Consider the following 122,976-nt stretch of genomic DNA (forward strand, 5'->3'; position numbering starts at 1 on the left):
AGCAGTGACGGTTGAGCCGAGTTTGCCATTTCTTTGGCTTGTATGTACTGTTGAAGTTCTTTGTCAAAATTATCTTCTGATTCTTGACTGCATGTCTCACCATCACTGTATGGGTCATAGTCCTTACTTCTTGATTTTTTACGTGGCAAACTCTTTGGTGATGTTGCAGTGTTTCCAAGGTGCTTAAACTAAGTAAAGATGAAAATTGAAATTTCAAAACTTACGATATATAAGGAATAATGGCCATTAATTGACCATTATTGCATTTGTATGATGGATACATGGGTTTCATATAGCATTCTCTACACTCTCTTTTAAACACCTTAAGTTTTTGCAAAATTAAAAATGGGCTGGAGAAATGAGTCTGTGGTTAGGAATACTTAGTACTACTCTTCCTGAGAACCCAAGTTTGGTTCCCAGTACCTTGTCCAACAGCTCACACCTGCAAGTCCAGCTCCAGAAGAACCTGATGCTTCTAGCCTTGAAAGGCAAACCAGTACTCAAGTGTGCACACACTCATGCACACAATTAAAAAAATAGTTAGTATAAATTTTAAAACACATACACAAAAACCAACCAAACAACCACAGGGAGGCCAAGAAAGATGTCTCAGTCAGTCAAGTGTCTCCTATGCAGGCATGAGAGCTCAAGTTCAGACCCCTAGCACCCGCATAAAAGCTGGCTGTGGTGGCCTCATAGGTGTCCCTAGGAGACAGAACTAGGTGAATGGAGACAGACAGATCCTTGAGTTCACTGTACAGTGCATCAGTGAACTCGAAGGTCAGAGAAAGACCTGTCTTCAACCTCTGGCCTCTACATGTATGCACATACATGTACATGTATGTGTATACACACACAGAAAACAAAACTTAAACTACAGTGACATATTACCTTTAATGGTAATTTGAAGAAAGGTTGTGAATTTGCACAATGTATTTACATGTCTATAATCTCAGCACGAGGGAGGCAGGAAGATCTAAAGTTCAAGAAGAGGCTCAATTACACAGCTCAAGGCCAGACTCAATTACACAAAATCCTGTCTTAAAAATATTTTTATGAGCGTTGGTTATTAAGATGTCTGTACTTAGCAACATGGGCATATCAATTTTATAATTATGATAAACACATATAATGCATTTTAGACATAAAGTCGTTTTGTTTTTTCATCTTACCAAGACAGGCCCTTGCTATTCAGCCCACCCTGGCCTAACACTCAGTAATCCTCCCACATCAACCTCTCAAGTACAGGAGGGAGCCACTGCAGCCTTTGTCCTTTAGCCACCTGGCTTTATAAAGTAAGTTCTACTGGAAACCAGTCATGCCCATTCGTGTATAAGCTGTTTCTGCTGTGCTTAGTTGTGACAAGACTACAACCCACAATGTCATCAAGATTCACTAAAATGCTTTACAAAGAAGTTGGCCTACTCCTATCAACAGACTATGGTTTTAGTCTCTAATTTATTTAGTGGGCAAAGAGGTATGCTAAGATGTAAGACTTCACAAACAAACAAACAAACAAACAAACTATGGGACACTTGAGGGTTGTGTAAGCAAAGAGCTTGTTTTACAAGCACAGGACCTGAGTCTAAGCCACAGAACCCACCATTAAAAAAAAAAAAAAAAAGCAGGACATAAGAGATAGGAGAATCCCTGGGGCTTACCTGCTAGCAAGTATCTCACTTGGTGAGTTCCAAGTGAGAGACCCTGTCTCAACAAATATATTACACACACACACACACACACACACACACACACACACGAAGGGAGAACAATGCCTGAAGAACAATACCCAAAGTTGTCCTCTGGTGCTTTCATGAATACATACAGATACAGAGACACACACTTCCACACACATGAGCTGCTGCTAACAATCACACACATAACATGCTTAGAAAGATTTAAGACAAAGACTGTACAATATTCTAAAGATTCTAATTCCCCTCTAAATAATCTATAAATTTTACATATTCTCAATGAAAAGCCTACCAGGACTTTATGTGGTACCTGACAAACTAATTTTAAATTTATACAGATGGACTTACATATAAGAATAGCCCAGGCAAGCTGTGTGGTATGGTGGTACACGTCTTCAATCACAGCACTGGAGGGGCAGAAACATGTGGGTTCCTGAATTTGAGGCCAGCCTGGTCCACAGAGAGAGTTCCGGAATATTCAAGGTTACACAGAGAAACCTATCTTGAAAAACCAGAAAGAAAAAAGAAAGAAAGAAAGAAAGAAAGAAAGAAAGAAAGAAAGAAAGAAAGAAAGAAAGAAAGAAAGGTAAACAAATAACCAAGATACTTTAAAGAAGAAATAAACAAAGGTGCCAGGACTTGCTTATGTAAGACCAAATCATTATAAAACTGCAGTAATTAAGTTTGAAAGTCTTAGGGATAATTCAGAGGACAAGCACAGAGAGCTGAAAAGACTGAACATAAACACTTAATTCTTAACAAGAGTGACAATGTAAAACCACAGGGACAAGACAGCCCCTTACTGATAAATTAATGGTCCTGGATCAATTAGGTGTGATAATAACAAAATAAATGGAGAGATAGGTTGCCTGCATACCATAGAGATTATAAATTTCAATGTGAAAAGGTAAAATAAACCCTTAGAAGGCAATGTAAGAAAACAGGTTTATCAATACACAAAGGACTACACATATGAGAACATATTCTCAAAACCAACTACTTCAAAATAGTGACATTTATAAAAAGTATCACTGGATGGAAAGAAAGCACAAGTGAGGAGGTATCTGCCAACACATAACATACAAGAATGATGACCAAAAACTACTTATAAAGAACTCTAAATTAAGAAAACAAACAAACAAACAAACCACCACCACCAACAAAAACCCATAGATAACCTCAATGAAGGTAAGGCAGATGGAAAGATGTGAACAGTTAAGTAACAGTCAGCAAGATTCTGAAAACACAGCTGCAAATGGAACAAGACTGGGATGTCATGGCAGCGTCCTCAAGCAGAGCAACAGTGTCTCTCTCATCCACCCCTTCCTAACACAGTTAAGAATCAACTCAAGGGCAACACTGCTCATACGTGAGGATCCTGCAGCTCCTCTCCCAGGGCAATGCACAGTGCATGTGCAGGATACAAGTGCAAGAAGTGAGAGCACTGCTGATGAAAGCAAGGCCAGTGCCTACCTCCAATAAGATGTCCTGTGTTCAAAGAATGGACTGTCTGTGGTGCTGCAACAGAGTTGAAGGAGCACACACTAGATTTAAGGATTTTAAACTGTGTCCTTAGGGATGACCACACAAGCAGCAAGACTATAAAGAACAAGGAAGAGATCAGTATACGAGGTAGAACTGCTCATGTCAGGGGCTAACACGAAGGAAGGAGACAGCCAATACTTTGTCTTGACCTGCAGTGCTCACCTGAGTACCCTAAGTTAGTCCTAACCCTACCTATATTTGTATTAGTGATTGAAGTGCCTGGGTTCAAGCAACTCTGCTTGGGGATAACCTGGGTGTCCATCTTTTCATATAACCTTTTCGGAAATGCCTTTAAGATTTAAGATGCCACCTGCCTATCTGCTGGGGGACAGTACAGAGATTATGAACTATAGGCATGAAGGAATGTGAAGCCTGTATGACTACCCCTGTGGGAAAATAATGTGCAGTTTCTGGATGTAAGCCTCAGTTCTTTTCCATAGCAGCTACACATGCAAAGACAGTTTTTATGTGGTAGCTCAGAGGCTTCTCCAGTAGATGAAGGTGTGCCAGGTGTATTCTCTCTCCTGGATCTTTTTATAAAGCCAATCTGTGCCTTACAAGCTTTACTGCCGGTATGAACATATTCTTATGAAATATGTTAACATTTACAGCCTCCCCCAAAAACTTTACAAAGAAAGAAAGAGGAGCAGATCTTGACTTTGTGATGGACTGAACTCGGGTCTCCCCCCCCCCCACCCCCGGCCACTCTAAGTCCTTATGCATATGTCTCAATCCTTAGTATTTCAGAGTATTTGGAAATCAAGCCATGGCAGATGAGGTCAGGATGTTTCCCAGAGTCATAGAAAACCAAAGAGGACCAGAGGAGTCTGGAACAGATCTTTCTTTACACATCCCAGAAATAACAACCCTGCCAACACCTTGCTCTCAGATTCAATTCCAGCCCAAGAACTACAGGATAATGTACTTGTGTTGTTCTTACTGCTTTGTTGTGTCCTAGTTAGTACGGCAGCCCCAACACACTGATCTGGGTTTTCAATCAATCAGTAATTACTAAGATTGGTTGAGTTAGTGAATCAGACCTTAAATTTTACATCTAAGTTGATAGGAAAGAGTTTATATTTGTAGTTCATTTCAGGAACAGGGAAACTGATCTTGTTACAATACTGGCACATTCTCTGTCTGATGGGGAGGGCAAGAACGTTACTGAAAGATGACCAAGTTTCCCTGACATAAGTAACTGGGCCCTGACTGCTGAATACAGTGACACAACAGATCCTTCCCGCTCACAGCCACCCAGAGCCGTCTGTTCAACATGCCGGCTGAGTCTTACTTTCTTGGGGATTTGTTCACAGTCCCGCTTTACTTTCCATTTGACTTTCTCTGTCTGTGTTTCTTCAACTTCAGTACCATCTATTTCACCAGTTCTGCAGCAAAAATAGCAAATAACACAAAAGGGTTTAGTGCACAGCATTAAAATTCATTACTTGGGTTTGTCTTAGCCCTGAAATTCCAAGACTACTCTAAATACTCTGTAACAATAACAACATTAATACAAACAGCAATGTAGGCCAGGTATGACGGCAGAGTCCTGAATCCCAACACTCAGGAGGCAGAGGTCAGTGGATCTCTGTGACTTCCAGGCCAGTATAGCATAGTATAACACAGCAAGTTCTAACCCAGCCAGGGCTACACAGTGAGACTCTGTCTCAAAATAACAACAATAATGATGATGTTGACCAATAAATGTTATTATGTATGTGAATAATCTGTTAAACTGAAACTTTGTAGTATATTATCTTAATGCTTAAGAAGTAGCTTGTACATGAATCACCAGTCATTCCTCAGTCCAGTCACTCAATACACACCAAATATTCACCACATGTCAGGCTGTGGCCTCATGACACAAGCTACAACAAGGAAAAGGACAAGCTGTCCTTTTGCCTTCTGAGAGCTTCCTATCTTCTTGGGAGAAAATTAATACAGGTACACATATAAGGAACACTTAAGCTAGATTTGGGGTTTTCTAAACAGAAAAAGATATGGAAGATATACAATGCAGGATGCCTTCAGAGGTTAGGAGACAAACACCCAAACATAAAGATGAAGAACTCAGGCATGAGAGGTTGACCATGCATAGATAATACGTGAGGTAATTTCCCAGCATATTCTAGCACAGTGGTTCTCAACCTGTGGGTCTACACCCCTTTGGAGGAGGGGGGTTGAACCACCCTTTCATAGGGGTTACATATCAGAAATTTATATTATAATTCATAACAGCAGCAAAATTACAGTTATAAAGTAGCAACAAAAATAATTTTGTGTTTGGGGTTCAGCACAACATGAGGAACTGTATTAAAGGCTCCCAGCAGTAGGAAGGTTGAGAACCACTGCTCTAGCAGGACTCAAAATGAACCCAAGATGAAGGGATAGAAAATATTGATTGGGAGAACTGGGCCTTAAACCACAGGCAGTCATTCTAGTGCCCGCTCCACTTCCGTTAGGAACCATGATCCTCAGTCTAGTAAACCAGCTCCAGAAACACTGGGCTGTTCTGTTTCTTTTTTCCCTATTGTTGAAAAAAAAAAAAAAAAAAGAGGGTCCTCAAACTCAAGAGATGCACTAGCGTCTGCCCCCACGGCTGGGACTAAAGTGCGCCACCACATCCCACTGCTACTTCTTAATCTCCTTGGTTGGCTCTTCATCTTTGCAACTTTCAACAAACCCAGTCCTCACCTATCTTTTTTCTATACTTTCTCGGTGATGTCTTTCAATTTTCCGGCTTCTAATATCATCTTATACAGCTAATTCCAATACCCTAGTCTCCAAATCCCTGCCCTTAAAAACCAAACAGCCAGCTTCCCATTCAACTGATTTACCTGGATACCCACCATAAAAACCACCTTTCAGTAGTAAGACTTTTCCTTAACTTCCTTTTTTTTTTTTTTTTTTTTTTGGTTTTTCGAGACAGGGTTTCTCCGTATAGCCCTAGCTGTCCTGGAACTCACTCTGTAGACCAGGCTGGCCTCAAACTCAGAAATCCGCCTGCCTCTGCCTCCTAAATGATGAGATTAAAGGCATGCGCCACCACTGCCTGGCTAACTATCTTCTTTACAGCACTATTCTTATTATTAAACAAACACTTCCTATCTCTTCACTCGAGTTTTCATTTACCCCATGGCTTTCATTAGTATCTAAAATACTATGGATCTGTGGTCCACCTCAATAATATAAAATTCATGACCACTAGTATTTTTCTGTATTTCATTCATTTACTGTTGTATCACCATGACCTTGAATGATGTGTCTTCAGTCATTAGAGGTGGGTTTAAATAAATGAGTATTCTTACCAAGAAAAAAGTCACCCCTGTTTCAAGCTGGAGGAATGGCTTAGTAGTTAAGGGCATTGGCTGCTCTTCCAGAGAACATGGCTTGATTCCCATCACCTATATGGTGGCTAACAACCACAGGTAAGACTAGCTTCCTCTCCTCGCCTCCAAGAACAATGGACACAGCTGGCGCAGACAAAATATTCATACATATTAAATAAATTAAACCAAAAAAAAACATGTTTTAATGCACTGAAAAAAGTCTACAGGCAAAATCAAAAGATAAACTGAGAGAAAAATACAGAAATCTAATACATCTAATACGTTGAAAAAGACCTAAGGGCAAAGTGAAAAGCAGGCATATGAATAGACACCGGACCAGTCTTCACCTATCTTTGGGTCAATCCAAATATCTCTTACATATTTCAGCCAAACTTTAGTAAACAGGTATATAGTTTAATATATGTTCAAACTGTTAACTATTTTTTAAAAATCTTAATTCTCATACGTGTTAAAAATTTCAATTCATTTATCTTGCTGTTCTTACATGGACATTAAGTGTATCAATACACAGTATTGTTCTTCACGGTATCAATAATTCTTCACAATATCAATAGGACTTAATTCCTGAGTAATTCTGCTTTAGAAGCTTAGTGATGAATTCATATGTAATGAAGTAACCCAACCTGAACACCTTAATCCTATGTCTGCCACTCACTGCACAATCTTGAAGGGTGACTATGCCTCAATTTTCTCATCTGTAAAACGAGAACATCAGCCAGGCTGTGGTGGCGCACACCTTTAATCCCAGCACTTGGGAGGCAGAGGCAGGGGATTTCTGAGTTCGAGGCCAGCCTGGTCTACAGAGTGAGTTGCAGGACAGCCAGGACTACACAGAAAAACCCTGTCTCGAAAAACAAAAACAAAACAACAACAACAAAAACCCCAAAACAAACAAATAAAACCAGAACATCACTTTCTTCCTAAGGTTGATGTGAGGACTAAAAATTTCACATTAATTACACAGTAAAGTTCTTGATGGTAGCCTAGTTAGGATAATAGTTTCCACTAAGGTATTTGAGACAGAGCAGTGAACATATACATATATTTCCTTTCCCTTGAGACAGGGTTTCTGCTATGTAACCGAGGCTGGCTTGGAACTTGCTATGTAGACCAGGCTGGTCCTAGACTCCCAAGATCTGCCTGCCTCTGCCTTTCAAATGCTGAGATTGACAAGGCCAGCCCAACACTGGAAATATATCTTAATGTGGGTGGAAAAAAAATCGTGAAGGATGTGTGTCAAGGGTTCCACTGAGGAAGGAGATAACATAGAAGACAAGGATCTAGGAGAGATGAGGTTTGAGGGCACTATCAACTCAAAAAAACTGAGAATGGGTATCTGCGCAGATATCCTGCACTCTGTACTAAGTATGAGATAAACACGCTTTTCCAATTTAACAGAAATACTAAGCCGAAATGGTGCTTGCTGCTTTATTCTGGGATTTCTGGTTCAGGGTCACTAGCAGAGCAGTCTACGTATCCCTCAACCCTCAGGAACCAGAGGTGCAGGCAAAGCCATCTCGGAGGTGAGTGACAGCAAACACGTTAGGCGCACGTGCAAAGGGAGCAGCCAGCCATTGGGGGCAGAGTCACAGAGGCCGGGGCCTCCTCCCGCCGCCCGGCCACTGCCCTCGCCCGCAGACTCTACTCCGACTTCCACCCCACGTCCCCTCGCGACCTCTCCGCTCTGGTCTCGGCCCACGCGCCAGCCCAGGCTCGCGGGCTCCCAGGAGCGAGGGGGCGGAGCCCAGGCGAAGCCCCTGCAAAGGACCAAAACGTGTGGATCACCTTTCCTTAGGGTCGGCGGCCGGTTTTTTGCCGAGGGCCGGATTGGGGGGCTTTGAAAAGAGATTTTCAAAATCCATAACTCAGACAGGGACCGTCCCTCTCCACGCCGAGCAGCTACTAAACAACCACCACCAGAGCCAGAGGATGAAGAACCTTTAGCAGCGCCAAGGGCTGCACGCTCCGCCCCGCGCACGCGCACGCGCGCTCCGGATGCTTGGGCGCGACTCCGCGCAAGACCTGGCCTGCCACGCACGCGCAGTTCTCCTAGGGCACGTTTAGTGTCTGCGCTGCGCACGCGCAACTCACTGTACTTGGCATGACCGTTGCGGTCCTTAGTACCGCAATTTTATACCGTTAAAAAAATAAAATAATCTTTTGTATTCTTTTTTTTTTAAGCTGTAGTTTTTATGTGTAAGAAAGACAGAGAGAACATGAGCGCAGATGCCGGTGAAGGCTCGTTATTGTCACCTACCTGACGTGAGTGTTGGGAACCGAACGCAAGACCTGTAAGTTTTCTTTTTAAACTATTAAGCCCTATATCTCTTCCATCCCCTTTAAGATTTTGACAGGTGATCAAGCAAAATTATTTGCACTAAAAGGAAATTAAACGGTCTCTACAATAGAAGAGTAAACATAAATATATTTAAAGCAGGCAATTTCACTAGAAAGTACTAAGTATTAAGACTATTAGGAAGAGGAGGGCAGGACACAAGCTGTTCAGGAAAGCTTGAAAGGGGTAAGCCCTCAGTCCTGAAGATGCTTTCCAGAGGAAGAGATGAAATTGGAGTTAAACCTGTGTCCCGAGGAGAATTGTAAAGGCCAAAAAAAAGATAATGTTTGGAAAACAGGAAGTTGTCTCATGGAAATAAATAGAAGAAGAAGAAAAAAAAAAAAAACCTAAACTATGTCCTGGGCCAGGACAGAAAGCCTGACTCTGCTGCAACTGAAGGGATTATTAGATTCCTAACATGAATCATGGTTCACTCCAAAGACAAATGAAGAAAACTATTTCAGGTCAGACCTCTTCCAGAAGGCAATTCTACACACCCCCCTGCCCCTAGTTATATGGGCAGTCACCTTTTTTTGCACTTGAATAACTAACAATGATGAGAGAAAATTAAGGATGTAAAAACTAGTAATATACCTCTTTAGTGGAAAATACTAGATCATACAATTATTTCCATACAGACTTTTTCATACAAAAAAAGGGCTAGTGAGATGGCTTGTTGGTAAAGGTGCTTGCTGCCAAGCCTACCTGATGACCTGAATTTGATTCCTTAAACCCACAGGATAGAAAGGGAGCACCAACTCCCAAAAAAGTTGTCATCTGACTACCACATACTTGCCATAAATAAAATGTGATTTTAAAAATGAAATACCTTGGTCTTAGTGTGTTACATCTCTGAGGGAAAAGACTTCCCCAAAGTGTTGCAGCTCTGAGGGAAAAGATATTCTGATAGTCTGGAGCCAAGGAACACCACAAAGTCACACTGCACAACAAACCTTAGACAAGAGATTTATTGAGAGGGAAAATCCCAGGAAGGTGGGCGGGGCTGCCTCTGCTTGGTGAGAAGAGCAGAAGACTAGGCTTATATAGGATTTCTTGATGGGAGGAGAGCAAGAGCTTTCCAGGATGGAGCTTTCCAGGGTGAAGATTGGTGGGATTTCCAATCCGGAGCTTGGGCTTTTTAGAGTGAGTGTTGGGTCCAGCAGTTAGAACAGTTAAAGTGTTCTGTAGGTGGAACCTGGTGGCTGAGGTCCTCAGGGGAGGGGCCTGGCCACTTGTGTGTCTTAAGGAGCTTACACTTAGTGAGTTTCAGAACAGCCAAGGCTATGTAGAGACCTTGTCTCAAAAAAATAAAAATAAATGCTCATAATAGAATGAAAGATATGCAGACACAAGGAAATCAAATTGGGTGGGACATAAAAGTTGACATGCAAATGCATAAGAAATTAGTATTCTTAAATAAAAATTATAAAAGGTTACATATATATGTAGTAGATTTATCCCAAATAGTTCAATGATTAAAAGCAGTGGCTGTTCTTCCAGGGACCTAGGTTAGATTCCCAGTACCCACAAGGTAGCTCACAAGCTTCTGTACTCTGGGTTCCAGGGGATCTGATACCCTTTCTGACTTCTGAGAGCCCTGGGTGCACATGTGGTACACAGATAGACATTCAGCAAAGCACCCATACACATAAATCAGAGAAGCGGGGGAGGTCAGCCTTGGCTACATAGAAAGTTTGAGGCCAGCCTGAGCTACATAAAACCCTGTCTCAAACCATCACATACATACTCAAATAAACCAGTACAATAAATGAAGTAAGTGGACCGAAAAGGAAAGATGTCTATAATAGTCTAATTTATACAGATAGTAAAATGGGCATACCAGACACTGAAGAGTGGTTACAGTTTCTGTTTGAGACTTTTCTGTGGAAAAGTTTGGAAACCGGTACTAGTGACTGGTAAAATAGTCTGGGTGTGACTAATGGCACTGACGTGTGTAGTTTAAATGTCAAATTTTATGACATTTTAGAAAATGTGAGAAAAGGAAGTGTCTGGCATGATGAGAGGGTACAACAACCTCTATAAGACTTTGTCCCAGCGTCTGCCAGGTCCACTGTTGTGAGGGTTCATGCAATCACCAACAAAGCTTGTCTCATTACTCACCATTGTGGAGTCTGGGGTATAAACAGGAGTTGACACTTTTCGTGGGCCCTTGTGATGCCCCAGTAAACAGTGGACTTTCCTTCTCCCAGCTGCAGATTTTAGAGCGGTTCTTTCAACCTCAGCACAACTGTCATTGGGATTGGACTAGTTGCTGTGGAGGACAGTTGTGCACTACAATTAACCAACATTACGCTGTTTCTACCACTAGATGGCAGTAGCACGTGCTCCCAACATCAAAATCACAAGCTGAGGGGCAGGAGAGAGTTGTCATTTTGGCAAGCTGAATCATGTCTTCCAAAATTCCTATGTTTTCCCTTAGAGTAGACTATAACAAAAAATGAATTCCCGTGGTCCCAGATTTAGGGAATTTGTGTGCTGCCTCATGCATGCTAGACAATCATTCTGCAAGATATGAACTTAGAAGAGGGAGTTAGGTGTAAAGTTGGAGAGAGGAAGGACAATGTAGAAAACTTGAGAATCAATCTAAATCTGTATCAGTTTGTCATCATATCCAACATCTACAGTGTAAGTGGCATGCAGGAAAATCTTGCAGCCTTTATCACAAATATAAATACAAACCTGGTCCAGAACTTGGAGACTCTGAGAGAGGATCTAGAATGAAGGACATCAGTGCTGGTCTGGGCATTGTACATCAGCCAGGTGAATAAGCAGACAAACGGCAGTGTGTGTATATAAAGCCCTGGATTCAGTAAAACTTTCTGTGAATAAATTAATCTATGAAAAAGAGGGGGAAGCTGTAACATACTTTTTAGAAACAAAACCAGAAAGGTCACTAGCCATTATGAGTATATTATTTAAGAAACTCCAAAGAACAAATCTAGCAATGAGATTTTTTTTTAATATTTTTTTTATTTTTGTGCATGTATTTGAGTGGTTAAAAGCAAAAATTAACCCACTATGACTAGATTTTCAGTGTATTCAGTGTAGATGAATTAAGACCATGTCAAGAAAGTAAAAAGCAAATGGAACATTATAAAATCTGTGAGACACTGCTGAAGTAGTGCTTACCGAAACTTCCCATACTTAAATACATTAAAAAGTAAGATTTCAAATACCAAACCAAGCTGCAAGATTAAGAAATTAGAAGAGAAGGCAGGGAGCTGGAGAGATGGCCCAGCAGTTAAGAGCACTGACTGCTCTTCCAGAGGTCCTGAGTTCAGTTCCCAGCAACCACATGGTGGCTCACAACCATCTGTAATGGGAATCCAATGCCTTCTTCTGGTGTGTCTGAAGACAGCAACTCATATACTCATACATGAAATAAATAAATCTTTTTTAAAAAAGAGAGAAGGCCAGGCATGGTGCATACACCTTTAGCCCCAGCACTTAAGAGTCAGAGGCAGGCAAATCTTTGTGAGAGAGATTCTATTCTGGACTATAGAGTGAGTTCCAGGTCATCCATGGCTACAAAGAGAAACCTGTCTCAAGCATCCCTGCTCCTTCCCCAACCCCCTCAAAAAATAAATAAATAAACCAGAAAGAGAGACAAGCAGAGAGCAAGAAATATTCAAGAATTAAGCTGGTGAAAGACAACAGAAAAAAAGAATAAAGAAAAATAATTAAACCACACACAAACCCTTTGAAAAGTTCATAAAAGTGATAAATATCTGTTGCCGTAAATCTCTAGCCCATTGAAGTCCAGTCAAGGAAGACACAACTCAATTAATTACAAATGTATGCTGCAAGCCTAGATTGGGCAGATTTACCATTGAACTACTCTATTCCCCAGCTATGAGATCTCTTACAACTTGCAGTTTTCTAGGTCATGATCTTCTTCATCTTCTGTCCTTCCACCAACTGCCAAATCTCCAACAGGTTGGAGATTTACCGCAACAAATATCTGCCCAAACTGAAAAGATAAAAGAGAGAAAAAATTACCAATCAAAATTGAAGGAGGATTTTACTACTGACTTCAGAAACAATACAGAGAATGCCCAGTCAACATGATGAGGGCTCTGTGCACTTGAAGTTTCAAACCACAAACAGTGGGAGCTCATGGATACTCAGATGCTGCAGGGCTAAATTCCTGGCTCAGTTGTAGAGCACACTACTGAACACTCTTGAAGGCCTGGGCCCAAATATCCAGCATGGGAACAAATAATTCAAAACCTCAGAAACCCTCTGCACTTAGAAATAAGAAATCACGAGGCCAAGATGGTTTACTGTAGATAAACTGTTAAGAAATATTACTTCTATATACTCACATACAGAAAATAGAAAAAGGAATACTCCCAAGTTATATTTATGAGGTCAGCATAACTAATAAGAAATAAAAAAATCCGACGAATTTACTAAATATATAACATAGTATTGCCAAATTGGGATTATCTCACAAACACAATTGTGGTGTGTATGTGTGTGTTTTTGTTTTGTTTTTGTTTGTTTATTTGTTTGTTTGTTTTTTGACATGATCTATCACAGCCTGGAGCTTGACAGTTTCAGATGGTATGCTAGTGGAAATTCGCCTGCCTCTCCAGTGCTGGGATTAGGAATGTCTGCTAGCTCTTTTTCATGTGACTTCTCGGGGTCACATTCAGGCCCTCATGCCTGTATGGGAAGCTCTTTACTGATTGGCCTACCTCCCCAGACCCATAAGCACCATTTTTTTTTAAAGTTTTTGTTTTGAGGGTTTTTGGTTTTTCTCTTTTTAAAAATCTATTTATTTTAATTTTATTTATATGCGTACACTATAACTGTTTTCAGACACACCAGAAGAGGTCATCAGATTCCATTACAGATGGTTGTGAGCTACCATGTGGTTGCTGGGATTTGAACTCAGGACCTCTGGAAGAACAGGCAGTGCTCTTAACTACTGAGCCATCTCTCCAGCCCATAAGCACCATTTTTTAAAAAGTCATAGTATTGACAAACCTATAACTGTAATGTTAATGGACACTCTCCATTCACCTGTCAGATCATTCTCTACTTCTCTATCCTACTTTAATGGAGACTGGCTCTATATTCCTTTGCTCTTGACTTCCCAATGCTGGAAGGAGGGGAGAGATCTCTACATTAGTCTCTATCTCCTGCAAAGCCTTGCTTTAGCAATGGCTGGTTACCTTTTTGTTTGTTTGGTTTTTGTTTTTTTGTTTTTCAAGACAGGGTTTCTCTGTGTAGTCCTGGCTGTCCTGGAACTCACTCTGTAGACCGGGCTGGCCTCGAGCTCAGAAATCCGCCTGCCTCTGCCTCCCAAGTGCTAGGATTAAAGGTGTGTGCCACCACTGCCCAGCAAAATAAATAAATCTTAAGTGAGTATTATTATAGCTTGTTACACAGCAATGAAAGCAGAAATATCAGATTGTGAGAAGTCTATCAAAGGTGAAAGGTATCTATAGGGAAAATCATAAAGTTCTATTAAGATATGATTTCTGGGGCTGTTGAGATAACGCAAGTGCTGCCACCAAGCTCTGAATGTCTTGAGGTCAATCACCCAGGAGGGTGGCTGCCTCTGCCTGGGTGAGAAAATGGTGGGAGGAGAGAACTGCCTCCTGCAAGTTGTCCTTGTACTTCCACACATCTGCCCCAACACACACACAGACTGTGTGGCTACTGCATACTCAGAAAATTAAATATAAAAGAGTGTAGTCATCAGTTTCAAGTACGGGGATGATTTAAAAAATATATATCAATGAGCTTTGGTCACAGAATTTAGTAATCCTAAGAGTTGAATTAAATCCTAAAGTCTACAAGCTATTTCTTTTTAAGGGTAAAGGGCTGAGCAGATCCCAGGTATCTTCTATTCTGAGGTCACCAGAGGGTAACAAACGGAGAGGAAATAATCTTTGCTGATGATGGAAATGTTGCAGCTCTAAAAGGAAAGGTATCCTGGCAGTTATGAGCCACAAAGTCACACAGTACAACAAACCTCACATAAGAGTGTTATTGGGAGAGAAAACCCCAGGAGGATAGCTGCCTCCCTGCTCAGGTGAGAAAGCAGCCCCTGACTGAGTACACCACAGGGAATTCTTTCGAGCTGCTTGTTGTCTAAATAGCCAACAATAGGACTTCCCCAGCCTGTCTTAATTTTGTCTGGAGGCAACATTTTAAAAGTTGTTTTTCAAAGCATACGCTAATGCCCAGGATTTATTTTTGTGTGTGTTTAAACTTTCAAATGAATTTGAAAACAGTAAATACTCAAATGTGTACCAGTTCAAAGATTTTCTTTTTAATTTAAAAAAATCAAATTAAAACCCTAAGTCCCTATTTTAATGTCTAAGCAGAAAATGGAGTTGTGAAGAGCAGCTGTTACACCTCAAAAGCCTTTGGATAACTTCAGCTATTCGCCGTCCTTAGTAAATCAGTTAATTAAATAAAGAGGCTTGACATTTTAGTTCCAAAAACTAGGATTACTTTTCTAGATAAAATAGGCGTGCCCTTTTAAAAGTTTCCTATAAACAATGGGCTACTACCTGAAGAACTGTTAGGGTTCATGCCCCTGCCCGAGGGGATTCAACGAGACCTTAGGGAAGGGGGAGAAAGAATGAAAGGACAAGAGACACAAAGAATGAGAGCAAGTCTGACGTTCTGATCAAGCTCTGAAACTTTAATTTGTGGGGCAGGTTATAAAGACACAGCAAACCGGGAAGTTTGGGTGAGGGTCATTGCTTAGGGCTATCCTACTATTGTCTAAGACCAGTCCACTGTCATATCGTTATTGCCCTAGACCATCCCATTGTCATAACCAGATGTTCTTTTAAGTTCCTGGGGCCTGAGACCTGCGAACGTCCTTAACCTTGTACTGACTAGTCTTTATAGAACAGCAGGTAATTTCCTAAGGTTCTCTTAGAACAGCAGGTAATTTCCTACGTTTGGCTCCCGGCAGGTTCAAATCTTGTCAATAGCTGCGTTCAACTAAAAAATGTAACAAAAACTGATTTTTCTCTTTTCATACTTATCGCAATTGCTCTTTGAATGCACGTTATTTACACATCAGAACACCCAAAGACAAAAGACGTCATGTATTTAGGAAGATTGGACATTAAGCTTATCATTTTAATAAAAAAAGCAATTAACTTTCGTTCAGAACGAAGTATGCATTACTCATTTCAAGATTATTTCTGAAGGCCACGGACATATGAAGAAATGCAGTCTTGTTCTTATTTATGAAATACTCGAATGTAGTCCACATATAAAATGCTAACAGACATAAGGTCATATTTTAATGACCTCAATAGCTATTTTTAATCGTCGAGTAATGATTGGGTTAATTTAGTATTATTAGAAAAAGCTGCATGCCAAGCAGTCTTCCTTACACTACGGAGACATAACAGCCACAAGTTTAACGGCTTAAGGATGATTCTGAGTTCTTTCGGCAACAAAGGTTTTCTTTTTTTTTTTTTTTTTACAAAAATAACTGCCAGTCCTGAGTTCCTTTGTCGCTCAGTAATGATGGCGGGGTGCAGGGGGATAGTGTAATGGGTCCGGAATGCTTTAGACGAGGAGTCTCGCAGGAACATCGAGAAACGGGCACAGAGGACCTAGTGGACACCGCAGGCCTGCCGGGGTGGCCTGCCCCACCCGATATAACTACAGGCGCCACCAGACCGCATCCCTAGCTTCACAAGACACCAGATTGCTGCCTCCGCGGCCGCAGCGAGTGTCTTAAAAGCCCGCCCCTGGAGGTGATTGACGGGCAGTTTCCTCCAATGGCCAATGCGCTCAGCCCCGGCGGGCTGGGAGAGGGCCGCGGTTCGCGGAGGAATCTCACTTGCCCTTTAGTCCCGGGTAAGGTGTTGCGGTCGGCGCCATTTTCTGAGCCGCCTGTTTCGGGTGCCGCCATGTTGGTGAGGAGAAATCACCGTTACGGCGACTGTCCAAATCCCCGCGTCGCTGCACGCCGCCCGCCGGCTCCCACGCCTCAGCCTCCGGCGGCGAATACAGACTAGAGCGGCAGCGCCGGCAGCGCGGGGCCGTTGCCCAGTCTTTGCAGTTAGAGCCCCATCTCTCTGGCGTGGTTGTTAATAGACTGGAAAGTCTGTGTCTGTGTCGCTCACTAGTAACCGTGAGTTTTTACCACTTCGTCACCTGTCGGCGGCGGCCGGGAACAGGTGCCCGCAGGCGGCGCAGGGGTCCTCCCCGCGCCCCGCCGCCGGCCTCCAGACCTGCCCTCCAGCCCCGCCCCGTTCTTGACCAAACATGACAGACTCTGAACATGCAGGGCACGACAGGTCGGGAACCCTTCTTGTCTGTCTTTCTGTCGGATGAGAGGAGGGGTCGGGGCGGCGGGAGCGGGCCGGGGCCGGGCGCCTCCTGCATGACTTAGACGTCTCTGTGTGGCTCCATCGGTTCCGTGACGCGCACCTTCGTCCACCGCAGCAGGCTGCCCGCCGCGGGGGAGGCCGAACCGGCCGCGCCCGCCTCCCGGAGCCGGGGTCGCCGCCGCTCGCCGCCCCGCCCCCGCCGGGCACGTGCGAGCCCCCCGCCCCTGGCCCGGCTCAGTCTTCGGCGCCACGCGGGCGGCTGCGGCGTCTGCCCGCCAGGCCAGTGACCGGCGTCGGCAGCCCCGTTGGGACCGGCCCCGAAGGCTCAGTAGTAGGCCTTGTGGATGTTTGCCTCCTGCCCGAGTCCACCTCTGAAAATAAACATGTTTAGGGTTTTTTTTTTTTTTTTTTTGGGGGGGGAGCCTTTTTCCCTCCCATCCCCCAGTCCCAGGCCATGTGTCTGCCGCAGTCTTATAACCCCCAGGAAAGTGAAATGGCAGTTTTCAAATTCAATACGATAACACAAATAGACTGCAGACTTTTAGCTTTACCTGATTTCCTAGGTGCTTAAGATCATTTGACTATTTAGCTGGGATTCTGATCTTCCATTTTTAGTTTTGTTGTGCTCTGAGAGGCACGTTCTTAGCACCATTCAGTGATTTGGTGGCATTTACAGAATATAAGTTTTAAACTTCAAATTTACATTGATAACCAAATTTTTAAAGGGGTCAGAGGAGGACTTTTATTAAAACTCCTGGTGCAAAGTCTCATTCATCTGAATCCTACTTAGAATATTAACTAGAAAATGGACATCCTCACATTGTTTTGAGAGTCTCAGAGATACATTGTGTTCTAGTGTGACCCATAAGACTTAAGAATTCCTGAGTAATGTCGTATGCTTTTGATAAAGCATTGCACACAACTTCCTCCCCAAAATACAGAAGCAAAACAAAAAATCATTGAAATTTGAAATGCCAAAATATATGACAACCTTGAAAGGGATTAAAAAAATCCTAACAACTTCAATTATGTAATAATAATTCTTTAGAAAGACATCAATCAAGCATGTAGCAAGGTTTAGATAGTAAAATGTACTCAAATGTAGAAGCTTGTACTTGACATATTTTTAATGATTTTTTAAAAAAATAATACCTTTGTGGTTTTAGTGCTGTCAAATGGACCTAAAGACTCTGGTGTGATAGGCAAGTACTCTAACACTTGGCTACACTCATAGTCCAGTATTACCCTTTAAAAACATTTGAAAAGTGAGGTGCCTATAATAACGTTGAGAAGTCTATCAATAAGCCAGTGATTTGTTAATGTACTAAAATTCATTAATATGAAAGGAAATCTATTCTCACTTGTTAGTGGATAGTGTAACTTGAATATATAGAAATATGTATTTTATATAATAAACTTGTCACCAAGTTTAGAAATCAAAATAATGCTTCTAAAGAACAATGATATGGTTTTCTATTACTCTCAACCCCTTTTGAGATGTGGTCTCTTTAGTCTTAGCTGTTCTAGAACTTGATATGTAGACCAGTCTGTCTTAGAACTCAAAAAGATCTGCCTACAGAGTGCTGGACTAAAGGTGTGCACTACCATGCCTGGCTGCTATCAGACTTTTAAAAGAATTTGAGGCCCAGTGTGGCAGTACATGCCTGTAATCCAACACTCAGGCTGAGAGAGGAAGGTAGCATGTCCATGTCAGCCTGCCCTACACAGCAAAACCCTGTTTTTTTAAACAGTAGAATTTGAAGTTTTAAAATACTGACTTAGAAGTTAAAATGAAACTTTAGTTTGAAGGATATGGATTAACAGTTTTATAGGAAAAGCATATGATAATTAGCAAGAGTTTTGTTTTAAATTAGACCCAAAAGTATCTCAAGTTAGCTCAGTTTTAACATACCCAGTGCTAAGTGGTGCTGTGAATCATATATATCTATATAACCATGTATGTGAAAAGAAGTACATGGAGAAATTGCACTATCTGTCTGTGGTGAACTATATGTATAATTACAACACTCTGGAGGCCGAGGAGAATTGCTATTTGAGCCTGGGCTAAAGGAAAGAAGGAAGAAGCCCAACAGAGCAGGGGTCTACAGAAATGGCCCTCACTCTAGGAATGTCACCAGTTAGCTTTGTGAACTTGAGTTTCTTAGTGGATAACGAGGTGGTTAAACCTTACCAAAGCAGTGGGTTTTAAAAAAGTCTGCCCTGGAGTGCTTAAGTGCAGGGCATTCCACTGATGAGACTGGGGCTCAAATTTTAGAAACTCTCCCATGTAGTTATGAAATGTTAGGGAAATGTTTCTCAGTCTTATCTAATCGGACCTGTTTGATTCAAAATGAAGAACAACTCTGTAGGTAGGTTTGTGGCTACCTGTTTTTATAGGTTTCTAGTTGATTCTAAAGAACCTTGGGAGAAAATAATTTGTGGATTCCCTGCTTCTACATTATAACTTTTATACTGTAAATACAAGTTTATATGAATTACATGTGAAGAGTATATAAAATTTTGCATAGTCTAGGTATTTTCACAAAGATGTTTAAGCACTTGTGAAAACTAAAATATACATTCAGGAAAATAGTGAAATCTCATATTTATAATGGCTTTGATTTTATACAAATTAAAATAGAATTTATGGAAGGGAGAAATCCTAAATGTAAATGAAATTCATAAAATGTATTACTGCTTTAAAATTATTTTCTTGTACATGTTTTATATGGTGAGTGCTTTGTGTAAATTTGTTTACTATATTTTGAAATACATACATAAATATATTTGAAAAATCACCTTTTGAAAATATCTATTTGGGAGTCATGTGTTCTTGGTGCACACCTATAATTCCAGCACTCCAGACACTGAAAGAAGAAACACTGGCATGAATATAAGACCAACCTGAGCTATATAGTGAGACCCTGTCTCAAAACAGCAAACAGTTCCCCCAAAACAAACAAATAAAACTATCTAGTTGGTATGCTTTCCTTTAATATTTTCATGCCTGGAACAAAAAGTATTCTTTTTATAAGGTATTATCAATATTAATAATGCCTATAAACTTGTAGATATATAGAATGTTAGAGTTCTAGTTTCTAAACATAAAGTGGAAAGAATTGAGAAAGTTAGAGGTATAATCCCCCTTTCACTCAGTTCTCTTTCCTTCACTTCTTTTTTTTTTCTTTTTAAAAAAGATTTATTTATTTTATGTATATGAGTACACTATAGCTACCTTTAGACACAACAGAAGATCCCATTACAGATGGTTGTGAGCCACCATGTGGTTGCTGGGAATTGAACTCAGGACCTCTGGAAGAGCAGTCAGTGCTCTTAACCACTGAGCCATCCCTTCATTTCTCCAGCCCTTCATATACTTCTTTCAGGCCTAACTTCACCCATCTAACTTTATCCTTCAGTTGGATATTAACTCAGTTAATAAAAGTTTGTTATGATGCTTGATATCAAACCTATGGCCTCATGCATGCTAGACAAGGGCTCTATCTTTGAGCTATACTCCCAATCCTGCAAGCAATTGCTGAAGGTTAAATACAGTTCCTGCCTCAGACACTTCTACAGCAGAATGGAAAGATAAATGGAATCCTAGTAACTATTAGAGTTTTCTAAATTATGTTAATGGTAAAAAGTTACTCAGGGCCTGCACTGGAGGAAAAGATTTTAACATGAACCTAGTATAAGACTTTAGGGTTTATTTATTACTTGACAGGACGTATGGATATTTTCCTTGAGTTGAAGGTTATTCTTTGTTCTTTATGAATAATTTCATCTTTACTTCCCTCCTTTTTAGCTTTTTCTTCTAAAGCAATAACAAGACTCCAGCTAATCAGAAGGGTAGTGGTTTAACAAGTTTTCCTAGGTTGAAAACTTGACCAAGAGACTGCACCGGAGTTTGGCCAAGTACTGTCAGAGGTGTATGTGGAGAAAGCACAGGGAAATGAAGTGACACAGTAGGGTCAGACATAATGAAGGTCTTAATGTATAGACACTGGGAACTACTTGGAAAAATGAGGAAAAGTCTTGAATAAACTTAGGGCCAAACCCATCCCTAATGGGATTTGGAGACCACATCAAAATTTTTAAGCAGGACAGTGGTGATCAGTTGGTATGTATGCTACCTGAGGGCTAGAAAAAAGCAAGCTATAGGAAAGAGAAGGCTTTTGAGTTGTTTTTGGTAAACATTAAGAATGTAATATTTAATAATTACGGTCTACACATGGAGTATGTAGCAATAAAACATTACTAATATTTTCTTTGGAGAGAAATAACAAAAAAATTAAATATTAGATAAGCATTTGAGAGTGAGGTGAGTTCTGTGGGATGTTTCTATTTTTAGTAGGGTTAAGGTAACCACTTAATAAAAAAGTTATTTGTCGAAATTATGAAATAGGAGAGGAGTTCAGACCCAGGACATTTGTGGAAAGGCTTCTACAAATTCCAGATGGGGATGGTAGGTTTAAAAAAAGCCAGGACTCAGGATGAGCTTGGTAGGATTAAGGGAAGAATGAGGAAGTGGAAGCAGTGTGGCCAGACAGGTTAGTAAGCAAGGGAGGTAGCAAGAGAAGCACAGCTTTTGGTGCTGTCCAAAGTCCTCAAGACATTGTAAGGACCTTGAATTTTCCTGTTCAGTGATTTGGGAAGCACTGAGGTATTTGGACAGAGGAAGACTAGGATCTTGCTATAGGAAAAGAGGAAAAAGCAACTCCTGCAGTAATAGTTGATATATCTGTGTTAGGATATGATAGAACTAAGTTACATTATCTGGTAGTTGAAAATGGAGCATAAGAAAGAACAAGCCTAGAGTTAGGATAGACATCTAATAATTGGCCATGACTCAGACACAAAGCAAGATGCATGAGTTATTTCTTAGTTAATTCTTGGTAGAATTAGAGGTATCTGAGATGTTAGTTGAAATGATTAAGATTAACTGAGATATAAGTGTTGTAGACCATGGAGAAAAGAACAGTGTTTTTTAAAAACCAAAAGAGGAGAAAAAAAAAAAAAAAAAAAAAAAACTTTCAAGGACGTGAGAATGAAGATCACAGCCCTAAAAGAAAGAAAGAGGTTCCAAAAAGTCCTTTGATAGACATTGTTCTAGGTTAAAACCTTTTATTACTGAACTAAAAGGTGCTATAAACTGGTGGCCTTCAGCCTGAAAGTTTGAATGTTTGTTTGATTAGATGATTTTTCCCCCATGTATTGGAGATTAAACCAACAGCCTTTTACATGCTAGGTATGTGCTCTACCACAGAGTTAATGCCCAGCTTGTTTTGAAACAGCCTTGTTTGAATACATTTAAGATTTGACTTAATGTTTTCTACTCTCTATAGTCCTTTATCAGTACTGCATATACAAACTCACTACCCAAGATGTGCTTTGTTCGTGTGGGTAATCTGGTTAGCATTTTTAGCTATAACTGGAGGTTTTTTTTTTTATAAAGGCTTTCCTTTATAGCCCTGGCTGTCCTGAAACTCCCTGTGTAGACCAGTTTGGCCTCAAATTGATAGAGATCAGCCTGCATCTGCCTCCCTAGTGTTGTAATTAAAGGCATGTGCTGGCAATTGGAGTCTGTAACCCTTTGCTATGTATTAAACCAAGGTTTCTCCTGGACAGATGGACTGCCTATCTCACAGGGATAGCTGACCTTGAATTCATCAGATCAAGCCTTCATGCCAGGTCTGCCAGCACATTGCTTTGTGACTTTTTTCCAGAGTAACTTTTCAGAGTGACCCTGCTTTATCAGTTATTCAGGGTCAGAAGCTGACTCACTTCAGAGCAGTTTAGATTCAGAAATGCCAACATTGTCAATAACAATCACTTACTGTATGAAAACTAGTGTCTTATTGTTTCATACTGTTTCATCATTTAATCTCACAACAACCCAAGGAAAAAAGGTCGAATTATTAGTCTTCTTTTTCAAAGATGAGAAAGCAAATATGAAGGGTTTTGGTTTTTGAAGACAATATTTCTTTGCGTAGCCGTGGCTGGCAAATATGAAGATTTAAAGTTCCCAAAAGCACTGAGCAAATCAACAGGAACCTCAGTAATCTAACTACAGAGCCTGTACTTTTATCCGCACTATCAGGAGAATGTATATACGTAAGAATATCAATTTATTTCTGTGAAGACTAGATGTTTGCATCAGAGAGTGTATTCTCTATATAGAATGCTATGTAGAAAACTTAATATAAAGTTACCCGATGAATAAGAGCGTGATATTAGGACAAGAGGATTGGTTGTATCTGATTGATAGTTTTTTTGTTTTGTTTTTGGGTTTTTTTTTTTTTTTTTTTTTTTTTTTGGTTTTTCGAGACAGAGTTTCTCTGTGTAGCCCTGGCTGTCCTGGAGCTCACTCTGTAGACCAGGCTGGCCTTGAACTCAGAAATATGCCTGCCTCTGCCTCCCAAACGCTGGGATTAAAGGCGTGCGCCACCACTGCCTGGCTCATGATTGATAGTTTAATGGCATTTGTCTCTAATGAAGTGATGTTCACATCTCAATAATGTACCTGTCATGCACTTGCATAAAGGATATCTTTCCTCCCAGGCCTGTGGCAGTGCCCACATTTGCCATTGCAGTTCTTTTTCATTGCTGTCATTGCTGTCATTGCTCTTTCTCCTAAAAGCAATTCTTTGCAATGCATGCTAATATCTTAAATTTAGTTCTCATTTTTTTTAAACTTTTATTTATTTATAATGTTAACACGATTTTTCTTTTTTTAGATTTATTTATTTTATGAGTACACTGTAGCTGTCTTCAGATACACCAGAAAAGGGCATCAGATCCCATTACAGATGGTTGTGAGCCACCATGTGATTGCTGGGAATTGAACTCAGGACCTCTGGAAGAGCAGTCAGTGCTCTTAACCACTGAGCCATCTCTCCAGCCCCTAGTTCTCATTTTTAACTTGGTCCAACTTAATCGGTTATTGTTTAATATTTTGGCTTTATGGTTGGTTTCTCTTTCTTTCTTCCTTTCTTCCCAGATATTCTTATTCTAAACACATACACACACAGGTACACTGGGGGGATGATTGAGTTCTGGGAGATGTTACTTTACTGGTGTGAATACATATCAACCAAGATTATCATAATTACATGACTTTAACAAAAACAGTATTTACTCTTGGCAGAATAGGCTTCTACTATCACTGACTTTATAAATGCTTTCTTTTGAATGTTCTGGCTTACCCATTAATACTAGAGATACTGATACTGATTTAATACTTAAACTTTCACTAATCATATGTATATTTTAAGTGAAGAATAAATGACTAAAGCAAATCCTGTGTAGCTTTTAAAGAGTCTTAAGAGAATTATCATTAGAAATGTACCATAAAACCACAGTACAACTTTATTCCTATAAAGTTGACGCAAAACAACCTAGATTTGACTTCTAATAATCCTCAAAGTTTTACATGAATCATAATTTATAATTCATATATCACTTCATTTCAGAGTTTAGGAGCAGTCTGTATAGCTGACTGAGAAGCATGATCTGTCTGTGGCATTTAGTTTCACTACCTTTTCCACTGCTTTGAAATTATGATTACTCTGGTATCATATACAGAAATTATTAAATTATAGATAATTCTGTTGTAATTATTTATAAATTCCTCTTTAATGATATGTTTGACTAAATAGTAAAATGGAAACTTCCAGTTAATCAGACTAATTATCTTTATAATACATTTTAAAGAAAGTCAAATCAATTAAGTACAGCAAGTAAAGCTGCATTTTTAGCTATAGAAAATAGAAATTCTGCTATTGTATGAATGTTTCAGCTTCTTATGGGAATTAATTGAAAATTCACAATTTTGTTTGTTTGTTTGTTTGTTTTGAGACAGGGTTTCTCTGTATAGCCCTGGCTGTTCTGGAACTCACTCTGTAAACCAGGTTGGCTTAGAACTGAGATCTGCCTGCCTCTGCCTCTGCCTCCCAAGTGCTGGGATTAAAAGCATGTACCACCACTGCTAGGACACAAAAATATTTAATTCCCCTTATGCTTAAGTTTTTAATTACTACAGGCAGTTGAGAAATGTCTTGGAATACTTGCACATCTATGTGGGACTGAGTTCTAGGTTTTGACTTGCTATGTCCTTAAAATATATAATTTTATCTTAAATTTTTATTTTGTATAAGCAAATCAAGCGCAAATGAATACTCCATTGTCATAAGAAACACCTTTGTGGTTTGGTTGTACATATATTGCATCAAATGCCTCTTTAGTTTTTCTGAATGACAAAGTGTGAAAAACAATAGTCAACCAAAGCAGAGACTAAAGCCATTATCATTACTGTGGTATAAACATACCTCTAGCATTTGTGGAAAAGTAGGACCAGTTCCATTTCCTCATTAGAAGTTATAGTGGTCTCATTTAAAAGTAAGTCATTATAGTACAGGAAAGATTTTTTTTTCAGCACTGCTCATTGCTAAATTAGCCCAGTGGTTGGTTTTAATACATACACTAGAGTCATTTTTACTTGAGGTAGTAGGACATCAGACAGTTGGAAGAACTTGTTTCTTTTGTTGTTGTTTGTTTTTATGACAGGTTATCTGTGTAACCCTGGCTGTCCTGAAACTCATTCTGTAGACCAGGCTGGCCTAGAACTCAGAGATCTGCCTGCTTCTGCTTTCTGAATGCTGGGATTAAAGGCTTGTGCCACTACTGCCCAGTTAGAACCTGTTTCTTATAACCTGATCTTGTATATGTATATACCCACACATACAAAACAAAAACAGTTGTGTTAAACAAAACTTTAGAAGTTTTCCTTATGAAATTTTGAGGTGGCGATTGGTAAAATTTCAGTAAATAAGAAAGATTTTCATTCCAACTTGTACCTAAAACAACTTGTTAATTTGGAATATTCAGATACTAACAGGAAATCTAAATGTAATACATGTTTATGTTTACCTTACTATACTGATTAATTAAAATGCAAATGATCAGGCAGTTTCTAATCATGTGACTTGCAGGAATATCAGAAATTCCTTGACAGAAGCAGAATTAGAAAAAAGTACATTTTAATTGAAAACGTAAGCCAAAATATAAAGTAGAACATTTTCTTAAACAAAAAAGGATTCCTATCATACCTTCATATCATATGGTCTTAGTACCTCAAATTTACAATTAATGTAGCATCAGATGGTGGATATAATGAATACTTACAGAACTAATGGCCTTTGTATGTGTTACTAGGTGACAGGCAGTCCACTCTAACTAAATAAGGGAAATTTCTTGTTAGGTTCATTGTTAGGGCCATACAACAAAGATTTCTAGAGAATTGCTGTGTGAAAATGTAGGGGAAATTATTTGATGGAAATTTTTTGTGGATTTCTACCTTTTTCAGTTTGTACCAGAGAGTCTAAATGAACAGAGTCAAATGAAGAATGAAAATAAATTAAATCTAGTTTAATTGGATATCTAGTTAAATATAAAAATCCTAAAAAATATATAAAACTATTAAGTCTCAAAGAAGTTAGCAAGGTAATTCACAATTTTGATTTATTTACATACTACTTGGTTTTGGTTATTACAAAACTAGTTAAGGCTGGGTGATAGTGGCTCACACCTTAGTCCCAGCACCCAGGAGATAGAGGCAGTAGATCTCGCTAAATTTGAGGCTAGTCTGGTCTACATAGAGAGTTCTAGGACAACCAAGGCTACATAGGAACCCTGTCTCAGAAAACCAAAACCAAACAAACAAAACCCCTAACATTTGAGGAGTGTAACTTTGAAGAATAAAAATAAATTTTTCTAGAATAAAGGTACAGCTGCATTTCCCTCACTTCCCTCATTTTTTTGAGATGTAAGTTCAAGTATATATCTAAAGGCTTGCTAGGTGGTGACACAAAACTAATCTCAGAACTCAGCTGAGGCAAGAGGTTGCTATGCATTTGAGTCTAGCCTAAGCAACATAGCAAGTTCCAGGCCAGCCAGGACTATATAGGTTTTTAAAAACAAAAACCAAAACAACAATAAAAGAACACAGAGATGGGGGTGGGGGGAAGCACTGGGGACAGAATGAATGCAATAGCATCTTTGTAATCCTAGTGCTGGGAGACAGAGACAGGGTGATAGCTTGCTAGCCAGCCTAGCCTACTTGGTGACCAATGAGACCCTGTTTCAAAAAGAAAAAGTAGACGGTATCTGAGGAATGACATTGGAGGTTGTCTTGTGGCCTTCACACCCATGTGTAGACATGGGTTTGCATACCCCATTCTTACATGAACACAGTATTCCAAACTAAATAAAAATAAAACATTGTAGAATAAAAATATACTTTCTTAGGATAATGGTACAGCAGTATGTCCCATCTACTTTCTTGCAAAATGAAATGGGTCAGGGAATTTGGCATTAATAGATACTTTGCTATTCAGAAGCCAGTTTTTGGAAACACATTTGAATAAAGAGTATGCCTCGCCTCCCTGTTTTACTGAAGGTCCTTTTATCTCTTTTAGTTACTTTGAGTCTTTGTAAACATCTTTATAGTTCTGATGAACATTCCATCTTCAGTTTTGTTACTTTGGAGAGACTCTGGGAATACAGTCATTCAGACAGACTTCTGCTGAAGTTGTCTTAGTATAAGACAGAATGTGTTTAGGAACAGACTATGAACTTGGTCTGTCCCAGCTTCATTGCACTTTACCTGTACCAGATAATTTTTTATTATTATTTTCAGAAGGGAAATAAGGAAAATTTCTTGTTAGAATTCTTGCACTTAGATTTATAATTTCTCCTGACATAATACATTCTATTCAGATATGTATATTTCAGAGAAATCACAACAAATGTAAATAAATGAAAAAGGCAACTCCTTAGAATCCTGTAACTCAGTTCTTTTATTATCATCAGCATAAGTATTCTGCCTTAGAGGCCTCCATTCCCTGACAAACACTGAAATAACATGAGGATTGTGTATAACATGTGACCCAGTAACACTAATCTGGCTTCAGTTTTATAGTGTGTTGCATGTTTTACACAAAAGTTTTGCTTATTTTTGTCTGCAGAGATCCCTTCCTATGGCTCTGTCTCCAGCTGTGTCACCTAGACTGCTCTGACAGATGGCTTTATTCTGTGAAGAGCACATTCTCGTAGTTGCTTCCATGTATTTGGGTAGTTTTATTTATTGTGTGATGTTTTTTAATTGCCTGTCTGACCCATCACCAGATTAAAAACTTGATGAGGAAGGCTGGGTAAAGTGATTGCCATGCAAGTATGAGGATCATAGTTGGGATCCCTAACGTCCAAGAAAATGCCCAGTGAGGCCAGCCACCTGCACTATCATAGCTGTGCTTAAGAGGCAGAGACAGACTCCTGAGAGCAAACTGACTAATCAAGATTAACTGAATCTAGGGAGCTTTGGATTTGGGTCATACCTTGCCTCAATATTTAAGGAATTAAGTCATAGAAGAACACACACACACACACACACACACACACACACACACACACCCCAGAGAGAGAGAGAGAGAGAGAGAGAGAGAGAGAGAGAGAGAGAGAGAGAGAGAGAGAGAGACTTCCAGAGGGGGAAAACCGCATCTTGTTTTGTTTTATCCATACTTGAGAAGGTACTGAGTAAACCACATTGTTAAACTGTCAAACGGCTTTTATTAAGTTGGAGAGAAAAAAAATTTATATAGTTTTTAAAGAATTGTTGCTCCAGGTGTTGAGTATTTCATCCTTCGATTAACTCAGAACACTAGACAGGTTTGTTTGTTTGTTTGTTTTGGTTTTTCGAGACAGGGTTTCTCTGTATAGCCCTGGCTGTCCTGGAACTCACTCTGTAGACCAGGCTGGCCTCGAACTCAGAAATCCGCCTGCCTCTGCCTCCCAAGTGCTGGGATGAAACCCTGTCTCAAAAAACAAACAAACAAAAGAACCCAAAAACAACAACAACAAAAAGAAGCCATTCTTGGATTAACTCTATTTCTGGGAGGCATTGAATTTGCAAAACCCCTACCTCAGCTTCCCGAGTAACTGGGACTACAGGTCTATACTACCAGGACCAGATAATTAACTTTAGCCCTTAGCCTCCATGTAAAGTAAGCTTGCTTAGCCTCATCTTAAACTTTGGAATTTTAACTATATTTGCACATTTTATAGTTTGTTTAATAAGACTTTATAAATGGCAACAATACAAATGTCACTAGAGCTTTACTAAAAGAAGGATTCTAGGTATTAAAGTCCGAATTGGTTCACTTAGGAATTACAAAATTGTCACTTTCTTTGATTTATTTTTTAAAACCACAAGATTGGCTTAACAAGGAGATCTGAAATATACACATCAGAACTCGGTTTGAATAGTTTCAACCTCTTTGATCCTCACTCATGTAGATACAGAACAGAAAGTTACATACCCAATGTTTTATGGCATAGGTCCTTTGTAGGAATTCTGACTTAAAAGCCTTGCTTTATCCTGACTGAGTAGCAGCAGCACATTTTGTTTTGTTAAGATTTACTTTTTTATTTTGTGTATATGAGTACACAGTAGGTGTCTTCAGACATACCAGAAGAGGACATTGGATCTCATTACAGATGGTTGTGAGCCATCATGTGTTTGCTGGGAATTGAACTGAGAATCAGAACCTCTGGAAGAGCAGTCATTGCTCAAAACCACTGAGCCATCTCTCTAGCCCCACCCTTTTGTTTTCCTGTAACTTTTTGAATGTTATTTTCATTTTTTCTGTGTGTTTTTTGTCGGCATGTATGTGCACCATATGTGTGCAGTGCTCTCAGAGTCTAAAAGAAGGTGCCAGATTCCCTTGGAACTGGAGTTACAGATGATTGTTAGCTGCTATGTGGGTGCTGGGAATTGAACCCCATTCCTTTGGAAGGGCAGTTAATGCTCTTAACTGATGAGCCATCTCCCCTATAAAAACAAGTTTTTATATCACAAAAGAAATAACAGATTGCAGTTACATAATGTGACTCTGGAGAGCAGGTGTTGACAAAGTATAAGACAAAAATAACTGAGTGGGGCTTGGAAAGATGGTGCTCACAGTTAGGAGTACTTGCTGCTCTTGCAGAAGACCAGAGTTTGGGTCCCAGCTGGGGTCTGACACCCTCTTCTGATCTCCACAGGCAGGTGTACATTCTCACAGATATACATACATAAAGACAGTAAAAATAAATATTAAAAATAACTCCACCTATCATACGGATACACTAAAAGGCATTTAAATGGAGAACCAAAGGAAGATTTCTCCCTCTTCAGTATAGGTCAGATGTCAGAATTTGTTCCATGTCTGCTTTTGATAGGCATATTGTCTTCTTTTGGTTTGTGTACTGGCTGATTTTGTGTGTGTCAACTTGACACAAGCTGGAGTTATCACAGAGAAAGGAGCCTCCTTTGAGGAAATACCTCTATGAGATCCAGCTGTAAGATATTTTCTCAATTAGTGATCAAGGGTGGGAGGGTGGGAGGGCCCATTGTGGGTGGTGCCATCTCTGGGCTGGTGGTACTGCTGCGTTCTATAAGAAAGCAAGCTGAGCAAGCCAGGGGAAGAATCCAGTAAGTAGCACCCCTCCATGGCTTCTGCATCAGCTCCTGCTTCCTGCCCTGTGTGAGTTCCTGTAATGACTTCCTTTGGTGATGAAGAGCAATGTGGAGATGTAAGTTGAGTAAATCCTTTCCTCCCCAACTTGCTTCTTGTTCATGATGTTTGTGCAGGAGTAGAAACCCTGGCTAAGACAGACTATTGATTGGTGTGTGAATATACTATTGCTGTGAGTATTAACAACAGTAACTTTTCTGTGTGGGTGTTCTACACAGCAAAATGCACTAGCTGCATTGCAGACAAGAGCCCTAGGGCTCCCCTGTTTTCCTGTAAGCATTAGTTAGATCAGTTACTTCAGATTGGTTTGTTGTGTTTATAGGGCTACACAGTTTTTATTTGCATTTTTAGTAAGGTTTTAGTTAATAAAGCTTTTCAAGTTACATGATCTCATCCAAAAAGATAAATGTCCTTTCAGATACTCCCAGAAACACATGGTCTCTAAATTGAGGAGAAAATATTTAAGAATGGTCTATTCGTTGAATTGTTACATAGTGTTTATATTTAACAATTACTGATCAAGCTAGGGATTGAGTAAATATGTTACTGACTGAGCAAGTAAAAGTAACACAAAAAAATTCTCAGTTATTTGTGGTATAGAAATACTTTTTACATAAAATTAAGGGAAGTTTTCAAAAGTTGTCATGGGACTTCGGAGAGTGTTAAGGTTATTGAAAATTCATTATATAGACCATATATTTGTTCTAAGTTTCATCATAAAAGAATATTTATTTGGACTGATTTAGGCTTTAACAGACTCTGAGATAGGCTTGAGGAATAAATTAAACAATACAGTTTAAAAAAAAAAAAGGTAAAAGTTGCCACTGGGGACTGTAGAAATACTCAGAGGTTAGGAGCATCTTACTGCTCTTCCAGAGGTCCTGGGTTCAACTCCTAGCACCCATATAACAGCTCACAACTGTCTATAACTCCAATTCCAGGATCGAACACCCTCTTCTGCTCTCCAAGGGTACCATACATACATGTAGGCAAAGCACCTATACATAAAATTAAATCTTGAATAAAAGTTTTTAAAATTAAAAATCCTCATAGACATAGTTTGAAAAGTAATACTGCAAACTAAGTGGCTTTGAAAAGGTCTAAGACCATATTAGAGGATGAGGATGAAGGCTGTAGGTCTTCATTAGAACTCTCTGGTAATTTATAAAGAGAGAATTCAGTCCTTAAGACCCATGTGGTGGAAAGAAGGAATGGGCCAACTCCTGAAAAGTGCCTTCTAACCTCCTTATACTACTACACACTCATACACAACGTTGTTTTTGTTTCTGTTTCTGTTGTTTTGTTTGTTTTTACTGTTTTAAGAAAGTGAGAGCCGGAGAGCTGGATCAGTAGTAGAGTATATACTGCTCTTGTAGAGGACCCATGTTTGGCCTGACATCCTCTTCTAGACTCACAGCGCCTGCACTTAAACTATGCATTTACCCCCACACAGACACACATAATTAAGCAAAGCTAAGCATGGTGGCACACACTTTTATTCCTAGCACTCAGGAGGCAGAGGCAGGCAGATCTTTGTGAGTCCAGTGCCAGCCTATTCTACATAATGAGTTCCATGCCAGCCAGGGTTACATAGTGAAGCTCTCTTTGAAATAAAGATGAACTATCCAGGATATAAATTTCAAAGGTCCAAATCTAGGATAATACAAGAACTCTAGCTAGGTAGCACAGCCTCAGGATGACCAGTCAGTGGTTTTGCTTGAGTGGAGATAACCGGTTTAAGTATGTAACACAGTAAGTTAACCTATGGCTCGATCAAGAGTTTGTCTGCATTGAGGCAAAAGGTGAGAGTAGACCCAAACAAGTTATGTGTCAAGCATGCTGACAGATCAGTAGAACCAACTTACTACATGGAGAGCAGCTTAGCATCATATGTTCAGCTTGTCCCCAGGATAATGCTGAAACTAAAGGAGCCTGATGGTAAACAGCACAGGGCTGGGGACATTTTGTAGCTGAGGAACTATTTGCACACGGTGCTAAGCAGTTTTTCTTAAACTTGAAGTTGTACTTTGAGGATCAGGGAAGGTAATCCACCCTTATTGGACCTCAGAAGGTAGATGAGAAACTGCCTCATAGGAACCTCCAGCAAAATCTGAAGATGGATGAGAAAGAAGTTTCTGGCATCATCTCTTACTGCCTATCTTTCCATATTTTATGGGATCATGGGCCATGCTGTTGAGGTTCAGGCTGCCTGTGGTTCAGCCTTTCTTGTGTAGTCTGTGCAGTCATGGAAGGTCAAAAACACCAGCACAGAGCAGTGTCCTACCATGCCATTCTGGATAGGGAGAAATGACAGCATGAACTAATAGAGACCATTAAAGGAAAATATTGGTTAAGTACAAGTTTCAAATATTCACATTTCAAATATTGAAGATTCACATTATTTGGGGAGGATCCAGTCTCTGTCTCTGTTCCTGCACTGTAAAGAAACCTGGCAGTCACTTGGTACATTTTTTAAAAGTCTGTTTTGTGGTGATCAGCCAATGTGTGTATTCGTGAATAATGTTGGTAATGTCCATTAGGAGTTCTTAGCTAGTCTTTTATTGAGGATTTTATATTTCTTTTATAAGATTCAGTTTCTGATCTGTAGCTTGTAACAAACGACCCTTTAAACCAGTGATTGGCAACCTATGGGTTACTACTACTTTGGCATCATATAGCAGATATTTACATTACAGTCCATAACAGTAGCAAAATTACAGCTATGAAGTAGCAACAAAAACAGTCTTATGGTTGGCAGGTCACCACAACATGAGGAACTGTATTTAAGGCTTGCAGAATTGGGAAGGTTGGGAAACAGTGCTTAAAACAGTCATCAGATAGACAGAAGTAGAGTTAAGGGCAAATGATTCAGGTTACTCTTCTTAGTAGTAAAAAATCAGAATGGAGGAAGATAGAATTATTGAGGCACAGGTATCAAGTTATTGGGGTGCATTGCCATGTCTAGTTCCTGAGCAGTTAGCTTCAGAACAAAGACATGGGGGGGCGCATCTGAGTCTATAATTTACACAATAGTTTATTGTGATTTTCTCTCCTTGTTTCCAATTTAGATATTTAAACATCCCCTTGATGGGAGTCTGGCCCAGAACTTGGCACATTCTGGGAGAGTTCTCTATCATACTTATGCCCCCAGACCTAAGACATTTAAATATAAGGAAAAATATTTTAGTTTTCATACATTCTTAGTTAAAACAGAATTTCATCCCTTTGCCCTTTCCCCTTCCTCTCTATAGCTCCTCTCAGGTCCTCCCCCTCTAGCCCTTATCATGCCCCACTCTCAAGTTGTTAGCTTCTTTTTCTTTGATTATTATTGTCACACAAATGTGTATGTATGTATATATATGCACAAATGTTTACACAGCCATTTCTAGAAGAGACTATTTGGTACCCAGACTTCTGGTTCTTTCAGTCTTTCCATTCCCTTTCCATGTGCTCTTCCAGAATATCTACTGAGCCATAAATGCAGGAGCTCTAGATGTATCTGTTGGGGCAGAGCTCCCAATGGTGCAGTGATCTCTGCTTATGTACAGAGGCAGTTTTCTGTGGTGGCCTTCGTCAGCTGTAAAGAGATGTTTCTTTGAGGAGGAGTGGTAGCTACACTTATTTAGGACAGGTATCTGGTGAGCCTGAATCAAATACTTTAACCTTTAAAAGAGAATTTTATTGAGATAAGTTCAACATATATATATATATATATATTAAAGGTATTCAGGAATGCATAACCAGTACTGATATGTAATTTCAGAACATTTTCATCATTCCACAGAGAAACTTGAGTCTTATTGGTAATTTCTTTTTACTTTTCCCTCTAATCTACCTGACAACCCCTATTTTTTTCTGTCCTTGTGAATTTGCCTAAGAGATAAACTCTTAAAGACTGGACAGTTATTTACCAAACTTTTATACATGAATATGCCATTTTGCTGAAAATAACTTTATAATGCTAATTCTTTTATATTAGTAAGAAGTCACCTATATATTTATTAAATCTTAAAAATATCTTTTTCTTTTATTCTTGAAATTATAGTGGAATTACATTATTTTTCCCTCCCCTTTTCTCCCTAAACCCCTTCCATTATGCTCCCTTTTCTCTGTCAAGTTCACATCTCCTCATTAATTGTTGTTAATGCTTGTATGTATATACATATACATTCCTAAATGTACCTGCTCAGTCTGTATAATGTTATTCATATATATGTTTTCAGGGCTGACCATTTGGTATTGGATAACCAATTAAGTGGTGTGTTCCCCTGAGGAAGAATTTCTCCCACTCTCAGCATTCCTTAGTTACTTGTAGTTCTTTGGGCTTTTCTCCATCCACTTTGGTATGTCTGTTGTTTCCATTCAGCTCATCTTTAGTCAATCATGTTGGTGAGAATTTATGGAGGAGACATTAGGAGGAGACATAGTCTCACAGAAACCTCCTGATTCTCTGGCTCTTACAGTTTTTCCTCCCCCTTTTGAGCAATGTCTCCTGAGTTGTATTGTAGGTGTATTCATTGGAACTGGGTTCTACAACTCTTCACTTTAATTGGTTGTTGTTTTATGTAATGGTCTCTGTCTGTTGAAATCCTTATGAGTGGTGAGGACTACAGTTATCTTTGAGTATAAGGGCAAATATTTAGATGTATTTACGGATTATTCTGGTTTGGTGAAGTTCTAGTCCTTCCCTCTCTAAGATCCATGACTTCACTAGCACTGAGTAATTGGCTAGGTTTCCAGTACTAGGCATACTTTCCCTCTTGTTAAGTAGATCATGAGTCCAATTAGACAGATGTTGGTTACCACTAAGGTATGTGTGCCACTACTGTCTCCTAGGGTTACTGTGTTAAATTCAAGATTTTTTTTTCAGGTCTCCAGACTCCTTGATTTATTCTGATTTCTATTTTGTTTCCTTAAACACTGCATAAGGACAAATATTTAAAATGTACAATAAGGAATCATCCTGGTTTAGTAAAGCGGTGCTTTCTAAGCAATCAATTATCCATGAATTCAGCACATCAGTGTAGTTTTCTAAATTTCCAGAAATGTACAGTTTTTATTCTTTTTCAGTGTCTTTTTTAAAACTTTTTTTCCTTTTTTTATTAGATATTTTATTTACACTTTAGATGCCATCCCCTTTCCCCATTCCCCCCCTTAGAAAACCGCTATCCCATGCCCACTTTTCCTTTTTGCATTTATACATTTTTTAAAAAAATGTTAATCATAGGCTTTATAAGTTTGGTATTGCTCAATCAGAGGTGTAACCCACTACCCAACCTCGATATATCAACTATCTTTGACTGGTGGAGATACATGAACATCTGCCTCCCTGTGTCCCTCCTCTTCCTCTCTTTCATCACCTAGCTTCTCCTCTCCTTCTCCTCCTCTTCTTATTCCTTCTCTTCCTCTCAGTACTCCTCCCACCTTAGCTCCTCCTACACATCACCCTTCCTGTTAAAATGAAACTTTTCTCTCAAAATACAATTAGAGCATAATTATGCCGATTTGTACCAGTGAGGTACAAGATAGTCCTAATACCCAGTCCATCATTTTGTTGACTAACCAGCACCTCTGTCGTCTATCCAAACTAAAACATTTAGTTCTGAACCTGGCTTTAGGATGAATGTCAGTTGACGACCATCCACTCAAATCTTTTCTCTCAAGGTAAATAGCCAGGATTGGCTATGAGGCTATAAGTTTTCAACCCCGTCAGAGATCCAGAGTGACTGAGTTAACTATAATTGTGGGAAGCACAAAGCATAGCTTCTAAACCTTAACCAATTTATAGAGACCTCTGAACACCTGGACAGTCCCTCTACTTCAAAATGTTGGAGCATCTGTTCTTCCGCCTTCTGGCCCAGGATCATCTGACAGACCTTAGTGCTGCAGAATTATTAAGGGCTGATTACTCTGTCTAGGCAGATATAATCAGTCGACTATTCTGCAAGTGTGTCCTTTTCTGGACAGTAATTTGTCTGTAGAAGGAAAGAGGCAATTCTTGCCTAGTGGCTGTCTCACCACAACTGGAGTAACTCCAAAGATGCTCAATTTCTTCTTAGAATTCAATATAGGAAGCTGTCAGGAGCAGACAGGTCTCTAATCAAAATGAACATTAATACAGAAATGTTTGTCATGTCAATTCTGTGGATTTCTGATGTTTTGAAAACCAACTATCCATGTAAAGTAATCTGGACTCACTATTTCTAAATAAAACATAGAAAACACCCTAACAATAAACTCCAAGCCATGAATTTGCTATAGTCCCTTAACTTACAGTCTGACCATCTCAAATCAGTTAAAAAAAATGTTGCGAACCTGCACTCTGCCTCAACGCTTTGGGGCTAAGTGCTCTGGTCAAGAGAGAGAGAGAGAGAGAGAGAGAGGCTCTTGGGGCAGGAGACGCAAAGAATGGAGACAAGACAGAGGTTCTAATCAAGTCTCAAGTCTCTCTTCAAGACTCAAGTCTCATATTAAGACTTTTATTGAGTCTCTTTTATCAAGTCTCTTTTATTGAAGGGAATTCTGAGGTATTTATACGCTTTTGCCACGTGCCTTGTAGGTGTGGATATGATGTAAGCCTTACAGGCGTCTATAGTGTGGATAGCACGTGCACTGTGTGCCTTGCAGCTGGGGGCAGTAAACAGCAACACAAAATATGTGGGATATCAGAGTGTGCTTCAGTTGTAGGCTATTGAAAACCAAATCTCTTATCAGGGTATATGGTTCCAGATGGCTGCAAAGATAATCTAGCCGCTTTCTGCTAAAAGTCGGCTCCCAACAAAAAAAGTTAAAGAAGGGCTGGGTCTAAGCCTTGTATTCCTAAATGTGTTATACTGGTACAATGCCTATGAGAGTAACAATATTCATCTCACTCTTATGAAAACCTTAAAAATTGTAATCTATTTTTCCCCTCTTTTATTGGATATAATATTTACATTTCAAATTTTATCCCCTTACCGCATTCCCCCACCCACCCAGGAACCCCTTATCCCATCCCCCCTCCTCCTGCTTCTATGAGGGTGTTTACCCACTTACCCCCCAAATCCCCCTCCCCACCCTCAGATTCCACCCCCCACTCAGTGCTCAGCCTTTAAGGTACCAATGACCTTGTCTCCCATCTATGCCCAACAAGGCCATCCTCCCCTACATATACAGCTGGAGTCATGTGTCTCTCCATATGTGCTCCTAGGCTTGTGGTTTAGACCTTGGGGAGCTCTGGCTGGTTGGTATTGTTGCTCTCCTAATGGGGCCACCAACCCTTAAGGCTCCTTCAGTTTACTCTCTAACTTCTCCATTGGGAACCTTTGATCAGATTAATGGTTAGCTTCGAGTATCTGTCTCTGGGTATGTCAGACTCTGGGGGACCTCTAAGGAGACAGCCTTATCGGGCTGCTGTCAGCTTTCCCTTCCTGACATCCATATCAGCGTCTATTTTTGGTGACTACACATGGAATGAATACCCAGGTGGAATGGTCACCATACAACCTCTCCTTCAGATTCTGTCCCACACTTTGTCTCCATATTTGCTCCCTTGGGTATTTAGTTACTTTTTCTAAGAAAGACCTAGACATCCTCACTTGTTCTTTCTTCTTCATGAGCTTCATGTTGTCTGGTAGTTGAATCTTTGTTGTTTCAAACTTTTGGGCTAATCTCCGCTTATCAGTGAGTAAATACCATGTGTGTTCTTTTGTGATTGGGTTACCTCACTCAGGATGATATTTTCTTTTCTTTTTTTTTTTTAAACATTTTATTTATTTATTTATTTTATATATATGATGAATACACTGTAGCTGTCTTCAGACACACCAGAAGAGGGCGCCAGATCCCATTACAGATGGTTGTGAGCCACCATGTGGTTGCTGGGAATTGAACTCAGGACCTCTGGAAGAACAAGCAGTGCTCTTAGCTGCTGAGCCATCTCTCCAGCCCTCAGGATGATATTTTCTAGTTCCATCCATTTACCTAAGAATTTCTTGAATTCATTATTTTTAATAGCTGAGTAATATTCCATTGTGTAAATGTACCACATTTTTTGTATCCATTCCTCTGTTGAAGGGCATCTGGGTTATTTCCAGCTTTTGGCTATTATAAATAAGGCTGCTATGAACATAGTGGAGCATATGTCTTTGTTATATGTTGGGGCATTTTCTGGGTATATGCCCAGGAGTGGTATAGCTGGGTCCTCAGGTAGTGCTATGTTCAATTTTCTGAGGAACCGCCAGACTGACTTCCAGAGTGGTTGTACCAGCTTGCAGCCCCACCAACAATGAAGGAGTGTTCCTCTTTCTTCACATCCTCACCAGCATCTACTATCACCTGAGTTTTTGATCTTAGCCATTCTGACTGGTGTGAGGTGGTATCTCAGTGTTGTTTTGATTTACATTTCCCTGATGACTAAGGATGTTGAGCATTTCTTAAGGTGCTTCTCGGCCATTCGTGTTTCCTTAGTTGAGAATTCTTTGTTTAGCTCTGTACCCCATTTTTTAATGGGGATATTTTGTTGTTTGGCGTCTAATTTCTTGAGTTCTTTGTATATATTCGATATTAGCCCTTTATCAGATGTAGGATTGGTAATGATCTTTTCCCAATCTGTTGGTTGCCGTTTTGTCTTGTTGACAGTGTCCTTTGCCTTACAGAAGCTTTACATAAATTCAAGATTTAAAACTTGAGGGCTGGAGAGTTGGCTCAGCGGTTAAGAGCACTGACTGCTCTTCCAGAGGTCCTGAGTTCAATTCCCAGCAACCACATGGCAGCTCAAAACCATCTGTAATGGGGTCTTCTAGTGTGTCTGAAGACAGTGACAGTGTACTCACATAAAATAAATAAATCTTAAAAAAAAGATTTAAAACTTGAATTTAGTAAACAAATCAGCTCTTACAGAAGTGCTCACATGGTTCAAGATAGAGAGAGTGTCAAACACTCCTAATTGCTTCTCTTTTCAGCTGTTGGTTTTCTCAAGGCCATGGAAATAGGGCAGTGCCTAATACATTACTAGGTGCTCAGTCAGGAAAACATTATTTCTATGGCGGGGAGTTATTAGAAGTTTCTCCATGAAGTATCTCCTCTTTGCATTATGCTACACATTTGTCATACATGTCCAAGGATGACTTTTAAGGTACTTGGAAGCAGATCATAGGAATGAATGATTTCCCCTTCTTCTCATTTGTATAACCAAACAGAAGTATGCAAATTTTTATCTGTACTAATGTGAAAGCTGAAATCATAAATAGGCTAATGGAGCAAAGAGAAAAAAAACTTGTAGTGATTTTAGTAGCTCATGTTTTATAGTACAGAATTTATGTAAATACCCGTAGTCAAAATGCCAAATATGAATTACTGGATCCCATGTATACAAATTTTAATGCTTTAAAGAGCATTAAATTAAATTGGGAGAGAAAAATAGTGAAAAGGGATACAAACCCATGGAGTTGGGGGGAATATTTTTAAAAAAAGTATATACTGTCAAGTACATAATGTGGTAAATTTGTATATATGTATATTACATATATACATGTATATATGTATATTATAAACATACACACATAATATACACATATACTATATTATTTACACTTACATATAGTGATCACAGATCAGTATTCTATTTCAGCACCCTGAAGTTTCTCAGTGCCCCCTTTGGTCATTTACACTCCTTTACGAGAACTCTTCTGGCTCTTGTCACTACAGATTTTGTCTGTTCTTGAATATAGACAGAATGACACAGTATTGTTGTGTGTCAGTCTTTCTAAGTAAACATCATGTCTATAAGAGTCAGCCATGTTGTTGTTTTATATCAGCAAGTTTCTCTTTACCGTATTACATAAATCAGTTTATATCTCTATTCACACATTGATAGAGTTTGTGTTTACAGGTTTTTTTTTTACTAAAGTTATTAAAAACACTTTTATACCTTTTAATGAATATGTTCACTGATTTTATTGGTCCAAAGAATTCTACAGTTTTTTTCAAGAGAAAAAAAATAATTCGAACATATTGGGGCCAGTGAGACACTCAGTAGGTGAAGGCTGTTGCTGTTACTTCTACAACATAACTGTGATACTGGAACCCATTCAAAAGTGAAAAGATACAATTGATTCTACAAAATGATCCTCCAATCTCTACATACATGCTACAGCACATACAATCTCCCCCTGCATCATGCACACACATAAACCAATGACAATGATAATAAGTACATTATCATCATCATCATCATTAAAATAACAGAATGCCAAGCCTGTCTCAAGAAAATTTTAAGTCCATGTAAGTGGAAATACACACCATTTGTCTTAGTTGCTTTTCTATTTCTGTGAATAGACACATATAAGGAAACTTATAAAAAATAAGCATGTAATTGGGAGCTTGCTTATAGTTTCAGAGGGTAAGTCCATGGCCGTTATGGTGGGGAGCATGGCTCTGGAGCAGTAGCTGAAAGCTTACATGTTAAGACAAAAACCACAGAGCAGAGAGAGGCAGGAAGGGGGAGAAGAGAAAGGGAGAGAGAGAGGAGCTCTCTCTAGGAATGACATGGGCTTTTTAAAACTCAGAGCCCACCCCCAGTAACATATCTCCTCCAACAGGGCCACATCTCTTAATCCTTCCCAAACAGTTCCACCAACTGTTGAACAAGAATTCAAATACATAAGTCTGCAGGGGCCATTCTTTTTCAAATACTATATCATTTCAATTTTATAATAGAACTGGGGGAAAATAATGTTGACCATTAAGGATGGTATCCTATACTTGCTCTACCTGGGTATTACATGCTCAGAAATTCAGTAACTGTAACTGCCTGTGGCCACAAATCAACTGGGTTCACCTGAAAGGGGGACTGGGAATGAAAGGGGACGGAGGGCGAGAAGAGATGAAGCCAAGACAAAGTTTTCTGATCAAGGCTCAAACCTTTAATGTTCAGCTCTCAATTTAAAGGGGAAGGCCCAAACCCAAAACCCCTCCTGGTTTCAGCCAGAGATGGGTGGGGTAATCCATAATCCGTTCTAGGTCACGGCCAGAGATGTCTCAAGGCAAGCCCAGGAGCAGTTCTGCTTCTGTGTTCTGTGCAGCTAAGGTGGCTAACTCCACCTAGATCCTATCACTTGGTCTGTTGTGGTAAGCAAGATCTCTCAGGCCTACTCAAGGCTGGGGGAAGGGCACAAGTAACAGTAGGTACTATGCTAGATGCTAAGAGTAGATCTATGAAAGACAGTCAAATCCTGCACTCACCAAGCAATAAAACAAATGATCAGAACACAATGTTAAGAGAACATTAGGAGAAATAGGGCAGCACTTAGAATGGAGTATCTCCTCTAAACTAGGGGTAGTAACAAGAGGCATCTTGGAGGAAATGGCATCTAATTTTTATTCTAAATATATTGAAATTAGCTACATGACAGAAGCAGGAGTCGTTATTGAGGTGAGTAGGTTAATGAGAAATTATAGATGATGTTTAAGTCTTGGAGACTCAAGATAGTAAAATTAGCTAGCCAAATGGGGACTCAATAATTAAGGGCCTTTGAATAATAAATATCAAAGAGATTTTATATCAGTCTCAGGCCAGTAGGGAGCCAGTGAAGCTGTTTATTAAAGAAGACATTGAATACACAGAGAAGAGTAGAATGAGTCTTGACCTGCACAATCCACAGTTTGATCAACTGCCAATTCATAGTCCTCTTGAGGCCACAACTCTCTCACAAGTAGAGAAACTTGAGGCAATTTTGAGCTACTATTATTGAAGAATTTTAACAGGAGAATGATATAACCAATTTATTATTATTAAACATTCCTAAAATCCCAAGTTACCTTTAAAATGCTTACATTATGATTTGGTTTTTATCATTTGGTTTGAATTTAAAAATAGAATTAAAAAAAACTTTGGTTTCTATGACTAAATATATGACAGCATTAAAAGTTAGTTTCCAGGATTGAGCTTTGATATTAACAAAGACACTAATGACTGGAAAGTCAAACTAAATGTATAATTTTGTGTATTTTACAAGTAAAAGTTGAGAAATTTTGGGTTGTATCTTTATATTAAATCTATATATCTGTTTGCTAAAATGTACTCTGATGATAAAAATACTGTAAGTTGCTTTTATTTTAAAGCTAATTAAAGCCAAAATTTAAAAAGTTTTATCATTTTAGTATTTCCTTAAGTCATTTAGTTTAGTAATGATTTACTTGAAAGAAGTTTGATTACTGTTGATGATTGTAATAATTCACAATAACATTGTAGTCATTCATTGACTTTGGGAGAGGCGGGCAGTGACTGAGTGTCAATTAGAGGTTGGTGAACTTCTCTTGTTGGGGGTGATAGTTACTTTTTATTTTTTTAAGGGAAGAGTTGTAACAGAAACCAAAGATGTTCTTAAAAAGTAAAATATTTACTTATTAGCCCCTTATTGACTTTCTTAAAAAGTAAAATATTTACTTATTGGTTCCTTGCTGAAAAAAATTCCAATCCTTTATCTATATGAATACAATTTAAGTTCTTGGCATGTGCCTTTTTTCTTTCAAAATATTTATTTAAAATCTGTTTTAGAACTGATATTTGAAGTGTAAAATTTTCATTGTTTTCTATAGAGAAGATGGTGAATTAGAAGATGGAGAAATAGATGATGCAGGATTTGAAGAAACACAAGATCAGGAAGCAAAAGAGAATGAAAAGCAGAAAAATGAGAAAGTCTATAGAAAATCAAGAAAAAAACACAAGAAAGAAAGAGAAAAGAAAAAATCTAAAAGGAGGAAACACGAGAAACATAAGGTTAGTTAAGCTAATGTCAATTTTCTTTTTCATTGTTTGTTTGCTTGCTTGTTTGAGACAGGGTCTTATGTAGCCCACAGTGGCCTTGAATTCATTATGTAGCTGAAAAGGACCTTGAACCCTGATCCTCTGCCTCCTCTTCCCAAGTACAAGGCTACTGTGTTAGGCCAGGACTACTTACAGACACCCTGTCTTTAAAAAAAAAAAAAGGCATTTTATAATGAGAAAAGCTATAATTCAAAATAAAGATATGTAATTAATATTTTTTTATTTATTTTGTTGTTGTTTTTTTTTTTTTTTTTTTTTTTTGAGACTTGGTTTGTCTGTGTAACCCTGGCTATGCTGAAACTAACTCTGTATTCCAGGTTGGCCTTGAACTCACAGAGATCTGTCTTCCTAGTGCTGAGATTAAAGGCATGCACCACCATACCCTACTTTATTATTAATATTTTATATTCTTCAAAGTAACAACTGTCATAAAGCAGGAACTGTTAATGACCCTGAGAAGAAATAGAGCCTAGTAGTGGTAGACAGGCTAATATATCTCTTCTAATCCAGAGAGATCAATGTAGTGATGACTGAGCAAACCTTGTAATGGAGTGTTTATTCCAAACCCTAGCTAACAATGGCTGTGTATTTGAAGCATTTGGTAGCATAATTGTGAAAAGATTGTTCACCTATCAAATCAATAGAAAATAGAAAACCAAACTCAAAACATTTAGATGCAAAGTAGTTTTTCTTCTTTAAAGGAACACTTAATGGAATGGAGGAAAATAGATTCTACCTCCATAGGAATCTTAGGGTTCAGTTCAATTAAATAGAATTTTACTTAGTTTGTGCTATTCTTAGAAGCTGGGAATGCACAGATAATAAAAGTCTAAGCCAGTGTTTTTGTTGCTAGGAATATTAAGAACTGCTTGAAAAACTCAGGGTAATTATTTTGGCCAGACCAAAAATCAATGTCAATCAATCAATCAATCAAGCAAGCAAGCAAGCTAGCTAGCTGTATATGGGAGGGAGAGGCAGGTGGATATCTTTGAGCTTGGGGTTAGTCTGATATACATAGAGAGGTCCAGGCCAGCCAGGATTATGTATATAATGAGACTTTGTCTCAAAAAATAAAAACAACAACAAAGAAATATTTGTTGATTTTTATATTTGAGATTGCACTATAACTTTAAACTTTCTCTGGTTATTTGCCAACCAGTATCAGCCACTTGTGGTTTCTGTTGACTTGTGTTCAGTTTTACGGGCTAGGTTCATTTCACATAGGTAATTTTAGGATTTTTATGCCAATTAATAACTCCAAAGCAACTTTAGGCAAAATTCAATGAGTGCATATTCTATTGATGTTCTGGGACCCCAATTTGATGATGAGGAACCCATTTTATTTCCTTTCACATTAGCTTAAACTGAACTTTGTGCAGACAACCATTATCCCAGTCCTGGAAGAGGCCAGGGCAGAGAGGTCAATGTGTAAACATCAGATCATTTTAGAGCCAAGTCATTTGTTTGAAGCTTTTGGCATAAGGTTGATGAAAAACGTATTTCCATAAAGTCCCTAAGGAAAAGAGGAAAAAAATACTTTAGCCTAGAAGAAGTGGCAACCTTAGAGCAAGAATTTGTCAATGTCATCCAAGAATCTAAGGGAATAATATAGCTGACTGGAGGGCACCACTGGCTAAAACAAGCTCATGTGGTTATGAACTAATTCTTTCTTGTGAATGCTACACTTTCTATGTTTCCTTTCAGCATAACTCTCCATCTGGTGAGGATAGTTCTGACTACAGCCTGGATTCAGATGTTGAACATATGCAAAGTTCCCATAAGAAAAGAACTAGCTCCTACAGGGATTATGATATTCCATTTTCTCAGGTATTGCTTTTTTATTGTGACGGAACATGTATAATATAAAATATGCTTTGTAACTGCATTTCAGTGTGTGATTTAGTGGCATTAAATATATCTGTAGAATTTAGCCATCATTGTGATCCATCTCCTGAATTTCTTATCCACCTGACACAGAAATCCTGTATCTTGGAAGCAACCCTGTTCTTCACCCCTCTAACCGGTTTCTGTAATTTTCTGCCTATGAATTCTAGGGACCTCATATTACATGCTGTTTGTCCTTTTGGATATGGCTATGTTACTCAGCATGTGTTCAGGACTCATTCATGTTGCAGCCTTAAATTAAAATTTCATTATTTTTAAGACTAAACAGTACTCCATTGTTGTATTTGCTACATTTTTGCTTATACGCTCATCTGCCGAGGGGTCTTTGTGTTGCTTGCACTTTGGGCTGTTGTGAATAACATCCTATTAAAATGGTGTAAAATTGTCTTTAAAACTTTTCTGCATGCTGGAGAGATTGCTCAGTGGTTAAGTGTACTGACTGCTCTTCCAGAGGTCCTGCATTCAATTCCCAGCAACCACATGGTGGCTCACAGCCATCTGTAATGGGATCCTGGTATGTCTGAAGACAGCTATGTGTACTCACATACATGAAATAAATACATCTTAAAAAAAAAAACTTTTCTGCATTTCCTTGGAGCATATGGCCTAATAGTGAAATTGTTGGTGGCTCTTTCTAACTTTCTGGGGAACCTCCAGGCTTTTTTTCATAGACTGCACCATTTTACGTCCCCATCAGGAGAGACAACTTCCCTGCATCCTTGACAGCGCTTGCTCTTTTCTGTTTTTATTGGCAATGGGGAGTAAAAAAGGAGTGTCCAAGTGGCATTCATGGGTGGGTTGGTTGGTTGGTGTTTGTTTGTTTGTTTGTTTTGACATTGCATTTTAAGGTGGAAATTACAAGTTTAAATTGCATATTGTTTAGAACTAACCTGAAAATGTGTTTTCCATGTTGTTGTGTGTTTGTTGGATACATGCTACAAATTTTCAACTCTTTGAGAATAAAGAATGCATTAGATATCGGGCTTACTGGAGCTGGTGTTTCTGGAGCATGTAATAGACATTTTCAGAGTCTGAAGGCTAGAAGTTCCTGTTCAAGATGCTAGCAGGGTTGGTTTCCAGTGGCAGCTATGTGGAAGAGTCTGTTTAAGCTCCTTTCCCTCTGGTTTATAGATAGGTGCCTTCTCACAGCTTTGCCTTCCCACGGCCATACTGCTGTGTACTGCAGCCCCTGGTGTCTTTGAATGCACAGATCATCCCTCTTTATAAGAACACCAGTCAAATTGTATTAGAGCTTATTTTTAAGGCCTCGTCTCCAAATGAAGTCACATTCTGAGCCACTAGGGGTTCAACTTCTGCACAGGAATTTGGGAGGGATACAGTACAACCTGTAGTGCACAGAAGCGCTTTATTCTGCATGAATTCAGATTTGGATTATGAGTATATGTGACATTGGCCTCTTTAAATGCAAAACTCATTTGGAATGTTTTAAAAATGAATGGTAGAATACATGCTTAGCATGCTCTAGGTGCTATCCCCAGCTCTAGAAAAGACAACAGCCATAAGACAACACTTGGCTTGTTTCTTAAATATGTGCATTGTATGATCAAAGACCTTATATAAAGATTAATTAGTCTTATATTAGAAAAGCACTATTCTTATCTATAAGAACTTTATTCTTTTTCTTAATTTGATAGTACCAATTTCTTCTGAGTTTAGAAACAAAATTAGTTTGTTTGGTTATATGTTTTATCTTTTTGTTGTCTTTTTCTTAATTTTGATTTTGTTATTTTGTGTGTACATTTTTACACCATGTACATGCAGTGTCCCCAAGGGCCAGAAGAGGGCATTGGATCTCCTGAGGCTGGAGTTACAGATTGTTATAAGATACCATCTGGGTGCTGGAGACTGAACACTGGTCCTCTGGAAGAGCAGCAAGTGGTATTAATTGCTAAGCCATCTCTCTAGCCCCATTCTTTGTGTGTGCACAAATGTATATGTGTTGCAGATGCATTTGTATCTGTGTATATACACATGAAAGCCAGAAGACAACTTTGACCGTCATTTCTCAGTCACTATCACCTTGCTTTTTTTGTTTGTTTCTTTGAAGATTTATTTTTAATGATGTATGGATGTAGGGATGGTGTGTGCACATTAGTGCTATAGAGGCCAGAGGTATCAGCCTCCCTGGAGCTGCCTAACGTGAGTTCTCAGAGTCAGACTCAAGTCTTTGAAAGGGCAGTTTGCTGTCATTAACTACTAGTGAGAGTAGGGTAGTGAAGTCACCCATGACTATTGTGTTGAGGTTAATGTTTACGTCTGTTAACACTTGTTTTATGAGATTAGCTTCATTTGTGTTTGGTGTGCATGTGTTTAGAATTGTAATGTCCTCTTGACATATTGTCCCTTCATCAGTATCTTTTTTTTTCCTCCCTGGCTGTCCTGGAACTCACTCTGTAGACCAGTCTGTCCTCAAACTCAAAGTTTTACCTACCTCTACCTCTCAAGTGCTGGGATTAAAAGGTTGTGTCACCACCACCAGCTTTTTTTCTTCCAATTTTTGTGTAAAAAGTTTATTTGGTCAGATATTAGAACAGTGTTACCTATGTATTTATTATTTCTGTTTTCTTGGAATATCTTTTTAATTCTTTTACTCTAAGATTGTACATGTCTATGACCTTTTTGTTCTTTTACAAAATTTGTACAGATTAAAAGATTTTTTTTCATTTTTTTTTTTTTTTTTTGTTCAAATGGATTCTTGGACTAGGTGTGATGGCATATGCATTTAATCCCAGCACTCAGGATTGTAGGCCAAAAGTTTTGTGGCTGGGTTAGTATTTGTGCTTCTCTTTTGGTTGCCTTCAGAGTACCTTTCTGCACCAAAGGCACTAGAACTTAGGGGTGAAGCTCCTTGTAGGCATCAGCTTGACTTTGTCATTTTCAATATGTTGTGTGAGTGTTGTCCTTAGCAATGGGCCCCTGCTGTCAGTATGTGGAGAGCAGCCATCTGTCCTAGCACCAGCTTGGGTTGTTTGGGGATTTCCTTTGGACCCCCTTGTCCAGTAACTCAACTGAGTGCAACCCAGTCCCAGTAGTGGAAACTTGTTTAGTGACAAAAGGTGAACAGTTGGGGTTCTGTCTTCTCCATTATTAGAAGATCTCATTAGGATCACCTTCATATATTTTAGGAAGTTTCCACTGCACTAGGTTTTCATATCATCCTTCAAACAATCCTCAATTCCAGATGTCTTTCTGTACTTCCCCTCCCTCAACCCTATCTTTCCTCCCCCTGCCCACCTGATCCTTCCATTATGTCCCCACCCACTTCCAGTTCACCCCTATTGTATTTGAACTTTCAGTGTTTGGTAGATGCAGATGTATTCTCCCTAAGCTCCTTCACTATTTTCTTTTATTTTTAGAAAGGCTTTTTGTGTTACAGGTCTGAGGGGAAAGGCAACCTGCATCCCAAAGCCAGAGAATATCACAAAATCACACTGCACAACAAACCTCACACAAGAGATTATTGGTATAGACACATGATGGTTGGCTGCCTCTGCTCAGGGGACATGCAGCAAAGAACTGAATGGGAGGCAGCTTTATGTAGCATTTCTTAGAGGTGGAGCTTTCCAGAGTGGGGATTGGTGGGATTTCAAGCCCTGGAATTGAGCTCAGGCTTTTTATTCTGTAGGGTGGAGCTTAGCCGCTTGTGTCTGAAGGGGCTGGGTTTGTCCTTTAGAGCTAATACAATGTTCTGTGGGGGGAGCCTGATTGTTGGAGGTCCTAGAGTCAGGGCCTGACCATTGTGCCTCGAGGGGCTTATACCTTTTCCTTTGGAAAAGGAGTTTATATGTGATGACATGAATCTGTGTGCTTACGACTATTGAGATACAGTGACTGGGCCTGTGGGTCAGTCAATGGAGGGGTCTGCAAGAGAGAGAGTGGGGATGGAGAGGCAAGAGACATGAAGAATGGAGACAAGACAGTGTCTGATCAAGTCTCGTTTATTGAAAGAAAATCATGGGTATATAAGCACAAGCAGAGGAGTGCAGCTGGAGACACTTTACCACAAGTGCCTTGCAGCTGGGGACACTAAACAACAAAACAAGATGTTTATCAGAGGGTGCTCAGCGTCATAGGCTGCTTGCAAGTCTCTTGTCAGGGTGGAAAAGTATCAACCTTCAAATATATGGCCCGAGATGGCAGCAAAGTTAATAGCCGCTTTCTGCTAGAAGTTGGCTCTCAACAGTACAGAACATGGAAAATAAAAGCTAAGAAATAAAAGTATAATGTTTAATAATATAAGTGGCATTTAATGTATTGAAGTTAGTATTAAATCAATCATATGGAAATACTAATATAGTCAGGACTAATAACTGGGTTCTATCCTTTTTTTCCCAGATTTTTTGGGGAAAGGATACTCTGTGTTGCTATTATTAGTTGAACATTCCTGATAATGATTGTCCATTTTCCCCTAGCATAGACGTATATCAGGAAGTTACATGACATCGAAGAAGAGTCAACATAACAAAAAATTTAACAGTAAAGAATATGCTGAGTCCAGTTTCTACAGTGATGACTACTTTGGTAACTACAGTGATGACAACTTTGGTAACTATAGTAACCAGGAAGGAGAAGAAGATTTCTCCAGTCAGTTGAAATACTATCGACAATCCCAGGAGTCCTCGGGGTCATCATTCTCTAAAGAATCAGGGAAGAAACTGAGAAGTAAAGGAAGCCCACCAGGTGAGTTAAGTCCGTCTGTTTTAGAATGTGAGAGCCATATATTGTTAGTCTGTCTGAGAATGCAAGAGCCATGTAGGTTTATATTAATACATGTTTCTTAGCTCCTTTTCAAGATTAGCTCATTCTTGTGGTTTCTAAATTCATGTTTATGTACTGTGTAGACCTTGAGGCTAAACATATGCAAATGTTTCAGTCTGCATGATGTCTTAGTATTTCAACTAGAAAGGTAATTCTAATATTTTTAGATGTATATAATGTTACAATAAAATAAATTTAATGCCAGCACACAATTCTCTCTGTTTATTAACTTACATTTTTGACTGATTAAAGTCAGAGTATTGGGAAGCTGTTCTTACTTAATCTTTAAAATACGGCAGTCACCTTTGCCATGTAAATGTAATATGGCCATGGACATCTTTTAAGAATGAAAATTAGAATTTTTCCTAAAGATTTATATTTTATGCATATAAGTATTTTACCTACATGTATGTGTATGCTTACCCTTACAGGACAAAAGAGCTTTGGATCCTCAGAATTGAAATTACAGATGGCTATGAACCACTTTATGGGTGCTGGTAATAGAACCCTGGTCCTTTATAAAAGCAGCAAGTGGTCTTAACCACTAAGCCATCTCTCCACTCTTCAATAAGAATATAATTTAAAGAAAGTCCTATGTTTTATCTCCTGTATTGGGGTGTGTGGTCCCTGGAGAGACCAGGTCAAGTTACCAGTTGATAATAGTAAATGAAGAAACTATTACTATAACCTTAATGCTTTAGTATTTTGGGTATATATTATTCAAAATTTTTCCAATGTACTTATTTTTCTTTATTTATTTGAGATAGTTTCTCTGGAACTTGCTCTATACACCAGGCTGGCCTTGAACTTAGAGATCTGCTTGCCTCTGCCTCCTGAATACTGGGATTAAAGAACACACCACCATACTCTAATCATATTTTAAAATATTTATATTTATTTTATGTATTTTGCCTGCATGCACCAAATGTGTATAGTGCCCTGGAGGCCAAAAGAGGGTATTGGCCCTTCTGGGACTGGATTTCACAGAAGGTTGTGAGCTACCATGTGAAGGCTGGAAATTGAACCTGAGTCCTCTAGAAAAACAGCAAGTGCTCTCTTAACTACTGAAGCATCTCTACAGCTCCCATCATTATTTTTTAACAACAGCAAAATTACACATATTTTTATAACTTATTTTTCTTCTTAGCTATGAATAATATCCCAGTTATTCCTGAGTTAACAAGTAGCTTTTAACACCTACATTAAATTAGTAGATGTGCCCAATTAGTAGCTCTACCAAAATTTAAACAGATCATTAGACTGGTGTGGTAAGATGCTAACTATTTGAGAATTATTTTCCACCCATTTTCCCCCAGATTTTGTGATTGATCCTGCAAAAACTGTATTTATACATATCTCAGAAAGTATCTTATCAATCATATTTTTACTTAAGAATGAATCATGGGGACTGGAGAGATAACTTGGTGGTTAAGAGCACTACTTGCTTCTAAGAGGTCCCAGGTTCCATTCCCAGCTCCCACATGGCAGCTCACACCTGTCTGTAACTTCAGTTCCAGGGGATCCAGTGCCTACGTCTGTCTGATCTTTGAGGGCACCATACAACCAGTGTGGTGCATATGTATACATACAGGCAAGACACTCCAACAATAAAACGAATAAATCAAATTTAAAGAAAGAATGGGTTTTAAAGGGCAGGGGATGGCTATACACACCTTTAATCCCAGCAGCAGGGAGGCAAAGACAAGGGAATATCTGTGAATTCAATGCCAGCCTGGACTATGTAGTGAGTTCCAGAACAAACAATGACAAGATAGAGACCCAATCTCAAAACAAAACAAAACAAAACGAATGAATAGTTAACCAATGTGGTGGGTTAAAATGCTTGTAATCCCAGCACTTGGAAAACATAGATGAGAAGATCACTAGGAGTTCTAGGGCTACATGATGATACCTTGCCTCAAAACAAAGACAAATGAACAGAATTAATTATGAAAAGCAAATTTCCACAATTTAAAGACATAGTTACACACATTTGTAGCCATATACCATCTGAAAAAATGACATACCAATATTTACAACTGTACATATAAAAGTGCAGCATTCTCTAAATTCCTATCAGCATCAATTCTTACATTTTTTGAGCTAAAAATTAGTATGTCCTTTTTTTTTTGCTATTTTTTCATTTTTAGATTTGTTATTTTGTGTGTGTGTGTGTGTGTGTGTGTGTGTGTGTGTGTGTGTATCCGCGTGTGGATGTGTGCATGAGTTCAGGTGCCCACTGAGCTCAGAAGAGGGGATCACATCTGCTAGAGCTGGAGTTAAGGATTTCTGTGAGTCAGCTAACATGGGTGTAGGGAACTGAATTCAGGCCTTCTATAAGAGCAACGTGTGCTCTTAACTGCTGAGCCATTTTTCTAGCCCTCTTTGATTTCTTCTAATAAAGTGAAACTTTTCACATATTTATTATTCATATCATAGGTCATTAGAAAAGCTTATGAGTTCTGTATAACTGATAAAATATAAAAATTATGTTGTATTATAATTTATTATCCTGTTTGTGTTTTGAGACATAGCGTCTTGTGTAACCCTAGCTACCCTGGAACTCAGGGTTGTCCTCTTGCGTCAGCCTCCCAAGTTTTTAAAATTGGACATCTTTTCAGATGCTTTATTTTTTATAGTGCTAGAGATTGAACCAAAGGTCTCATGTGTGGCAGGCAAGCACTCATTACGAAGCTGTATACTTGGAGCACCCTCTTAGATACTTTTAGGGTATAGCATCTCACTGTGTAGCCTACTGTATAGTCTAAAACTTTTGTTCCTCCTACCTCAGCCTCTGAAGTGCTAGGATCAACTTCTGTGATGCTAGAAAGACACTTTAAAATAACATTTTCAAAAACAAACAACAAGTGAAGATATATGTATATATATGGAAATTGTTAGTAGAAGTCTGCCTTGCTACAGATAAAAAATATACCACTGGTATCTATGTCTTTCTTACAATATGAACATAATGGTTAGTTTTCTTAAAAACAGAGAGCTTGTTAATCATCTTATCCCAAGAGGGTGAGGAGATAGACAAGAGTGGGTTCTCTAGGCATGGATACTTTTAAGTCTTGTGTCCTGTGTAGCAGACACTTGGAAGCAGTACTCAAAAACTAGAGATGGGCTAACTCTCCGACTGGTTCTTCTGGGAAAGAAGGATGATTCACTATAGACTGTTTTAAAAAACAAATGTATTAGTGGCTGGCTCAGTGGTTAAGAGCATTGACTGCTCTTCATAAGTCCTGAGTTCAATTCCCAGCAACCACATGGTGGTTCACAGCCATCTGTTGTAATGAGATCTGATGCCGTCTTCTGGTTCGTCTGAAGACAGTAACAATGTACTCACATATATAAAATAAATAAATCTTAAAAAAAAAACAAAACAACAACTTTCTTCTCCTCTTCATCTTCCTCTTTTTTTAAAAAAAAAAAAAAATGTAGCTAAGCAATCCAGAGAAAGCAGCCTGGGTATTCCCCAATTGTCTCTGTTTTATCACTGATGTTCCTGCTTTGAGTTCCTGTTCTGACCTTTCCTAATGGTAGACTGTAAGTGTAAGAGGAAATAAAACCTTAAAAAAATGTATTGGTACTTGTAAGCTAATAGATGTTAGTTACAGTTGCTTTTCTATAATATTTGAAGTACATTCTAACTTTTTTAGGTACTGAATATCCGTTTAAAAGTTTTGATGTTAGTCATGGACATCTTTTGCCGAAGAAAACCAGAAGAAAAGAGCACTGTGGGGCACGAGTCATTAAAGGGCCTCATGTCTTTTCAGGAATGGATGACTTTCAAGAGGTACTGAGAACCTATGTATAAGGAAGAAGAGACCTTTTTTTATTTTAAATCATTTGATTGCAAAGAAAGCATTGTGATTGTAATGCTGTTATCTTAATAAATGAAAAATTTCAGCTAAGATCAAATGAATGTAAATAAAATTCCCCCAAAAGATTTTTTTCAATATGACATGGTATTAGTATATAACTATACATTTAAGAGACTTAGAAGCTAAATGAGTGTATGTGAAATACCTCAAGATAAAATTGATGTGTTTCTGAGCAAAACTATATCCTGTATTCCTCCTTTACTTGCTTTCTTCCCCTTGGGACAGTTTCCTCAGTGCAGTTAGCAATAATAAGGTGAGGACTCAGTGGGCTAAGAAGGAAGGTGGTGTAAGTTAACTTACTTATCAGAGGTAGAAGCATTGAAACAGGAGAAAGGGCGTATAAATGATGAGAAAGGTGAACATAAATATTTTACGTCTAATGGTTACTCAACAAATACCTGTTAAACTGAGCTGAGTTCTGAATCTGTGCACTGCAGCAGCTCTGCCTTGGGAGTTATCTAGTTCTTATATTCTGTTATGGTTCTAGCTTTGATTCAGTCAAATGAAGGGAAGGGTAGATTTGTAAATGTTCTCATTACATTTTATATATTTTGTGCTCTTGGTGACAGCACACATGGAGGACAGAAAGACAGCTTACAGAAGTTGGTTCTTTCTTTCCATCATGTGGATTCCAGAGGGCCTGGGGTTTGGTACAGGAGCCTCTGTCACCAGGCTATCTCACAGGCCCCAGAGTGGACTGAAAAGCAGCAAGCTTGAGTGAACTATGTCCTGTAGTTTGGTTTTGGGATGGCGAGATACCATAGCAGTTAAAAGTACTACTGCCATTGCCCAGGACTCAGATTCAATTCCCAGCATCCACATGGCAGCTCACAACCACATATAGCTTCAGTTCTAGGGGTGCTGACATCCTCTTCTGGCCTCTTCAGGCACCAGGCACAGACATGATGCACATACATACTGTAGCCAAAATACTCATACACATAAAATAAAAATAAATACATCTTCAAAAAGAAATGAAAATACTTGCCTTTCTAGTGGCTATTTAGATAACAGGCACAGGTTTCTTCCTGTGTAGTACTTAGAATACTATTTAAGGGTATATTCACAAGTTTGATCTAAAAATAAAGATACCATAGAAATACTTGAACCCCATGCTTATTGCTGTTTTAGTCATTATAGTAGAGAAGTGGGATCAACCTAGTTGCCTATCAACAGATGAATGGGTAATGAAAATTTGGAATATATAAAAATTAATACTAGTCAGTTCTAAAAAAATTTAAGATTTATTTTATGTATATGAGTACACTGTCGCTGTCTTCAGACACACCAGAAGAGGCCATCGGATCCCGTTACAGATGGTTGTGAGCCACCATGTGGTTGCTGGGAATTGAACTCAAGACCTCTGGAAGAGTGGTCAGTGCTTTTAACCACTGAGCCATCTCTCCAGCCCCCAGTTCTAAAAAAATTTAATCACAAAATTTGCGGGAAAATAGAAGGTATAGACTATGCAATGTCTATCTCACAAAATCTTAGAAAAAAACTGTGGGCTCACTGTCATGTGGAATTTAGCCAATAATATCTACATCTATGAAAATATGCATGTATGTACAGTAGAACATGTAGAAAAGAGAATAAGAAAGAACACATATTAGGGGAAGAGGAAGGACAGTACAGGAATGACTTTTCTTTTTTTTTTTTTTTTTCTTTCTTTTTTTTTTTTATTAGATCTTTCATTTACACTTCAGATACCATCCCGTTTCCCCATTCCCCCCCCACTTAGAAAACCCCTATCCCATGCCCCCTTTTCATTTTGCATTTATACATTTTTTTAAGAAATGTTAATCATAGGCTTTATAAGTTTGGTATTGTTCAATCAGAGGTGTAACCCACTACCCAACCTAGATATATCAACTATCTTTGACTGGTGGAGATACATGAACATCTGCTTCCCTGTCTCCCCCCTCTATCTCTCTTTCATCACCTAGCTTCTCCTCTCCTTCTTCTTCTTCTCTTCTTACTCCTTTTCTTCCTCTCAGTACTCCTCCCACCTTAGCTCCTCCTACACATCACCCTTCCTGTTAAAAGGAAACTTTTCTCTCAAAATACAATTAGAGCATAATTATGCCTATTTGTACCAGTGAGGTACAAGATAGTCCTAATACCCAGTCCATCCTTTTGTTGACTAACCAGCACCTCTGTCATCTATCCTAACTAAAACACTTAGTTCTGAACCTGGCTTTTTCCTTGGCTTTAGGATGAATGTCAGCTGATGACCATACACTCAGATCTTTTCTCTCAAAGTAAATAGCTATAAGTTTTCAACCCCATCAGAAATCCAGAATGACTGAGTTGACTATAATTGTGGGAAGCACAAAGCATAGCTTCTAAAACTTAGCCAATTTATAGAGACCTCTGAACACCTGGACACTCGCTCTACTTCAAAACGTTGGAGCATCTGTTCTTCTGCCTTCTGGCCCAGGATCATCTGACAGACCTTAGTGCTGCAGAATTATTAAGGGCTGATTACTCTGTCTAGGCAGATATAATCAGTCGACTATTCTGCAAGAGTGTCCTTTTCTGGACAGTAATTTGTCTGTAGAAGGAAAGTGGCAATTCTTGCCTAGTGGCTGTCTCACCACAACTGGAGTAACTCCAAGGATGCTCAATTTCTTCTTAGAATTTAACATAGGAAGCTGTCCGGAGCAGACAGGTCTCTAATGAAAATGAACATTAATACTGAAATGTTTGTCATGTCAATTCTAAGGATTTCTGATGTTTTGAAAACCAGCTATCCATGTAAGGTAATCTGGACTGTTGCCTGTTAACTCCACTCAGCTATTTCTAAATAAAACATAGAGAACACCCTTATAATAAACTCCAAGTCATGAATTTGCTATAGTCCCTTAACTCACAGGCTGACCATCCCAAATCAGTTAAAAAAGTTAAAGAAGGACTGGGTCTAAGCTTTGTATTCCTAAGTGTGTTATACTGGTACAATGCCTATGAGAGTAACAATATTCATCTCACTCTTATATCACTAAGAAGCTCATGCCAATGAAAACCTTAAAATTTGTAAACAAAGTAAATTGGTGCCATTTAAGAATTTATATCTTCATCTTGATATTAATTATACAGATTTCTACTAATAGGTTATGGCTATGCAATAAACCCTAGCTAATCCTCTCTATTCCGACAAAACCACTACTTTTCCCTAGGGAGACAGCCCAACATTTACCACCTTAGTCCCCATGCCCAGGGAATAGGGGCGCTGACTCATCATTAGCTTCTTCAAGCTGATTATGGGCGTTGAGATATTAGAAGAGGAGTGGGGGGGGAGAGCAAGTTGACAATCCTCTGATGCTGTGTCTTCGCTGCCTCCAGATGGAATTCACGGACCTCAGAGGTTTGAGCAGGTCTGCCCAGCTTGCTTGTTGAGTAGATACACCAAGGCTGATCATTCTGCAATATACAATTCTCAAAACAAATTTTAGTATCAAGATAGTTTTTTTTTTTAAAGAGGGCTGACATTTTATTAAGAATGTTGGTTCTAACCGCTTTTCTATTTTTCCCCTCTTTTATTGGATATAATATTTACATTTCAAATTTTATCCCCTTACCATATTTCCCCCACCACCCAGGAACCCCTTATCCCATCCCCCCTCCTCCTGCCTCTATGAAGGTGTTACCCACCTACCCCCAGCCTCCCTCCCCACCCTCAGATTCCCCCCCTCAGTGCTCAGCCTTCAGGGTACCAATGATCTTGTCTCCCACCTATGCCCAACAGGGCCATCCTCCCCTACATATACAGCTGGAGTCATGTGTCTCTCCCTATGTGCACCTGGGCTGGTGGTTTAGACCCTGGGGAGCTCTGGCTGGTTGGTATTCTTGCTCTCCTCACAGGGCCACCAGCCCGTATGGTTCATGGTTCCCTCAATTTACTCTCTAACTCCTCCATTGGGAACTTTGATCAGATTAATGGATAGCTGTGGGTATCTGTCTCTGGGTATGTCCGACTCTGAGAGACCTCTAAGGAGACAGCCTTATCAGGCTGCTGTCAGCTTTCCCATCCTGACATCCCTATCAGCGTCTATTTTTGGTGACTGCCTATGGAATGAATACCCAGACACAATGGTCTCCCTACAACCCCCCCTTATGATTCTGACCCACACTTTGTCTCCATATTTGCTCCCTTGGTTATTTAGTTACTCCTTCTAAGAAAGACCTAGGCATCCTCACTTGTTCTTTCTTCTTCATGAGCTTCGTGTCTTCTGGTAGTTGAATCTTTGTTGTTTCAAACTTTTGGGCTAATCTCCGCTTATCAGTGAGTAAATACCATGTGTGTTCTTTTGTGATTGGGTTACCTCACTCAGGATGATATTTTCTAGATCCATCCATTTACCTAAGAATTTCTCGAATTCATTATTTTTAATAGCTGAGTAATATTCCATTGTGTAAATGTACCACATTTTTTTGTATCCATTCCTCTGTTGAAGGGCATCTGGGTTCTTTCCAGCTTCTGGCTATTATAAATAGGGCTGCTATGAACATAGTGGAGCATATGTCTTTGTTATTTGTTGAGGCATTTTCTGGGTATATACCCAGAAGTGGTATAGCTGGGTCCTCAGGTAGTGCTATGTCCAATTTTCTGAGGAACCGCCAGACTGACTTCCAAAGTGGTTGTACCAGCTTGCAACCCCACCAACAATGCAGGAGTGTTCCTCTTTCTTCACATCCTCGCCAGCATCTACTATCACCTGAGTTTTTGATCTTAGCCATTCTGACTGGTGTGAGGTGGTATCTCAGTGTTGTTTTGATTTGCATTTCCCTGATGACTAAGGATGTTGAGCATTTCTTAAGGTGCTTCTCGGCCATTCGAGTTTCCTCAGTTGAGAATTCTTTGTTTAGCTCTGTACCCCATTTTTTAATGGGGTTATTTTGTTGTTTGGCGTCTAATTTCTTGAGTTCTTTGTAAATATTAGATATTAGCCCCCTATCAGATGTAGGATTGGTAATGATCTTTTCCCAATCTGTTGGTTGCCATTTTGTCTTGTTGACAGTGTCCTTTGCCTTACAGAAGCTTTGCAATTTGATGAGGTCCCATTTGTCGATTCTTGATCTTAGAGCATAAGCCATTGGTGTTCTGTTCAGGAACTTTTCCCCTGTGCCTAGGTATTCGAGGGTCTTCCCCAACTTCTCTTCTAATATTTTCAGTGTACCTGGCTTTATGTGAAGGTCCTTTATCCACTTGGAGTTGAGCTTTGTGCAAGGAGATAAGAATGGATTAATTTGCATTCTTCTACATGTTGACCTCCAGTTGAGCCAGCACCACTTGTTGAAAATGCTGTCCTTTTTCCACTGGATGAATTTAGCTCCCTTGTCAAATATCAAGTGACCATAGGTATTCGGGTTCATTTCTGGGTCTTCAATTCTGTTCCATTGATCGTCCTTTCTGTCTCTGTACCAATACCAAGCAGTTTTTATCACTACTGCTCTGTAGTACAGTTTGAGGTCCGGAATGGTGATTCCCCCAGAGGTTCTTTTATTGTTGAGAATAGTTCTCGCTATCCTAGGTTTTTTGTTATTCCAAATGAATTTGTAAATTGCTCTTTCTATCTCTATGAAGAATTGATTTGGAATTTTGATGGGTATTGCATTGAATCTGTAGATTGCTTTTGGCAGGATAGCCATTTTTACTAAATTAATCTTGCCAATCCAGGAGCATGGGAGATCTTTCCATCTTCTGAGATGTTCTTCAATTTCTTTCTTGAGAGACTTGAAGTTCTTGTCATACAGATCTTTCACTTGCTTTGTTAGATTCACTCCAAGATAATTTATTTTATTCGTGGCTATTGTGAAGGGTGTCATTTCCCTGATTTCTTTCTCTGCCTGTTTATCCTTTGAGTAGAGGAAGGCTACTGATTTGTTTGAGTTGATTTTATATCCAGCCACATTGCTAAAGTTGTTTATCAGGTTTAGGAGTTCTCTGGTGGAAGTTTTAGGTTCACTTAAGTATACTATCATGTCATCTGCAAATAGTGAAATTTTGACTTCTTCCTTTCCTATCTGTATCCCTTTGACTTCCTTTTGTTGTCTAATTGCTCTAGCTAAGACTTCCAGTACTATATTGAATAGGTAAGGTGAGAGTGGGCAGCCTTGCCTAGTCCCTGATCTTAGTGGGATTGCTTCAAGTTTCTCTCCATTTAGTTTGATGTTGGCTACTGGCTTGCTGTATATTGCTTTTACTATGTTTAGATATGGGCCTTGTATTCCTGATCTTTCCAAGACTTTTAACATGAAGGGATGTTGAATTTTGTCAAATGCTTCATGAATGACTTTTCAGTTTACATGGTGGATAACTGCAGAAAATGTATTTGATAGTGAAGGTGTAAAATCCATATGAAGCACCACAACTTTTCTTTCAAAGGGCCAATGCTAACTGTTTAGAACAGCAGTTCCAACCTCCCTAATGCTGCAGCAGTGTCATACAGTCCTCATGTTGTGGTGGCCCACAGCCATAAAATTATTTTTGTTACTTAAAAACTGTAAAAATAACTGTAAAATTTAATAACTGTAAAATTTCTCTTGTTATAAATCATAATGTAAATAGTTTTTGGAGATAGAAGTTTGCAAAAATTAAATAAAAAGAAAAATCAAAAAAAAAAAAAAAAAAAAAGATCTTGCCCACATGTTGAGAACCACTGGTTTAGAAGTTTGAGATGTAGACTTTGAGTCTGGTTAATTTCAGTGTATAATTTTTTTATTTTTAAATTTTTATAATAAAGTTTTAAAAATTGAAGGCTGGGGCTGAAGAGGTGGCGCAGTGATTTTTAAGAGCACTTGTTTTTGCAGGGGAGTTTGGTTCAATTCCCAGCACCCACATAGTGGCTCTTAACCATTCAAAACTCTAGTTCCATGGAATCTGACCCCTTTTCTGATATCTAAGGTCTCCAGACACTCACATGATATACAGCCATTCATACGGGTAAAAGAGTCATACGTATATTAAATAAATATGAAAATTGTTAAAGTTTATGCCCAGATTAGTTTGTGAGATTCAATAATGCCACATTGCCTTGGGAGAGGTCAGTCAACATTTTGTGTTGAAAAGTTGTGAGAAGATTGGGTCTGAAGAGGCCTCTCTTCATTTGTTATCTGACCTGGCCCCTGCCGGTCAGTCAACAGGGTCTGCAAGAAAGAGAGAGAGAGTGTGTGGGGATGGAGAGTCGAAGAATGGAGACAAGACAGGGTATCTGATCAAGTCCCGTTTATTGAAAGGCAATTGTAGGTATAAAAGCACAAGCAGGGGACTGCAGCTGAAGACACTTTACCACATACGCCTTGTAGCTGTGGACACTAAACAACAAAACAAGATATGTCTGAGTGTGCTCAGCTGTTGTGGGTTGTCGAAAAACAAGTCTCTTGTCAGGGTATATGGCTTGAGATGGCTGCAAAGATGATGGCTGCTTTTTGCTAGGACTTGGCTCCCATCAGTCATCCATCATTCCCAGCCCTCCTCCTCTCCTCACCTGCTAATGTGCACCAAGCTGCTTCTGTTCCATGATAAGAGCTTTCATATTACTACCTGTTTGTTTTCCTACATGTAATAGATTTCTAGAATGTGCTGCTTGTAAGTAAAGTAACCTTACTTTCTAAGTAACTCGGCTCCCTTCCTGATGCTTATATAATATGCCCAGAAATAATTAGTTATCAAGAAAGTGCTTTCAAGCAAATTACTGTCTGTTTTATACTTTAATCGGTAAAATGAAAGTCTATAAGGTTTCCTCTTGAAGATAGATGCCTGTATGCACTAACATTTTAAATGTCTGTTGACACAGGCTATAACCAAAAGCTTATTATTAAGTAGGAAACTCAAGATTAAACTATATTATCAACTATGTCAGTTAACTGGCTGTAATGAGAGAAACTTTGTGTGTATACAAGTGTATGTGTCTGTGTGTATTCATGTATGGTACACAGTGCATGCATATGAAGTGTGTCTCAGGAGCTGTGCACCTTCTTTGAGTCAGGGTATCTCATTTGGCTTAGAACTTTTTGATTAGGCTGGCTAGCTAGCCAGAGAGCCCCAAGAATCTGCCTGTGTCCACCTCTCCAACAGTAGAAATATAGGCAAAAACCACCATGTCTGATTTTTTTTTTTTTTTACATAGGTTCTGGGACTCAAACGTAGATCCTAATGCTTATGCCTCATTCACTTTACTGACTAAGCATCTCTCCAGCCCAGAGAGTTTCTTATGATTCCAGGAGCATGCAAGAGCCCAAGTAAAGGGTGGTACCAGCATAGTGGGATATTTCTGTGACAACCTGACCATGTTTTGGGGAGGACTTTGGAACTTTGGGCTAAAAGAGCTATTGGGTGTTAAGAGCTCTGTGGGATGTTCTGTAGGAGCTTAGAAGATAACGTTGAGAACAGTGCTAACGATGGAGGCCTGCCTGGCTTGTGAAATTTCAGAGGGAAGATTAAAGATTTATCAGGGTTATTGCAGTTTTGATTGTGAAGATTCTGAGTCTTACCTACTCTCTCATCAGCCTTTGCTGGCTTTTTATAGTCTCTCATTCCCACAATTTCAAGAGGTGACCGACACTGAAGGGCATAGAGTCTTTTAAAGGGCAAGGCACACAGAATAAATCATACTGCATACACTGAAATGGGAAGCTAAATAATTTTAGTCATTACCTTTGCCTTTACTTATTACTGTAAATTGGGTCAGGTTTTTGTTCAATGAAGTACTGTGAGCATTTCTTGTATCCTAAGGTTATTTTTCTATAACATGATTTCATTATGTCTGTGTAATATTCTACTGCCTTAATGCATCATAGCATTGTTTATTGGTTTCCTAGTTTTGTATATGTTAAGAGTTTCCCTTTTAAAGTGATTTGCAGTAATTATTGTAAATAAAATGTTGTGTATGCTTCCCTGTTCTTAAATTAATTCTGAAAAGTCAAAATTCTGTATCTCGCAGTAAAATAGCTATTTATTTTTGTGGTGTTGAGGATTGATCCCTTGAACATTGCCCACCACTAGGGTAGGGTTTGACACGTTGAACTGCAGCCCTGGTGTCAGGGTGGGTGTTTTAAAGTTTTAAAGTTTATGACTTATTTGTCAGCAATACATGAGAGCCTATACTTTATAGTGCCTTTGTCAAACTAAGTTCTAGTATGAAATTTAAAGCCTTTTATAATTTTATTTTTAAAGTATAATCAAAAGAAAAAAGACTCCCTTGCAGCCAGTAGTAATAATAAACAAGACTACAGTTAAGTGAGTAGAATCAGTATGTCTAATCTTGAGTACTATTAGTGGCCAATTTATATTGCTTTCAAGGTGTATGTGACTATGTCTTAGTACCTACTGATATTTTATATCTTACATTGAAGTGAATTTTCTATTACAGTACAGAAAACCAGGGAAAAAGTGGAAAGTTATGACTCAGGAGTTTATTAACCAGCACACAGTGGAACACAAAGGAAAACAGATCTGTAAATACTTCCTGGAAGGGAGATGTATTAAGGTAAATGTTAACTTAAAGGGTTTGATAGATCATTCTAACTTTCAAAGTAATCTTTGGAATTTAGTCCTTTGGGGAATGATTTTTTTTTTCTTTCATTGCTCATAGTTGTAATAATGCTAAGTTTTTAAAATGTACCTTGTGTGAAATTACTATACAGGCACATTTAATACTATTCTGAGAAGTGTTCAATTGGTAGAAAACAGATATTACTTGACAGGTATGTTAACATTTGTGACAGATACAGTTGTGACTTCTGACAGTGCAGCATATATCTTCATGGTCTAGCTGATGCATGGTAGTTTAATCTTTATAGCTGGCTTACTAATAAGTTGTTGCTAGACATGAGATCAGGAGGTTAAATAAATTCCCATGCTACAGCTAAAAATGGTGGGTACTGGTGGGATACTGGCAGAATGCTTAGGGGAGGATGTCAGAGGGATTATCTGCATCATTTGTAGCTCATTATCTAAAATTAAAGATAATGACCAGAAGGAACAGATGGAGAGAGTATAACTAAATTCTTTCTGCTTTGTTTGTTTGTTTAAACAGGGAGATCATTGTAAATTTAATCATGATGCAGAATTGGAGAAGAAAAAGGAGGTCTGCAAATATTACTTACAGGGATATTGTACCAAAGGAGAGAACTGTATTTACATGCATAATATCCTTTATACAAGTTATATATTAACCAATATACTGATATTTTGTCATTGTGGTTTTTTTAAAAAGTTATAAATACAATCTAGAGATCCTAGCTTGGTTTTAAATTAAAAGTGAGACACACACACACACACACACACACACACACACACATAAATCCAGTCTTGACACTCTCTGTGCTTAAGATGGGCAAAGTGCCCAGGAATACAGGAATACTTTTCTTTATAACCCAAGAGAATGGAAAACCTTATTGTGATTAAAAAATAGAAACAATAAAGGAAAGGACTACAAATTTGACTACATGCAAGTTTAAATTTTTTATAACAAAAACCTACAAACTAAAGAAAATATTTAAATGTGGGAAAATATTTATTTATATAACTTAGAAAGAAGAAATGCCATTGCTGTAAGAATTTCTTAAAGATTAAGAAGATTGGGAGCAGGAGAGAAAGATGATTCACAGGAGAATTGATTAAAAATCAAATAGAAAGATGCTTTTTGTCACTCATAGTAAGAGGAATATAATTAAAGCCATACCAGGATAACAGCCAGCAGATTCTCAAAAGCCTCCTTTGCTAACAAGGTTGTGATAAGAGAAACACACTTGGATTTTCTTGATGGGTGTTGGGGACCGCACTAGCCCCAAGTTGGGGCGGCCAAAATAAATGTTGCAGCCCAGGCAAAATGTTGAGGCCCGGGCCGACCCACGTTTGGGCGGCCACTGTATCCCGGCCCAAGCTGCTGCTCCGGTCTGCGGGTCGGGCTTCAGCAAGAGCGAGGGTGATGGCAGATTCTACCTAATCTGAGATTCGTCTCTGATGATCCCTCTATAGTCTCTGATCTCAGTCTATATATTCTCTGATCTCTGGTTCTGTCTTCTATAGTCTGACTTCTAAGCCACGCCTCTAAGTTACACCTTTAATCATGCCCTTAGGTCTTGTCTCTAACTCTGATCTCTATAATCTCACACACCTTTAATCTCAAGATATCTAAACCAAGATTATCAGAGTGTTCTCAGCTGTTGTAGGCTATTGTAATTGAAATCTCATGTCAGGGTATATGGCTCAAGATGGCTGCAAAGCTGATAGCCGCTTTCTGCTAAAAGTCGGCCCCCAACAGATGGGGACATCACAGTGGCACACCTTTATCTGTTGTGCTGTTTGTCCTCTAAAGGAGTCTCTATGATATTTAGATATCTGGCAGTATATCTCATTTTTTTTGTTAAAATATAATTTGTCTTAGCCAGGAAAATACAAATGCATTGATATAATTCTTTAAAAAAACAGGTACTAAATTATGCTTTTAAAAATTTCTGTTCTGTTCTTAGGGCTTCATGTCATGTGTAAATAAATGATACTGTATTTCATTCAATCTCATTTTTATTATATGATTTTGCTGTTTGTTCTGGTTGTTTGTTTGTGTGTTTTTTGTTTTTGAGACAGAGTTTTCACTGTATATCCCTGACTGGCCTTATACTTACTGTATTGCCTAAGACTGCCTTGAATTCCTTGGCCTTATAGCATTATACCTTGGGCCTAGAATGGTGGCTCAGTAAAGTGCTTGTTGTGCGAGCATGAGGAAGCTGAATTCAGATCTCCAGCACCCATGTACAAGTTGGGTGCAATGTCATGTGTGTGTAACCCTAGTGCTAGGGGATGGACAGAGACAAATCCCCAGAGGTCACTGGCCAGCCAGTGTAGCTGAGTGATGAGCTCCAGGTTCTGTGATAAACTCTGTCTCAAAAATTAAGGGTGAAAATGATAGAGGAAGACACTCAGTGTTGACCTCTGATTGCCACATGCACAGGCAGGTGTGCACACACAGATCCACACACACAATTACCCTTGATTTTACTTGATTTGTTCCTTAATATTTTTGTTTATGTGAATTTCCTTGCAAGTTCTATCATAGTGGAGCGAAGTGCTACCAAGGAGACAAGTGTAAGTTTTCCCATGATGATCTGACTAAAGAAACAAAGAAACTTTTGGACAAAGTAAGTAGTGTTTTTATACCATTGATTATTTGTTAGATCTCATATTTTCTCATATTTTACTTAAATCATATCTTATAAAGAATATTTTATTAATTTGTTAAAATTGAACTCTTATAGGTTTTGTTAATATAGTTTATTGTAAAGTAGAATTATTGGCCTAGGAATTTGAGAATATTTTAATCTGATCAGAATCTATTTTATTCTGACACTGAAAAATTTTTTTACTTTGACCAATATTCCAAACTGTTACAAAGGATTAGGGTTTTCTAGGTTCTTGGGATTTTTAATCCAAAGGTTGAAAATAAGGGGTCATAATGTGTCCTCGGAGGGCCAAAAATGTGTGTCAGGTCCCCTGCAGTAGAGTTACAGATGTTTGTGAGCTGCCATGTAGATGATGGGTCCTTTGAAAGAGTAGCCGGTGTTCTTAACTACTGGACATTGGTCCAGCTCTTAGGTCTATATTTTGCTTTAGTTCATATAATAGCTTTTTTTTTTTTAGATTTATTTATTTATTTTATGTATGTGAGTGCACTGTAGCTGTCTTCAGACTCACCAGAAGAGGGTATTGGATCCCATTACAGATGGTTGTGAGCCACCATGTGGTTGCTGGGAATTGAACTCAGAACTTCTGGAAGAGCAGACAGTGCTCTTAACCACTGAGCCATCTCTCCAGCTCATATAATAGCTTTTTTATTGCTTATATCTCTTCCCATAATACATTGGATTTCAATCATATATACACCCAGTTATGTATAAGCATAAATAAGATGGTAAACAGAATTCTCCTTAAAAGTTTACTTGAAAGACAGTTTGCTTTGATTTTCATGGTACCTAAAACCAGTTGATACAGGATCACTCCTTCTATTTTTCATATTAAACATTGAGAATACACTTGAATAATAAAAGCTGTCTAAATTTGATTGTTACTAGGAGTGGAGACATCTATTATTGTTCAGAGATGAGAGTATATGTGGCCAAGCAGATGGGAATCCTAGGGGTTTCTGAAGTTGCAAGTTTCTTATTTGGAGATGGTTATGTATGTGTAATACATGCAGGTGAAGGAGCTAGGCTGCCAGGTGCTTTATTTTGTGTGTGTGTGTGTGTGTGTGTGTGTGTGTGTGTGTGTGTGTGTGTTTGAGAGAGAGAGAGAGAGAGAGAGAGAGAGAGACCAAGACTCTGTCTCTGTGTGTCTGTGATGTGTATCAAAACCAAAAAGGATCTAGACTAAATTATATCCTATATTTGGTTGCTATAAAAACCATTCTGAAATTCATTCTGTATATTGAAAAGAGTTACTTACTTCTGATTCATTTAAACTTTAGTGTTAATTTTTTTCTTTTTATAAAAGTGTGCTGAGATCTTTAGTTTTAACTGTGAGGAAGAAAGCTCATTCTGAAGCACTAACCTTTACAATTGTTAGGTGCTGAATGCTGATGGAGAACTTGTAAATGAAGATGAAAGAGAATTAGAAGAACTCAGAAAGCGTGGCATAACTCCTCTCCCCAAGCCACCCCCGGGAGTCGGGCTTCTCCCAACCCCATCAGAGCATTTTCCCTTTTCTGATGCTGAAGACGATTTTAAAACAGATCTTTCTGATGAAACAAAGAAAATTCCATCTCTTTTTGAAATAGTTGTAAAACCTACTGTGGATTTAGCACATAAAATTGGGAAAAAGTAAGTTAAGCATCAAAATGGCAGCACTTTCCCCTAAATGCATTAAGATACCAGGGAGTATTCCAAGTCACTTACATGGTTAGACATAGGCAAAGCAGCAGTTGCCTGCCTGGTGTGAGGTTGCTCCATATCTTTTCTCTTTGCTCTTACCCTTCTTTCCTGTCCCAGTGATTTCCTCTGCAGAATTTTTGCACAACTTTAGACATTGTCATATAGTAACTCCAGGGGCATTGCCAGGGGGTGGATTTGACATTCTTTCCTGCTGGTTATGAGCTTGCATTTTCAAATGGTTGATACTGTCTCCAGTACATTTGGTTCTTTCTGAGGGTGTTTCCTAAGGTATTGGAGGAACCCCTCAGGCTGAGCTGCATTTAATTTAAAGTTTCTAACTAGGCCATTTCAGCCTTAATCCCATTCTTTAGTGCGTGTATACCCAGCTCTTCTTCTAATCCTGAATGCTCGGGAAGGAACCCCACAACTAACGTGATCCAGTAAGAGTATTTCAGTTAAAGTTAAGAAGAAAACCAGACGTGGTAGTAAATGTGCTTGTAATGTCAGAACATGGGAGCTGTGAGGTGTCCTGGTTAGTTTTTGATCAACTTGACACAAGCTAGAGTCATCTGGGAACAGGAAACCTTAGAGAAAAGGCCTCAATTAGATTGGCCTGTAGGCAAGATTGGAAGAACATTTTTTTGATTAATGATAGATGTGGGAGGGCCCATCCCGCTGAGGATGATGGCACCCGTGGGCAGGTGAACCTGAGCTGTATAAGAAAACAGGCAGAGGAAGCTATGGGGCAAACCAGTAGTAGGCAGTGTTCCTCCATCGTCTCTGTTTCAGGTCCTTTTTTTTTTTTTTTTTTTTTGGTTTTTTCGAGACAGGGTTTCTCTGTTAGCTTTGGCTGTTCTGGAACTCACTCTGTAGACCAGGCTAGCCTTGAACTCAGAAATCCACCTGCCTCTGCCTCCCAAGTTCTAGGATTATCAGGTCCTATCTTGAGTTTCTGCCCCAGCTTTCTTTCCTTCATGATGAAATGAGTATAAGATACAGTAAACCTTTTCCTCCCCAGGTTGCTTTTGGTTGCAGTGTTTATCACAGCAGTAGAAAGGAAACTGGGATAGAGGCAAAAATAGGAAGATTGTGAGTTTAAGGCCACTCTGGACTATATACTGGGACTTTGTTGCAAATTTTAAGAGGACAGAAGTAACCACCATTTTGCTAATATTATATATCATATTCTAATCAGTGAACTAAGAGAAAGTTGTAAATACATCATTACAAATGTAGTGGGAGACATAACTGGGCAGTTTCTCTCAATAAAAAAATGAATTGACAAAACTATTAGGTGTAATAAATAAGGAAGTCTTATGTATGCCAGCAGTATTGGAAATCATGATTAGAGCTGTATGTTTAGATAGCAGAATTTTAATTTGGTTGTAGAGAAGCCAGTGTATACCCAGAAAAATAGAGACTCCTAGTGCTAGGATTCAAGGTGCCTTTTATTTATCTTTGTAGTTTTTTTCCCAAACAGCTAGTAAGAAAACCATATCTGAAATGAAAGCAGGAGACACATGTTTTTCTACCTGCCAATGACATGGAATAATTAATTTCTTAAATACACAGGTTTCTAAGTGAACATAAAATATCATACGTAGATAGTATCTATGAATATAATGTTTCTGTATCTTCATTTTGAACTGAAAAATGCTATTTTTTGTTCATTTGTTTGTTTTGTATCTATAGACCACCAGCATTTTACAACAGTACCTCACCACAAGAACCAGAGTTTGAGGAAAGCAGTCACTGTCCACAGCATATGTACAGTTCTGAGTCAAGTCCAGGTCCAGAATCTAATGTTCCTCAAGGATGTGACAGTCCTGTGAGGCACCCAGGCTCCCCTGGACACCACCCATGTGTAGGACCTCCTGGTGCACCAACGCAAGAGAACCCGTCTTTGCTACACGGTTCATCTGAAATTGTAGGTCCTCATAGTCAAACTGGAGGGCTTGTTCAGCTGGATACACTGCCAAGTATGGGTGGAGCTTATCATTCCCCAGGCTTTCCAGGACACGTGATGAAAGTCCCTAGAGAGAGTCACAGCTCTCCAGCTTCATTGTACCAGCAAATGCCTAGTGAGGTTCAACTCAGTGCTGACGCTGAGTCCGTGCAAGGCTCAGCCGAATTTTACGATAATTACTATCCACAGCATGCTGCACATAATTTTCAACCACCTGATAACTCTGCTGGTAAGATTACTGATGGAAGCAACTCATTTCTTAAAATGCTAAGACTTTCTTTTCATTAAAAGCATGCATTTTTAAATTAAGTAAAATTGATAAAATTGAAACCTTGAAATGTTTTCAGTTTCTTTAAAACTATAGAAACAAAACTTTAGCTAACTTTTCTTATATATTTTTTTCATTTTTTTATTGGATATTTACATTTCAGATTTTATCCCCTTACCCCATTCCCCTCCTACCCAGGAATCCCCTATTTCATCCCCCCTCCTCCTGCTTCTATGAGGATATGCCCCCACCTACTCCCCCACTCCCACCTCCCCACCCTCAAATTCCCCCACACTCGGCGTCCAGCCTTCATGGGACCAAGGATCTCCTCTCTCACCTATGCCCAACAAGGCCATCCTCCCCTACACACACAGCTGGAGTCATGGGTTCCTCCCTGTGTGCTCCCAGGCTGGTGGTTTAGACCCTGGGGAGCTCTGGTTGGTTGGTATTGTTGCTCTCCTCATGGGGCCACAAACCCTTTCAGCTCCTTCAGTCTTCTAACTCCTCCATTGGGAACCCCTTGATCAGATCAGTGGTTAGCTGTGAGCATCAGCCTCTGAATATGTCAGACTCTGGCTGACCTCTAAGGAGACAGCTATATCAGGCTCCTGTCATCATGCACTTCCTGACATCCACATCAGCATCTACCTTTGGTGACTGCACATGGGATGGATACCCAGGTGGAATGGTCTCCAGATGGTCCCTCCTTCAGTTTCTGTCCCACACTTTGTCTCCATATTTGCTCCCTTGAAGCAATAAAGCTTTCAATAATATTTTAAAACAAAATTTAAAACAATAGAATTTAAGTTAAAAAAATATTTAATTATACAACAACTTAGGAATCCAATGTGATGATTTGGCAGTTCTGTGTCTTACACTTTGGTGGAGTTTGAGCTCACAGTGTCTCTTCTGTTGTGTCTGTAGATGAGCTGTGGCATGAAGAATTTGCACAGCAGCAGCCTCCCATTGTTCATGACTCATCACACCTCGGGAGTGGGCCCAATTCCAGCAGTAGTGTGACAAGTCACTGCCCTCTGCCTGCTTCAGGGCTCCCTCCTGCAGTGCAGAGAGCTCTTTTCAACCCTTTGACTCAGAGATACCAAGAAGATGAAGAACCAGCTGTCACCCAGCCTCATAGAACATCAAGCAAGGAAGAAGGTTTAATAGCTCTGTACCTTTTGAAATCAGTTAAAATGTGAAAATGAGTTTCTCTGCCCTGTTCATGTCCAGTAGACCTTGTAGCCCTCCCCTTAGAGTTATTTCTGACTGCAGTTACAGGCTTCAAATAACGGTGGCGAATGTTCTGTTCATACATAAGCATAAATAAGACGATAAATAGAGTAGTCTCCCTAATACTTTACATGAACAATATAATTTACCTTAACTGTGTATGTACCTAAAACCAATTGGTGAAAGATTAGTTCTTTTATGTTTCATACTAAACACTGAGAATACGCTTGAATAGAAATGTTTAACATTTATTGCTACTAGAAGTGGAAAATTTGGTACTATTGTTCAAGGGTGAGAATACAAGTAGCCAAGTAGATGGGGTTCCTTTTAGTGATTATACTAAGTTCAGAAATAGTATGTGTTTGTAATCTTAATAAAGGTCAAATATGAATGCTTTGTTTTTAACCATAAGCTTTTGTCTCTATTTAGATGATACAGTTAACTGGTATTCCAGTAGTGAAGAGGAAGAAGGAAGTGGTGTCAAGTCAATACTGAAGACATTACAGAAACAAGCAGGAACTCTAGGAAATCAGCAACACCTTCCCACAGAGCTCAGCATTCCTACTGATCCAAGACTTGCTAAAGAGAAAAGGAAAGGAAATCAAGTGGTTGACCCAAGACTTCGGACTGTCCCAAGGCAAGATAATAGAAAGCCACATGAGTCTGTCCCAGTAGATCTTAGACTTGTGTGGGATCCCAGGAAATTCAGAGGGAATGGAGGTGCTCCTGGGGGCTCTTCAGCTAGTGGAGCAAAGTTTGACTTACGTCATACAAATGCTGGTGCAAATCACAAACCCAAAAGAAGATATGATGATGATGAAGACAAAGAGAGAGAACTGAGAGAAAAGGCCTTCTTAATACCTTTGAATTCTTCACCTGGTGTAATCCTCCAGGATCCAAGGTCACAGTTAAGACAGTTCAGTCATATTAAAATGGACGTTATTCTAAACAAACCCAACTTTGCAAAACACATTGTGTGGGCTCCAGAAGACTTACTTCCAGTACCTTTACCTAAACCTGATCCAGTATCTTCAATCAATTTACCTCTGCCCCCACTTATAGCTGACCAGAGGCTCAATAGATTATGGAATACAAAGAGTGATCATCGGGGTGCCCTGTCCCTTGATCCAGCATCAGCAGTCAAAGCCAAAATGAGTGTAACACAGAGAGAGGGCTGCTTAGAGCAGGCTGGAGACTCAATCAGTTCAGGAGGTAAACTAGGAGACCCTCGGCTGCAAAAGAATTTTGATCCTAGGCTCCATAGACTGCCCAATACAGAGTCTCATCAAGTGGCTATAAAGGACTCACATTCATCAAGGAGTGCCCTGCCCTTAGCCAGATGGAACCCTGCTTTGTCACAGCCCTCAACAGCAGCACCTGTTAATGTTGCTCCTGTGACTCTTCCTCTGTATGCCCCCAAACTCTCTTCAGATGGCCTCCCACCAGGAGCTTCAAGTTCAGTTCTTAGTGGCATTAGCTTGTATGATCCTAGGGACAAGGGCTCACTGTCTGCAGCAGAGCTGTCGGCCATTGCTTCAGAAGAAAATACAGAGAACCAGGAGAGTGGCTTAAAAAATAGTGATAAAAACCAACCTTCCCCTGGAGAAGTGATCGCACCACAAAACACTGCTGCAGACATTGAAGTCCCTCTTGATGGGCCAGTCGACACACAGGCAGACATTCCCAGGAGTACTGATAAGGTTCAAGTCCCTGCTGTGCACAGTCTTCCTATTCTGGCCTTAACAGGCTTAATTAGACCTCCATACAGTGATCCAAGGCAGGCAAGAGAGCCAGGAGAGGCAAGCCCGACCCCAGATGATGATCCTAGTGAAGAAGCAGATGACAAATCTCTGAAGGAGGTTTTTAAGACATTTGATCCAACCGCATCACCGTTTTGTTAGCTGTCGTGTAATTAAGCTGTTCTCACGCTGACTATCACAGTTCTCTGCTGTTTTGTAACTTGTTTACCTCTATAGTTTATTTATTTTTTAAATTATAAACATTTTTCAGCTGCTAGTATCAGAACCACATGAACTTATATCCTCTAAAGTCTGTGGTATTTTATATAATATTTTTATAACTTCAAGAGACTGTAGAATAGAAATACATATCATGTTAGCTTTAGTAAAAGTATTTTTATTGTTAAAAGTGAACCATCATGAACGCAACACTCAGCCTGAGTATATGCCAGTTGTCTTTCTTAATCATTGTTTAGGTTAACAATTACCACTTTTATATGGTTGTTTAGTTTCAAGCAATATGATACACATTACTTTTGAGAATCAGTATTTTAACTAGGATCCTTTCTGTCAGCACAAAACTGATTAGTGTATAACGCCAACTGCTACGTAAAATGCAAGGTGAAAACATTAAAAACCATGATTAGCTCAGCTCGTGTTTAAGGGCATCACTTTATTAGCATTGGCAATACTGTTGGTGTACATGAAGCACTTGAATGTTGTATCTTTTAAAAGTATTTTATTGTACACTGTATCATAGAAGCTGAAGGAATATAAATAAATGTTTTGCTATAGTAAAAAATTTCCAGGTTCTCTAACAGAACTTTTAAAATTTAAGTTTTCATATTAAATAGTTAAGAGTTTATTGCTGTATCACATTGTGATGTTTATGTATTTCAGTGTTTTGTCTTTAGCAGCATAATTTTTATCTCTTTCAAATGATGTAACTGCAATAATTGTGCTCATCATGACTGTGGCAATTTTTAACAGAATTTTCAAAGTGAGCCCATAGTAATTATTATGCTGATAATGTTTTAAATGTCTAGATTCTATATTTTTTTTCTTGCATAGCAAAAACAAAACAACAAAGACAAAAATCACTCCATTGAGATGGCAGGTATATTCCATTGTATATGGTTCTAATAAACAACATTTTAGATCTCACACGACTGGTTCTATAACAGGGATTGCCTGTGTTTTAATTATTTAATGTCCCCATAGTTTAGAACTCTGATTAGTATTTTATGAAAAGTAACTTGTATGCATTCTGTGTATTCATTGTAGTGCATAGGTAACGGCACCTGTGTTTTATGATGTCACTCAAACTCAGTGTTACACTGATACAGTCTCTTGAACCGCTGGTGTTTTCCAGTGTTTGGTGGGATGGTTCCAGTAAATCATTGAAAAGGAGAATTTGTTATGAGACAAAGGCCAGCCCTTGGTTAGAGAGCACTCTTACAGAATCAGTTTTCACAGTTCACAACAAATGGTTTTGTTTCTGTTTGTTGTTTAAAATGGCTCTGAATAACAGGGTAGGGTCAAAGATACTATTTAAAGTCACATAAATAGAAACTATTTTCTGACTTATTGTCCAAATGAACAGTACTGTTAAATGAAAAGTCAATAAAGTAGATAAAATGGACAGAAAATAAAACATTCCAAAGTAGTACAATTTTCTCTTTTATCGGAACTTTTTAAAAAAAATCAATAAAACAGCTAAATTTTAGTGAATCAAAAATTGTAACAAATTTTTAGTTCTACTCATGCCTTTATCCTTATTGTTGAATTAGTAATACTTCTAAAAACACAAGAAGATAATTTGCCTTATTAAACATGAAACTCTTTTTTTTTTTTTTGGTTTTTCAAGACAGAGTTTCTCTGTATAGCCTTGGCTGTCCTGGAACTCACACATAGACCAGGCTGGCCTCGAACTCAGAAATCCGCCTGCCTCTGCCTCCCAAGTTCTGGGATTAAAGGCGTGCGCCACCACCGCCCGGCAAACATGAAACTCTTAATGAAAGCTCTCTTTTTAATAACTTAAACCCTACTTTAAAGATTAATTCCAATGATGGGATATTTGCTTACTCATTTCATTGTCATGGTTCCTGTTCTATTACTGTGAAGAGATGCCGTGACCAAGGCATCTCTTTAAATTTAATTGGGGGCTTGCTTACAATTTCAGAGGTTTAGCCTATTATCAGCCTGGTGGGAAGCATGGTCGAGGTGTGGCAGCACTCAAGGCCTTGGAGCAGTAGTTGAGAGATACATCCTGGTCCACAGGCCAAGAGAGAAAGTGGGCTTGCTTGGCATGGGCACTTGAAACCTCAAAGCCCATCCCCAGTGATACGCTTCTTCCAATAAGGCCACAGCTCCTAACCCTCCTTATTCTTCTCAAATAGTGCCACTCTGTGATGACTAAGCATTCAAATATATGAGCCTATGGGGCCATTATTCAAACCACCACACTCAGTCTTGGGAGTCTATAAGCTAATGTCCTAAAGGCTGTCTCACAAGCCAATTTTATTTTATAAACTGATACTACCGTTTATATGAAAGCAATATTTAAAATAATGCTTTTGACTTGCACTATTATTTGGGATTGAAATACTAGCTTAGGGTATATTTTTCAGAACCTGTCGACATAGAATTCTTTAATCCCCCTTTCTGACTTTCTCACAAAAAAAATGTAACAAATACCTACTTTCTTCCAGTTAGTGGGCTCTTCATTAAGGTGGACTGGTGTAAATTTTACCCAAAGGCTTAGGTACTTGAATAGTTAGTCCCTAGTTGGAGCCACTGTTTGGGAAGGTTTAGGAAATGTGGCCTTGCTGGAAAGAAGTATGCCATTTGTGGCTGGCTTCGAGAGTAAACAGTACTTACCTACTTTGAGTTTGTCCCCTTTGTGCTTGTCTTTGAAGATGTGAAAGGAGGCTCATTATGCAGTGATGTGTGCTTAGCTTTTTGGCCTTTAACTTTCCCTAAGACTTGAGACCTTAGGTCTCCTGATAGTCCTATTTATTTTAAAAGTGGGAGAACCATTGAGTGGAAAAGTCTTGTTTAAACTGAAAAGTCACAGGGCTGGAAGGACAGAGAAGTTTTGAATAACTCAAAGTCTAAAGACAAGGAATTCATATTTTTGTTCTGATTGATTTCTAAATATTATCTCAATGTCTAACTTCTTATCTATGAGATATAAATAATTTCGATTGTTCAGAGGTTTGAGGGAGGGAGTGAATTGTTTTTGTAAAGTACTTGTAAATACAAATTTGCCTTCTGTATGTAAGTCACGGACACAATCTTATATATTCCTATTAGGGTTATTAAGTTATGTAAAGTTGCATAATAACCAGGCATGACCTGTGTGTTTTTCCAAGGTTATGAAGCTTTAGATGTGCACTGAAATCATAAGAGGAAATTTTCCTGAGAAGTTGTTTCAGAGAAGATTAACCCACCAGGTTAGCTGTTGAGAACCACTCTGCCCCACTTTGGGGGTCAAAATGTCCCGGACTGCTCTGCTGCTCCCGTCCACGGGTCAGGGTCTAGCAAGAGAGAGAGTGGGGGGAAGAAGGGGAAGAGACTAGAAGAATAGAGACAAGCCAGAGGGTCTGTAGTCAAGTCTCGTTTACTGTCTCCCATAGACTATATTCACACCTCCTATTGACACTATTACAAGAAAATCCTGGGTATTTATAAGCACAAGCAGGAGAACACAGGTGAAGACATTTTACCACATGCACCATGCAGCTGGGGTCACTAAACAGCAAAACAAGCTATGTGGGATAAACAAGATATTTGTCAGAGTGTGCTCAGCTGTTGTAGGCTGTTGAAAAACAAATCTCTTATCAGGGTATATGGCTCCAGATGGCTGCAAAGTTAATAGCCACTTTCTGCTAAAAGTTGGCTCCAAACATTTAGCAAGTGTTTAAATGTTAGTGTGCAAGAAACACAGAACTTTCTACCATAGAAGTACGTGATTTGTAGTTTGTCATAACGATCTGATCTGTTTGCTTTACACAGGATGGATATTGATGGAAGCCACCGGTTGCTTTCCTGCTGGGCCATGTTATATGTCTGCTGAGATAGCATCTGAGGGAGGAGTGGATGGACATCTATTCAGTATTAAAGCCATTGGTTCTCAGAAACGAGATACTGAGGCAGGCAGATGACCACACTGGCTATACATGTCATTCATGTTGTAAATGTAAAGCATGTAAGAAAAAAGGAATATATACTACTAGTGCATTAAAAATATTAGCTCTTCAAGTGATCACTTCTGACTCACTATTGATTTGATATAAACAGTTTTTGTTTTCCTTCAGTGCTGGAAATGGAACCTCAGCATGACAAGCAAGAGCTGCCACTGCGCCACACTCCCCAGCCTGCACTGTGAAATCCACAGCACCTTTATAAGGTCCAAAGGAATGGTGAAATTTGCATTTTGTTAGCATCTTAAAGGGGGTTGAGCCATAATTTATTATAAAGAAAAGGCTGAATGTTTAACATTTTTTTTCCCTAGACCTCCATTGCCATCATGCCTTGGAATTGTCAGTGATGCACATTTACATGCTTTTTCCGTCAGTATGAAAGAGGGTGTGGCCATCCACTCAGTTCAGGTAAAATGTCACCTGCCTTTATTTTACAGTTTTTCCTCCAGGTGCTTGTGGGGGAGCAGTTAAAATAGGATAATTTTTTTAAAAAAATAGTATAATATTTTCTTATAAAAATGACAGTCAAGAAATAGTCATATGGGGGCTGGAGAGATGGCTCAGTGGTTGAGATGACTGGCTGCTCTTTCAGAGAACCCAGGTTCAGTTCCCAGCACCCACAGAGCAGCTTACAACTGTCTGTAATTCCAGGATCTGACACCCTCACATAGACATGTAGGCAAAACATCAATACACATAAAATATAAATACATACATATATACACACTTTAAAATATCTTTTAAAAAATAGTTATTTGTATATTGACTTGTCAAAATTTAAGACATTTTTACACTGCTTACACTACGCATGCTGCCCAGCCACCTCACTCAGAAAGGGACTCGGCATAGTTCAGGGATCACATGGAGTTTCAGTGCTTGCTTAAGACCAGGGTGTCTGATGGCTCCTGTTCACAAGAGCTCTGCTGCAGGGGACAAGATATCCAGACTTGGCAGTCTGCTTGCTATCAGATCCACAAAACCCATCTATCTGGCCTGAAACCCAGGTTATCCCTCTACTCAGGAAAAAGTATTTTGTTTGAAGTTTCCAGTGTTATTATTTCATTTCCCTGAATTGTGTCAAATTTTGAGGAAATTCTGCTTATACTATTTCATTTGGGAAGGTTTATATACATCATTTTACTAGAATAAATTGTTAATTTGTTCAAAGAATACAACCAAGGGTACACTTTGCTGAACCAATCAACTGTAACATTAAGAGCTAACAGATCTCTTGGGAAAAGGCAGAATTACAATTTTGTTTTTAATTTAGTACTTAGTTTTTTAGCTGGGATTTTTTTATCATGGCATTGTTGCAAACTTCTGTAGTGTTTTTGTCCTGGAATCTCTATTCTCTGGATTTAAATTAGAAGCATTCCTAACAGTGTGCATCTGGAAAGTGTGCTGTTTTGCTCTAATTCCAGCATTTAAAGAGGAGCCTTGTGCACTTAAAAGAGTTTATAAAAGGAGCTCATTCCAAGCCTTCCTAAAAAAGGAGGCATAGTTACATTGCTCTTCAGCAAATTCTTTGTTCAGATAAATTATGCCTTATGTAGCTGTGTAAATTAGCAGCATTTAAGGCCACGTCCTGTCTCTGATTTCATTCTAGGAAGCCTCTATTACATTAGCTTTCAGACATGTCCATTCTGTTGACATTGTGACATCATGTCATCTACAGAATTTGCAGTGGAGAACTGCACAACCAAACATAAGGTTAAGTTGATGCGTTTGTTTGAGCTTTATTCTTTGCCATTCTTGGATGTGTGCAGTGTACAGCTACATAGATGGACTCAGCCTAGAAGATGTGACTCTGACAGATTGCTAGAAAATGAGCTGCAGCAGCTCACTAGGGTCAGAATGGGATCTCCTTGCAGCAGCAGGTGCTCTGCAGTCCTCCAAGGTCAGGGACATTCTAAGATGGTTTCTGGAGTCTGCCCTTGTCTGTTCAGCGGTCATGTGCTCATAGCCTTCTGGGAACCTACAAGAGTACTGGATTTAATTGCTGAGAAGTTAATCTAATAATCAGAAATTGCTTTATTGAGAGGCAGCATGGTCTAGTTCTGGTGTCTGTCTTCTGTCTGAGTAATGCCATACAGACTGTCACTGTATGGCATATATGACCATCCCACATCTACAAGATGCTAATTCATTCACTCAAGAACAGTTGAGGGACTGGGGAGCTGGCTCAACATTTGCTGTGTAGACTTGTATGGATCTGAGTTCCAATCCATAGCACCCACGTGAAAACCAGGCATGGTGGCACCCACCTATAGAACTGGCACCAGAACTGGCACCAGAACTGGCACCAGAGCTGGGTGGTGGTGGCGCACGCCTTTAATCCCAGCACTTGGGAGGCAGAGGCAGGCAGATCTCTGAGTTCGAGGCCAGCCTGGTCTACAGAGTGAGTTCCAGGACAGCCAGGGCTATACAGAGAAACCCTGTCTCGAAAAACCAAAAAAAAAAAAAGAACCTGGCACCAGAGAGGAAGAGACACGAGGATCTGTGGATCTGTGGAGGAGCTCATACAATCTGCATGTGATTGTTAATGCTTGCTAAATTGGTGTAGTGGCTGTGTCATATTCAGTACCTCACCATACTTTTCTCCATGCTTAGTTTCCATAGTCATACCCATCTTTCTTGATGCTCTTTGGGCCTCAGAGGAGGTGACACAGATGTCCCTTTAGTGCCAAAGTACTCATCAGTCACTTATTCCAACACTTTGGCTAGTTATGAGTCCCTGCTTTGACTATTGCCCACTGCCAGAATAGGCTTCTCTAACCAAAGCTAGGTAGGATCTATGGGTGTAAACACAAATATTTATAAGGCAGTTTAACTACATGTTGGCGAAACATCAGTAGTAGATTCCTTACAGGACCGGTGACCCACATTTTGACCAGTTCTACAATACCAGGCACATATTCTGCCTTGTGGAACAGCTCTCAGATCCAGTCAGGAAACAATTGGTTACTGCCTGAACATTCATGTCACTATTGCGCCAGTAGGCAAATCTTGCCAGAAGATGGATATTGAAGCTCATGTAATCTGTGTGTGATTGTTAATGGCTTTTCTCCCTTCACAGCCTGCATAGCACTGTCAGGCATTTTGAGTTCTAGCCAGAAGGAAGCTTCCAAGTGAATTCCAGCTTGGTTCTCTGCATCCGTATCTGTGTCACCCTGGTTGGGAGCAATGGTAACTGCCCATGTCATTTTGGGAGCTGCACTGTTATATTTATTCTTTTTATGTTATAGTAATGAGTCTGCCTAATTTCTCACTATTTAGTCTTAATCTGCTTCCTCCTTTCTCTAGGGATATTCTTCTCCAGGACTTCTGTTCTGTTCAGGTTTAGTTCTGCACTCGATTCCTACCCGTTAAAGCCACCCAACCAAACGTCTGCTCTGGTCATTATGAAGTAGTAGGGCTTGTCTTTCTTTCTTAAACACCTATGAGTGAGATAGGAAATAAAAACAATACAAGAAAATCTATGAAATCAAAATATGCTTGTTTAAGAAGTTTAATAAAAAAATAACGAAACACTAACCATAATAATGTAGAAGAGAATCAGTGTACAAACTAACTGTGTAGGAACTGAGAGGTGGAGCATAATTATGTATTTGACAGAAAATAGAATAATGCAGAAGTATTATCCACAGCACCATTCCAGTAAGCTCAATAACTTCAATTCATAACAATTGCATTCAGAACTCAAATGTCCAGCCATTGCTGAATAGGAAAGTAAGATGTGGTATGTCCATAAGATAGGAAGAAATGAAGTGCCAATACAAATGCACTTTCAAAAGCTATGGGAAGCAAGTAAGCCAGCCACAGAAAAAAACACTTTATTATTTTACTTATAGGAAATGTCCAGTCTAGGCAAATCTATATAAGAAAATTCTGAAAGTAAGTAACAGCTACTAGGTCAGGGTGAGAGGAGAAGACCATTAGGCGATTTTCTTGGGCATGACTAGAATACTCTAGAACTACCTGCCTATGTTGATGCTTGCATAAATCTGGGGGCATTAAAAACTGTTAAGGGATATACTTTAAGTGTATGAATGATGTGATATGTGAATTAATAAAATGTCTTAAAAGACAGTGAGAAGAAGAGTGAAAGAACAGATGGGACCAACAGGAAACAACAGGCCTGACTGTCTTCAAAGCACCTTCATGGTCAGTGTCTGCTGCTCTTTTCTAAATCCCTCTGTTTGTGTCACAGACAGACAGGAGTGTTCCCTGTTAAGTCTGCACCAGTGAATGTTAAGTCTAACCAGGAATGCTGTCAGGGAAGCTCTGTAAAGCACAAGCCCTGGCCTCCCATACCTGTGTCTCAGATTCAGCCCAGGAGGCATGCTACACACAAGCTGCCAAAGTCCTGCTCAACACAGGTCGACTGGGAGACTGTTCTTCAACTTTACAGTGCTTCTTGGACCAGGGCCACCAAGGCTGGGAGTTTCCTTGTGCTCGTTTTTCGTAAACCCAGCTCATCACAGTCTTCGTTTGAGGTTTCTTGAAGTCGGTGTCGTAGTAGTTTCCTCTTCCACTGTGTGCAGAAGGCAGCAACCTCCAGCTCCTCTGGATCTGAGGAAGGCCATCTCAAACCCTGCAAGAGTGAAAGGATGCTCCAGCTCAGTGCTGAAGTCCATACTCTAGTGACTGGGGATGCTGGACACATGTTTTCAGAGTCACCAGTTTGGGACTTGCTCTTAGAAGGTTCCTCCTAGAGTGTTAGGGCTGCCTTTCTGGCATGACAGCTCTTGTTTTACACCATTAAACTATTAGGTTGGAAGGCAAGTGGAGACTGCCCACCCTGAAAGGAGATGAAAAGTAGAATATACATAATATTTCAGCTTTGAAATATGATTATGTCTTACACTGTTTCTATTGGGTGAGGGCTTGGAGCCGTGACTCAGCAGTTAAGAACTCTGGTTGCTCTTCCTGAGGACCCAGAACGCATATGACGACGGCCCACAAACACCTCTAACTACTGTTCCAGGGGATCCAGTGCTCTCTATTGGCTTCTTTGGGCATATGTGTGGTACACATACATATATATGGGTCAAAAGCACTCACACACATTAGAAAATGATTTTTCCTTCTCCATCTAAATTCTTTCTCTGTTTGTATCTCATACATAAAGAACTAACACAGGAAACTAGGTATGATTTAGTCTATATTACAAATGGCCCTTGACTTATGATTACCAATTCATAATATTTCAGCTTTGAAGTCTGATTATGTCTTACACTGTTACTATTGGGTGAGGGCTTGGAGCCGTGACTCAGCAGTTAAGAGCATTGGCTGTTCTTCTAGAAGACCTGGATTATATTCCCAGCACCCACATGCTGGCTCACAGTCATTTGTAGCTCCAGTTCCAGGGGGATCTGAGGGAAAATCACACATGTGGTACACAGACATATCTGCAGGCAAAGCATTCATACTCATAAAGTAAAAAGCAATTTTTAAAAATTAGGTTAACTATTAATGTATCCTCTATGTTTTTGTTTAGTTTTTTTCCCTGTTTTCTTTTCCTTTTTTAGGCAAGGTCTCATCACTCTCTGTCCCAGTCTGGCCTTCAGCTTCAGATCACCCTCCCTCAGCATAAAGACAATGAGATTACAGGTGTGAGTTACCATGTCTGGCAAACGTATTTATGACTTAATTTTATTTTCAATTTATGTGGATTTATAGAGGCATAAGTTCGTCATGAAAGGAGAAGCATCTATACAGTGAAGGTGTTTCACCCCTTCAAAGGAGGTAGGATTTAAATTCAGGTCTGAAGGAGAAGCAGCCAGGCCCGGGAGAGTGACAAGGACAGAGGTAGGCCTCACACAGAAAGGCCTAAGAAATCTTATTTCTTATTTATTTAATCTGTTTTTGTTTGGGTTTTGTTTTGAGTAGCCCAGGCTGGCCTTCTCTTTGTTGTGTACCTAAAGATAATCTAATCTTGAACGTCAGGATCTGCTGCTTCCATACCCAGAGTCCTGATGTTGACACCTGGGGCAGTATTCTTCCAGGCATGCACTTTTAGGCAAATACTGTCCATCTGCAGTTGTCATTCAAGATTTGAGAAAAAGTGTGATTTTCACATCAACAAGACAAAGTCAGACAATACACAAAAGTATGCTTTTTTAAATCTAATGGAGAGCTGAGTTCGAAGTTCTCCAGCCTCAAGTGTGTTGGGAAGCAGTCATCTCTGAGGAGAGATGAGAATAGCACTGGTTCGCACAAGACTCAGCATGGGAGGGAGACAGGGCGGCTGTGTAATTGAAGAAGAGGTTTGAGGGAGCGTTTTTTAAAAGGGCTATGGATGTAGCTCAGTAGTAAAGTACCTGCCTAGCATCTTGAGAGCACTGGCTTTGACCGAAAAATAAAATTAACAAGTTTCTAACATTTAAATATAGATTAGTGTGAGCACGGCACCCATCCACAAGGAAGGTCCGTGTATACTCAGGGTCTGCTGTCAAGGCCTCCCCTGATGCTCCTGAGAAAGGCTCAGGCTGGGTCAGGGGACTGAGAATATCTGTCTGACATGCAGGCTTTGGGAGCAGGAGCAACACCAGTCATGTAGGCATAATTACTTCCAAGATCTGTCCCTTTATAAAAGCCTCCAGCCACAGAGGAAAGGACAGTAAACTAAACACAAGTTAAGGCTAGTAAGCCTGACACCCTCACAGTGATCTCAACAATAAAACCCCAACTCAAGCCAATGCCTAATGACAAGATGGCCTCACCTTCTACACAAGGTGCCTGGAAGACATGAATATATATAAAAATATTACTTACTTGGTAGCTACAAATCTACATGTAATGTAAGGTTTCCAACAGAAAGTTATGAGACATACAAACAAAACACTCCTAACCCACTGTCAAGAAACAAGACAAAACCCAAACCATCCAAATCAACTAGAGTCAGATCTGAGCCATGTTACCAGAAGAGAAGGTAAAACACGCCTATGATTACTATCTTTGTGACTTTAATCGAAATGTGGGAAAAAATGCTCAGGTAAATGAAAAATCCTACAAAAGATGAAAAAATAGATAGATAGATAGATAGATAGATAGATAGATAGATAGATAGGGATAGATGATCCAGGTAAATGACAAGTCCTAAAAAAGACAAAAAACATAAACAAATAAATAAACAAATGGCCCATCCATCCAGGCTTGGTAGTGTATATTCATAATCTTAGTATTCAGGAAGCTTGAGGCAAAAAATCTTGAGTTAAAGGTCAGACTGAACTATTTATTGGGTTTGAAGCCACCAATAAGCTATCTATGATCTTATCTCAAAAACAAAAAAAAGGTATTCCGCTAACTAACCAAACAAAGGGGAATACTGGAGACAGAAGAAAACAGCAAAAGCTACATAGAATGCTGTGTAAGCGCACTGGCAGATTAGATACAGCTAAAGAAGTAATGAGATTAAAGCCGGATTAATGGAAATCAAGCAAATAAAAAACACACAGGAAGGGAGGGGACTGGTTTAGGGAAGTGACAGAGTTGAAAAGCTAAGAAAAGGTATTCTCATGACAGTCTGCCAATTTGCCAGGTCCCTGTGGCACTCACCCGAAGACAGGCAGCTTCCACAGCCCTCACAGTCTTGGAGACAGCCTGGAGGAGCCGCTGTGCATTGTCCACAAGAAGCTCCTCAGAGGATTTGCTTCTCATAAGGGAGGCCTTTACACTGGGAGCGTTTGGAGAGAAAGAAATCTTTATCTCAGTTTAGAGGGCAATCGCTGATAAATACCAGAATTCACAAGGTAAACCCCATATAGAAAGCTGAGATGCTTTGATGAGAATATTCAGAAGAGGTGTGTGTGTGTGTATGTGTAGTTGTGTATGTGTGGTGTGTTTGCGTGGTGTGTGTTTGTGTGGTGTGTGTTTGTGTGGTGTGTGTGGTGTGTGTGGTGTGTGTATGTGTATGTGTATGTGTATGTGTGTGTGTGTGTGTGTGTGTATGTATGTGTATGTGTATGTGGTGGCACCAGAGACCAATGTAAGGTGTTTTCAATTGAGACCGCATCTCTTGCTGAGCCTGGAACTGCTTACAGGTTTGGCTAGAGGCGCAAGCTGTGGAGAACCCATGTCACCTCCTCAGCCTGGGTTAGAAGTATGCACTGCCACATGCAGCTTTTAGATGAGTGCTGGGAACCAAGCTCAGGTCCTCCTCATGCACGTGTGGGGCAAGCACATTGCCAACTGAGTTACCTTTCTATTCCACGGGAAAACTCTTTTAAGGGCTTAATTTAGCATTTTTAAATGAAAATCTTATTTAATGCCAAGAAGATGTGAGTCATACAGCATCGGTAGCAAAAAGAAAAGAGTATGTTGCTAATGGAGACACCTGGAGAGAGGTCACAGGACAGACACCAGAGTCATGTAGCATCCATAGCAAAAGCAGGAGTGTGCTGCCAATGGTGATAACTGGAGAGAGGTCACAGGACAGACGCCAACTGCCGTTTGACACAGGTAAATTTTCTTGTGTAGCCCTCCCTGCTTGGCACTATGCCTCTTGTGTCTGGGGTGGGGGTTGTCTCATTTTGAGCATAAAAACTAATTTGTGGTGGTCATTTATATATATATTTCTTAAATAGAAAAATATTGGCATCTAATCTTGAGATGCTCATGTATCTGAAACGATATTTCCAAGTTTTATTACTGTCTTTAACAGATGTGTTTATGGGCACTTGGCCTGCATGTATGCTCCTATGCCACATGTGTGCCTGGTATCCAAGAAGGTGCCAATCATCTGGATCTGGAGTTACAGTTGTGGGGCACCCTGTAGGTGCTAGGAATCAAAGTTGGATCCTCTGGAAGAGCAGCCAGTGCTCTTAACCTCTGAGCCATCCTACAAGTTGTTCTATGACTTCTACATATGTTTCCTGGCATGGACGTGCTTGTGTATATACACTAAATAAATGAATAAATGAATAAACAAACAAAACATAAAAAATGCACATTGGTTTGAGCAATGTTATTTTTATTTTTCACCCATGAGAATGTAATGTAAGAATCTAGCAGCCGTGTGAATCCCTTGCTAATAGACTTCCGGATGCTAGGATCTAGGATCACACATTGGGGAATGATTCTATATCAAAGTGGGTATTGGTACCATCCATCCTGCTCTGAACTCCCTTCCCTGCTCCTGCCTGAGAACCAGCCTGGCTATAGGCTCATGCTGTAGAACCTCCCTCCAGTCAGAACGGTGTAAGAAGAGGCTCCCACTTTCTGCCATTTGGGCTCTTACTCCTGTCTTCATAGCCCCTGCTATGCTGTTGTCTGTCTGTCCATGGCATTAAATCTTGCAGCCTCAAGGAACCATGTCTGTCTTGGTGTCCAGTATTATATCTAAGACATTTCACTCACAATTGATAGTAGTTTTAACATCCAAGCCTTACTATAGATAAGACTGTCACAGTGAGACCATAACATTAGTCAGTGTGCTACTGCAGGGTCTAATGGACTCAGGTTGAACTAAAACCTTTATAATTCTTTTATGATGTGTAATTTATATCAACAGAAGAGCTGATATAGGGAAGCAGTTAATGAAAATTACTCATCTCCAGAACTAAGGCATATTAAATGGCTTAATCTTTTGGAGTGGTGGTGTGAGACAGTCTCATGTAGCCCAAGGAGACCTCAAGCTCAGTATGTAACCAAGGATGGCCTTGAACTTCTGGTTCTACCTCTTAAATGTTAGAGTGTACTGCCACTCCAGTTTATAAATGGGCTAACCTTGGCACATGCTTCCTGCTGGTGGTTTTCCTGTTTTCACTCATTATTGTTTGTTGAGATAGGGTCTTGCGTATCCTGAATAGACTTGCACTTACTTGAACTTATGGAGCCAAGGCAGACCTGGAACTCCTGATCCTCCTGTCTCTACTTCCAAGTGCTGAGATTATATGGCCCCCATTCCCAGCCTGATTGATAGCTATTAATGTACAGCCCAGGAATCAATGACAGGAATCCATCTGAGAACTGTTGGCAGGTGATTTTGTCTTTGTGTGAACATCACAGAGTATACCCCCACAAACTAAGATGTCTCTGCTGTCATTACATAATCTTATAGAACCACCGTCAAGTATGAAGTCTCTCACTGTCCAAAATATCACTGTGCATCATGTTTTAAAAGATAGTTGGCTTTTTCATTAGATATGCTTAATGTAAAAACAGAGGGCTAATTGTCAGATTTTACACATGGTTATAAAGAAAGGGTCAGTCACTGTGTAGATGGCTAACTACCCCTGAAGTGTTGTGAGCACAGTAGTGCCACTGAAGTAAGGACCAAGTTCTGTATTCTGAATGGGGAAGTGACCAGTGTCCACTCTAGGATGGTAAATAATTAAACATATACACATGACTCCCCTTCCATCCCCACACATAAAAACTTAGCTGTTCTCTCCCAAGCTGCTTCATACCTGGAGATGATGCTGAGCTGGCTGCTCATGGTTTGAATCTGTTCCACCATACACAGAAGCTCCTGGGAGCATCTCTGATCTATGCAATTCTTAGCAATGATGCAAATGAGTCTGGTGAAGTTTTTCCCAGAAGCTGAGACTTTCCTGGCAGAGGCAATGAGCTGATCTTTGGTCTATATCAAAGATAAAAGTGTTAAAAGTAGGAAAACACTGCCTTCACAAGTTTCTCCTGAGACATCAGGGACAGATCACAGTGCTTACCCCAAGCTTTCTTGACTCAACCTACTTCTGCATGAAAGTGTACTCATATATTAGCTTGAATAGCAACTCCTGAGCCAGCTCTAAGGGCTTTCTCTTGCATTGGAAAAAAAACCTGACTGAACAAGAAACAATCTCCCTCCTTGTGTGGAGGCTGAGGAAAGCCAGACAACCAAATTCATTTAGTACCAAAATTTTAGTACCAAGATTTTAGTACTATTAAGATATTTGTATGGACTGTACAAGGTGCATAGATCAGCTAAGGATGAAATTTTGCTCCTTGTTTGAGCAGGTGAAAGAAGGGTGTGAAGAATTTTAAGGATTCCATAACCAACAGGATTTGTTGTCTTACTTTAGCTGACACTTTGGCTAGAGACATTTTATGTCCAAGCCTGTTAGTTCCTGGGCTGTTCCCACATCGAGGAATCAGCAGATCAAGTTACCTGTCCTGTTTGATATTCTCAAATTTTTCTTTTCTGTAGCCAAGATCTTCAGGGAGTCTTCCCTGTCATATCTGACCCATACCACTCTGAAAGGGGTCCAAAGCCTTTTCTCCTTTCCTGTCAACACAAATACAGAGTCTCCTTCCCAAAATAGCATGTCCTTGGTCCAGTAACCAAAATCATTAGAGGTATAGAATGAATTAATAGCATGACCTCTCTCCCAGAGGATTTTTAATATCATAAATACCATCAAACTTATAATCATCTTCATCTTGATAATTAAACAACTCAAGTAATTAAAGCAATCTAAACAAATATTACGTTGAGATAGTGCTCCTCCACTACCTCCTGTTTTATTTCCCACATGGTTAATTTTTAATAGTGAGATCAAGACCTACGTTTCTACTGTCTGAGATAGGTTAGGCTCCCTACCCTTTGTTTTTTGATCTTTACTTTAAGGTCAACGGCCTCAATTATTTATTCATCTAAGTATATTTAAATCCTCCCTTCTATGGAGATAAATATTTCTGTGGGTACATGTGTCCCCTTCTCTTTATGTAACCTGAATTAACATAAGTTTATCTTGTCTGAGATAATTTTTTCCACTCATCCCCTGCTCTTTGACCTATAATCTTAAGACCAAAAGCTTCAATAATTGATTCATCTATGCATTCAACTTTAATCAAATTCCCTTTTACTTACTGTATAAGCCTATTTCCAGGCTCTTTTTTTTTTTCTTTTTGAGACAGAGTTTCTCTGTGTTGCCCTGGCTGTCCTGGAACTCACTCTGTAGACCAGGCTGGCCTCGAACTCAGAAATCCGCCTGCCTCTGCCTCCCAAGTGCTGGGATTAAAGGCATGCGCCACCACCGCCCAGCTTCCAATTAACTTTTAAAAGTGAGTTCTTGCCTACCATGTTGGCACCATCTGTAGTGAATTAGTTAATGACTACTGGACTGCCGAAGTGCCCAGCCAAGGCATATCAAAATTAGCTGGCACATGTATGTCTTTCATTCTTGAATCCAGAGAGTTCTTGGGTGGGTTGTAGCGCCTGTGACCTCCCAGGAGCCAAAGCGTTTTAACCAATTCACCACTACATTCTGGGGAATGAATGACTCCCTGATTTTACTAATTTCACAACATTCCAAATTTGACAAAATTATCTTCCCTGTCATAACTGATAAAACTATAGTAGCCAAGCCAAAAAGAGGAAGGGAAGAGAGGTGAGATGAGCTTTACAGAGATGGGGACTGATCTGATCTTCAGTGTGACCTTTCCTTTCAGCACTGTCTAGGGATGACAGTAGTGACCAACCACCCACTACCATGACCTGAAGAAGACCAAGTACCAGGACTTGCCCTCTCTTCCTCAAACTCTGAGCCATCAGGAACACCTCAGTGGCCATCTCTTGTGTGATCTGGGTGATTCTGTTCTCACTGTCTGCACTGCCGTCTTCTGGAACAATCTGGTCCATCTGAGCAGGAGGCAGAGATAGGCTGCCACTCTGGTGCTGAAAGAAGGCATTGGGTTAGATGTTTAGAACAACACAATTCCTAACACTCAGGCCTCTAAACTGCAGTGAGGATGTTAATTGCCTCTGTGTGTGTGTGTGTGTGTGTGTGTCTGTCTGTCTGTCTGTCTGTCTATGTGTGTCTGTGTTCACACACAGTTGGAGGCCAGTGTTCCTCAGGAGCTGTCTACTTTGTTTTTTAAGACAGGACCTGCCATTGGGCTGGAACTCTCTGATCAGGTAATGCTAGCCAACCAGGGATTTGCCCATTTCTCCCTTCCCTTTGTCAGGATTGCAAGAGTGCAACATATCTGTGAACCCAGCTTTTTATTCTGGGAATAGAGTTTAAGTCCTAATGCTTGTGCAGTAAGTACTTTATCAACTGAGCCTTCCTCTAGTCCCCTTAGTTGGTTTTAAAAAAGAAAGACACAGGGAATCAGATGGTAGTGGGCAGAGGCATTTTTCTAGAGAGGACCACTGTCAGGAGTTGAGAAGGCAAGATAGGTTTTAAAAAAAAAAAAAAAAAAAAAAAAAGAAAGAAAGAAAGAAAGAAAGAAAAAGGACATTATTGAGAGTTGTTGACCAAGGATTCAACAGCAGTGACTAAAGACCTTGGAGAAAGGACATGGTGGTCTGGAGTTAAGAGTGAGTGTACAGGTGTGACTGAGACTGGCCTCTATAAGCCTGTGTGTTTGAATACTTGGTCCCCAGTTAATGGAACTTGTGAGGAAGAGCAAGGTGGTGTGGCCTTGTTGAAGGAGATGTATGTGTCACTAAATGTGTCACTTTTGAGGTTTCAGAATCCTCCCACTATTCCCAGTGTGCTCTTTGCCTTCTACTTGCAGATCAAGAAGTGAGCTCTCCAAGGTTTTTGCTGCTGTACCTTCACTCCACCATCATGGACCCTAGCCTTCTGAAACCATAAGGCCAATTAAATACTTTCTTTTACAAGATGACTTGGTCATGATGTTTATTGCAGCAATACAAACCCCAACTAATATGGTGAGAAAACTGGGAAATGGCTTTTAAAACACCTACCAGAGAGTCTAAGCATCTAAATCTAGACATGACTCCAAGCTTTGTGTTAGAGACTCCAGAAGTGAAGTGCTTCCCGCTGGTGCCCTTTCAGGAGTGAGAATGGGGCTTAAAGAATGTGGTTATCTTGTTCTCAGAGCATCTGACCTGAGTAGCCAACATCACCCTGCCCTGTCTGTCACCCTGCCTTACAACCATGGGAGATGCTTCTGGTGCATTGACAGAAACAGAAGGCAAGTAAGTGAGTGGGTGACTCTGAGAGTGTGCTAAAGACTCTATGGAGAACCAGAGATGAGGAGAAGGAGCCTACAAGCTATTCACATTTGTAAGACTGAGAGGTGAGCAAGCAAGCCTAGAGCACTGGGGAATGGTACTCTCCCTGTTACTTTGGTCACAGGGTCCCCTTTTGTGGAAGTGACATTTTGATGAGAAAAAAATAAGAAAGGATAATGAGGGCAAGGGTAAAGCATGGCATTTTAAAAAGCCATATAGAATTTTTGGAATATTGTGCACAGCCATCCATAGGTCATGATGGAGTTAAATGGACTTATCTATAAAATCCTGGATTGTCATGTGAGGAGAATTTTGAGTGCTTGTGAGAAAAGCCCAAGAAAAACAAGACAAGAGTCTTGTGACTTTGGTTTCTTCAAGAACACAGAATTCTTTGGGATGTGCTTCTTGCCCCTCAGTGGAGAGGAGTGAGTTTACTTCGAATTATTCATTACACCTGGCTATTGTTATATGTTTATATACCTCTATGAAAAACCATGGTTTTGCCACATGCAGCTTGTCCTTGTAATTGTATACAGCTTGAATGCATAAGGACTTTACTCGGGTGACCTTTCTTAATTCTCAGAGTATAAATTGTCTGATGCTTTAAATAAACTTGGCTATTGCATGAGACTTTATGACTTTGGTTATGGTCAGAATCTTTCAGATCCTTAATGGCTAAGTGTCCTGTCTTGCCCTAGAAGGAAGCAGGTGTGTAAGGGAGCTATTCAACAGACCTAGCATCTTTCTCATAAATCCCTTTCTCCCCTACTACAGTGATTCTAGTATTCTTGTCCCTTGAGCAGGGAGGTGACATCTGCAGAAGTCAAAGTAGATAAGCAACCTGGGTACTGCCATTCAGAGCCAAGTTCAGCCAAAGTGATAAGGAAAAACTCTGAAGTGCATGAAAAGCATAGACATGAGTTTCAGAACACAGGCTAGATGCTAAAGGAAGGAATATATTTTTTGCATGGATGCATTCATTAGCCCTCTGTAGGATGAGAATGCTGGAGTCTAAATGGCACTGAGACGTCTCTGTGATTTTGTTAAGGGCATGGCAGAGGGAGTTGTGGGCCAGAGTTTTGGATCCCCAAGCTTAAGCTTTTATAGGGCTGCTTGTTTTGCCTGCCTTGTGTGAATTCGATACATGTGGGTATCGATTCCCTGGAATGTGCTAGGGTCTTTAGTTACAAGCAGGTCCAGGTGGATGTAGATGAACTATCCAAGTAGCCTACCGTGCTCATATCTGCTGAGTTGGTCCTGGTAGTGGTTAGCTCATCAACACAGGTCCCCACTGAGCTTTCTGGGGTGCCTTTGGGAAGAGCACATTGAGAATCCACACTGCCCCCAGAAGTGGTTCCTTCTGTACCCTCTTTACAGTGGGGTTGGAGCTGGACAGGATCCTCTTCTAGGGACTTTGCTTGCTCCTCCCTGGGTTTCAAGCATTGGACCAGGAGTCTCCAGGCCTCTGTGTGACCACCCTCCAAGGCCTGGAGCTGAGTCACTACATGGTGGACTTTAGCTGCCCATTCCCACTGAAGCCAGTCCAGCATATACAACCTCTGCTCCTCTTGGAGCACGGGGACCTTCTTGGTCACTTCCTTAGTGAGCATGACAATGCTCTCTAGAGACACGAGAAGGTCTTCCTTGAAGGGTTCAGACTCTGAACCTCTTTCTATGATTCCCTGCACAGCTTGGATAGCAGACAACATGCCTTCTATCCTGGTCTGGGAGCTCTCACCAACAGCATCTTGGAACATACGTTCATACGGTGCATTGATGCTCCTCAGGTGGTCAGTCAGGGCCTTGGTTCGAAGGCTGAGTTCCAAGCAGAGAAGTTCAAAACGTGTAGAGAGGCTGGGACATGGCTTGGGGGAAGAGACCAAGATGTGTGCCACCTCCAGCAAGGCATCTGTGAGTACTTGAAGTTCCCCACACAGAAAGGAGATCTCATCCTTCATCTGTGCATCCCTACACAGAATACTAGACAGCTTGGCAGTCTCTTGTAACCTTTGAGAAATATCTGCTGCCTGACCTAACCCTTCCTGCAACCCTTGCTGGTTCTTTACTGCCTGTTGCAGAGGCAATAGGAACAGGCCCTGTCTCCTGCTGAGTCTCTTCATATACTGCATCAGGTCTTGGACAGCTACTGCCCACAGAAGGCACCCATTATCAATGTTCTGTTCCCTCAGGATGGGTTCTTGTAGACCATCAGAGGACAGAACTTGGTCCAACAGCTGTTTAGCATGGATCTTTGTCTTTTCTGATCTGTCTTGTAGCTCTAAAAGCAGTCCAGGTTGCCCCATTAAGTCAGGGTTCTTTTTGTCCAAATTCTCGGGGCCACTTTTAGCTGCTACTTGAATCATCAAGGCCAAATCCTGCTGGAGCTCCACAAATGCTGCCATGCTCCCAGGTAATTCAGTCACTAGGTTATGGCAAAATAGTTGTTGACACAGAGGGTACCAGTCACCAGCCCTGGCTACCAAACCCTGCCTGGCTTCCCTGGTCCTCTCGGATTGCTGAAAAGCTACACCCAGAAGCCTGTCACTACTAGTATTTGTGTTATGGACTTCCTTCCTGGCTAGATCAATAATAGAAGGTGCCAGTGTTGAGAATTCTTGTAGTCTTGTCATCCTCTCTGGCTCCAGGGGCTCTTCCCTTGCCTGGGTCTCTTGGACTGTATCCATAGTAGAATCCTGCTCTGACATGTTGCTGCATGGTAAGGTCACTACCTGGTGATTCCTGTTCTCCATGGTAGTAATGACTTTGCTGACAGCAGGGAGTGGAGATCTCCACCCATGTATACAGGTGCCAGGTACCACTGTGTAGGAAAGTTGTTCTTCTGGTAGGAAAGAGGTATTTGGACCACTTTCCCCTAACCTGGGTACCTGCTGGTATTTCATTTTAGAAGCTATGGAATGCGGGGGGCTAGGGAGAATAAAATAAGACCATCGCTTGGCCACATCAGACCTTTGGACTTGGACTCGAAGTGGACTGAGGATGTCTGGATGGTTGGTCCCATCCAGCCCCTCGCGGACTTGCTGGGCTGAATAAATGAGGTGCTTTGCCATGGTTAAAAGGACATCTGTGTCCTGAGCACTGTCTCCACCTCTGCTGCCTTCGGTTGCTGCACCTAGGGACACAGAAGATTGTGCCAGCTGTTGAACCATGACTCTCATTCCGTTCCGGAAAATAGGATCCGGGTCTTGACCTACATATCTGCTCATCACCTGCACTATGTGGGTGGCTCTTCCGCGTAAGAATGCCACAGATCTGGAAAACTCTCTGGATGCCCCGCTCCTCAGAGCCCTTGTGTACAAGTCCAAGTGTTTAGTCATTTCCTGGATGGACAAACTCAGGAATTCCGGAATGTTGAGAATGACATCAAAGCACGCCAGGAGGTGTTCGGATTCCCTGGCCCAATCTTCAAGTAGGTCCTTCAGGGTGGCAGGGTTCCAGTCCATGTCAAGCTTTCGGGGACTTTGTGAAAAGAGTTCTTTCACTTTGATCACAAGCCTCTGAAGACCTGCCACGGCAGCCTCCACATCTCTGCCAGTTTGCTGTTGGGGGCAGCAGACCCAAACCAAGTGCGCCACCCGGATCATCTGCTTGGCTTGATTGTGGAAAGCATCGAGAAGAAGCTTGAGCGTCTCTGCCAAGGCTTCGCTATCACAGCGGGACCTGATAGTGGAAGTCGCCAAGGTGGCCTGGACCAGCCTCTCTAGAGGACTTTGGGTGTCTGTGAACGTGTCCAGAATCTGGCGCAGTAACCCAGCGCGAACTCCTCGAAAGAGCGCGTCGGTCGCGGCCCGCAGAGCTTCGCATTCGATCCCTGGGCTGGTCTGGGGAAGCCGGTGCACCCCTGGTCGGAGCTGCAGCAGCTGCTGGCAGCGGAACACCAGGTGCATCCTCTCCCGTGGCGCGGAGCAGGCGGCTAGGCGCAGGCAGTGCCACACCAGGGCGGCCAGTGGTGCATCCAGTAGTTCACTGCGCAGGTGACTAGGCCCGGACTCCTCCAGGACCTGTCGCAGCTTGCACAGACTATGCGCCAATGCACCATTCTGAGAGAGCGGGCTGGGCTTTGCGACGCTGGGCTGCAACGCATCCAGGAGCTCTTCGAGGCTCTGCCTGGTAAGAACGAAGACGCGGCACCGCGAGGCCACCAGCTGCGGATCTCGGGGATGCCGGAGGTGACCGTGAGCGGCCGCGAGCAGCGCGGGGACGCAGCATCCTAGGCGGTGGCGAGCTGGACCCAGACGCTCGTCCCGGTCCCACCTTGCGGTCAGACCGCCCAGTCGGAGCAGCGCAGCCGCCAGGTCAGCGAGCGAGGTGCGCAGCGAGGTGGCGTCCTCCGCAGCTTCCAGCGCCTCCAGGCACGTCAGACACCAACTGGCCACTGGCACTGTCTTCCTCATCGCTGCAGCATCATCAAGGAGCAAGACCTGATGGGGCCGTCGCAACAGGAAAGAGACTTGAAGATAACTGAACAATTTTGGAGCCTTGTGGTTTAAGCCTAGGAAACCTTACCATTTCAGTTAACCTGGGTGTAACCAAATACAGGCACTAGGCTAGGTGACTGGACCTGAGAACCCACAGTTCAGTCTTATAGGTTTATAGCTGTAAACCAAAGGTCTAAAGTAGCTGCCTTCACTCCATGTTTAGTGTGGGGTCTAACCTAGATTGTTCAAGGACGGATTATTATTTAGATGAGAATGATGGGCTGGAGGGGTGGCCTGTTCTGGAAGCTTCTTTGAGACAGCTTCTGTAGCCTGACTGCCTCTCCTGGACAGCTCCGTCCACTCCCTAACCCTGGGGCAGGTTACCCAAGCCAAAGGGCCTTTCTCTCCCTTTCACTCACCACCAGCAGGTACCCAAGGCTCTCTAGCTCTGCCTCTCACCCTACCCCATTGCAACTACTCTCTAATAAGGCCTGTCCAAACACCTGTCAATAAGCCACACTACAGAAGTTTTACAACCAACAGCAACAAAAGATTTCAAGGCTACACATTTGAACCAAAAACAATATCCCAAAAAGATGTGCTCTGTGGCTAGAGAGAGATGGCTCAGCAGTTAAGAGCACTGACTGCTCTACCGGAGGACCTGGGTTCAATTCCCAGCATCCACAAGGGGGCTCACAACTGCCTGTAACTCCAGTTCTAGGGGATCCCAAACCCCCTTCTGGCCCCTCTAGCATTTTACAGGTGTGGTGCATAGACACACATTCAGGCAAACACTCATACACATAAAATAAAGATAATATATCCAAGATAAACTTAAATTGTATGTTAACAAGGAATATGAGTCTCTATAAAAAAATGAGAGTATTTGGGAACTAAGGGGTTAAATCAGCTCCTATTACAGCTTCCAATTTAGCCCTGATTAAATTGGTAATCTTGGCAAGCACTTGGGCAGGTTTCACAATTAAGGGAAATAGTTGGGAGTTGCTGTGGGAACTACAACCCAAGTATGTTCTCTAGCAATGACCAAGCAGCCAGCCAGCTCTAAGGGAGCCTCACCTTCTTAGTGTCCACCAGGATCTGCTGAGCAGTGGCTACTAGCTCCTCCCAATGGCGCTGGTGCTCGGGCTGCAGGTGAAGCTTCTCTGTTACCAGCAGGATGTTCCGCCCAGAAAGGATCAGAGACTCAGCCACTGGCTTCATTTCTTCCCTAAGCCACTCCTCCTCAGAGTCTCCTGCCATCCTGGATAGACATGTTGCGCTTATAATGTGATGTTAGAACCAAAGAACCACCAGAAAATGGGCATACAAGAAGGAACAGAGCACCAGGTGACCATTAAAATGAATTTGACAACTGTGCTTGTGGGCCATAGACTTGAAGTCCCCAAGATACAATGTTGCGTTTAAAACCAACCAACCAAACAAACAAACAAAATCTCCTGTCTTCTTTATACTTTCTTCAGATGTCTTGGTTTGTAACTTGACACTGTTAGGTTAAACCGGTTGATGACTGACGTCTGAATGGAAGATTCTGAGTCTCAGGCCTCTCTTCTCAACAGCCTGTATACAACAAGTTCTAGTAGCTTCTGGCCTCCAGAGTTTCAGGTAAGAAATCTGGGGCCATTCTGTCTTAACTATTAGAAATAAGATAAAGCCACCATGCTTAGCATGATGGTGCAAACCTACAATCCCAGCTATATAGGAGGCAAGGTCAGGAAGACTACAAGTTCAAGGCATGTGTGGACCACAAAGTAAGTTCGAGGCCAGCCTGGACAACTTACTGAGAACTTATTTCAAAACTTGAAGTAAAGTAAGAATTGTAGTGCACACCTTTGATTCCAGCACTCAGGAGGCAGAGACAGGTGGATCTCTGTGAATTCAAGGCCAGCCTGCTCTACAGAGCTAGTTCCAGGACAGCCAAGGTTACACAGAGTAACTCTGTCTTGAAAAGTAAAAAACAAACAAACAACCGCCCCCCCCAAAAAACTAACACACACACACACACACAAGAAAGAGCTGGTGATATAACTCAGTAATGCAGCATTGCCTAGTGGTGTCAGGTTCTAGGTCCAATCCCCAGAATCAGGGACACATAACTAAAAACAAAGAATGCTACTGTGGCTATCCATGCCTGGGTCTTTGTGTGGACACAGGAATCCATTTCTCCTGGATAAATGCCCGGAAACAACAGGTATACCTTTAACTTTGAGGGAATATTTTCTAAAGTAGTTACAACATACTGTGTTCTAATCAGCAATGAGAGAGTTCAAGTTTCCACACAGTCTCATCAACACTTGGAATAGTTTTTAATTTTAAACATCCCAAGAGTGGGTGGTCATCATTAAACGGGAAAAACATTCTCTAAGCTTCTCTCTAGCAGACCCAATGAGCCTTCTGCAGAATGCGTGTGTGCAAGGTTTGATCCTTGGCGTCATGCACCAATCCCTTTCCTTTGAGGATGAACCTGTCTGTGAGGAAGATAGATATAACTGATGCAGAGTAATCAGATGGCAGCCTTCTTAACCTAAATCATTGGCAGCGTTTGCGGCAGCTGATGAGCTACAAGAGCTCGAAGGCAGAGGAAGAGTTCATCACCTCTGCAAGCTATCTCCTGCTAATCAAGGCTCCAAGTACACAGGAATTGCAAAACCCAGGAGACAGCTCAGTGGGTAAAGCGCTTGTGGTTAGAGCATAGGAAGTTCAGATCTTAGTACTCGTGTAAATGCTGGGTGAGTGTGACAGCCTGCCTGCAATCCAAGGATTTGGGAGACAAGAGACAGGGGCTTTCCTGGAGCAAGATGGCTGGCCAGGTTTCAAGTGAGAGACCCTGCCTCAGTTTATAGTTTATAGAGAGCGATGAGTGAAGACACTCTGGTTTCCATACACATGCACGCCCAGGCACACACATGTGCATACATACCCTCGCACATGCAAACATGCATATATGCATGCATACTCCACACATATCCACATGCAAAAAAATGGGGTTGGGGAGAAAATATGGAAATATTTGGAAGCTTCAGGATGTTTTACAGGGCTGGTGATGCATGAAAACTCTCACCATGCTGTGGCTGATACTGCGGGTCCTGATTCTGACTTACCAAGGCCACACAGCGTTTCTGAAGCATCACACTAGAAGCCATTTGTGCTTTCTATGCCTGTGTTTTCAATGCCTTAATCTGCAGCAAGGTAACTAACAATTTCACAATTTCACTCCATCAAAGTTCAGGTAATACCATTCACTCATGTGTTGTTGCAAATAGTTTTGATGTGAATTCACTTCCCCAACTATTGCTACTTTGTATTATAGTTCTCTGTGGAGAAGTGACAGTGTAATTCTAGACAAACTCACTAACAATGCAGCCAGCCGGTCAATGGCTGGAAACTTAAACTCTGACAGGGTTCAGAGGTTGTCAGACCTCTTAAAACAATGAAAAAACCAGCAGATCCTATATGTATAAAAAAATTACTTTTAGGTCAAGCATGATGGCATATGCCTTTAATACCAGCAATAAGGAGGCAGAGGCAGAGGCAGATAGGTCTCTGAGATTTCCAGACTAGCCTGGTTTATAGTGAGCTCCAAGCCAACCAAAACTCCATAGTGACACTCTGTCTCAAAAGTTAAAGAAGAAAAAATTAAAAAGAATTATGTTTTAGAAGGTTTATGCAGAGTGCAAACTGCTACTTTTCAATTACACTATATAAAAAAACATAGACGATATAGAAATATAAATGGTATTTTCACTTTGTCACCAAAGTACTTGTGTTTCAGAAATCAGGGACACCAAGTCACCATGTGAAATGGATATTCTTTTTTTAAAAATGAGTTACAATGTGTAGTTTTCAGTTTAACTGAATCTTAGCAAGACAGGAGACAAGCATTTCACAATAGATAAAAAAAAAAAACCAACCAAAAGTATTGCTCTAATTGCTGCATGGGCTCAGGCTACATACTGAACCACCATTGAGAGATGCAAGCAAGACCACTGGTAGGTACTTAGTCTGATGTGTTAACAAGATTCCATGCATATTTTACATGTGGCTTCCGTTTTTTGTTTTTCTTTTAGGCTTTGTGGTGGTTTGAATGAGACTGGCTGCCATAGGCTCATGTATTTGAATACTTAGTCACCAGGGCATGGAAAAGATTAGGAGGTGTGGCCTTCTTGAAGTAGGTATGGCCTTGTTGAAGAGAATGTCGCTGGGGGTGGGCTTTGGGGTTTCAAAAGCCCATGTTTGCTCTTTCTCAGCCTGCTGCCTGGGGATCAGGATGTAATTAAAGCTCTCAGCTCCTTCTCCAGCTGCCTGTGTGCTGTCATGCTGCCCACCATTCTGATAATGGGTGCTGTGACTCTCAGACATGACACCTATGTCTCATTCAGAGCAGATTATTGTATTTACTTTACTGTTTTACATTTTAACAATACCATGAAAAATATATATACATATATATATAAACACTTACTATTTTTCTTTTCAATTATTTTGTATGAGTGTGCGTCACACATTTGAAGGCCAAAGGACAACCTGTGAGAGCTGACCAGTGTACCCAGAAATTTTCCCCGGAAAGTTGGGAGGAGCTAAGGTGGGAGGAGAAAGGAGAGGAAGAGGAGGAGTAAGTAAAGGAAGAGGAAAGAAGGAAGAAGGGGGACAGACAAGGGAGAAGGTGGGGGGGAGACATGGAAGAGGATGTGTTCGTGCCTCTAGCCGTCAAAGGTAGTTGATATATCTAGGTTGGGACTGGGTTATACCTCTGATTGTGTGGGCATCTTGTTATTGAACATTACCAAACATATAAAGCCTTTGGATAATCTAAGCATTAGAGTCTCATTTGTACCGAGCCCTCCTGGATGGTGGGATGGTCTAGGCTAAGCCCAGCCTTGCCGAAACGTGGTGTCTCGTGGATGGCAGGGCTGGTGACTCTGGCTGCCTGAGCCAGCGGCCTGAGCTCAGCGGAGCAGCTACTCTCATGGTCACAGGCCTAGGCTGGTCGGGAAGATGGTGGCTGATTAAAAACAAGCCAGATTGGGTGCTGCCATTTTAACTAATTACCACAATGTAATTATTCTCTCCTTCCATGTGGGTCCAGGGGTTGAACTCAGGTCATTGGATGTGTTCCTTGGTTTATGTTCTACAAGCTAGAATCAAATGGAACTGAAATTGTGAAAATGCCTCCATCAGATTGGCCTGAAGGCAACTCTGTAGGGGCATTATATTGATTAGTAATGGTTGTCTGAGGGACAGCCACTGTGGGCAGTGTCACCCCTGGGCAGGTGGTCCTGGGCTGTATAAGAAAGCAGGGTGAGCAAGCTATGGAGAGCAAGCTGGTAAGCAGCTTTCCTCCACAGTTCCTGCCTCTGCTCCTGCCTTGGCTTTCCCCAGTGATGGATCCTTTAAGTTAAATAAACCCTCTCCTCCCCCAAGCTGCTTTACCTTTTTATCAGAAAAACAGGAATCTAACTATAATATCAAGCTTAGTGACAAGCGCTTCTGCCCACTGAGCCACCTCACCAGCCCCGATTTCTTACTGATGACAAAATGGGTGTTAGTCATTGTATTTTCATTTTGTTTTGTTTTTGTTTTGTTCTTCGAGACAGGGTTTTTCTGTGTAGCCCGGGCTGTCCTGGAACTCACTCTGTAGACCAGGCTGGCCTCGAACTCAAAAATCTGCCTGCCTCTGCCTCCCAAGTGCTGGGATTAAAGGCATGCGTCACCATTGCCTGGCGGTCATTGTATTTTAATTATTTAAAAATATCTCTGTTTACCTGCCTGAGCGAAAGATTGCATGTAGCATTATGTATGTATGTATGTATGTATGTATGTATGTACAGGTCATAAAAGTACAAAATTAAAAATGTTTGTTACAGTTTGGCAGTCAAAAAGACAAGTAATAGTATAAATAATAAAACCGTGTCTGTGTCTGATACAGCTATAAAACAATCCACTGTATGTTTTTGTAATGTGTACCATACTATGTGCTCCAGCAAATGTCCATTTGTGTAAATATATTTATTTTACACTGCACATAATGGTAAGTGCAAAAAGAGAGATGATTCTGTGATTCCAGTCAGTTCTGATGTGCTTGCAGGATGACGCACTAGACAACCTCCACTAAAAAGTATTTCCCAGTCTGGCTGCTCATCTCTTCCTCTATTTCATAAAGTCCTCTAAGGAGAAGTTTATTTTGTCCTTTGATGGATCATGCAACCCAAGATCTCAAAGACGAAGATCCCTCTGCTTTTTTTTTTATAGAACATTTATAAGCTAAAGAGTTATAGTTAGGCATTTGATTGGTTTTGAATTGATTTTTTTTATGCAGTCCCACATTTACTTTTACACACAAATGGCCCAGTGTTGCAGCACTCTCGGTATCCTTCTCTTGGTGTGCACACCTATCTGTGTGTTTTTTAATTCCCTGCTCTAAGATTGGAAGAAATAGTATTTGTCCCAGCTTTGATCCATTGAGGTTGACATGATCCTAGGCTTTTCTTTCTCCCAAGTGGAGATTACTAAGCACATTCCGGACTTCACAAGGGCATGTAAAGGTCCTACAGTAAACATCTCTTAAAAAAGAGAGAAAATGTGGAAGCCATACATGATTCAATTTCAAGACCCACCATAAAGCCACAGTGTTGAAGATGGGCAGGCATCTGTGTCAACACAGACATTTGGAATAAAAGCTCCAGACAGAGACCCATGCACATAACCTAGTGATTGTGACAAAGGTGCTGAGGCTACTTAGTGAAGAAAGGATGATTCTGGAAGGCCAGGCATCTCCCATCATATGAGCACGTGTACTCAAAACAGTCTAGATCAGAATGTGAACATGTGAACGCAAAATTCCCGGGAGGAAACACAAGAGAAATTTGGGATTTGGGCTTTTGTGTTGACTGTCCTTTGGAAGTCAATATGCAGACCAGGCTGGCCTCAAACTCACAGAGATCCTCTGCCTCAGACTTCCTAGTGCTGGGACCAAAGGTATGCACCACCATGCCTGAGAAAGGTGTTCTAGTCATGAATGACGCAAAACATTTTTAGGTAAAACAATTATTGTGAAGTTGGATGATTAAGAATTTCTGGTTTGTAAAAGACATTGTTAAATGAGCAAAGGGATGAGACACAGGCTGAAAATCTGCAAAGATATTGGATAAACCAAACAGCCTAACAAAGAAGCCGGCACGTAGGGAAGATGTGCAGCTGGAATACAAAGCAGATGAGGGGCTAAGCCGTGGCTCAGGTCCTGAGTTTGGTTCCTAGAACACATGTCTAGTGTCTTAAGACAGTCTGTAACTCCAGCTCCAGGGGTTCTGTCACCCTCTTCTGGTCTCCATGGGCAACTGCACTCAGGTGCACATACCCACACACAGATATACAGAATTTAAAAAATCTTTCAGGGATTGGAGAGAGCCTTAAGACTTGTATATACTGCATTCACAGAGAACCCAAGTTCAGGTTCAGTTCTCAAAACCCATGTCAGGTAGCCCAGAACCACCTGTGACTCCATCTCCAGGGATTTATCACGCTCTTCAGGGTACTAGCAGTCACATGCACAAAACCTCACACATAATTAAAAATAATTAAAAGATAAAACCTTTAAATAAATAAAAGTGTTTTATGGCATTATTAAAGTTTAAAATTGCAGTAAAATATCTGCTGGGATAGCTAAATTAAAAGTTATAATTATTTCAAGTGTTGAGAATCATGTGTGAGAATGAGGGTCTCAGACAGTACTGTACACAATATGTCACATGCTGACAAGTTCTTTCAGAACTATAATATTTTAATTAATTCTCTGAGAACTTTATATATGTATATTATGTGTTTGGATCATATCCTCTCTACGACTCCCAGATTCACCCCATCCACACTCCTGGGAACTTATTAAAAAGTTAAACATGTGTGAGCTACTAGGGTGCATATGACATTGTGCACTGTCCATCCCCAGAGTGCTGTTCACACAGGCTGCAGCTCAGCAGTGTAGACTGCTTTATGTCTATGCCCCTGCACGAACATGCATGTGCCCCCCCACACACATGTATGTGTGTCCATGTATATGGACAGGAACACCCACATGGGTTTTTAAACATCTTAAATTAATGTAAGCTAGTGTACAGAGTAATGGGTTTCACCGAAGCATCCCCATACGTTGGTATCATTATAATCCATCCCTTCTCTCACTGCTCTCCAGCGTGCTCCCTGCTCCTCCCTGTTCTTCTGATTGCTCCAAACAGTCCTCCATTCTCCTTCTCTCCTGTCATATATATACTTTACTAACATCTGCTTTTCTCTCTTCCTCCCCGATTCTTTCTACACACACATGCACCCGCACACACAAACACACACACACACACACACACACACACACACACACACAATTTAAGATCTAAGTTTGCATATAAGAGAAAACATGGTGTTTGTCTTTCTGTCTTATTTCTCTTTATATAACAATTATCAGTATCTTCCATTGTCATGTAAATGTATCACTTTCATTATGAATAAATGAGTAAACTGTAATTTTATTCTCTACATAAATTTCTATCATTCTTCTCCATCCATTCATACAAAGATATTATTTAAAGATTTACTTTTTGTGTATATGTATGTGCGAGTGAGGGCAGGTACCTATGGAGAAGAAAGTATGGGAGTCCCTGGAACTACAATTCCAGCAGTTGGTTGTGAACCAGCTGACACGGGTGCTAGGAACCAAACTCGGTCTTCTGGAAGAACAGAACTCACTCTACACTGTGGAGCCGTCTCTTCAGCCCTCTACAGAGTTATCTTTATATGCATTTTTTAAAATAGAGAATGAAGTGGTGTAGGAAGGGGAAAAATTAGAGAGAGAAAGAAAAATATCTGAGACAAATATAGGATTGACTACTTAGAGTGTCTGTCTCTGGGCTGCAGGTTTGTGGGTAATATTTTTTTTCTTTCTTCTGATCACTCATGTTTCTAAGTGTTTATTATAAGATATGTTCGAAAGCAAGTGGAGACATATCCTTGTGCTGGTCTCTTCTCACAGACACATGCTGATGGACAGCAGCTGAGGTGGCAGGTTCTGGCCCCCTGAGAGCTTGCCAGGCAGCAAAAGGCAGGAACTTGACAGTTGAATATTTAGTGGGGTGTGCTGATTGCCTCCATTTGGCCTGTTCTGAGAACTGCTTAGGGAGCTGCTGCAAAAGTTGGTGGAGCCAAAGTCACATCCAAATGTGAGTTATTACAGCTCTGCAAGGGCAAGCAGGGCTGGACCATTTCCCACGCTCATGAAAATTGATGATTCTCTGTATAAATAATTTATCTTGCCAGGAACAGACAATACAGCAAAGGCATTTATACTGCACTGTTACACAAACAACATTTAGCTTTTCTCAAAACTTACTGTACTTTTTGTGATTAACAAATGCATTATCAGAAATTCAGAATCTACAAATAAGTACTGAATTGGTATAAAATTACTCTGTTAACAAATTCCTGGCCGGGCGGTGGTGGCGCACGCCTTTAATCCCAGCACTTGGGAGGCAGAGGCAGGTGGATTTCTGAGTTCCAGGCCAGCCTGGTCTACAGAGTGAGCTCCAGGACAGCCAGGGCTACACAGAGAAACCCTGTCTCGAAAAACCAAACAACAACAACAACAAACCAACCACCAACCAACCAAAAAAAAAAAAAAAAAAAAAAAAAAAAAAAACCAAATTCCTACTCAATTTATTCTATGTGTGTATGCAAATGTTATTACATGGACTCTGGGTTCATGACTTAACAGCAAGTACTCTTAACCGCTAAGCTAACTCCCCAGACCCTATACAAAATTCATAATAAATAGTTTGCATTATTTTCCCTATAGTTTTTCACTTTACCTAAGTAAAGTCACATGGTATTTAGGCCCTGCCCCAACTTCATAACTGTGATGGCCAATCTTGGTTGTCAACTTGATGCAGCTGGAAGGGGGAACCTGAACTGAAGAATTGTCTTCACTGGATTTGCTGGTAGACATGTCTATGGGGACATTTTCTTTATTGATAAGTGACCCAGCCTTTTGTTGGTGGTATCACTCTTGAGAAGTTGGGTGTGGGGAGCCACAGAACATGGCTATCATCCTTGCAGCCATCTTGAGCCACATACCCTGACAAGAGACTTGTTTACAACAGCCTACAACAGCTGAGCACACTCTGATAACATCTTATTTTAGATACCCAGGATCTTCCCTTGGGAGTGTGAGACTTAAAGGTGTGATTTAGAGCCGAGACTCAAAGGTGTAACTTAAAGGTGTAATTTAGAGATAAGACTTAAAGGTGTGACTTAAAGGTGTGGCTTAGAAGTGAGACATATAAAAGGCGAGAGGCAGACAGAAGAAATTATTATTAGACACTTGTACTCGAGACAGGCAACTTGGAAGGAGAACTTGGAACTGGGAAAGAGACTAGCAACTTAGAACTAGGATAAAGACTTGAGACTTATTACAGCTGGAACAGGGATTAGGACTTGAGACTTTGTGCTAGGAACTAGGGACTTGGAACTAGGGACTTGGAGAGAAGAGAGACTGAAGAGTAAATGGGATTGAATCACACTCTGTCTGGTCTCCATTCTTCACGTCCGTCCTCACTCTCTCTCTTGCTGAACCCCAACCACGGACTGGAGCAGCTTGGGGCAGTGCTGGCTCTAACAATTTAGCCCCCAAGGCTTTTGGCAGTTCAGGTTCCAACATTGATAGTGTGGTCCCCGACATTTTGGCCCCCAAACATGGGGTAGTGCGGTTCTCAACAGTTGGGCCTGGGCTGTGTTACTCCATGGTTTCTTCTTGGAACCTGCTTCCAAGTTCTTCCCATGATGATGAGTTATAACCTGTTAAGCCACATCAACCTTTCCCTCTCTGCAAGTTGCTGTTGGTCAATGTTTTATTACAGCAAAAGAGAATCAAACTAAAACAATCTACATCACTTCTTACACTATTTTCACATGACTTTTTTCAGAAAGCATTTATTTTTTTTTTCAGACAGGTTCTCATGTAGCTCAGTCTGGATTAAATTTGGCTATGTAGCTTTGAGTAAGAATGTCCCCCATAGGCTTGTGTATTTGAAAGCTTAGTCACCAGGGAGTGGCACTATTTGAAAGGATTAGAAGGATTAGAAAGTATAGCTTTATTGGAGGAAGCCTCTCACTAGGGATGGGCTTTGAGGTTTCATAAAACCTATTCTAAGCCCTTACTTTCTCTCCTTATGGATCAGGATGTAGAACTCTCAGCTCCTTCTTCAGGACCTGTCTGCCTGGATGCTGCCATGCTCCCTGCTATGACAATAATGGACTAAACCTCTGAAACTGTAAACAAGCCTACAATTAAATGTTTTCCTTTATAAAAGTTGCCTTGGTCATGGTGTCTCTTGACAACAATAGAGTAGTGACTAATACAATAGCCAAAGAAAACTTTAAACTTCTGACCCTCCACATTCTAGCTCCTGAGTACTGAGATTATAGGCTCAGGCTCAGATCACCATATCTAGTTTATGGAGTTCTGGGGATGAAACACAGAGCTTCTTGTGTGCTAGAAAGTACTCTATCAACTGAACTACATCTACCCCAAAGAGTTAAAAACTATAATCAGGTACTATGTATATGTTCCACCATCTGCCAATCTGTCGGGGTAATGGGCTTAAGTTCTATGGAGACATTACCTGTTGGCAACATGCACAAACTCCTCAGTAGCATTGGCCAGTTGCTCTGCCACCTTCTGCAGGGAGGCAAGTGCTTTATTCTGTACATCTTTCCTCTCCACTGAGATGAGCAGATGACAAAGCTGGACAGTCATTGGTGTAATAATTTGTTCCATGGCCCTGTTCTGTATCGTAGAACCAAAGTCATCCCAAAAGGAAGAGTCCATCTCCAAAAGTCTGTAAACAGAAGTTGTGAACAGAAACCATTGTAGCTCAGGTTTGTTGGCATACAAAAATATTTCTCTTGATTCATTGTTCACCTAGTTTTGCATCCATAAAGGGAGAAATCTATAAAATATTAAAGGGATACATAAGGTTGATACTAAAGGCCTTATGAATACATGATATGCGGGGGCTTAGCAGAGATGTATGGGGAAAGGCAAAGACGCAGTAAGACAGGTCCAGAAGGGGACAGCAGAATAACAAATGGACTCATGAGCCACAAAATAAACAGTTTGAGAAATGGCCGATGGCAGTCCCAGTGCTGGCATTCTATAACTGGTTCAATCTTAGTCCCTCATTCAGAATAGTTCTCCAAATGAAGATTATAAGAGAAAGATTCGGGTGATTCAGATGGCTCAGTGGTTAAGAGCACTTTTTGCTCTTGCAGAGGATCTAAGTTCAGTTCCCAGCAACCACGGGGCAGCTCACAATCACTTAAAGCACATATATATGTGCACACACACATACTAAAGTAAAAAAAAAAATTAAAAGAATCTAAGGATAATACATACATAAATACAAAGACTGTTGCTGTGGTGTTTGGATGAGAATGGCCCCCGTATGGTCCTATGTTTGAATACCTGGTGGGACTGTTTGGAAAGAGTTAGGAGGTGTGGTGCCAGGAGGCCAGCCCCTGCAGCTTTTCTTCCTTGGTTCTCTCTTGAGGTAAACCAAAGGGGATTAGTGTCTGCAGGAGCAAGACTTGGTCTTGTGAGATATTTAGGATTGCCTTTTCTATACTAAAACGTTTACCTGTCTTAAGTCTAAGTTACTTTGAAGTGGTAGCTGACCTGCCTGAGTTCCTCGGGTGCCAGAAACTGCAGGTTTTTACTCAAAGTGAAACAGGGGCAAGGTGTGTTGAGTAAAAGGATTTATTGTTGGAGCTCCATTCTCTGGTCAGTCGGCCAGAAGCCTCTCTGGCTATGCTGGTTAATTCTTTGTGAACCAGAGAGGAAGAAAAGGAAAAGAATTAAGATGCTTTCATGCAGATATGCACAGACACATATACATTCAAATGTTCACACACCCACACTCTGGCTGGGCCTGACTGTCACAATCAACTCCACAAGTATCCATGCATGCTTACATACATACACATATACTTACACACACACACACACACACACACACACACACACACACATAGACAAACAGACATATACATTTGGATGGATGGGGCAGGACTCCCCAAGACAAACCATTCAATCAACAATTTTATTTCTTTTCTCTTGTCTTTTATACCTCCTTAGACAAAAAGTTCTTTAGAAATTTACCTCAGAGATAAAATGTAACATTGTTGGGGATTGGTTCTAAATCTTTAATTTAATCGCGTGTGTCCAAACCCTGAAGGTCCTTGAACCCAGTTGGTTTTTGATAGATCAATAAAGATGCCAGTGGCCAATGGCTGAGCAAAAGGAGATGGGGCGGGACCTTTAGATTTGTGCGGGCTGGGAACTGGGAAAAAGGAGACAGAGGGTCACCATCATGCGGTGAGAGACAGATCCTATTCAGAGATGCAGGAGAGCCAACAAGCCATGTAAGAATTCAGGTAAGTGGCCACTAGCCTCTTTCCTGATTGGGCCTGGGGTAGCAGGTGGAGGATTAGAACTGTCCAGCCTTTGAGATAATCATGGCATTTCAAAAATAAGTTAATGTGTTTGTGTGTGTGTGTGTGTGTGTGTGTGTGTGTGTGTGTGTGTGTGTGTGTCTTTCATTCACGGATCCAAAGAGTTCCTGTGGGGGTGGCTGGAAGCATGTGACCCACTGGGAGCACATAGTGGTGTAGATAAACTCACCGATACATTACAAAAAATGGGAGTTATAGAAGGATGTTGATATTAAGTTTAAAGCAGTGTTTCATTATGATATATTCATTATAAGTTAAAAGCAACAGTTTTTACCTGGACTTGACTTATCATAGGGCACACCTATGACTTTATCCTTGGACCTAAATTTTTTTTCTTAAACACAATTTGTCCCAAGTCTATTTTTCTTTTTAGTTTAATTATAAAAACTCATTGTATATCTTATTGTGCAGCCTTTACTTATACTATTCTGAGGAGTGGGTACATTGTATTCTCAATTCTAACTTTATTACATCTTTCTAGCAACTAAGACCATCTCTAAAAACTTTCTTCCTTAAATTATTTGAACCAAGTCAGGAATTCTGTAGAATCATTATCTACATCATTTGTCACTATATCATCGCTACAGACAGTACATCTTTGTAGGACTGCAGACATCTGCTCAAAAGGGTGGGTCAATACCTAGTGATTGTTATATATTTAATAATAACAGGAAAAGCATATTAATGGGAGGAATCTTTCCACAGATTTAATCTTCTCAGACTTGCCTGGAAAAGCAAATCCATTGTAGATTTTAATCCATGGAGGAACCATCTCAGGAAGATCACCTGCTGGTTTTTAGTTTCTCCTAGATGGCTCCTGGCAGTGTGGCCTTGTTGGAGGAGATGACACTAGGGGAGGGCTTTAAGGTTTATGAAGCTAGCTTCATTACCAAACAGCTGTCCTTCTCTCTGCCTCCTACTTCAACTGCAGCTCACGATTCATGGCTGCCTGCCTGTCAGCTGCCATAGTTTCTGCCATGATGGTCATGGATTCTAACCATCTACAACTTAAACATTTTTTTTCCAGAAGTTGCCTTGGCTGTGGCATGTCACACATTTGAAGGTCAAAAGGCAACTTGTGGAAGTCATCTCTCTCCTTCCATGTGGGTCCAGGGATTGAACTGAGATCACCAGATATACTGCCTGTTTATGTCACACAAACTAGAATCAAACCTGTGGTCGATGGTCCCAGTTCCAGTAACCCTCTAGCATAGTGTTCTCATCTCAGAGAACCAGAATTGTGAAAACATAAACACACACACACACACACACACACACATATATATATATATATATATATATATATATATATATATATATAGTGGAAAAACACCAATAATAGTGTATCTTGTAGTTTTAAATATGTACAGTAGTAGAATGCAGATGACCACAGCACAGGAGGCAGGAAAGAGGAAATGTTGACATGTTTTAAGATTGTAGCATCAACAATAAATTTGTGTGTGAGGAGGCAGGACATCTTCCACACATCTGTGTTAGGCTATAATAAGTCAAAGACACAAGCACTAAAGTGACCACTAGGAAAGATAAAGACTATGTAACAGAGAAGTTGTTACACGGGGATAATAGAAAAGGAGCTACGGAGATGTCTCTGTGGCTAAGAATGCACACTGATCTTACTGAGGATCTGAGTCCAGCATTCACATCGGGCAGCTCGCAATGACACGGAACTCGAGCTCCTGGGATCTAATGCCCCGGGCCTCTGAGGTTACCTGTAGTAACATATAGATACCCCACCCCCACCCTACCTCCGGGCCACACACAGACACTTAAAAAAAAAAAAAGTAAATCCTGGGCTTGAGAGATGGTTCAGCAGTTAAGAGCACTGCTCTTCCAGAGGTCCTGAGTTCAATTCCCAGCAACCACATGGTGGCTCACAGCCATCTGTAACAGGGATCCGATGCCTATTGAGGGAATTATTAAACAAATGAACCAACAGGCTTCCTGCACTACTGCCAGCAACTCTCTTCCCCCCTGCATGGTTCCCTGCCTCGGGAGCCACTAGTTCCTTCACAGCCATACCCCACTCCCCGCCCCCGTGGTCGGTGGTCCCACATTCCAGTAACCCTCTAGCAGAGTGTTCTCATCTCAGCAGACTCTCTGCCCACCCCCCTCGTTAATTTCCCTTGGCGGGGTGGTGCCATGCCAGCCCCATGCAATGACCACCCACTTTGCGGTTATTATCACAATATCCAGTAACCCGGTAAAATCAAAACTCTTGAAGCTTATAATTAACCAGTCAGATTTATATATCAACAGCTCTCAATTCACAAGATGCCCACACAATAATTTTTGAGCCAATTGATAATGATGCAAGCTGCCCAACTAGAGTAGAAAACTTATCCCAATTATTCTATCCCTACATGATATTCATAACTACCTGTTATTTAAGACTATGTGGGATTAGGATCTTCTCCCTGTCAGTCCTCCATCTTGGCTCCCCCCCACCCCAAGCTCTCCTCTCTCCAACTCGTAGCTCCGCCTCTCTTTTCCCTGTCCCAATCACAGGCCTCCTGCTGCACTAATATTTTAATGTAATTGGACAGAGAAAATCCTGCCACAGATGCCCTCTCTGAAGAGAGCAACAGTTTACTCACAGACATGAAATAAATAAATAAATATTTAAAGAAAAAGAAAAAGTAAATCCTAAAAAAAGAAAAGAAGTATCAGATATTAAATTCAATTTTGTAAGCTCCTATCCCCAAACCTAAGTAAGCCTAAGAAAACAGAGTGAAACAATTTGTAAGGAACAGAATCAGAAGAAGAAAGGGAAAGGGAATTCCATCAGGTCTTTTCAAATTAGAGATACTATCACCTCATTTTAAATGTTTTGAAATTCCAAAATTAGGAATCAACTTAAGTATTAAAATTATATGACACTGATGAAGATTTTTTTTTTGGTGTTTTTTTGTTTGTTTGTTTGTTGTTTTTGGTTGTTTTGTTTTGTTTTGTTTTGTTTGAGACAGGGTTTCTCTGTGTAAGCCTGGCTGTCCTGAAACTCACTCTGTAGACCAGGCTGGCCTCAAACTTAGAAATCCGCCTGCCTCTGCCTCCCAAGTGCTGGAATTAGAGGTGTGTGCTGCCACTGCCTGGCAGATATTTTTAATGAAACAAAAATATCCTAAGAAAATTTCAAAAATTACATGTATGTATAAATTAGTTACATGTATGTATAAATTAGTTACATGTATGTATAAATTCTATTTACAAAACCCGGAAATGAAATCCTAGACTTGGGAGGCTGAGACAGGAGAGCTGCTGTGAGTTCAAGGCCAGCCTAGTCTATGGTCTAATATTCTGTCTCAAGTAAAGCAGAAATAAAAAATCAAAATGGAAATGAAAAAAAAAATTTTCCTTAGATACAACTAAACAGGAACTAAGGATAAGATGAAAGGCACCAGGCGGTGGTGGCGCATGCCTTTAATTCCAGCACTTGGGAGGCAGAGGCAGGCGGATTTCTTAGTTCGAGGCCAGCCTGGTCTACAGAGTGAGTTCTAGGACAGCCAGGGCTACACAGAGAAACCCTGTCTCGAAAAAACAAAAACAAAACAAAACAAAACAAAACAAAAACAAAAAAAAAAAAAAAAAAGAAAGGCAAGCATCTGAGGAGTTAAAGTTTACAGAAGGAACAAAACCAGAATACATTGAGAGACATAATAGAAAGAATGTAACAAATTTAATTACTTTGAGTAAGGCATTAGCTACGCAAACAAAGCATTTCCTGGTGAAGTGATCTTGATGTTTGTATGGAAAATATTTGCTTGAGAAGACATGAGGAAACTGCCTTTCCAGTCACCTTGTAGTAGTGACTGCCAACTGTAACCTGCCCTGGTTACCTGGTTTTATTTATTTATTTATTTATTTATTTATTGTCTGCATTCATGAATGTTCGGGGGTATAGTTACAGATACAGACAGGTGTGAGCTGCCATGTGGTTGCTGGGAATTGAACTCAGGACCTCAGGAAGAGCAGTCGGTGCTCTTAACCACTGAGCCACCTCTCCAGTCCTGGTAATCTAGTTTTGTATATGTAAAAACCCCAAGACTTCAGAAAGACCAAAGGACCAGAGGAATGTTCTGACACACAAGGGGCTCTCTGAGGAGATTAATGGTGTTCCTCTCTGAACCCATCAGTCAGATGGTAAATCCTCTGGAAAGTTGAAAAGTGGTTGTTGTTCCTCAGGCTCTGGCTGGACCCTGAGAGGCTTATTGTAAAGAGCTTTGTGTTTTTACTGAACATAATTTGCACCAATGAGTCTCAGGCCCCCTCCCCTCTCCCCCTTTCTCTCTCTAAGGCAGAAAGGTAACATGGAAGCACCAAAGACCCCAACTAGGAAAACCAAATCTAACCAGAAGGAGCAATGCTAGAGTCACAGTGAGACCTGATCTTAAATTCCACCCCAGAGCCACGGTATGAGAACAGGAAGGCCCTGCACAGACAGACAAATCAATGCCATAGAACAAAAGACACAGAAAACTCTCAGAGCTGCAGCTCCCAACTCCTGACAAAAGTGTCAAAAACATGCATGAGAGGCCAGCAACATGGTTCTGTGGACAAAAGCTCTTGCCGCACAAGCCTGGCCACTGAGTTCCAGTCCTAGTAACCACAGAAGAAGCATCTATAAAATTAGTGCTCCTGGGGGGTGGCAAGCAGAGGCAGGAGCTTTGTAAGGGAACAGGAGCATCACGAGAAAGCAGGAACAGTCTGGGAAGCACAAATCACAACAGTACCTTGTCTCAATACAAGGTGGAAGGGAGAATTGTCATCCAAGAAGCTTTCTCTGTTTCCTCTCCCTCTCCCTCTTCCTCTCCCTCTGCCTCTCCTTTCCCCTCCCTCTTCCCTCTTTTCCCTCTCTCCCTCCCCTTTCTCTCTCCTTTCCCTCCCCCTCCCTCCCCTTCCCTTTCCTTTCCCCTCCCTTCCCTTTTCCCTCTCCTTCCCCTTTCTCTCCTTTCCCCTTCCTCCCTCCCTTCCTTCTTTCTCTCTCTTCCCAGACACTACATAATGGAGTTTTATTCAGCTGTAAAGATGAATAAGTGCCATTTGCAGGGAAATGGAAGGAACTGGCTATCCTTAAGTGAACAGAAACAAGTCAACCTTAGGGAGTGCGAGCAAACTCGGCAAGCCTTTTATAACTGACATCCAGGTTTGAGCATAAGTGTAAAGATGCACGTGGTGTAAAAGTAGGAGGGGTGTGTGAAGGATGGGAGAATGTGAAGAACAATGAGAAGCAGCAGTGTCCCTGGCGGCCACTCTGATGCCTGCTCCCACTCATGACCTAGTTGGATGACAATGGCTGCTGAAGTCATATTTCTCCGACTTTCCAGAGAAAGCATCTGATGAATGAGCTACGTTCCTTGGAGGATAGTCAGTGATTTCATGAAAAAGAACAGACATGCCAGCCCCTTTGCCTTTGTACCGTTGAGTCTGTGCTGCAGGCTATTTCCCCCAGATCAGACCATGGCAGACCTGTCTGGCTCCTTCCCCAGCCCTCTCCCATTTCCCTTCCTCCCCTGCTGAATTTTCCTGACAGCTGCTCTGTAGACCATTGTCATGTTTTCAAACTACAGCTGTTGAGATCCTTCTGGCTGCACAGGATGATTCAGGAAGGGCAGATGATTCAGCTTGTCCCTACCCCGCCCCCCCAACCCTCATAAAACCATGCTACCTGCCCGAGGTACTCAAAATCATTTTGAAAGTGTAACCAAGAGGTCTAAAAACTGAGACCAACTTCCAAGGACATTGTTTGAACTCTAAGACTTAGGCAAAGTCTTATTATCTACACGAGCTTTTTTTGTTTGTGTTTTTGTTTGGTTTTGTTAGGGTAGGTTGACAGGCATGCTTGTGTACCCTGACCTTTTGGGAGCCTTGCCTTTCACACAGCTACAGGGGAACAGTATGGACTACTCACAGACATGGAGATAGGACATGCAGAATCTTGATAAACCTTCTTAATGTTTCCAAAGGGAGAGGTGGTTGTATCTAGCTTTTTTTTTTTTAACCTAAGAAACTCTGGTATTCTCATTTTTGAACTGGATAACCTACATTATATTTTCAACATAAACTCTATTAATTAAATACTTTAATACATTAAAATGTATTATAAAATAAGCTAGTCTGGATAACAAGGAATTTGACAAGAAAAGAGGATTGCGATTTGCATATAAATCGAAAATTATAATCCATTTTTTACTGAACAAAATAAGCATAGCCATCCACAGGGAACTGTCAGGAGTCTAGAAAACATGAACTTTTCCTTACCTTGGTGGGAAGACTCTCTCCACTCTTCACACAAATGAGATCACCAGTTCAGCTCTGCCTTGAGAAACCTAGGTGGTTCATCACTCAGAGGAACCCACCTAGCGTCTGCAAACAGTCCCAGACTGTGCAATCTCCCAGCATCTGTTAACCGACTCTGCCCCTGACGTCATCGGAGGTATCAGGAACAAGCAGCAACATAACTTATGCATGGCCTTGTGGCAGGCCCACTGCTTTGTCTCAGAGATGAGACCTGGATGAGAGCCCGAGAAGACGGCTCATCTTCATCAATCTGTCATGACACGGCTCAACTACAGGTCTAAAGAACATTGTGCTGTGTGCTACTGAGAAGAAATTATGTCCCAGGTTCTTGAAAGTCAGAAGGTGAGTTGCTGAGCAGTTTTATATGGCATCTTCCTTCTGGTTCCTTCATAGATGACTTTTCATATAAATTTGGTTGGTGAACAGGCAACAGGCTGTTGTTTCTTGAGAACTAAGAAACAGAGGCTTAAATTGGAGAAAGACTACATTGAAATGAGTTCTAGGCACATGTGTGTCCTCTATGTCATCTCACAAAGCAATTTCATAATTTTAAATCTGTCTGTCTGTCTGTCTGTCTGTCTTTGTCAGTCTGATTGTCCTCAGGCACAGTACTAGAATTACAAGCATGTATCACCACAGTTACCCTTCAATCTTGTCTTTAAAGGACAGGATTTTGATCTAGAAATACAATAGGGGAGCTGGAGAAATGGCTCAGTGGGTAAGAAGACTTGTTGTTCTTATAGAGGACCTGAATTCAGTTACCAGCACCCACATGACAGCTCATAACCACCTGAAACACCAGTTAGTAAAGCACTAGCTGTCCCAGCACAGGAACCCTAATTAGGATCCCTAACACTCAGAAAAAGCCAGGTGCAGGGGCTGGACAGACTGCTCAGTAGTTAAGAACACTTGTAGCTCTCTCTTATATGGCATAAGTACAGTTCCTAGCACCCCAATGATGGCTCACTACTTTTCAAACTCCAATTCTAAAGGATCTGACACCCTCTTCTGGCTTCTCCGGGAACTACATGCATGTGGTACAGACAAAAGACTCATACAAATAAAATAAATCTAAAAACAAAAATAAAAAAATATGGATGCAGTAGTTCATTTGTAACCTTGCCATTGGAGAGAAGGAGATAAATGGTTCTTGGCATTCACTGGACAGCCAAACAGTGAGTTCCAGGTTCAACAAGAGTCCTTGACTCAAAAAAAAAAAAAAAAAAAAAAAAAAAAAAAAAAAAAAGAGGTGGCAACAGTTTAAAAGACACCCAGGGCTGACCCCTGCCCTCCATATTCACATGTATGTACACGTATCCCTCCTATGAACACACACAGACAATAGAGACACACAATGTAGTAGGTGAGAGAAAAAATGGTAACATATTCTTTGTAAGAGGTAATCGGTGGTGGAGTGTTGTACTGTATTCAATGCATTTCTCTCAAACATACAACCACCAAGAACCTGTGCCTGCAATCTTATGTGAAGATGGGCAATTGATGTAGCTATTTCTAGCAAACTAAAATCGGTCCCATCAGAGTGAACTCATTCAGTAACTGATCACCTCATAAGAATAAGGGAATTTGGACACAGAGACATAAAAGGGATGATGGATGTGGTGACCAGTGGGATGTGTTCACTCCAGTGGCTGTTGGGAGCCACCAGGTGCTAGGAGGAGGTAGAGAAGGGATGCTCTCCAGCAGCTCGGCAGGAAGTATGGCTCTGCTGCCAGCCTCTACCATCACATGTTCTAAGCTGCCAGATCTGTGAGACAATCAATTCTTATTGTTCTCAGTAATTCTGTTAATTCTGATACCTTTAAAATCTGTAACATCTAGATATAGCACAGAATAGACTGTACTACAAAGGTATTTTTAGAAACAAAATAGTGAATTGCATAATGATGGGGAAAAGGTAAACACATCAGAAAGATGTAACAGCCATAAATAAAAATATTTCTTACGGTACAGCCTCATGGCCATGCAACCACAGCTGGCAGTTAAAGGGAGAAATACACAGCTCAATAATTGTAGGGCAGGCTTCAAAGCCTTGTATGAATACTTAGTAGAATTATTAGTCATAAAATTAACAAAATTTAGTCCCTCCTGCCTTGCAGGATAGAAGCCCACAACTGAGATTAAATATTTTCTACAACATAGCAGAGTGCAGATTGGTCTTTATACAGGTGCCCCAACAAGGGCTGTTCCTGAACCTGTTGCCTGTCTGTGGATCCCCGTTCCCCTAACTGGGCTGCCTTGTCTGGCCTCAGTGGAAAAGGATGCACCTAGTCCTGCAGTGACTTGATGTGCTGAGGCAGGGTGATACCCAGGAGGCCTCCACCTTCTTGGAGGAGAAGGGGAGGGAGAATGAGGAGAGGAGGTGTGTGTTGGGGGGGGGAGAGAACCTGGGAGGAGGGAGGGTAATATTGGGATTCGAAGCGAATAAATAAATAAATAAATAAATAAATGAAAAAAATTAACAAAATTTGAACAGACCACCAAAAATGGCACTCTGCTTTGCTGTGGAAAATATTTAATCTCAGGTGTGGGCTTCTACCCTGCCTTTGATCGTTCAGTTCCTAGATAAAAGACACACAACTTTTATTATTTACAATAAACCTTTATAAGCACTAAAGCCGGGCAGATATCTACCGTCTATGCTATTGGAATCTACTTTCCTATCCATAACCCCAAGTTTATACTTAGTATGTTTCATCTGGGCTGCTCTTAACTCTGATTGGCCAGCCCTCATGGCCATGTTTTAAGATTCTCATGGTAAGAATCTCTTCTCTCCATCTTCCTCTCCTTCTGTGGTTCTCTTCCTGACCCCAAGCCCAGTAACCTCAGGCCCTGCCTATGGCTCTTCTGAACAGCTATTGGCTGCTGGCATCTTTATTTAACCAATAATTTTAAATTAAAGAACAAGGTCACATTATATGTGCAGATTCATTCCTGAGAGCATTCCTGAGTACCAGGCCTTGGGGGCCAGTACTTATCTTTCCAATATACATCGAAAATCAAACCTCAACACCGCTTAGTATATACAGAACACCCCACCAAGTAGGTAGAGAGTATAATTCTCGTTAAAAGCAAAGAAAATATTTCTATATACTACAGACTGTACTGCACATCAAATTTCAATAAATAAAAGACTAAAAACATGTGAAGTATTTTCTATTAACAAATTAAATTATGGATCAATTTAAATTATTGATCAACAACAGAAGAAAATTAATACACATTGTGGCGATTTGAATGAGAATGTTCCCCATAGACTTGAGTACTTGGTCCCTGGTTGGTGGTGCAGTTTAGCAGGCTGTGGAACCTTTAGGAGGTCTTGCTGGAGGAAGTGTATCACTGTGGACAGGCTCAAGTGCTTATGGTCTCTTACACTTCCTGTTTACTGTCTGCTTCCTGATTGCAGTTGAAGACAGGATCTCTCAGATTATTTCTTCTTCCACAATGCCTGCTGCTTGCTGCAATGCCTCGCCACCATAATTGTCTCTTATCTCTCAGAAAACCTAAGCCAAGATAAATTTTTCCTTCTATAAGTTGCCTTGGCCGAAGTATTTTTTAATTAATTAAATAATTTATGTATGCACTTACTTTACATAAAGTAAATATATGTCCAAAGTGTTTTACCACAGCAACAGAAAAGTAACCAATTCAGACAATATAAATCAACACAATAGCTTATGGTCAGAGAAGAAACAACATAAGCATTCCCTGTGGTAGCAAGTATATATATTTGTATGTGTATTAAAAAGTTTGCAAACTCGAACTATGTTTCCGAAGATGGCTTACCTTGAATAGGGGCTGAATATATTCATCAAGAAGACTGTAATATTTATCCTTTAAATCATCCAATATTTATACCAATAAAGTCACAGGAGGTGTAAACTGAAGTAACATCATTCTAGCTCAGGGAGGTTCTTTATTGTCTTAACTATATACAAAAAGTCTACTTACAAGCCTGACTCTACAGCTAGACTTCTAGCCCTTTAGAAATCTCTATCTGTGTCATTCTACAGAACTAGTCCACACTTCTCTCGAGCTCCTCCAAACCTGAGAGCTCCATTGCTCTCTTTCCTAGAATACTGTTTTACCTGTGCCAGGTACTCTCCTTCTTGTTGTTCCTGCAAGCCCGAAGACAAAATCCCTATCTCTTACCCAGAGCTTCTTCCATAAGGCTCTTCCAAGTCAAAAAAGAGAGTTCTCAAAAGCCCCATTGCTATCAGTTTCTAACTCCTCCCCTACACCCTTGGCTGAACCATGTCTTCATCATAGTGGGGATGCTCCAAGCCAAGTCAGTAGGGACCAAACCATTTCACCTTTATGGTAGGGTAGCTCAAGGTCATCCAGCTGAATTTACCTCCAGTCATAAAGCAAAGACCGTAAGACTTCTCCAAGCAACTGCCTTAAAATAGGGAGGAACTTTCCATTCTTTAGCATTCTTATCTATAGAGGCTTTGGAGGCACACCCAAACTGCATCTCTACAGGACACACCAGCTGCATCTGACATCTAATTAAGCTTTTGTATTTTGTAAACAATAGGTTTTCTTTTTACAATAGTCAAATATCCTGTAACACAGGATAGCCTTGCTATACAAATTCCACTTTCTTCCTAACAAAAATATTAATTTTAGTCAATTATGTAAGTTTACCATCTGAATGTGATAACTTTCCATGTATGCTGTTTATGATATGCCAAGCGTGTGCTGGGAGTGTTGCATGCCATTTAATCCCCACGATTATCTCCTCAGACAGCCATAGCCATGTCTCGGCACTTAGGGACTCATTGCTAGAGCTAGGCTACTCGTTCAGGCTTGGCTGACCTCAGAACTCACAGAGTCTTTGACTTTGTGCAATATTGTGTATGCAAAGTCACAAGTCCCAACATTGTTACCTTCATATGAAAGTGGCTCCAAGTCCTGTCATCCTGTGACGTGTCCTCATGACTTTCAAATGGTATCGGTCTAAAATCCAGATCCTGGTTTTGTAGCTCAAAGTCCTTCACTAAGCTGAGTTCTGGGTGACCCGGAGGATACACTAGGAATTCTAGTTAACTTTATGTGGTAGGAGAATAAAGAAAGGACAAGATCTTGACTGGAGGGTACAGTCAGCTGTGAGGCTGGGCCCTTGGGACAGGTGTTTATGGAGGGACCAGGGTTACCAGTTTCTCCTTCTGAGTGTATATGGTTCCTGCACACTCCATACAAGATCAATTTCCCAGTTGTGTTCCTTTGACTCTTTCCTGAAAGAAGTCTGTGGTAGTTTGAACAAGAATGGCCCTCATAGGCTCATAGATTTAAATGCTTAGTCTTTAGGTGATACTTGACAGGGATTAGGAAGTGTGGCCTTATTGGAGGAAGTGTGTCACTGGGGGGTGGGCTTTGGGTTTCAGGTGCTCAAGCCAGGCCCAGTGTCACTCTCTCTTCCTGCCTCTTACTAATCTGGATCTAGAACCTCAGCTACCTCTGCTGCATGTCTGCCTGTATGCTGCCCTGCTTCCCACTGTGATGATAATGGACTAAACCTCTGACACTGTAAGCCAGCCCCAGTTAAATGTTTTCTTTTAAAAGAGTTGTTGTGATCATGGTGTCTCTTCACAACATTAGAACATTGACTAAGTCAAAGTCTATTCTGGAATTGTCTGCTACATACAGAACTATTTTCCCTTCAGGGGTCTTTTCTCTGCTGACCTACTTCAAGTTATTACTAAGGGCCCAACACCCTCTGTGGGGCAACAACCAGACCTAGGATGAGTGAACTGGACAGGGAAAGCATATTTAAAACACATACTATCCACATGTGCCCTAGTTTGCTTTCTGTTGCTGTGATTAAAGTCCTGACCAAGAGCAGCATGGACAGAAAGGAGTTTGTCTGACTACACGTTCCAATCACAGTCCATCATGAGGGAGAACGGGGCAGGAACCTCAGAGTTAGAGGCCATGGAAGAAAGCTGCTTACTGTCTTGCTTCTCATGGCTTGCTGGGTTTGCTTTCAGCACAACACTGGACTCCTTGCCCAGGGCTGGCACTGCCCACTGTGGGCTGAGACATTCCATATCAATCATAAATCAAGAAAATGTCCCCACAGAACAATATTAAGGAAGCATTTGAGGTTCCCTCTTCCCAGATGACTTTAGCTTGTGGCAGGTTGACGGACTAACATCTGGCCAGCTTTCTGTCACTGCAGCAAATATCCAAGATAGGAAGTTCATAAAGACAAAGGGTTATTCTGCACCTCAGTTTTGGGCTATGACTGACTGATTGGCTCTGTTGCCCCTGGGCCTGTTGCAAGGTGGCATACCATGGTGGGAACACATGACAGAGCAAAACATACTCACCCAACCTCCAACCAGGAAATAAGAAGAGGGGCTGGGTTACCTCCAGAAGGAGAAGATGTGCCTAAATACCAAAAGATCCAGATTGAGAGTGACACATGCCACTTACACGTATTGGCCAGAACACACACATCCATGTGACCAGGACTAATTCATAGGGGGATAAGGCCGGGCAGTGGTGGCAAACACCTTTAATCCCAGCACTTGGGAGGCAGAGGCAGGCAGATTTCTGAGTTCGAGGCCAGCCTGGTCTACAGAGTGAGTTCTAGGACAGCCAGGGCTACACAGGGAAACCCTGTCTCGAAAAACCAAAACCAAAAATCAAAGGGGGATAGGAAGTCTATGTCTCAGACAGAGTCTCACTTCAGTAAGATGACAAGATGGCTCCATGTTGTCCCACGTCTTGCATCTAAGTAAAGGCAGATGGAAAAGTTAACGACTTTCCACAGCTCAGCTTCAGATTGGAGAGTTCTGTGTTGTTTTTGTGTGCCACCGCTCACCATGACAAAAGGGACAAGAGTGGACCCATTAGTGCAGATCTGATTTCCGTTCCCCAGTGTTAGTCTCTCTAGACCTTCAGAAAATGGTGCCCGAGGTGGGAAGGATGAGTTTCATCACTAAGAAAAGGAACGATGTACAGAAGCCAAAACGAACAAATAAATGTGATGTAGTGGTGAGCTGGGGTTGTGGTCTACTGATAGAATGCTCGCTTAACAAGCACAAACCCTGGGCTCGACCCCCAGCACTAAGTAAATCCAGGGTGTGTCTGTGGTACACGGGCTGAGATGGAGGGAGGGAGGGAGGGAGGGAGGGAGGGAGGGAGGGAGGGAGGGACTGATGGAGGGAGGGAGAGAAGGACGTAGGAGGACCTTCACAGTGTTCTCAGTAG

At 40.5% G+C, this 122,976-nt stretch overlaps 3 protein-coding genes across 4 annotated transcripts in view; 1 reads left to right on the forward strand and 2 right to left on the reverse strand.

The window, feature by feature from the left end:
• Positions 1-8,580, reverse strand: part of Zc3h8 (zinc finger CCCH-type containing 8) — a 17,688-nt gene extending 9,108 nt beyond the window's left edge. The window contains exons 1-3 of the mRNA XM_034493754.2: positions 8,375-8,580; positions 4,531-4,624; positions 1-188 (exon numbers count right to left, since the gene is read on the reverse strand). The exon at positions 1-188 is cut by the window's left edge and continues 47 nt beyond it. Of these exons, the coding sequence (XP_034349645.1) occupies positions 1-188; positions 4,531-4,624; positions 8,375-8,451 (359 nt within the window). The 5' untranslated portion in view covers positions 8,452-8,580. The remainder of the gene's footprint in view (positions 189-4,530; positions 4,625-8,374) is intronic.
• An 8,216-nt stretch (positions 8,581-16,796) lies between these two features.
• Positions 16,797-74,452, forward strand: Zc3h6 (zinc finger CCCH-type containing 6). Of its 2 annotated transcripts, none has more exons than XM_034495379.2 (12): positions 16,797-17,233; positions 43,420-43,600; positions 45,353-45,475; positions 49,987-50,254; positions 53,995-54,131; positions 63,591-63,707; positions 64,257-64,368; positions 66,251-66,360; positions 67,781-68,034; positions 69,778-70,280; positions 71,244-71,477; positions 71,979-74,452. In XM_034495379.2, exons 1-12 carry the CDS (start codon positions 17,202-17,204, stop codon positions 73,448-73,450), a joined length of 3,543 nt encoding a protein of 1,180 aa, XP_034351270.1. In that variant the 5' UTR covers positions 16,797-17,201; the 3' UTR covers positions 73,451-74,452. The 2 variants fall into 2 exon arrangements, with proteins under 2 accessions (XP_034351270.1, XP_034351271.1); XM_034495380.2 differs by having other exon boundaries at positions 49,992-50,254.
• Positions 74,453-81,898: 7,446 nt separating this feature from the next.
• LOC117703216 (uncharacterized) lies at positions 81,899-97,233 on the reverse strand. Its single transcript, XM_034494691.2, has 6 exons — positions 96,937-97,233; positions 92,656-95,862; positions 89,954-90,115; positions 87,906-88,078; positions 85,054-85,171; positions 81,899-82,087 (listed from the first exon to the last, which is right to left on the reverse strand). Exons 1-6 carry the CDS (start codon positions 97,117-97,119, stop codon positions 81,899-81,901), a joined length of 4,032 nt encoding a protein of 1,343 aa, XP_034350582.2. The 5' UTR covers positions 97,120-97,233.
• Between the last annotated feature and the right edge of the window lie 25,743 nt (positions 97,234-122,976).

Source organism: Arvicanthis niloticus, chromosome 2 (genome assembly GCF_011762505.2).
Source record: "Arvicanthis niloticus isolate mArvNil1 chromosome 2, mArvNil1.pat.X, whole genome shotgun sequence".
Classification (NCBI taxonomy): Eukaryota; Metazoa; Chordata; class Mammalia; order Rodentia; family Muridae; genus Arvicanthis; species Arvicanthis niloticus.

Excerpts from the sequence above, each read along its gene's own strand:
- Zc3h6 (XM_034495379.2), top strand. The coding sequence starts at position 17,202 with ATGACAGACTCTGAACATGCAGGGCACGACAG. Across the intron at positions 50,255-53,994 it reads AAGTAAAGGAAGCCCACCAG|GTACTGAATATCCGTTTAAA; the intron begins GTGAGTTAAGTC and ends TAACTTTTTTAG. Across the intron at positions 63,708-64,256 it reads TGGAAGGGAGATGTATTAAG|GGAGATCATTGTAAATTTAA; the intron begins GTAAATGTTAAC and ends TTGTTTAAACAG.
- LOC117703216 (XM_034494691.2), bottom strand. The coding sequence starts at position 97,119 with ATGGCAGGAGACTCTGAGGAGGAGTGGCTTAGGGAAGAAATGAAGCCA. Across the intron at positions 95,863-96,936 it reads TCCTGGTGGACACTAAGAAG|GTCTTGCTCCTTGATGATGC; the intron begins GTGAGGCTCCCT and ends CGGCCCCATCAG. Across the intron at positions 88,079-89,953 it reads GGAAGAGAGGGCAAGTCCTG|ACCAAAGATCAGCTCATTGC; the intron begins GTACTTGGTCTT and ends TCTTTGATATAG.